At 37.2% G+C, this 114,707-nt stretch overlaps 17 protein-coding genes and 1 non-coding gene across 27 annotated transcripts; 12 read left to right on the top strand and 6 right to left on the bottom strand.

Moving 5' to 3' along the window:
- The first annotated feature begins 3,453 nt into the window (after positions 1 to 3,453).
- LOC140786465 (cysteine-tryptophan domain-containing zinc finger protein 7-like) lies at positions 3,454 to 17,156 on the top strand. The gene is made up of 14 exons (XM_073134924.1): positions 3,454 to 3,987; positions 4,704 to 4,776; positions 4,878 to 5,008; positions 5,127 to 5,477; positions 5,561 to 7,020; positions 7,278 to 7,678; positions 7,845 to 9,793; positions 9,883 to 10,043; positions 12,784 to 12,944; positions 13,764 to 13,924; positions 15,026 to 15,716; positions 15,845 to 15,990; positions 16,081 to 16,177; positions 16,918 to 17,156. The coding sequence occupies exons 1-11, from the start codon at positions 3,829 to 3,831 to the stop codon at positions 15,215 to 15,217; spliced, it is 5,199 nt and encodes a 1,732-aa protein (XP_072991025.1). The 5' UTR covers positions 3,454 to 3,828; the 3' UTR covers positions 15,218 to 15,716; positions 15,845 to 15,990; positions 16,081 to 16,177; positions 16,918 to 17,156.
- Positions 17,157 to 17,469: 313 nt separating this feature from the next.
- Positions 17,470 to 17,540, top strand: TRNAG-CCC (transfer RNA glycine (anticodon CCC)). The gene has a single exon. It is a non-coding gene; the product is annotated as a tRNA-Gly (tRNA).
- A 1,465-nt stretch (positions 17,541 to 19,005) lies between these two features.
- Positions 19,006 to 21,556, top strand: LOC140794455 (uncharacterized). Of its 4 annotated transcripts, none has more exons than XM_073146508.1 (7): positions 19,006 to 19,222; positions 19,337 to 19,375; positions 19,458 to 19,511; positions 19,629 to 19,682; positions 20,843 to 20,896; positions 20,983 to 21,054; positions 21,336 to 21,556. In XM_073146508.1, the coding sequence occupies exons 1-7, from the start codon at positions 19,166 to 19,168 to the stop codon at positions 21,447 to 21,449; spliced, it is 444 nt and encodes a 147-aa protein (XP_073002609.1). In that variant the 5' UTR covers positions 19,006 to 19,165; the 3' UTR covers positions 21,450 to 21,556. The 4 variants fall into 4 exon arrangements, with proteins under 4 accessions (XP_073002609.1, XP_073002617.1, XP_073002602.1 ...); XM_073146516.1 differs by having other exon boundaries at positions 19,024 to 19,222; positions 19,340 to 19,375; XM_073146501.1 differs by lacking the exon at positions 21,336 to 21,556 and having other exon boundaries at positions 19,024 to 19,222; positions 19,340 to 19,375; positions 20,983 to 21,286.
- Positions 21,557 to 21,963: 407 nt separating this feature from the next.
- LOC140783939 (small ribosomal subunit protein eS4z) lies at positions 21,964 to 25,273 on the bottom strand. The gene is made up of 5 exons (XM_073131090.1): positions 25,114 to 25,273; positions 23,583 to 23,660; positions 23,315 to 23,495; positions 23,054 to 23,151; positions 21,964 to 22,589 (listed from the first exon to the last, which is right to left on the bottom strand). The coding sequence occupies exons 1-5, from the start codon at positions 25,114 to 25,116 to the stop codon at positions 22,152 to 22,154; spliced, it is 798 nt and encodes a 265-aa protein (XP_072987191.1). The 5' UTR covers positions 25,117 to 25,273; the 3' UTR covers positions 21,964 to 22,151.
- Positions 25,274 to 28,227: 2,954 nt separating this feature from the next.
- On the bottom strand, positions 28,228 to 31,256 carry LOC140798808 (pentatricopeptide repeat-containing protein At3g05340). Of its 3 annotated transcripts, none has more exons than XM_073152872.1 (2): positions 31,024 to 31,256; positions 28,228 to 30,520 (listed from the first exon to the last, which is right to left on the bottom strand). In XM_073152872.1, exon 2 carries the CDS (start codon positions 30,465 to 30,467, stop codon positions 28,614 to 28,616), a length of 1,854 nt encoding a protein of 617 aa, XP_073008973.1. In that variant the 5' UTR covers positions 30,468 to 30,520; positions 31,024 to 31,256; the 3' UTR covers positions 28,228 to 28,613. The 3 variants fall into 3 exon arrangements, with proteins under 3 accessions (XP_073008973.1, XP_073008981.1, XP_073008990.1); XM_073152880.1 differs by having other exon boundaries at positions 30,985 to 31,149; XM_073152889.1 differs by lacking the exon at positions 31,024 to 31,256 and adding an exon at positions 30,918 to 30,986.
- A 552-nt stretch (positions 31,257 to 31,808) lies between these two features.
- Positions 31,809 to 35,705, bottom strand: LOC140798823 (small ribosomal subunit protein eS21-like). Its single transcript, XM_073152900.1, has 4 exons — positions 35,568 to 35,705; positions 35,014 to 35,107; positions 34,784 to 34,916; positions 31,809 to 32,040 (listed from the first exon to the last, which is right to left on the bottom strand). Exons 2-4 carry the CDS (start codon positions 35,061 to 35,063, stop codon positions 31,975 to 31,977), a joined length of 249 nt encoding a protein of 82 aa, XP_073009001.1. The 5' UTR covers positions 35,064 to 35,107; positions 35,568 to 35,705; the 3' UTR covers positions 31,809 to 31,974.
- A 4,379-nt stretch (positions 35,706 to 40,084) lies between these two features.
- On the top strand, positions 40,085 to 45,895 carry LOC140792707 (uncharacterized). 2 transcript variants are annotated; one of them, XM_073143876.1, is made up of 9 exons: positions 40,085 to 40,244; positions 41,174 to 41,356; positions 42,347 to 42,417; positions 43,462 to 43,515; positions 44,270 to 44,539; positions 44,622 to 44,684; positions 44,824 to 44,892; positions 44,978 to 45,023; positions 45,646 to 45,895. In XM_073143876.1, exons 1-9 carry the CDS (start codon positions 40,211 to 40,213, stop codon positions 45,705 to 45,707), a joined length of 852 nt encoding a protein of 283 aa, XP_072999977.1. In that variant the 5' UTR covers positions 40,085 to 40,210; the 3' UTR covers positions 45,708 to 45,895. The 2 variants fall into 2 exon arrangements, with proteins under 2 accessions (XP_072999977.1, XP_072999969.1); XM_073143868.1 differs by having other exon boundaries at positions 42,344 to 42,417.
- A 608-nt stretch (positions 45,896 to 46,503) lies between these two features.
- LOC140792700 (uncharacterized) lies at positions 46,504 to 52,604 on the bottom strand. The gene is made up of 12 exons (XM_073143857.1): positions 52,022 to 52,604; positions 51,358 to 51,541; positions 51,204 to 51,272; positions 51,011 to 51,109; positions 50,049 to 50,128; positions 49,272 to 49,971; positions 48,491 to 49,179; positions 47,331 to 47,415; positions 47,196 to 47,247; positions 47,031 to 47,080; positions 46,921 to 46,968; positions 46,504 to 46,803 (listed from the first exon to the last, which is right to left on the bottom strand). Exons 1-12 carry the CDS (start codon positions 52,378 to 52,380, stop codon positions 46,627 to 46,629), a joined length of 2,592 nt encoding a protein of 863 aa, XP_072999958.1. The 5' UTR covers positions 52,381 to 52,604; the 3' UTR covers positions 46,504 to 46,626.
- Positions 52,605 to 53,954: 1,350 nt separating this feature from the next.
- On the top strand, positions 53,955 to 57,465 carry LOC140798833 (probable U6 snRNA-associated Sm-like protein LSm4). The gene is made up of 7 exons (XM_073152914.1): positions 53,955 to 54,279; positions 54,445 to 54,486; positions 54,600 to 54,698; positions 54,814 to 54,891; positions 56,576 to 56,618; positions 56,934 to 57,101; positions 57,205 to 57,465. Exons 1-7 carry the CDS (start codon positions 54,277 to 54,279, stop codon positions 57,225 to 57,227), a joined length of 456 nt encoding a protein of 151 aa, XP_073009015.1. The 5' UTR covers positions 53,955 to 54,276; the 3' UTR covers positions 57,228 to 57,465.
- Positions 57,466 to 58,071: 606 nt separating this feature from the next.
- Positions 58,072 to 61,821, top strand: LOC140788517 (uncharacterized). Its single transcript, XM_073137786.1, has 3 exons — positions 58,072 to 58,589; positions 61,304 to 61,425; positions 61,542 to 61,821. Exons 1-3 carry the CDS (start codon positions 58,256 to 58,258, stop codon positions 61,647 to 61,649), a joined length of 564 nt encoding a protein of 187 aa, XP_072993887.1. The 5' UTR covers positions 58,072 to 58,255; the 3' UTR covers positions 61,650 to 61,821.
- Positions 61,822 to 62,255: 434 nt separating this feature from the next.
- Positions 62,256 to 63,294, top strand: LOC140788534 (universal stress protein A-like protein). Its single transcript, XM_073137805.1, has 4 exons — positions 62,256 to 62,501; positions 62,634 to 62,728; positions 62,949 to 63,067; positions 63,207 to 63,294. Exons 1-4 carry the CDS (start codon positions 62,303 to 62,305, stop codon positions 63,292 to 63,294), a joined length of 501 nt encoding a protein of 166 aa, XP_072993906.1. The 5' UTR covers positions 62,256 to 62,302.
- Positions 63,295 to 63,768: 474 nt separating this feature from the next.
- Positions 63,769 to 66,031, top strand: LOC140802601 (universal stress protein A-like protein). The gene is made up of 4 exons (XM_073158146.1): positions 63,769 to 63,949; positions 64,800 to 64,894; positions 65,430 to 65,548; positions 65,914 to 66,031. Exons 1-4 carry the CDS (start codon positions 63,769 to 63,771, stop codon positions 66,029 to 66,031), a joined length of 513 nt encoding a protein of 170 aa, XP_073014247.1.
- A 177-nt stretch (positions 66,032 to 66,208) lies between these two features.
- On the bottom strand, positions 66,209 to 69,487 carry LOC140788524 (translationally-controlled tumor protein homolog). The gene is made up of 5 exons (XM_073137794.1): positions 69,327 to 69,487; positions 67,496 to 67,569; positions 67,255 to 67,383; positions 66,996 to 67,153; positions 66,209 to 66,493 (listed from the first exon to the last, which is right to left on the bottom strand). The coding sequence occupies exons 1-5, from the start codon at positions 69,352 to 69,354 to the stop codon at positions 66,376 to 66,378; spliced, it is 507 nt and encodes a 168-aa protein (XP_072993895.1). The 5' UTR covers positions 69,355 to 69,487; the 3' UTR covers positions 66,209 to 66,375.
- Positions 69,488 to 80,052: 10,565 nt separating this feature from the next.
- On the top strand, positions 80,053 to 92,828 carry LOC140788508 (protein pleiotropic regulatory locus 1). Its single transcript, XM_073137776.1, has 17 exons — positions 80,053 to 80,275; positions 80,388 to 80,412; positions 80,656 to 80,758; positions 80,903 to 80,984; positions 81,077 to 81,139; positions 84,236 to 84,320; positions 84,890 to 84,982; positions 85,945 to 86,008; positions 86,119 to 86,204; positions 86,311 to 86,412; positions 86,546 to 86,629; positions 88,462 to 88,522; positions 88,597 to 88,663; positions 88,739 to 88,816; positions 92,010 to 92,074; positions 92,252 to 92,329; positions 92,411 to 92,828. Exons 1-17 carry the CDS (start codon positions 80,163 to 80,165, stop codon positions 92,581 to 92,583), a joined length of 1,422 nt encoding a protein of 473 aa, XP_072993877.1. The 5' UTR covers positions 80,053 to 80,162; the 3' UTR covers positions 92,584 to 92,828.
- Positions 92,829 to 93,942: 1,114 nt separating this feature from the next.
- On the top strand, positions 93,943 to 95,859 carry LOC140788502 (large ribosomal subunit protein eL22z-like). Its single transcript, XM_073137767.1, has 2 exons — positions 93,943 to 94,229; positions 95,583 to 95,859. Exons 1-2 carry the CDS (start codon positions 94,012 to 94,014, stop codon positions 95,725 to 95,727), a joined length of 363 nt encoding a protein of 120 aa, XP_072993868.1. The 5' UTR covers positions 93,943 to 94,011; the 3' UTR covers positions 95,728 to 95,859.
- Positions 95,860 to 96,233: 374 nt separating this feature from the next.
- LOC140788494 (uncharacterized protein C57A7.06) lies at positions 96,234 to 103,030 on the bottom strand. The gene is made up of 11 exons (XM_073137757.1): positions 102,561 to 103,030; positions 102,359 to 102,485; positions 101,828 to 102,273; positions 100,867 to 101,088; positions 100,348 to 100,734; positions 99,333 to 99,683; positions 99,160 to 99,240; positions 99,016 to 99,078; positions 98,563 to 98,937; positions 97,558 to 97,689; positions 96,234 to 96,933 (listed from the first exon to the last, which is right to left on the bottom strand). Exons 1-11 carry the CDS (start codon positions 102,894 to 102,896, stop codon positions 96,766 to 96,768), a joined length of 2,688 nt encoding a protein of 895 aa, XP_072993858.1. The 5' UTR covers positions 102,897 to 103,030; the 3' UTR covers positions 96,234 to 96,765.
- Positions 103,031 to 103,422: 392 nt separating this feature from the next.
- LOC140792231 (uncharacterized) lies at positions 103,423 to 105,866 on the top strand. Of its 2 annotated transcripts, XM_073143092.1 has the most exons (3): positions 103,423 to 103,488; positions 104,311 to 104,419; positions 105,298 to 105,866. In XM_073143092.1, the coding sequence occupies exon 3, from the start codon at positions 105,317 to 105,319 to the stop codon at positions 105,659 to 105,661; it is 345 nt and encodes a 114-aa protein (XP_072999193.1). In that variant the 5' UTR covers positions 103,423 to 103,488; positions 104,311 to 104,419; positions 105,298 to 105,316; the 3' UTR covers positions 105,662 to 105,866. The 2 variants fall into 2 exon arrangements, with proteins under 2 accessions (XP_072999193.1, XP_072999190.1); XM_073143089.1 differs by lacking the exon at positions 104,311 to 104,419 and having other exon boundaries at positions 103,435 to 103,488.
- A 1,119-nt stretch (positions 105,867 to 106,985) lies between these two features.
- On the top strand, positions 106,986 to 114,475 carry LOC140792224 (uncharacterized). 3 transcript variants are annotated; one of them, XM_073143081.1, is made up of 9 exons: positions 106,986 to 107,123; positions 108,552 to 108,633; positions 108,771 to 108,838; positions 110,236 to 110,333; positions 110,708 to 110,844; positions 111,354 to 111,421; positions 113,663 to 113,726; positions 113,980 to 114,045; positions 114,153 to 114,475. In XM_073143081.1, the coding sequence occupies exons 1-8, from the start codon at positions 107,113 to 107,115 to the stop codon at positions 113,995 to 113,997; spliced, it is 546 nt and encodes a 181-aa protein (XP_072999182.1). In that variant the 5' UTR covers positions 106,986 to 107,112; the 3' UTR covers positions 113,998 to 114,045; positions 114,153 to 114,475. The 3 variants fall into 3 exon arrangements, 2 of the variants coding, with proteins under 2 accessions (XP_072999182.1, XP_072999184.1); XR_012109701.1 differs by having other exon boundaries at positions 106,993 to 107,123; positions 113,980 to 114,065; XM_073143083.1 differs by having other exon boundaries at positions 107,005 to 107,123; positions 113,980 to 114,475.
- The last annotated feature ends 232 nt before the right edge of the window (positions 114,476 to 114,707 follow it).

Here is a 114,707-nt window from a genome sequence, read left to right as displayed (position 1 = left end):
TATATCGGACGCATGGAAGATTGGCGGGGCCCACCATAAAGCTACACCACTCTGTGGGGGTTATAACGGACAAATTTTTTTTTAAATTTACCGTCTGATGCGATAATAAAAAATAAATAAAAGTTTGTGTCTATGTGAGCCGGAGCCCGGAAGGGATAAAATAATATTCCTGGAATATGTTTTTCTCATATATATTCTTTTGATAAAAAAATTAGAGAAATAAAATATTAAATTCTATAAAATTCGCAATTTCCGACTTTTTATATACCGCATATCATCATTAATTATAATAATTACTGAATTTTTTTTAACACTTTTAATTTTTATTAAATATTAATAAATCATAATATTTACCAAAAGTAATCTCACTATTAAATTTTCGCTGCTTTTTTCCCTCACTTATTATCGATAAGTACACTCTTATTGAGTCAGTCAGTCTCATGATCTCATGTCATCTCATGACAAAATAAAATAAAGAAGCATTATTTAATTGCAAACAAATCATTTTTTTTTACAACTGAGAGTGATAGCCTGCATTGATATGTTGACATTGGGGTGGAAGATGAAGCAATAGTGCATTTGTTTAATTTAATTATTTGAATGTGGTCATGGTTTATTTTCCTATCAAACTTCCACTCTGTTCAGATTGCTACTGTAAGAAGTTGGCACTAAACACTGCCTAATTTTGATCTGAAAGTGTACAAGCTAAATTACACTGTAAGTAGCAGCAAGTTTTTGTTTAAAATTAAGAGAAAAATGATTCAAACTTGCTGTCTGATTTATTATAATTACTGCATTCTAATTAGTAGGAGTAAGAATTACTGAAAACTTCTACACCACTTCAGGAGAGTTCTTGGCTAAAAGTTTTATTAGGAAAAAAAAAATTCAATGAAAACTTGATATTGGATTCAGCATCTTAAAGTTTCATCAGGCTCACTCTTGATAGCATAAACTGGTCACAGATCTCCCATGATGACAAGAAACAAGTCTTATTTCTGGAACAACAAACCTTGTATAGTTGAACAACATATGAATGAGCTCTTCAGCTTGATTCTGCCTCACTGTTGTTAACTGCTAGCACTTTTGTTGAGATAAGATAAATAGAGCATGATTCTGCCCTTGGTTCCCTCACTGCCATTCTGAAAACAAAAGAATGCTCATCTCATTTACAAGATTCTCATGATCTAAAATGAAACATGCCAGGCTCTAAAGCAATGAGGCCCATGCATCCAAAGAAAAGGGCATCAAAAAGTTCAAATTTGCAGTAACCACAGGTAGGGACTTCCATTACTATGTGCAGGGGATTACAACTAGGACACATCTGCCATTATTGCCCATTAAAGAGTCCATATGGAGATCTGGTCCCTCTTGTAGCTAATCATAAGTCCTATCAGCCCGGCAGAGATCATATGTTTGAATCCCTATAAATGTTTGGATTAATATTTGGAATGTTATATATTTTCATGTTTTTAACTTATCATGATCAGTTTTTTCCAAGACAATAATTTAATAAAAACTATTAATTTCTCTCTCATAATTGAATGATTAAGATTAAATGATACTAAATCAAAATTAATTATAAGTACCGATCGATCATATGAACTAAAAGTACTAGTCACTTTTTTAAATTGTAAGAGTAAATTAGTAGTACTTTATTTCTCTCTCTCAGCTATCTATTTCTTTTATAAAAGATAAAAACGATATAAATTTATAGAAGTTGACACTCCTATTATTAAGAAAATAATTACAAAGATAAATAATAAAAAATACTTAAAAATTCTAATTATTTGCATTCCGGAGCTTGAATGTAGGGAAGAAAGATGTTCTAGTGCTGACCTGAAAGTCGAGAAATCTTGGAATTTTGATAAATAATTTAGTAATCCATTCCATTCTTTTGATAGTTAGGATGTGATAATAAATTTCCAATGTGGGAAGATTGATAAGTTTTATACTATTCTATTCAATAACTCCTTCCTTTTAAAAAATGTTTTGAGATTACAAACAACCTAAATGAGTAAAAGATAAGGATGAAGGCGAAACAGTACAAAGTTTTGATGGTATTGACGACAAAATTGTCTTTATTATTGTCTTTGAATGGAAAAGCTAGCAATAGAATATTCGAAGAATGGTTAAGTATACAAAATAGAAAATATAGAGATGCATTGTCCCCTTTGACCAAAGCACAAACGGATAAAATGCATTTAGAGTTGGAAAATAGTCACGGTTTCTTACATTTTATTACCAATTGAGTCTACCGTGGAGTCTTTAACCATAAATTCTTCACAAAAAAAATAAAGAGAGAGTAAATAATCAATAATTCACTTATAAAAAATACTCAATATAGAGGGTTATATATATATATATATATATATATATATATATATATAGCATAAGATATGAGGATATTTTATGAGTCGTTGACTAATCCATTCATCAGCTTTCTCTCGTACAAATAAAAAATTTATTTCTACTCATACAATTAAATTATCCATTAAATTTGTCAAACAAATATTTTTTTAATCTATTATTGTGTGACTTATTACTCTATAAATATAGCCCTGATTTCGACTAAGTTTTGCTAAATATTTTAAACCTACGCACTGTTATATCAAGAATAAGTGGCCAATTTATTAAATATTCCAAAAGAGAAGGAATTTTTATTATGATCAGGCTAAAAGGTTGGCAGTGATATGCTAAAAAAAATTAATTTCGCATGGTTTTACCTAAATTTTTTGCTTCTATGTGATTTAAATTAGCATAAAATGGTTAACCTTTTTTATCCAAATAAAAATAAGAATATTAAAAAAAATATTCCTACCATAATAAATATTTAAAAATAAGAATTTGTTTTCTCCTTTTATCAAACTGAAATATTATTTCAACCTCTCGTATTTTCCAAACTGCCCTCATTGGGTGATTAAGAGAGAAGCATGATGTGCACTTAGTACAATTTAATTAATTTTTTACTATTATGTCACCTTGTCTCTAATAAAATTGCAAACAAAATATACAAATATTTAATAATTCAAGTTGGATAATAAAACTGCAAAATTTGTAATAACATAAGAGTACAATAACTGCAAATTTCATAATAAAATTATAAAATAAAAAATATAAGTATTCAAAACTATGAATTCTATAATAAAACTATAAAACTTACAAAGAAATAAATATTTATATTTAATAACTGTGAAATACATAATAAATCTATGAAATGATTTAATTTTTTATTCCCTCATTAATTGCGATCACTTCGACTTTTAAAAATTTATATTTACTTGAACAATAAAATTATTTATATCACAGGAGTATTTTAGTAATTTAAACTCTCTTTGTTAAATTTAGATGAAAAGGTTAACAATTAATTTGAGATTTACTACTCTGTGAGAGTGTGGTAATGCAAATAAAAGAAATAAAATATCCAGTAAATGAAATAATTGGGGAAGAGAGAAAGAAAGCGTTTTAAGTTATTTTGTTTTTCTCCTCTTGTGTCTCTAGGAAGAACGACGCCGCGAGGAAACCCGGAAGAGAGAGAAAGATCAGGGCTGGGGAAAATCTCGGGATTGCTGCTTCGACTTGGCGATCGCGATCGCGCGCTTTAGGGTTTCGTTTTCAGAATCGATAACGTATCGATCGATCGGTGAATCGCGGCCGGCGTCGGCGCCGATCCCGCCGGATTATCGGGGTTCGCCGCGAGTGGTTGATCGATCGGTGGCGGAGTTCTAGGGTTTGGATTCCGGGCCGGGGAGAAGGAAATCGAGAGAAATATTTGGTCTTTGCTTGGATTTGGGAGCTGAGTTTGGGGGTTGGGGGGAAGGGGGGGATTGGATGCTGTGGGTTGGGAGGAGGGAGGATGGGAGGGAGGGGATAGGGCTAGGATTTGGAGGGGGAGGGGGGATGGAGGAGAACGAACTCGAGGAAGGCGAGGCGTTCTCCGATCAGGAGGATGACTCCTGCATCGACCCGGATATCGCCCTCTCTTACATCGTAAGGCCTTCTCGATTGGTCTGGTCGTGGTTCTTAAATTTATATTTTTTTGACCTAATTTTTGGATGAAAATTAGATTTTTCTTTTCCCTTCTTTGTTACGGAGTTACCGCACATAATTTGATGCCTTTCATGTGCTGTGGTCTTGTCTGTTCTTTGTTGGTTACAGTTCTAGAAATTGATCGAATTTGAGAACTTTCCATTCAATAAGGACATGCATAGGGGGGGAAGCTTTTAGTATTTCCAAATCCCCATATGCTATTTTCATATGGATTTTGATGGATTAATTGCCTCTGAGATGCCTTTCTCATCCAATTCTTCTCAGATTACCTTTTCCTTCAGCACTTTGCAAGCTTAGTTCCGACTATTGCTACTAAGATATACCTTTTACTTTCCTCATTCTGATATTACCATTTCCTTCATCACTCTATAAGCTTAGTTTTGATCAGGCTACTAAAGTTAGTTAGGATTGACCTCCTCAAGTCCTGATGGCAACTGTTGTTTTGCTTCTTCATGTTGATGAGCAGTGGCAAGTTAGGTACTTAAGCATTTTGATTGCAGAAATGGGAAAGATAGTATAGGAGTCTGGAAAATAGTGGAGTGGTTTGTGAATGCACATATGTATTCTCAGAGGGAATGTGGTTGATCCTCGTTACTTCATTCTTTGTTTCCCATGGGAGTTTGTTCCTTACAGGAGTAGCTTGCATATTCTTTCAGGATGAAAAACTTCAAGATGTACTGGGACATTTCCAGAAAGACTTTGAAGGTGGAGTGTCTGCAGAGAACTTGGGTAAGAGGAAAAAGTAGATCTGCAGATACTGTATCTCTTTTGTACAATAATAGGGCAATAGATGGCGGGACTTATATTGTGATATACTGGTTCTTCAACAGGGTCAAAATTTGGGGGTTATGGTTCGTTTTTGCCTACTTACCAGCGCTCTCCCCTCACATTATCTCAACCTAGAAGTCCAGTTAAGGTGCCAAACCCCACCTTAAAATCTCCTTACACCCCTCTGGTGGAGGTACATTGTTTTGATTTCCCTTTTTGTGGTCCTTCAATCTTGTGCTTATATGGAAAGATCTTTATTTTGATCCACTGTTAAGTTTTAACATTGATATTGTTATGATATATCCTGACAGGGTGCATGTCACAACCCTTCTATTGTGACTGCTTCATCTATTTCCAGAAACAATACTTCTTCAGATAATTCAGTCAAGAAGGAGACGGGTGTCAGTACACTTAGTGACAGGGAGTCCATTCCCCTGCGTGATTCCTTAAATAGATTTAACAGTAGTGAGCAGAAGATGCTAAAAGTTCGCATCAAAGTGGGGAATGATAACATTTTGGCAAGAGATAATGCTGCTATTTACAGTGGTCTAGGTCTTGATATTTCTCCGTCTTCTTCCCTGGAGGACAGCTCGGATGGGAGTGGAGGGCTTTCACCTGAATCCGGAAACATGCCTGATGAATCTCCGGGCACCATCCTCCAGGTAAGTTTTATTTCACTAGAGAATTGGCAGTGCCTCATTTTTAGTGAGCTAATGTACTTCATATTCTGCATATGATTAAACAGATCATGACATCTTCTTCAGTTCCTGGTGGTTATTTTCTCTCCCCCCTTCAAGGCACTATGCTGCAAGTGACAGAAAAACACATGCCTTTCTTCGAAAAATGTAAAACAAACATACGGTACAAGAATATTCCAGAACCATGCGAAGAATTTAGTGATTTGACTCTCCCTACGGGAGCTGTCAAAGGCTCTACGCCAAACAAACTTAAGCCCAAGGGAAAGAAATGGAAGTCTGCAGATTTAAAGAATCTGAATTGCATAGATGACATTAGCTTAATTTTGAACAGTGATATTGATATCGAAACCACTGCAGGACAAGAGATTGTTTCTGATGCCTTAAATATACCAATCTTGTCTTGTTCGGGAATGTCTGAGGGAAAAGTAGGACAGTTGGTTGAGGAATCATCAAAGGTTGCTAATAGGATGTTGGACTGCTCAAAGGAGATGAAGAATGACCTAACAAAAGGCAAGGTAAGCACCCCTGGATTGGTAATAGATAAATCAAAGGAGTGCATGAGAAGTGATGTGATTGATAATTCAGGAGTCGAAGATGCACATTTGAATGGGAAATTGAACTTAAGAGCATTTAAGGGAGAGAATGCATTCCAAGAACAAAGTACAGATTTTTGCAGAGACTCTCCTCGTTACCTGCAAAGAGAGAAAACAGGAAAAGCTGAGAAAAATTATTGTATAGATAAAACTGATTCTAATGGATTTAAGGTGAGTAAAGTTAAAACTGTTGGCATTCAAGATCATGTGAAAAGCAATTCTTCTCGCAAACATAATTCAGGTGAACAAGAAGTAGTTCAAGAAAAGGACCAGCTCTTTGAGGACAAAGGGAAACAACTCAAACAAGGGAGCCAGATTGATGCTGCACCGCTAGTGGAGTCCTCAATGGTCAACTTGGGTGTTCAATCTTCTGGAGCAGTGAAAGAAAAGAAGAAAAGCTCTCATGCAAGAGTCAAGCAGTCTGAGAAGAAGTCCAAAGATAAATCTGAGAAGAAGTCCAAAGATAAAGCCCATAAGGTCTCAGGAAGCTATAGTTCTAAAGAATCTTTTGGAGATTTTAAGGGGGACAGAGTGGAGGGCATAAGCAGTTTACTAGATTTAAGGAATAAAGATATAATAAAGTCCGTGAAGCCTGAACATGAGAAGGAACCTGCTCCACTTAATGAAACATCAAAAGAAAGGTTTGCTCCACTTAATGAAACATCAAAAGAAAGGCCAGGCAGTAGAAAGATTGATAAGCTTTCAACTACTGAAGCAATGGTTAATGAACCAAGATATATTCCAATGACGTGCAGCGCTGTTACTACAGAAGCAACTGCTACACTACCAGCGCCTGTTGTAATAGAGGAACATTGGGTTTGCTGTGATATATGTCAAAAATGGCGTCTCTTACCCTATGGGACCAATCCTGATCATCTTCCAAAGAAATGGCAGTGCAGTTTACTTAACTGGCTGTAAGTTTCTCTTGCACTTATGAGTTCTGTTAAATCTGGCCTACCCTTTTTTCTCCTCCTCTACGACGCATTCCTTATTTTTCTGCTTCAATCTCATTTACATTTGCTTATCTTCTTTGAGTTCTGGATCTTGTTTATGTTGTTGTTGGGTGGAGGGTGTGATGAGTGATGATTTACACTTCTTGCTGTTTATGAAAGGTGTATGCCCGCAGTTTTTCATTTTTCATTTTTAATTGATTTATGGAACTCCTTTGTAGGCCTGGAATGAATAGTTGCAGCATCAGTGAGGAGGAAACGACAAAAGCTTTAAATGCATTATATATGGCCCCAGCACCTGAGATTGGCATGGTTTCAGATGGTCTTCATGATCGAAGACTTGAACATAATTTCCAGTGCACAACTGTATCTGGGAAGAGGAAAAGTGGGCCCAAAGATCCAACCGTGTTACCCAATCATTTGAATCCAATACAAGTTCCAAATTCTCTGAAGAAGAGTCAGCAGGACTCTATGAAAAGTAGAAATTCAGATGATGTCAACCAGCATGTTTTTGCAACAAACTCACTCAACAAAGCTGCCCTAGGAAATGAAAGAAAATCAATGGATTTCACTGTAGAAAAGCAAAAGTCTAGACACAAGGATAAACACAAGAACCCGGGAGGTGCCCTTCTGCAAAATTCATGTTTTTTTTTTCATCCTATTTCTTCTTAGAAAATAAAATAAAATTGTTGTATATTTTTATATCCTTGCCATTAATAATTGTTCTATCCAATTTATAAGTTATCTGATTCTTATGTTTATTTTATTTTATTTTTACATTTCTATAGAAGATCTGATGGGAAAAAGCAACAAGCATTCAAAATCAAAGAGTAAGAGAGTGGCCGAGCCAGTTGATTGTCTCACATCTAAGAAAATCAAGAAAGAAGATACACTCAATCCTTCCCAAATTTTGCACTCTGACTTTCTTGCAGCCGGAAAGGAAGGTCACTTGGGCAATGTTTTGTCGACCAAGAGTATGCCCAAAACTTCACAGAAGTTCAGGGATGTTTCTTCCAGCAAGGATAGGTGTGTTCCAAAAGGCGATCTATCTGCATCATCTAAGAGGATAAAAGATGAAGGCCAAGTTTTCTTTAGTGGGGAGAACAAGGATCTTTTTAGCTCTTCAGATGTGGAAAGATTTGATAAGCTAGACTTTTCTTCTAAGAAGAGGAGAGTAAAAGAGTGGCAGGAGAGTCAACTTGACCATGATGCTCAGTTTGGCAGTCAACAGGTATTGGACAGGCAAATTTTTGTTAAAGAAACTTTAAGTGAAAGCAAGAGCATAAAGGAAGAGGAGTCAAGGGCATTCAAGTCTGATGGGAAAGTGTCCAAGTTGGATGGGAAGGTGGACAAAGGTCGTGTACTAACTTTGCCTTCTAGTAAAGGTAATGTAATTGATGGGGTGGATGAGCATGACAGTGTCTTTGTTGGAAAAGAGCGTCTGTTGGGGCAGTGCCAAGGGAATCCATCCTCTGCATCGGCATTGGGCGATACTTCAAGTTCTTCAAAAGTTTCAGGCTCCCGCAAAAATAAATCCAACTTTCAGGAGTCAAGGGGCTCTCCAGTAGATTCAGTTTCTTCATTACCGCTGCAGATTTCTAAAAGCGAGAAGGTCTATAATAAAAACAACTCAGTTGGAAAAGATGAAGCTGTAATTGTTGGCTTGTCTGCCTTGGGGAGCACCAATAGAGGTTTAAATGGTGAAGCTAATGAAGGAAGGAACCACAGGGAAAAAAGAAGGAAGGAGACAGCCTGTATTGCACAACAACGAAGTTTAGAAACTTATAGAGAGGGGGAGTCGGGGACTCTAGGTTCTTTGAGAGGGACACGAGATATCCCTGATGAGGAAGAAAATCAAATATCTGGTGGGAAAGCTACAGAAGATACGCATTTGAGAAAAGGTTCTCATGATGATCTATCAGCCACTGAGGCTGAAGAAACGGTAATGATTAATGGAGGTAGGAATCTACTAGATCAACAGTACAGGTATGTTCGTGAAACACCAGATAAAAGTCACACTCAAGATCTTGATAAGAATTATAACCATCCAATTGATGTTTTGAGTCATCGGAAATCTGGTAAGAGCTCTTCTTCACGATCCAAGGAGAAAAATAGAAGCTATAGATCCGATAGTAATCAAGGTAGTGTTAAAGATGATGATTTATTGGCTAAGGGAGACCTCACTCTGAAGTATTCTGGTTTTAGTAGGAGAGAGGACCACCTGAATTATGGGATGCAAAAAAGTGTTGAAGCACATGGTTCTTCCATGCATCCTAATCAGCATAAGGATTTTGATTTAAGAGCTCCAGTTGTAGATGCTGAATATGGGAAGTCCAATATACATGAAAATAAAAAAATGGTACTGGGTCTTCAAGTTGAAAAATCATCACATTTTCTTTCAGACCAAGATAATAGGTCAGACTTGGTACCTGGAACAGAGAAATCACAACATGCAGTAGTCAAAGAAACACAAAATCAGGTCACTCAGATTGTCTTTCCACCGGACAAGAGAGACAGGTTGGATATGCCCAGTAATGCAGTAAATTTTGATGTACCAACAGAGGCCAAACAATTAAAGAAGCCTGATATCCCAAATGGAGTTCAATATAACAGTTTGAAGCAAGCAACTCTTAATGTTCTGGACACTTCAAGTCCAGTTAGGAAGGATGGCCATTCTGCTGCATACACTGTCTTGAAAGAAGCTCGGGATTTAAAGCATACAGCTAATCGTTTAAAGGTAACATTGCCATTCAAGATTTAATTCTTTTTAAGGTACTATCATCTGGTGCTTGCTTTGCTAGCATTTGAGAATATGACATTTTGCAGACTGAAGGAAGGGAACTTGAAAGTACGGGCTTATATTTTGAGGCAGCTTTGAAGTTTCTACATGTTGCCTCTCTATGGGAACCTCTTGGTTTTGATAGTTCGAAGCAAGGGGATGCAACTCAGTCCATGCAAATGTATTCTGAGACAGCTAAACTATGCGAGTAAGCTAAAATAATCTTATATGTCACTATTTATGTTGGTTGGTAAATATATTAGAAGTCAATGTAGCAACTTTAGTAATGCAAGGTGCAAAGAATGATAATATATTCCTTGGTAATGTTACTAAAGGACCTTAATATGCTTCTTTTTTTCTTTCATCCGAAAGATATAGTGTTTGTGAAGATTGCTTTACTGGTACTATTTTTAATGTTCTTTTGGTTGTAAAGTAACTTAAATAGGCAAAATTAATCAAGTACCAGCCGTTTTTCCATAGAGATGCTAGTCCTCTGGATTTTTACCATTTGCTGTCCTTGGAGATGTTAGCTGGTCATGGATAAGTAACATTAAACATGAATTTCTTGTCTCTACTTGTTTCAAATAAATCCCATAAGACATTTGAAACAATAATATATGCTCTTGATTTGCAAATAGTATCACTTATCTAATTTACAATAGGTGCCTGAGAGGACAATCCAAAGTGAATATAGCAAGAAATTCAAAGTTCTTGACTGAAACTGTTATTATCCTACTATTTTATAGAAGCTTTTATGGATATGCTTATACACATTACATCCATAACTTCTGTTCATCAGGCATTGTTTTAAAAATTTCCTGTTGCCATCATAGTCCACTTAAAGGGCCCGGTCATCTCTAGAAAAAGAAGACCTTCCTCGGCTAAAGGAAGGGCTTCGGTAAGGGATATGAAGCATCCTCCTTCTATGGCTTCCCTTTGAAAGAGGCAAACCCTACTTCAATTGTCATATGATGACTCTTCCTCAGCTGTGGACTCAGACCCCTCACAACCAAAAAAAAAATTAAAAGAAAAAGCAAACGAATCCGAAAGTGATTGGTATTGTAGAAGGTCCTTTGCTGGTTTGACCAAAATTTATTGATTACAAAGATATCACGTTTTCTCCTTTCCTGCACCAAGGTGATGGGCAGAGTTACAGACCTGTGAATAATTTGTTCTACTTTATACAAGCTGTCATTATAGGTGGTATGGCAAAAGAGAGAACTTAATTGGACAGAATTCTAGATCTATGTGGACATCAATGAAGGAAACTTAACTTTATTTGTGAGTGACAATTCCATTGATATGGCAGCACCATTCTTGATAGAAAGTTGTATGTCTATATAGCATCTATATAGCATTAACTAGTCTTGCTTAATATATGTAATCACCTGCTAGGAAATAAAAGAAGTGTTCATTTAATAGAATATTGTGAATGTGATTTGGATAAGCCGCTCATCTTCATAATTCCTTTAAGTAGATGAAGCCCAAGTGCCTCCTGGATGCTATCAATATTTTGAAAGGTGGCTGCGGTTTGCAAGCGGCAACTCCACTGCATGGCACCTAGTCTGTGGGCACCAAGGCAAATACCAAGATGGTATAGTATTTTGTAAATACAAAAATTAAAAATAATTATATATGATATAATACCATATAAAATATTAACAATAATTCCTCTAGCAGAGTAGTTACTAATTCATAAACAGTATTCACAATTACAAATAATAATTAGCAAACAATATCACAAATACTAATCACATACTTATAGGGAACAAATAGTAATCTCTCTCAGGCTCTCAGCAGAATAGCAATTTACTGACATACATACATGCACACAAAAAAAAAACCCCTTTTCTGTTGATTACAAAAAAGAAAAAATAGAAATTTACCAAGACCGCAGAGGTGGTAGACCAGGTGCCAAGGCGGTTCACCAAAACCGTCAAGGCGGCTTGCCCGCCTTTGGGGGTCGCATTCTTTGTTTGAGGTGAGACCACCCCGACTGCCTTTCAATACACTGAATGCTATGCAATAACAGTTAATTGTCAGCTATGACAAGTTATTAGAAGCTTCATTGGTTTTGATGGTTACAATACCTATAGCGCAAGTTGTCCAAGCATGTGAATAAACATGAAGTATATCATGGTTGGTTGCGTGTATGGAGAAACAAAGAAGAATAGTAACATGAGCATGACAAACTGGTTGTGCACCAATGAAGCTAGAGGGTAGCTATACTTTAATGAAGAAAAAAGAGGTGCTATTAGAGAAAGAGCTTAATTTGTGTCGAAGCAAGTAAGGATTTATGTGCTGCTCAACATGTGCAGAAGATTCACTGGCATGAAAAACCTTGTAGTTTCATGATGTTAGATAACCAAAGAGGGAGAGACGGAGGGACTGAGAGAGGGAGGGAGAGTTTTGATGTCAACGGTTCAGGGTAAGATAAGATTGTAAGCAGGGAATGAAAGGAGGAAGAAAAAGACTCCCAACAGTTTGGATGTGGGTTCGAGGTGACTTGAACTCACTTGAAACCCATTCAATTTAAGTTAAAAAGGGGTTTCAGATATGGTTTTGGATTCCAAATACTACTATAACCGAACCTGAAACCTTTTTACTTCATTTAAAGTGTTTCCCATTGGATTCAGATTTGACCAAATTTGACTCGATATAAATTGTATATGCTAGTTGTGGTTGTTCCTATGAAATTGAGAAGATGAAGAATGCCTGTTATTGGTTTATACACTAGAAATGTGATATCAGCTGAAGTATAGCATATGGAGAACCAATGTTTTCCAACCATATCTCGATATTCCTGTCAAAGGATATAATATATACTCTTTTTCTTACTATAGAAGGAAATGTTTTCATTATTTTGAAACTTCTACGCACTATATGTTTATGGCTGATGCTTAGATATCATATTTGGGTAGTCATCTGATCTTTGTTGTCTATGACAGATTCTGTGCCCATGAATATGAGCGATGCAAGGAGATGGCTGCTGCTGCTTTGGCATATAAATGTGTTGAAGTAGCCTACTTGAAAGCTGCGTATTACCGATATCCTGGTGCTAGCAAAGATCGACATGAATTGCAGACAGCTCTTCAGATGGTTCCACCAGGTGATTGAATATCATGGACCATAGATGCTATACCTTATAGGCTGTACTCTCAGTTTATGATAGTGGAACATTAACTACTGCAGTTTGTAAGCTTGTTTAGAACACAACTTTGTCTCAATTTAATACCAGTGATCTGACATGTGAAGATGATAGGAGGCTGCCTGTCTACTTGAAGTAGACCATTTGTCTGCAAGATAAATGTGATATGTCTGTCAAGGTGGATTATGCAGGAAACATCTGTGAATATATTTTGTGCTATTTTTGTATGCCAAAATTTTGGGAGACCAGTTTCTGGGAGTTGTTACAACTTAAAAGCTTTATGTGACCTGAAAGTAGTAGCCTAGTGGTTGTGAAATTTGTCAAATAGTTATATGTTATTCATGTTAAAGTACAAGTACAAGCATGCAGGTGATATTATGTAACTGAAGTTTAATTATTGTTGTTGTGGAGTTAAAATATGATTCCTCTGAAGTTTGTAGTTATCTTCAAGCGTGCACATGTCAGAAAAGGGAAAGTCGGGATATACATGTTTTTCCATGAATAATCAATTCTGAGTTTCTAACAGAAGCACCATGAATCCATGACCACCATCAAAACTCAATTCTGAGTTTCTAACAAAAGCACCATGACCACCGCTTAGAAGAAGCTTGTTATAGTTTATTTTGAAGTAATTTTAGTTTAAAAAAGAATGACTCAACATTGCAAATTTGAATTCTTCTTCTGTTTTCCTCTCTACAATGCATGGCACTTCTTTTCCCACAGATTATATCTCTTGAAATTTAAGGTTGGAATGTTGACCTTTGATTATTTCCTTTGTAGGTGAGTCACCGTCATCTTCTGCTTCGGATGTCGATAATCTAAATAACCAGGGTACATTAGGTAAGATTGCTTCAGTCAGGGGTGTGAGTTCTCCGCAGGTTGCTGTCAACCATGTTGTATCTTCGCGCAACCATCCCCATATGATGCGGTTGCTTACTTATGTAAGTTTGTTAAAGTTTTTTATGTTGATCTGAGAAGCATATACCAAACTATAGGTGGTTCTTTTTGTTCCCCCTTTATTTAATGTTCACTGATGTAATGGTACTTGTAATAATCCACTCTGACAATAGAAAATAACTGACTAGAACATAGCCTTCTTTGGTTCCATCCAGCTTTATCTTATGATGTTCCTGGGATTATGAAGTTCAATTTTGGAGCTGTATATTTGGTAGTAGTTGACTGGAAGATGCCATTTGATGTTTCCATGTATCCAGCACCTTTGTTTTGGCCTTTTTGTATTGTTCAATTGCTATGAGAAGTTGCATGACACTGTTCTATTTTTTTTTCCAAAATTTTATCATACTATGCAGTAAAGTTTTGAAGCCTTAAAGGTTTGATAAATTGACAGAGTATAAACATGCCTCTTAGATGCTCTTGCTTGGTGTTTTCTTTAATCTTTTTTTAGACCTGAGAATTTTCCTATCTAGTAGATGGTTGAACACCTAATATCCTATTATTATAATCTGTTTCACAAGTGCAGTTGCATGTCAGAATGGTCTGGAACTGTATCACCTTGTGAACTAGGGTGAGACTGCTTATGTGATTGCATGAAATTGAAATTTTATGCTTAAGTGGGAATTTTTTAACCAGCACTAGAAAGCACCTGTAGAAAAGGCTTAGCGTGAATATATAGCTGGATCTGTTTTTGTTCCACAATCATAAGTTTGGGCATGTGTTGGTTCTTAAGGGTGTCATAAAAAGTGTCCGTAACCGTTAACATTTCAAGACCTGAATCTGACTCTCTTGAGGGCAGGATGACTTAGGAGTCAGATAGAGATAAATAAGATCATCCATTCTCTCAGGTGTTCTACTCTGTATCAGCCTATAGGAATGATGTCAAAACCAAGCACAACTTCACAAATTCATTTTGGTCTGGCCTAAGGGTTGATCATACTTTGCTGCCGCCCCATTATCACTTTTGTTCGTATCTATCATATCATATCTTATCATATATATATAGTATGTATATACTTGCATTATTATTTGTGAATTTCATTTATGAGGCTTCAATTTTAAGTGATTTTTAAATTTATCGATGACAGACAAATGATATCAATTGTGCATTCGAAGCAACTAGAAAATCACAGATTGCTATTGCTGCTGCTGGCGTTAGCCTTGGAAAGGATGGAATTGGTGTCATTGCTTCCGTTAGAGAAGTTCTCGATTTCAACTTTCACAATATCAAAGGATTATTACGCCTTGTACGCCTCTCAGTGGGATCCATCACTCATTAAGTTTTTTAAGATTCAGGAAACATCAGTTCTGTGAATAGAAAGTTAGAAGCAGTATGCATTTCTTTGATTATCCCCTTTGATATGCTGGTCAGCTATTCAGAAAGAGGTGAAATCTGGGTTAAGTTCTTTCACTTCTATAGTGGATCTTTCACCAAAAAGAATGGGCTTCATAGGCGTACTTCCTATGAAATGTGTACAAAGAGATTGGTTGCAGGTGTTCTTTTTAAGCCTTTGATGCTTTCCTGCAAGAGAATATATGCAATGATTTGGAGATCATGCTGAAAACATAATGGAAGGTTTCTTTTTTGGGTCTTGACTATTATCTGCAAACAGGATTGGGATTTCAGGTTTCTCATTGCGTTGTCATAGAGTATGAGAAGCATTCTCAAAAAGTCCTGACATACAGGATTATGTTTGATCAATAATAGGTTCCTATATGTGAAGAATTGCCAAGTCTAAGAACCAACAGAGTTGAGTACAACTGGCATTGCAGGTCATGGTATGTTACTTTCTCTCTTGTGAAACATTTTTCAAATTTATATATATCATTAAGTTAAAGTCTCCTTTGCTTGCAAAGACGATTGCCATTTGTGGTGCTACAGTAACATTTCCATTTGATCTTTGTAGGGTTTCCCATTGACTCCTATTATTACAATCAGAATGTTAATGATGGTGGTCGAGGCAGAGTTTTACATAGTAGATGTAGATATGTATGAGATTGTCATTTTAGGTTATTTGACATGCAGTATTTGGGATTTACACTTTCAAAAGAGGTAAATGCTGCCGTACCAGAAGAAATTAATTGCAATCTGGTTATGATTTTACAGTTTTGTTAATAGCTGTTTGATTAATGTATTGAACAGGGTGATGCTTGCTGAAAGATCAAATAATTATGCCAACAAAAAGGCTAGGAGAGCTCTTGTTTTCCATTTCATCAGTTTCCAGACAAGGTTCCACCAGGTAAAGATTCCTATTTCTTCATTGATAAAAAAAGTCTTCCTGTCTGATGAAGTCCTTTTTTAAATTGATAGGTTAATGAAGTCTTAAAATATGTTTCTTCACATGGGATGCACTCCAAAACATTTGATGAAATATCGCCCAACCCTAGCAACTCAATTTTCATCTCTATCAAATTACCTTGTGAAAGTCATAAACCTAGTTGTGCATGACAATCTCTTGTGTCTCTTGAGTACCATAGCCTACCCTAAATAGATAGTATGCACGTTTTTGTATATACATACATACATTTTGTGCAGTTCCTCTCATGATGAATCTCCTAATGGATTAACCGTAAGTTCGTTCATGTTCTATAGTTGGCCCATATATGATTGTAGTGCAGTTTGCATTTTGACCAATTACTCTGAGATGTTTAGCACCATATATTACTAGATTGTCTAAAACCAACTCAAGTTGAATGAAAATTGGGTAGTAACCAACGCTACACGTCTTCTCTTCTTTTCTTCTACTTGGCCTAGACCTGATCTTGTATATATATATATATTTGGTAGTACGACAAAGCATAACTAATAGTAGTAATACCTCCCTTTAGTGTATACTCAATCTTTTGAAACTTATTTATCTATGGTTGAATAAAAAACATGAGGTAGTACTTTAAGTAATTTTAGTGGACCTTTTTTTTTTTTTTTTTTTTTTTGAATTTGAGTCGATCCCTGATTGCTGATCATTTTTGCTTCCTTCAGGTTTGAGGATAAGAATTTTGAACTGCCATAGATGTGCCCCAGCTGATAACTTGCATTTTGTAGTACACGGATCAAGTAAACTCGGACACGCAACTTGTGACGATAATGTGTTCTGCACTGAACTCTCTGGCCCTAATTGTAACTATATGTGTTGATTCATTCTCCTAATAAATTTTCCATACATGTTGATTCATTTCACGCAATAAATTTCTACATGCTACCTGCATGAATTTTGTCTAGTGTTATCTTAACATCAATATCTATGGTGAAACCCTTTCTAAATTGTATATGAGATATATATATATATAAAAGAAAAAGTGAAACCATTTCTAAATTATTGCAGTCCATCACTCCCAAGTAGTTGCAATCCCAGAGAAGATCGGTTCAAGCGTATCTAGAAATGGATACATGGAGAGCATCCAGCGTTAAACTGACGTATTAGGAACACAGTGCAGGTTCTCCATATAAATTCAACGCATTCTATAATTCCAAGGACGTAGAGATAGTTGTAGAAAATAGTTGAAATTTTAATACAAAATTTAATTACAAATAGCGCATCTGGTGTAGTGGTATCATAGTACCCTCCCACGGTACTGACCGGGGTTCGATTCCCCGGATGCGCACAGGATTTTATGTTCTTTACCTTTTTTTTTTCTATCTCATTTTGTCCTCTTAATTTCTCTTAGAAATTGATATTTACTGAAGAACGACACTATAATTCCAATCTCTAATAGCAAGATATCTCTTTCCTTGCCTTAGAATAATTCAAGAGAATCAAGACTACGTGAACCAACTATGTAGCATCTACATCAATAACTCGAGCATTGTATATGTCATCAGTCTGATCCTTTGTGTGAATTATCGGTAATAACGAACTTGCATTATCGGTAATAACGAACTTGCAAAAGTGGCGATAACATTTCTATACTTCATGAGTTATTGATGAAAAGGGGTTGAGGAAAGTTTGAACCTAATTTTTATATTACTATTTTTTGAAGTTTGATCTCCAACCATAAACTGTATTAGAAGAGCTTGCCCCATCCATGAGTAAATATTTCATATTACCTTCTTTAGACCGCACACCACTCTTGATATATATAGATAAAAGAATATAAATTGAAACATTCTGGAGCTACAAAGATAGTTATTAAGTCGTTAGCACCACATATATTAGATTCCTCCTAGAGCTATAAATATGAATTGCAGAAACTCTGTTATAGCCATTTCTATATTTTTCATATACTCTACAGATAGGAGAATACGTAGAGTTGAACGGCATGCCAATAATCATTCCTAGAGATGAAATATAACTAAGGTCTATCTTTTTTTTTTTTCTTATCGAAGGTTGAATCAATCATCGGAACACGAATTAGGTCAAAATTAGGATACATTCTATAAACGACTTAGGGTATAGGTAAATTAAGAATGCATCGACTGAGGAAACTGAAAACGGCTTCTTCAAGTAGAAGTCCTTTCATGTTTAACACTAGCTAACAATGTTGTAAGATTCAACTAAAACTCGAAGGCATCTATGCTTAGTTATTGCTTCTTTTCCTTGATAACTTCACATATTGACTTCTCTTCTTGTTGATACATTTCAATAAAAGATCACTACAACCATATACACTTTATCCCTCCTAAAATACTTGGGATTGTAATTGATGTGTTATGTATACATTATTTCCCACGCAGTAGGGTCAATTGTAATATACATAAGTCTTGATTAAGAAATATTAAAATTTTCTTTTCCTTCTCAACAAATGATGACTCTCGATCTGTTCCTAATATCATATGTCATCGCAAGTTGTTATTACACAATTTTATTTTCTTTTCTTTGTACGTGTCTAATAGAGTTTATAACCTGGGTAGCCTGATTCAGCTGCTCGTTTTAATAGGCAACATGTTTTTGTGTTTTATTATGAGGAGAATTATTTCTCCTTGTGATTTGTTTGAAAGTTTTGAATCCCCGGATGACTAATTAAATCTTAGCTGACTTAGCAACTCTTTTTTTAATAATAATAATAATAATAATAATAATAATTTTTAATAATTACTGGTTATTATACAAACATGATAACAAACCTCCTTGCTTGTGTTTGAAACCACCTATAAATTCCAAGTCGCGCTCTGGTTGGTCTCCTCCCTCTTCTCCAATCTCCCACCTCCGATGCTTGAAGTGAAATCGCCGTCTATTAATTCGTGGAGGATCCCCCGCTCGGTGCCCTAACCCTAGAAGGACGAGACTCCAATGGCGGACACGAAGCCGTCGCTTTCTCCCGTGGGGGCTTCTCCATCTCTACCTCCGGTGAGCTTTCAAGACTAGTTATTTTGGTAGTTCCGGAATCCAGATCTCGGATCTAGCTCCTTCCATTGCTAATTAGTTGTGATGGTTCTGGTATCGCTTGTGGTTTGGTTTCAGAAGAAGGTGTATTTTGGACCGATGGGACAACGGATTGAGGTGAGAGGGATTAAACTTGAGTGCTTTTTAGATGATTAGAGTTAGATATTGGAAGAGTTGATTTGTGATAATTTTTGGCCAGGGATTGGATAAATCGCAGTCGGAATTGTTGGCGAGGCTTCAAGGCCTGAAATTGGTCGGTGTTCTTTTCTTTCTCTTGGGTTGTCATTATTTGTGTCTTTCACTGTGAGGGTGTGATTAGAGTTAGGTTAGGAGGAGTAATTTTATATCTAATGGGAGAGTTGTGATGCAGGAATTGCAAAACTGGAGGTTGAATTTGGACACACAATTTAAAACCTACAAGGATGTGAGTGCTTTTTGCTTTGTGTTTTTATTATAAGATTTTGTTTTTTTAATTTTTATTTCTACAATAGGAACTGTTTAAGAGAGTTCTTTAATTAGAAATGGTTGCACACGTAGTATTGTAGCTTCTTTTCTCCACAAATATTGCACATCTTGTTTGTATAAGTGCATCATTTTCTCTATAATGGTACTGTTTTTCATCAACAAAAATGTCATAACACATATTTATCGCCATGTCTATCCAAGTTCTCTTTTTCTTCTTCCCCTTCCTGTGCTAGTTCCTATCTGTAACGAGTCACTTCTTCTCATTGGACGACATGGTCTGTATTAAGTGTCTCATAAGTATCTTAAACAATTTCCTTGTTACATATCGTTGATTTGTGCAATTTGGAACTTTGCCAATTGTCACGGGCCATCAAAGTCTTTCTAGTTGCAGTACTCATCTAAGTCGACATTTTTGTCTGCTGTAAGCATTAACACATATCTATCTATTTATTATTTTTGTTTTCCTATGTAAAGCCTGGATATTTGAGGTATGACTCCAATGCCTTATTGAGCTAGGTGCCTTAATAATGATATCTGAAGTAGATTCAAGAATCCAGAGCTTGAATTAGATTCTCTGACTCCATATAGACCTTGAATTTCACATCTCAAATGATTTATATTTAGAGCAAACAGTTCTGTTTCACGAAAACAGAAGAGGATTTGTATCTAATAGTATACTTCTATAAGAATGTTGACAAAACAGAATTTATACTTGCCGTACTAGACTTTCAACAGACAAGTTTAATTTCACACTAATTGTCGAAAGAATTCATTTTGTCATTCATATATAGAGTACAACAATTTGATGCAATATCTATGCATACCCCTTTTCCACCATGTAATTCTTAAACTTTAAGAATTTGTTTTCTATTGTTGAATCTGATAATCAGATATACATTACTAATTTTATACTCATATCTGTGTCTATGCAACATTAATTTGAAAACCATATGTACTATTTTGAGGTGCATTGTTTCTAAACTTAATACCATTTATCGTAATTGGTGGTTAACACTAGCATTTTTTTCTTGTCAACGGAGATCATCATTATCAATGACAACTACATATTTATTATAATGTTAGCTCTTAAATTGAATTTTCACATTGGGAAATATGCAGGAGCTTTTAGAGCTCAAGAAAGCACTCAACAGTGAAGTCAATCAGCTGAGATCTGTAAGTTCATCATGCCTTGAACTTGTACCTTCGGTTCTTCAGTCACTGAGTCAATGTTCCTATTTATCTTCTGATTTTGGCTTTAGGAATTCAAGGAATTGAGAACCACACTTCAAGAGCAACAAGACAATGTGACAATTGATCACAAGAACATGGTGGTTAGTATGCTGTCTCCCTTATTCCTTGTGAGCGGGACTTGGGGAATATTTTACATGATTTTTCTACTCTGCCTTTTGGGGCAAGTTGATAACACATTTTTGAGTTTGGGTCTTAAATATCTTAGATACCTTGCATATGAATACACTGGGTAATGTGCAATGGTGTAAACTGGAGTATAAAAATTTCTTTTTCATCTCTTTCCACTATAATAGAACGGATATCTTTCTCCTCTCTTTTCGAGTATAATTGTATCAATATGAAATCTTCATTGACCTAACAGATTATCGATGAACCAAAATATACTCGAGAATCTGGACATCACAGAGCGAAGACCAGCCAAGATGAAGCAGAAGCAGGAGAAGAAGCTCTCTCATCAGACAATAAGGGAGTATAGCATAAATTATTTTGCTGCTCATAAGATAAATTACACAATTCTATTGTAAAGCCACCTATCACAATTGCTTGCCAATACATATATGCGCAGAGATTTTTATCGTGTAACATTGACCACAATTGACAGTAATTAGCATATACGTGTGAACTGAAATCTTTATAAACGATGTGCTGATCGTTTACAAATTTTAAAAAAATTCCAGCATTTTATCGCAAAATTTATGGAGTTGCCTTAATAACACTGAGAATAACGTTACCAGAAATACACGCTGAGGATGGAACACTTGAATTAGGTTGTACAACTAACAGCAAAATATAATTCAAACCAACCTTAGAAAAACGATCTCACAAAGGAAATAGAAACGTTGCAGAATAAATAACCACCAAAATAACTGAGGGAGGATTACAAGATTGCCCCCACATTAGTCGGGCTGTGCAAATATATGTAATTACTAGAGAACTGCTGCTAGAAGTCTCATTTGAATTCCAAACTTGGAGAGCATAATTCACAGTACTGAATTAAAAGGGTGGGCTTGCATTGAAATATCTTCTACAAATTAAAATGATAGATCTATAATAGTTGCACATTTCAACCATACCAGAAAAACTGCAAAATTTGACAACAAAATAATACCAAAAATTGGTAAGGCAATTCGTCCACCTCCAGCCAAAGTTTCAAATATCAAATTTTAGAAACACATGATTAAGCAGTTGCAGTTGCACCAGCAGCAGCAAGACGCTTCCGAGCCTCTTCAATGATGCTGAGCTTAATACCCTTGCCCTTGGGAAGGGATACCCATGGTTTTGTCCCTTTACCTATGGTGAACACATTGCCGAGGCGAGTGGCGAACTCATGACCAGTGGAGTCTTGGACGTGGATGGTCTCAAAGCTACCCTTGTGCTTCTCCCTGTTCTTAATTACACCAACACGTCCAGTGTTCCTTCCACCAGTCACCATCACAACATTCCCGACGTCAAATTTGATGAAGTCCACAATCTTGTTAGTCTCTAAGTCGATCTTGATGGTGTCATTGGCTTTAATGAGAGGATCAGGATAGCGAATTGTACGCCCATCATAGGTATTGAGATAAGGAATGCCCTTTTGACCAAATTGAACAGATCGGACCTTGCAGAGCTTGAACTGCATACAAACAAATTATTTTTGAAGATATCAAAGGCAACATCACTGGTAAATCTATCTGTCCCACATTCACAGATGTGGACATATCATGGCAACAAGACAAGTGCAAGTTGGTGACTAATAGAAAGATAAAAAATAGGAAAGGGTGAACACAACCAAATTACTATCAATTTATGCAGCAAGTGCGAAGTGATTGCTCATAAGCTCCAAATTCATTTCCTCAAGAAGCAAGCATTGCTAGGTCTAATAACACCAATAGGAAATGAGTTTTAGGTGGCAACAGTGGTTGCTCAAGTGGGGTCAGTAATTTAGGTGGTGACCATGGTGGCTTTCTTTTTGTTCTTTCTTATTCTTTACCTTGAGTGGAGGGGATCATAAGGGAACCAGAAACCACAGAGATGTTGACAACTACAGCAATAAAATTGATTGCCTTACTGGGGAACAATGATTAAACATTTACACACCTTAGCCTCTTCATCCCTGATCGAGTGGAGACGGAAGCGCCCCTTGGTGTCATATAGAAGCCGGAAGTTCTCGTTGGTCTTGGGAATTGAGACAACATCTGCAGATTAGAGAATAGTATCCATAGCATAAATCTCCCAATTCAAGTAGCTAGAACATAATATGTTTGTCGAACATAAGCTCCCAGATATTTCAGATATCACTTCAGAAATGTTTTGTTAGAAGTGCCAGAAAAAGTGCTTGCCAGATAATAATATTCATACCCATGAATCCAGCAGGATAGGTCTTGTCAGTCCTGACTTTTCCATCAACCATTACATGGCGTTGCATCAAGATTGAAATAACTTCACGATAAGTGAGAGCATATTTCAACTTGTTTCTGAGGATAAGGATCAAAGGCAAGCATTCTCTTGCTTTATGGGGACCAGAAGAGGGTTTAGGAGCCTAGAGGATACACGGACCACACAGTAAGAGCAAAAGAATGGAAAAGCAATTGTGTAACTATAGAATTAGACAGAAATAAATCCTTACAAATGCACCACCAAGCTTATCAAGCATCCAGTGCTTCGGGGCATTGAGCCTCTTCAGATGTTTCTTCAAACCCCTAGCCTGAAGTAAAGAAAAGTAGTTTAAAGTTTAGCTCACGGCAAAGAATGATGTTTGAATTTACTACTACTTAGCAATTAAAAATAGAAGAAGATAATGATGATTTATCCATTTGAAATGACAAACTTGGAGAAGAAAAAAATATGGTTGATGTCCTGCCTCCAAACACCTTTTAAAACTAGTCCATTTCTTAGAACAGTAAAAGCAAATGAACTATTGGTTGGACCAATTCAGTGCTATTTATTAAAAGTAGCAGATGTGTTTCCTGCCTGATATATTGAGGAAAAAAGCTAAAGCAAGCAAAGCAGAGGGAAGGAAGTAAGACTGACAATAGAGGGAATAGAAAACATTCCATGCTTTATGAATTATGATGTTCTGAAGAACTAGTTCTGATTGTATAAGCATATTAACAGGTAATAGAAACAAGCTCCGTTATGAAAAATATAAACTCTAGTTAGAATCAGCAAAGAAAACCACAATACTGCCATGAAGAGTAGTAGGCACGCATTAAACTTGTGAACACTTAGAAACTCTCACAATCCACACAAGCTTTCCATACTTCCACTTAATATCACTAAAGCAACAACAGCAACATCATATGTAGTTATGTATAAATCCCTATTCAAGTATTTTCATCTTCTTTCTAAACCAATATTTAAACTATCAAGTTTTCTTATCTAATCAGCAATAAAAACAGTAAAGACCATAGTGCATCTAGGACATCATGCTACAACTACATGGAAATCAACCCCAGAAAGAAATATGATCCCAGAATCAGCTCATCGTGGACCAAAGGTTAAAAGCTCCAAACAGACATATGATCCGGAATACGTTCATCCTAAAACAAACCTTAAACATGTCAAGCAACAAATCAGGAAAAAAAATATCAAACTTGTGCACTACCAGAATCCACAAATACAATATATATTTGCATTGGATCGACATATGGCATGTTTATAACAAAAAAAGAATTATATCTCTTAATTTAGTGAAGCATCCAACACTCTTTATTTGATAAAAGGTGAGTACCTCACATTGTTTCATTTATGAAACAAAGCTTAGCAACCGTATAACTAAATTTATAACAATGCCATGAAAAGACTCATGTCAGACACTCTAGCCAAACTCCAAGAAATCTTCTCTAGATCAGAATGCGTCCCCATGGCTCAACCAACCAAGCTTTAAAAACAACAGAAGTTGACTTCTAAAACCTACGCAAAACAACAGATCTGGTCGAATCCCACCTTCTTCCCTTATCGCAGCTCAACAGTAACGATGTGCAAGCGCCACCAAGAAGTGAACGAAGAGTAGGAACATCGAGTAACAAAATCAAACCCAAAACGAACCAACAGGTACATCGTTTGGCAAAGAGATCAAAACACTAAACAAACTAAAACTTTGCCTAACTATCTCAAAGCTAAATGCTTTCAGAGACAGTAGAGGGATCGAAACGAACCATATTTCCTCTTTAGATCTCGCGCTTCTTCGCCTTTTTGCGAGGAGCTCCGGCTTCAGCGAAGGAACCGGACCAAAACCTCGCACTCGTGATAGCGATGAGAGGCCAAACCTAGAAGAGCTAGGGTTTTTATCTTATGGCGTCGAACGCCGATGGAGTCAAATAAATATCTAGATCTTCTACCGTTGGATGATAGCTGAACGGTCCAGATTACTTTCACTCATTTTGACGAGATTGCCCTACTGACCCAATTGCATTATCTCGCTCTTAAATTGAGAAATAATTCAATAAGAATTATTAATTTTTCTCTCATACAAATAAAATATTAGTAACTTTTCTAAATTATAAGGGTAAATTAATCATATTTTATTTCTCTCTCTTGGCTATCTATTTTTTTTGTTAAATAATAATAATAATAATAAATTTGTAGAAGTTGTTACTCCTATTATTATAAAAATAATTATAAAGTTAAGCAATAAGAAAATAATTAAATTTTAATTTTTTTATCAATTAATTTAGTCATATATATAAAATATATTATATACCCTTTAATTTTTTAACAAATAAAAAATATTTTTATAACTAATTGGTTAATATCAAATCATTGCTCTTTCTTTCTCTCACTTTGACTCCGTTTGTGAAATAATTTTCAAACTTGTTTAGCTATGCATATTTATTAAATTTATATAAGAAAACTAATAACTGCACTTAATATTAAGAAAGTTAATAATTATATTTAATATAATATAAAAAGTATAAAATTTAGGAGATATGTTGACAATGGATAGATGAGAAGATGAGAACGAAGAGATAGACGGATAAGAGCTTAGAAAAGAGAAGTAGGTTATTAGTAAACTAGTATTGAAATATTAATATAAATTTTACTATACTATACTAGAATAAGCTTAGGCTTATTCCACAAACCGAATGCCTATCAGAATAGACAATAGAGTGGTAGTCTGTTTTAAACTTTTAGCAGTCACAAGTAAATATGTATTTAGTTTCATGATCCATATTGAAAATCTTTTCCAAAAGAATGCTTGTGTTGATTAAGAACAGGTTGAATTTAAATAGACCATTTTGAAATATAAATTCACCCTCACTAGCAATAATAAGAATCCTTGACAGCTTAAGGTTGCATTAAGTTTATGGCAGCATCATTCTCAGTTCATATTTGAAAGTGCTATTTTATTTTTTATCTCCTGAATTATCATATTTTTTCACAATGATTTTTAAATTTTTTGGTACATAATAATTTTTTGAACTATGAGAAAATACCTTACTTGATCATTTCTATTAGAGGGTTATTATGTATCAAAAATAAAAATTTAAGGGTTCATTACATAGAAAAAAAATTAAGAGGATCGTTGATAGAAAATGACGATAGTTTAAGAGATGAAATGAGAAATTTTCTTTTTATATATATGCTTGCTTAACCAATCTTATAAACCAATGGTCAACTGCAGAAATCCTCATAAATAGATAGATAATTATGGATTCATTTTATTTGTGCAATGTGAGAGTGGGTCGACGAACTCTCTGACCACCTCTTCATTCTCATTTCCTTCCTTCCACTCCACTTCCCAAGTTCTTTACATTAGTATACTAAAAGTTTTTTAATTTAACTTACTACTGTGATTGACTAACTGTTGTGTAATCAGAATAAGCACAAAGAAAGAGAAGAGCCATATGAGATCACTAAATAATGAAACAATCTACAATAGGAAGTGCAGAGATTCTTGCATCAGTTCTCGGAGGGCTTTCTTAGCAGTAACCAGATCATCATCTAACAAGTTTCCAAGGCACAGGACTGAAGAAGAAGATGAAAAAATTATGACATCTTAGAAACTCTCCCAAACATGTTTAAAAGTTGGAGAAGAGCACATAGTGATCTATGATTAGAAGTTTGAAACTCCAAACTGAGATTGAGAAAAAAATCCATGGTTTTGGGTCATGCAATGCATGATATTTAGAACCAGATGCATCCATGGATGGCCGTGCTGGCATCATATCGGCATGTGGCACGAGGAGTGCTGCACTTTCTAATAGTTCCGCCACTCATCATTGACCTCGTCGTCGAGCTACCTTATCTCTCTCTCTTTTTTCTCCATCGGGCTAGGGCACCCAACATGAGCTCGAGCGATAGTGAAAGCAAAAGTGAGTATCACTTTTTTTTTCTTCTCTTATAGCACAGCCGGCAAGTGCTCCGGCAAGTGTCATACCGTACCGTACTGACTGGTAGTCGTCACGGTCCATACCTGTGACACAGCCATTGTTGGATGCATCTATGGCTACAGTTATCCATAATTTCTTTCCAAATAGGATTTAAAAGTGATTTCTACTGCCGATGGGCTTCAAATTTCTTTTCTGCCAAAGCCTGTCTAAAGCACTGTCAGCATCACCCTGTAAGGACAAAGATAGAAGCAACTGATCTCTTGATAGAAAAACAACAGACTAATATGAACCATTGGCACAAAGAGGAGCCAACAACGCATCAAACTAATCAGAACTAAAGAAGAGAAACTAATCCAATCGGCAAATATAGCAACTTATTAAGAAGGGATCAAGAATATAAAAATCTAGCTTTGAAATAAGTGTTAAAAGTACTAAGGTCGTCTCTCCTTCAGGGATCATTGACTATGCCACCTCTAAGGTTTAACTTGTTGTTTAAGGGAGATGAATCGAGGAGGGCGAGTTGGTGCGGAGGACACCACTTTCAGGTATGTGTACTCACGCAGACGCTGATGAATATCTCATCCAGTGACACTTTGGCTGTACAAAGAGTTGTAAGGAAGAGATTTTCATACGAGGAGATTTTAGTCTTTCGTTAAATTGACATTTTAGTCTTGTCTTTTTTAAAATTTATCTATATAAAGACTTGTTATATTATCATTTGAAATTAATGAACATTTAGAGATTTTTAAGATTATCTATTTTTTTTATTCTTTTGTTGGCGGATTCTAATAGACCGTTGGTGAATTATGTAGATTTATCTTTCTTCTTCTTCAGTGATTATACTATAGTTCTGCATCAACTAAATGGAGGAACTAAAAACAACTTAAAAGGCAGTTCATTAATTCAAAACAACTGAAAAAACTCAGCTATAATACCATCTAAGAAAATTAATTCAAAATTCTCATTGATTAGAGAAAACAAAAAATAATAAATGTCATGTTACCCTCCAAATTTCTACAAAATACAGCTACATGATACACAAAGAAGCACATATCTGATATCTCTTCAGAAACTTATCTACTGTTACAAATAAATGGAGAACTCCTACACTCTTAGAGCCACTATTATTGTATGAATTAGATCGCCAAAGAAGAATCACATGATCCTCGGTATATTCATGCTGTTAAAGCTTAGACTGACTAAAAATTGGAGGGCATATTGCCCAATTTGGTCTCTTTTACAAGTTTGACAATAAATAGAGAAACTTTTGCTTGTGTTCTTTCTACACCTATTATCTTTGCTACTGCCTGGAGTTATGTCAACTCCTAAAGCTCCAAGTCATAGAGTATCAACCTCTTATCCAGTAAATTCTTTTGATCACTGACAACTGCAGCAAGCTGACTGAGAACCTCATTAATCATCTCAGCTTGGGGATGAACCCTGGAGTCCACAACAAAGACATGAATCTCCTTCTCCACCTCAACCCAACTCATCCCTGTGTCCTTCTTCACCCCCATCTCCTTCATCTTCTTTATTATTCCAGCTCTTTCTTCCCATCTCCCTTCAGATGAATAGATGTTAGCTAACAATACATAAGCTGCAGAGCATTCCGGTGCAACGAGAAGCAACTGCTCCGCTGCATATTTCCCTATCTCCACATTACCATGAATGCTACAAGCGCCAAGCAAGGCCTGCCAAAGGAGCGGATCAGTCTTTGTGGGTAATTCTTCTATGATTCTTCTTGCATCATCCAAAAGGCCAGCTCGGCCGAGCAAGTCTACTATACTAGCATAATGCTCTATCCTGGGTTCGATCCCATGGTCTGATGACATTGAATTCAAGATCTCTATGCCCTTTTCAGTTGATCCTACATGGCTGCATGCATGAATCAAGGATAAAAATGTAACATCGCTAGGCTTTATGCCTTCTTCTTTCATTGATTCATAGAGTTGAAAAACTTCCATTGCATGACCATGGCGTGCAAAGGCCGCAATCAGAGAATTCCATGAGACAGAATTCTTAGAGACCATTTGATTGAAAACTTTGATGGAATCCCTCAGCTCACCACACTTGGAATACATGTTGATGAGACCATTGCACACAAAGATATTTGATCCGAAGCACTTCTTCACAGCCAATGAGTGGATTTGTCTGCCAAGAGCAAATGGTGCAGAGACACCAAATGCTCCTAAAACAGCTGAGACCATATTTGCATCTATCCAAATACCTGCTCCCACCATTTCAGCAAAAAGTTCAACTGCTCTCTCCTCTGATCCATTCTGCGCAAAACCCACAAGAATCACAGTAAGTGAAATGCCATCAGGTTCTCTGCAAGATCGAAATATCCGAAGTGCGTCGTCCATCAAGCAACACTTAGAGTACATATCCATGAGGGAACCTTCAACACACAAATCTTGCTCGAAACCAGATTTCACTACAAGCCCATGAATTTGCTGCCCTTCCTCAATGGCTAACAATCCAGAACAAGCCTGCAGGGAGCTTGAGTAGGTCAGCGAGTTAGCTTCCACCATAAATCGCATCTCCTGGAACAAAACCAAGCTCTCTTTCCATAACCGACTCTGAGCCAAGCCTGAAACCATTGCTGTCCAAGTGATCACATTTCTCTCGAAGAACCCATCAAAAACTTTCTTTGCTGAAGTAGGACACCCACATCTAAAGTAAGCAGTTATAAGAGCATTCCCTACAGGAACTCCCCGTTCATACCCATTTGAAACTATTAAAGCATGAATCATTCCGCACCCATAAAGGAGCTCCTTTTCTGCACAAATGGACAAAATTGTCGTCAAAGTCGCATGATCAAATGGGCACACGTCCAAATGGCACATCCGTCTAAAGTAGCCAAACGCCCGCTCAAACTCTCCCTTCATCGAGCAACCCGAAATGATTGAATTCCAAGAGACAGAGTCTCTAACACGCATTTCATCGAACACCTTGGTTGCGTCACATAATTTGTGACATTTGGAGTACATGGAGATGAGGGCATTCCAGACGACCGTGACATCGCGATGATTTGTATGGCTTCCAAAGTTCAGATCTTTGGCATTTTTGACGATTGCAGCATGAAGGGATGATCCGAGTCGATAGTTGTTTTCTCTACCGCAAAGGGATAGAACAGAACTAAGATAGGCACAGTTGGGAGGTAGTGCAACATTTCTCATTTCCTCATTGGACTTAGTTTTGCTTTCATCTCAGCGGTTTATTTTATTGTTGTCTGCATGACAATGAGAAAGAAATAGATTTAGGGTAAATTTCAAAATGAAGTGGCTAAAATCAAACTGCCATCTTGAATTTTATCTTTATCACTTTGCCCACAAAATTTTCATCCAAATCAAGAAAAAAGATATCAAACTTGTGCATAACCAAAATCCACAAATACAATATATTTTTGCATTAAATCGACATATGGCGTGTTTATAACAAAAAAGAAATCTTAATTTAATGAAGCATCCAAAACTCTTTATTTGATAAAAGGTGAGCACTTCACATTGTTCAATTTATAAAACAAAAGGTTGGCAAGAAGTGGGATAAGACGCCATCAAGAAGTGAACGAAGAGTAGTAACATCGAGTAACAAAATCAAACCCAAAGTTCAGCTGGAGAAGAACTAACAGGTACATCGCTTGGCAAAGAGATCAAAACACTACACAAACTAAAACTTTGCCCAACTATCCCAAACCTAAATGCTTTCAGAAAGAGTAGAGGGATCGAATGGAACCACTCGCTCTTCTTCGCCGTTTTGCAAAGAGCTCCGGCTTCAGGGAAGTAATCGGACCAAAACCCTCGCACTCGTGAAAGCGATGAGAGGCCAAACCTAGAAGAGCTAGCGTTTTACTATTATCTTATGTCGTCGAACGCCGATGGAGTCAACTAAATATCTAGATCTTCTGCTGTCGGATGATAGCTGAACTATCTCGCTCTCAAATGGCTTAACTACTTTTTCTTTCACTTGGCTGGGTGGCGTTTGGGTGGGGAATAATATTTAAACTAGTTTAAATATGCATATTTGAATTTAGTTTAAAATCCTTTCCCCAGAAGAAGACCGTAGACCGTAGTCCCTCTCTTCCCGACTCCACTGACTATCGTGGAGGGATTTTAAACTTGCAATCTCTATGACCAACTGATTGAATTCGATCATTAAGTTACAGCCTACACTGGTCGAATATTAATAGCTACTCTTGGAGCCAGGCCTAATCAAGAAAGCAACTAGAGTTTTGACCAAACTAGATCTATTTTTTAATTTATTTACTAAAATAGATATTACCTAAATTTAAATACCAAAATAAATTTATTTTTTCACTGTAACACTTACTACAATGCTCAACGGTTGAATATATTACTTGTCTAAAAATAAAACGCTAAAGATATCAGCTTAAATAGTACTGCAACCTTTGGAATCTTGTTAAGTTTTAAACTTCTTAGCTGAGCATCGATCATTATGTAATCAGATCAAGAAGTTTCCAAGGCACGAGACGCGAAGAAAAATAATGACATGCTTAAAAGTTGGATAAGAGCAAATACTACTCTACGATATGAATTTAAAATTCCAAACTAAGATTGAGAAAAGATCTATGGCTCCAGTTCATGCATTGCCCGATATTTCGAATCAGATGCATCTATGGCTACAGTTATCCATAATTTCTTTTCAAATGAGATTTAAGAGTGATTTCTACTGCTGTCGGGCTTCAACTTTCTTCTTCTGCCAAAGCCTGTCCAAAGCACTGTCAGCATCACCCTGTAAAGACATAAAAATAGAAGCAGCTGATCAATAGAAAAAACGCAAACTAATATTAAGCATTAGCACAAAAAGGAGATAAGTGTTAAGTACTGTCACCCAATCGGCAAATACATCAACTTATCAAGAACAGACTAAGAATATAAGGATCTAGGTTTTGAGATAAGTACTGTCCTGAGATAGAGGTCTCTCCTTCAGGGATCATTGAGTATATTCCACCTCCAGGGTTCAACTCATTGTTTAAAGAGATGAACAAATCAAGGAGGGAAAGAGATTTTCAAGGAGATAAAACCATGTTGTTTAAAGGGTTAGGCGGAGGCCAAACTTTATAGGATCACTCCCCCAAGTTGTGGATAACTAGGGACATCACACATGCAACATCCAAAGGGATACACATAGAAACATCCAGTGCCTGTGAAACATTATGCAATCTGTAGAAGTCCAATATAATAGGAGTCCATTTAACCCTTTTTGCCCAGAACTTCCTCCCTCAAGACTCATAAAGAAAAACTCATCCCCCTGTCATAATCTCTCACTATTCACTATTACTTTTTAGTCTTCAACAAATATAGAAGACTGGCTTAGATGTGATGCTTTGCCGCTGAATCCTGATACAAATGGGAGTGAAGGAAGTCTCAAGGCTCAGTTGACACTATTTTTTTTGCTTATTAGAGACAACATATTGTCTCAACAATCTAGTAATATATGTACAAAAAATGACTCCAAGAAGAAAATGTTTGAATAGCAATAGAGAATGTCTGGCTAAAAAGAGAAACATCATAGATCCAAACAATTAATTATTACCAAGTTAAGAACAAAAAACATTCAACTAATTTCCTGATGTTTTCACTGAAGCTGTTCAAACAGGCCTAGGTCAACTAAATGGTAGGCTTACAACAATTGGGGCTTGTAAGAACCACATCTAACAAACTGTATAAATAGAAGTATAAGCTTCTTAGAGGTTGGGGGCAGTAACTGGAAGTATGGAGTGCATCCAATTGTTGATTTCTCATTACAAAAGAATATTAGACTGAAAATTAGGAAGTTTTTTATAGCCTCCAACTTTTTTCTTGATACTCTCTTATGTATCTACCTCATCTTGCTGTGCAATATAGGTACTGGGGTATGGTGTTGTGTCCAAGTCCATGGATTAGTTAAGAATATCACCAAAATATAACAAAAGGGGCGCCAATACTACAAATAGGGGACAAACAATGTTATGCACAATTGTTGGGAGAACAAAATAAGAAAGTCTTGCCCAGAGCATCCAAAAGATCATATGATTTGCACAAAGGATGAGCACATAAGGATGATTAGGCAGAAAACTTGTCTGATTATCTTTTGCATGAGAAAAATTAACTAGAAGCCAACGTTCTAAAAGACTGTAGATGATAGACGAAGGGACAGGACATAGGGTTGTCAATCTGGCTCATTGTTACAAACTAACTAGTGGTTGGCTCAAAATTTTGTTCAAGATCAACTCGCTCATTTAATAAATGAGCTGAATACAAGCCAAAATTTGAGCTCGAGCAAAATTTAGCTTACTCACATTCGGCTGAATATAGCTCGAATATATTCACTCAAATCTAACAATTGAAAAAAAATTTACTAGTCAATGGGTATTCTAATTGTTAGATTGACATTTAATAGTTAGATCTTTAGTTTCATACATATATTAATTTAGTCCTAGCCAGTTGAACTGAGCTTGACTTAGCTCACCAAGCCAAATGAGTTGAACACAAGCTAGGATTTTAGCTTGGCCCGTGTTCAAGTTCGATAAATTGAATCTGAGCCGAACATAAGCAACACCAAGGTTACTGGTGTCCCACTCGTTGACAAGGAGGATACCTAGCACCTAGGGGCTAGGCGAACGTCTAAAACTAAGGTGGTCATAGGATGCAATGAAACATTAAGATATTCATATATTCCACAGGAAATTTTGTTGTTGCCCCATACATAGAGGCAATGTTCATTGTTGCTGCTGCAAGAGCAGTAGGAACAACCTTCTAGCTCTTGCATGTAGCAGTTGTCATTACTAATCCTTACAAGTATAGAAGAGACAGGGAGAAAGGATGAGAAAAATAAAAACTATGGCAAAATCACCAATTTAATAGGAACCAGGAACCCCTTACAACTTGAATGACTAGTAGTTTTGGGGATCAAGTTAGGAATAGTACTTTATGCTCAATACCTGTACTAGAATAGTTAACAAGTTCAAAAACCGCATAATCACCTAGCATCTAACGCTCGACTTACCACTTAGGTGCCCATTTAACCACCTACGCGAGAGCCTAGACTCAACCTACCTCACGGACCAGCCTAAAACAGATGGTGTGACATAGTGGCCATCCCGCCTAAGGGAGAGCTGCCTACACGACCACCTTGATTGTTTTTAAAACACTGACTAGAAGCCCAAATCTCCTGAAGCATCATAAGAGCTATAAGGAAAACGACAAGGAAGTATTCTGAAAGTATGGAAAAAAGAAGAATATATTTATAAATGAAAATATTTGCAAGACCTTATAGCACGGAGAAATTCCAATGTTGAGAAAAAACTATCAGATAATATGAGCTAGTGTCCTCCACCATAAGAAAATTTACTTAATAAGAATCAAAGGCAAAAAGGTTCCTCTGCAACTTAGAATATTTATCCAGGTGAAGCATTGCTCAAGGATAGCAAGATAAGGTAGATACTGCTACTAAGCTACACAAAACTATAACACCAAAATAGTATTACACAGACCTGAGCACGAATGAAGCCACAAAGAGCAAAGGTACTGAACTGGCCCACATAAACACCATTCTCGTCTACATGCCCAACATTGATCTGAACTGAGGCATGGTCCTTTGCTGTAATGAGCCTGTTCGTAGCAGAACTGCAGGGAGTGATATCAAAAAAGATGAGACCATCATAAACTTCAAACAATAAATAAGTGGTGCAATTCCGAACCACAACAGAAGTACTTTACGTACCATTTCCTGGGGATATAGAGATCCATCATCTGACCCTCTTCGTTCTGCATTTTGGCGGCTGATTGTAAATCGGAGACAATAATAACAAAATAACCTGGAGGACAGGTAACATTGCATAAAAAGTCAATATCAAGCCAAACTGTTTTATTAAAAAGCATAATATTCTAAACATTACTCCGAAGAAGAAGCGAGCATTATTAACATTTAATAGCTACGCAAACCTTACGATATCCTTGTATAGATCAACATGTTTTCCTACAACATTTGAACTTTATACAGGGGCTTTAAACTAACAAAGAAAATGATCGATCTCTTAAGCTCGATGGCACACTAACCGTCGTATCAAAACTTCGAACTTTTAACAAAACTATTCCAGAAACAATTGGTCAGCGGTGTACAGAACACAGATCCGAAAGAAAGAGGTTAATATCGATACGACATACACTAGAATTACGGCAAAACTAGCACGCAATTAAGAAATTAGATAGATCTACCACACGAAGGGAAAAAGGGTGGAAGAAATCGACGCTAGAGTTTGAGAGAGGATAGAGTACCTTCCGGCTCGCAGTCTCCGATGAGCTAATGAGAGAAGACAGAGGGGGGGATGGCTTTGGAGTTTGGAGCTCTTATTTATAGCGAGCTACTTCTCAAAACCCTAGTTGCAAGCCCAACTCTGACCTGGTGATCCCGGCCCGGCCCATTTAGTCGTGTCTCGGACTCTCGGGATTGCGTTATTGGATTCGGATATGGTTCCCTACTGTTTGCTAAGACCCGTAACTCGTTGAAACCAAAAGAGCTAATGACCATATATATATATATATATATATATTTTTTTTTTTTTGATTAATAAGAGCCGAGGACTCAGCTAAGGTTTACATCGCGAGCTATTCCTTTGCCCAATCTATCAGAATATAATATATTTTTAAATTCTGGAGGAATTACATCCGAACTATTCCATACTCTCCTCAAGGCTGTCTGTCTCCTTAGTTTGGCTAACCAATCGGCTGCTCTATTCCCTTCCCTGTACGTGTGCAGGAACCTATTCCTCTTGAAGAACATCAACATCTTGTAGCAATTCTGCAAGGCGCCCCTAAGACGCCACGGACAGCTATCCTCGTCTCTAAACATCCGAATGACGGACATAGCATCCGTTTCAACAATCACCTGCTCCCATCTCCTATATGCTTCTCTTAATCCTACCTGCAGCGCCCAAACCTCACTGTAGCTGGCAGAGTCGGCAATGGTTGGCTCCGTTGCTTGCCCGCAAAGGTTACCAAACTCATCCCTAATTATAAAGCCAGCCCCCCCTGATACTCACCAGCCTTCTAAGAGCCATCAACATTAATTTTAATCCACCCCTCTGGAGGACGTTCCCACTGAATTTTAACTGTGTTCTTCTTGCATCCCGCCCAAGCCTCTCTTTCCTTGAAGTATTCTTGAGCTAGCATAGTAGCCTTACTAGCCACTGCCCTTGCCGTTGCACTCTTCCCTTGAAACATTCTCAGATTGCGTTCTTTCCAAATCCCTCAAGTCATAGCCGCCATAATCGCATTAATTCTTATATCAGATTTCGGATCTGTTTCCCATTTTTGCTCTAACCAGTCTGGACCGATCACGAAGCTTGGCCTTCTACTTGGCTCAACCAGTTCAGCACAGTAGGCCCACACTTCCTTGGCAAACCTGCAAGTGTAAAATAGGTGTGTAGCCACCTCTGGGAAAACCCCACACATGGTGCATGGGTCGTTAGGCCCACAATTGAGCCCATGAAGATAAGCTTTCGTCGGGACCCGGTTCCAACACAGCTTCCAAACAAACGCACGGACTCGAGGTGCTATGGGCAGCTTCCAAAGCTCATCCCACCCCTCCCAATGTTGTCCCTCGCTCCTTTTCAAATATTTATAAATAGACTTAGCTGTTGCTTCCCCATTGGTCGTTGGCGCCCATACCCATAGGTCCTCCATTTGCACACCGCACCCCCTACCTCCAAAGTGGCCACGTCGAACGCTAAATCCCTGCTGAATGCCGCATGCACCTTCTCCTCATCCCACGTCCCATTTGCCATTAGCGAAGCTACCCGGGATCTGCTCGTGAAACTGCTCACATTCATTAGACAAGGCTGTCGGCCAAGCGGGATCGACGACTTCCAAGCCTCATCTAACACTGCGGTGCCGCGCCCATTACCGATGCTCTTCCGGAACCCTTCCTTAAGCTCGGCTGCAGTTTGGCTCAGCGCTCTCCATAACCACGATTGCTTAGGGGTAGATCTAGTCTCCCATGGGTTGAGCAATCCGTACTTCTTCCGGAGGATGTTAACCCATGGCATCGCCCGTCCGTGGAGGACACTTAGTACATGTTTACCTAGTAGCGCTCTCTTCGCAGTACGAAGACACCGCAGCTCCATCCCTCCTTCAACCTTGGGTTTGATCAGAGTATCCCAGCTCAGCAAGTGTAGCAAGTGTAGTCCTCGTCTATTCTCCCCTTTTGCCCATATAAAAGACCTCACTATCCGCATGATGTTTTCAAGAATAGAGTCTTGGATCCATGTGGACCCCATCCAATAGTAAGGGATGCTCGTAAGAGTTGCTTGAACCAGAGTGATGCGGCCAGCCAACGACAAAATATTCCGCTTCCATCCTGCAAGCCTGCTCTTCACCCTGTCCACCACTTCCTGCTACCCAGCCACCGTGATCCGCTGCCTCGAGATCTTTACGCCCAGATACGTGAACGACATCTTACCCTATTTGAGCTGCAGAATACCACCAATGTCCTTCCTAACCTCCTCATTAATCCAGGGAGGAAGGTACAGTTCAGATTTCTCTGTATTCACCTTCTGATTCGTCAACTCAGAATATTGATCCAATGCTTCCACCAGCGCCTTTGCATTCTCTTTCGTCGCTCGCGCCACTAGTAGCAAGTCATCAGCATAAAGGAGGTGTGACACGTCCCCTTGGTCCGTCCTGTAGCCTTCCAATAAACCTGTCTCCGCCTTTGCATTCAGGATTGATGATAGGACTTGTGAACAGATTATGAACAGGTATGGTGATAAAGGATTGCCTTGCCGCAGCCCTCGGTGAGGTATGAGCCACTCCGTCGGAGAGCCGTTAATTAAGATGCCAAATCTCGGCGACTTAATGCTGGCACATATCTAGTTAATCCACTTTGCAGGGAAGTTCATAGCCTTGAGCGTCCGCGCCACCGCCTCCCACGATAGACGATCATAGGCCTTCTCCATATCCATCTTCGCCATCATCAATGGAGCCTCCGTTCGGTCGTTCACCAAGGAATGCGCTAGTTCTTGAGCGGCTAGCGTGTTGTCCTGAATGGATCTCCCCCGCCACGAATGCCGACTGCTCCGGACCGATCAGTTTGCTCAGAAGCGGTTTCAACCTCGCAACAAGGATTTTGGTGATGACTTTATAAGCAGTGTTGCACAACGATATTGGTCGGTAATCCTTGACAGAGGGTGGAGCATCCTTCTTTGGGATAAGGGTGATAAAGGTTTCCCCCCACTTATTTGGCAATCTACCTTTCTCGAAAAAAGCCAATATTGCTTTACAAAGATGGACGCCGATGAACTCCCAGTATGTAGTGTACACCTCTGCTTGCAATCCATCTGGCCCTGGAGCTTTGCCACGCGGTAAGCTCCACACTGCTTGATGTATCTCCTCGACTGATATTGGCGCAGTTAGCTGAAGTCCATCTCTATCCGATATAGCTGGTAGTACTGGTAAATGGGTCCACAGTTCTTGCTCCGCGCTACCTGGCTCCTGCTGGCCCCATAGCTCCTTGTAATGGCTTTGGAAACACTTCCTAACCTCCTCCTGTTCTGTAACCCAAACTCTGTTCATCCTCATCACCCCAGCAATGCGATTCCGGCGGTTCCTAATAGTAGCCGACAGGTGGAAGAACTTGGTATTTAAATCCCCCTCATTAACCCATTGAACCCGGGATCTCTGCATCCATTTAATGTTAACTTGCCTGCTCAAGGCGCATTTTTTGTTGTACAAACTGCGGAGGAGAGGCACATCTTCACTGTTCAAGCCTTCACTAACATCCTTCTTCTCCATCTCTTCAATAGCCTCTTGAGCCTCCTTCAACTTTTGCTCCACCGACCCAACACAGACTCTACTCCACGATCGAAGCGCTTCATGCAACAGCTTGATCTTGTGGTTGAATGCATGCAGTGGGTCCCCGTTGCTTTCTGAACTCCAAGTTTGCATCATTATGTCTTTACATTCCTCATATTCCATCCACAACTTTTCGAACCGGAAAGGCCGCCTTCCAAGTCTCTTCTCGCCTCCACCTGCTCCAACCAACAGTAACGGTGCATGGTCAGAACCAGAACGGTCTAGGTGTATCACCTTGCTATGGTAGTTTGCATTGAGCCATCTATCATTAGCAAGCACTCTGTCCAGCCTTATCCAAATTCTGTCCTCCCCAGGCCTGTTGTTGCACCAAGTATAGGGAACACCCTCATAGCCTAGATCACACAACCCGACATGGTCCACAAATGTACGAAATACTCTGGCCTTCGCCCCAAGAGTCACCAACCCTCTACACTTCTTTTCATGAATGGAGAGGTATGCGTTGAAGTCCCCTGCTACCACCCATGGAAGTTCCGCCGGAGCAATGGCAGCTAATTCCCTCCATAGTTCACCCTGATTCTCTAGTTCACTACTAGCATAAACGATGATCATCATCCATGTTATTTCATCTGGTGGGGTGATGACCATATGAGCAGCATATCTGGATGCCGCAATAACATCCACCCACCCCAAGTTGGGTCGCCACAGGATCACAATCCCGCCGAATGCGCCAATTGCCGGAATACAAAAATGGCACCACTGTCGCCCCAGTTCTCTGGCCACCTTAAGACCCCGATCCCATATCACATGAGTTTCCACTAAACATAGTATGACCATATATATAAGGCGGACATTTGGAAGACGTTCCCCGCGAAGCCATGAGAGAAGATCCTGGCAATTCTCAGGTGCACAAAATTTGTACAATCGTGCACTTGGCATCATGTTATTGGCAGACGTATATCTAAATCCATAAGAAATTTGCCAATAATCCTTTTTTGGTCCACACTCTCCTACTTGGATATATAAACCCCATCTCATCACCTTCTTCCACCTCTTTGTTTCCTCGATCTCTTCCCCCCTATTTAATTCCCCTCTCCAGATCCGTTGCTCCCATGGAATGCGCTACGCTTCTCCGTTCGATTCGAGGTATTTTTCTCCGTTACGCACGATCTGTTGACTAGTTCTTGTTTGCGCACGGATTTGTTACATTTGCCAAGTCTAAGATCCTGGTTTGGATTTTGTTCCGAGATCATAAGAGATTGAACTATTGGATGCTCATCGGTGTCTTTGTAGATTGTTTGTTCATTTTGGCTGTGGATCGGCAAGGTTTGTAATGTAAGAAGTCAACAGTGTTTAGTAGTTATATGCATCTCCGTGATAAATTTAGAGAGGTCTGGAATGAGAAAGATATATTGACTTTGCCAGAGAAACATTGGTTCGTGAAGATTGTTTCGAATTTAGTGGTGTTGCTATCATAAATCAAATATCTCAGATTTCTCAACGTATTAGGTTTTTCCATCTCTTTACCACTTTATAAAAAACGTGCCACATAAAAAATTAGGGTGTCCTGATGTATAAGGTGAGGGGGCAAAGTCTTAGAAGTTAGAATAGAACATGATTAGTATCTGATAAGATCAGTCGGGCATTGATTAGTTGGCGACAGCATACATGGTTATAGGTTTCATTTACTTTTCAAGCTGATAGAGTTCATTTACAGTAGCTAACATTCTTATAATCTCATTCACTGAGCATTTGACCACCGAGAGGTTGTTTGACTGGAAAATAGTGACCTCATAATCAGCTATGATTAAAAGTTGTTATGACTTAATGGCTTAGAGTTTTGAAGACTTAAGACTATAATGTGCTTCTTGGTAAGTTGGTTTTGTTCCAACAAATAGTGGAATAGAGACGTTATGTTGCCACCTGCACATAATAAGTGCAATATAGCAAACTGGTTTCTTTCGAAAGAGATGCATCCAGTGCTATCATTATGATCATGCAAGATGCATCCAGTGCTATTTTGCTTAGTTCGCAGAAAAATGATCTTGAATTAATTTGCAATATGACTTCCTTAGGTTCTTTGGCGATGACTGAATCTTTAGAGCCTTGTCTGGAGAAGACTGTTCCAGCTTACGTTTGCAACGTCGCAAGTAAAGCACATATGTTTCGTGGAGCTTCGGTTGTAAGGTTGGGCCGAAAAGAATCATTTCTACCATACCTAAGGGCCTCACAGAATTCGTCAGCTTTGACATCTAATGGTTTGTTAATTATTTTGTTTAATTAATTTTTATTTCCTTTCATCTTTTTCTTGGTATTGGTACATACTTACTATGCAATTTGTCAGGTGAGTTAGAATAGATTTTGATTTCATCTTCTACTTCTCTCTTAAATCATTAAATATTTATTTGGCGATAATTACTTGTAGAGCATTTTTGAGTTTTTGAGTGGTATTATTGACCTCATTGAATTACCCACTCATCCAAGAGTTCTTTTTTCTTCTAAATGATTGAATATTGAGGAAAACTGCAGCCAAACTAATATTTATGGAGTAAGCTGAAACTGTGGAGTAAAATTAATGACACGGAGAAAGTGATATGAAAAAACATGCTCTGAAGGAAGATTTGCTGCGTTTCTGAAATCATTCAGATTGGAGCAAACTAAGATTTGGACGAAGGAATGTAGGACAGTAGGTGATGAGGCTATCCCCCAAACTTTTTGGCCTATATGTTACATCATCGTCACTGCTCTTTCTTTTTTTGAACAGAAAGTGTACATCATATTGAAGGATAAAATAATGATTGTTTAATGGTATCGCTGAATAGTAACTGATGACAAGCATTATGTTTATTCTGCACGATCTTATCAAGTAGCATTTCTTTCGACTTATATAACTTATGTCAATCAATAGCCTTTTAATTTTCTAGTATTTAGTTTACACAATCTAGTCTGTTGTTCAAATTGCATTTGTTGACAAGAATGAGGCCGAATTCTATAGCTCCTCAAAAAATAGATGCACGAAGCCATGAATCTCGCCATATACAGTAGGTTCTTTTTCAATAGCTTGTAATCTCGTATTTTAGGCTGCTTGCAATTTTCTTAAATTCTCTTGTATAGCTTATTAATTACTCAAGATGCAAGATAGTTATAATTGGTGTCTCAAATTCTCAATGCATTGCCAGAATTTTTATTGCTTCTTTTGTGCACCTATCAAATTTAGCATACTGAGGCGTGTCTTCTGGATGCAGCAGTTAACAAGAAATCAGAAGGGCTACTAGAGAAACAAAGTATGCAGAAATCAACATTTCCCAGTGGCTTTGAGGTTAAATAATTAAATTTGTTACTTGTAATTTGCTTTCCTTCACACACTTTTCTCTGCATACTTGTGTCTTGAACTCTTGATCCCATCTGTTTCTCCAATTAAGATGTGAACTGGGATTTAAGTTATATTTGAGGTTTATATTCATTTAGACTCGCGAGAATGAAAGATGACCTGAAAGGTAGCAATGTACTTATTGGGATATATAAAGAATGAAATCAAACATTTGGTAACATACCATTTGATTTGTTTCATATAGTCCATTATAATATATTTGCTGTGTAGACGGAATCTTAATCATTAATCATAGGTCTTTGGATCCATTGGGAGTAGTATTTGTGAGACATCTCCATTACAAGCGTCGTATCAATACTTCATTCAGCTAGATTATGTTTCCCTATGAAGAGTATTATTTTTAAGTGATAAGAAGAAACGATTAGGGTCTTACGGGCCTATCTTTATCATGAAAATGAATCACCAACTATTTTTATATATCTTATTTGTATTCAGGCAGCTGTAATTATTAATTTATTATTAGTCAATAGTTAGGTGCTACAGAGAGGGTTGGGTCTTGGGAGGATTGTCCCCCCCCTCCTCAACTTGAATAAATTTTTTTTCTGAAATACAATCCATTATTTTAGAATAACAGATAAACATCAAACTTCTCATTTTAAAATATAAATACTATTCATCAAAATTATATCTTATACCGTACATTAATTACTAATTTTCCTTTAATATATATCCCATCAACTTACTTTATATTAAATTAAAGAGTATTCATAAGAATTTTAAAATATATTTTTTTATCTTTTTCTTTACTTTATATCACATCAAAGGTAATTATTATACTTTTATTTTAAAACACAAATAAACATAAAAATAATTATTTCTGAAATAAAGATCTCATTTTAAGAATAACAATAATGAATACTTATTCTAAAATTGACCTTATTCCTAAAATAAATGATGCCTTAAGCTTTTCTATTCCGTTCATGTAATACTCTGTTATAAGACATGACAAGTAATTTGTTGTTGTAACTACAGGCATTACTCTCAGAAGTTTGTGATGAAACCAGTGTCGCAGAGGTTAAATTAAAGGTAATTACTGCTTCCATATGAGAAAATAGGTCTTCTTTTATTAGAAAATGTATAGTACTATTAGTACCATTATGTGCATGTCAATATGGTCTGTGCTAGCAGTTTACTTTTGATAGTAATTTAAGCATGAACTCTTAAGGAGAAATGAAGAATAATACAATACATTATTGATAGATGTTCTAGAGATATTTCCATGAACATTTCATTGAATCCATTCAAGTTATGGACCTGCTCTTAGTATTGGTTAACTTGTTGCACAAGTGGGCAAGAGACTAGTATTTTTTGTTTTTTTCTTCTTTCTCCTATCCATTCTATTGTTGTAGGGTTTTAGCTGATTATCATCCTATTCTGCCTTCTGGTCATTGGAATCCAAGTGATTGCAACACGTCAATTTCTTAGGTGAACCTTAGAAGAAGTTTTGGTTCAGAGGCTTGCTAAAATGTTCTAAATGTTCTTAGCTTACTACTTCACAAGCTGATTGCTGAAACCTGTTTGGTGATTCATAGTTTCATACTGCACACATAACTATTAATTCTGGATGTCTTAGTTCTCTCCTATTTCTTTTCATCTTAATCAATTTTGACCTTGCGCGTAAAGTGCCTTGCAGTAAATAAAGTTATCCTCCATAACATTAATTATACTTTTTGCTGCCCTAGGCAATTAAATAACAGATTTCTGTCTCATAATCTGTTTTTGAGAATGTATCAAGTTTTCCTTGCAAAAAATGTTGGTCATACTTTTCACAATTGTTCAGGTTGGCAACTTTGAATTGCATCTAAAAAGGGATACAGGAATTCCTAAGGCGTCACTTCCTACTACTCCTATTGTCTCACCCACTACAGCACCACCAATTCCAAGTGAACCAATGAATGAGGCAACTCCTGCTGCCCAAACAACTGTGCCATCAAAGTCCCCTGCTGCAGCAACCAATTATTTCATAAATGTTTCTTCTGCAAAAGCATCAAAGCTTGCAGAGCTAGAGGCTTCTGGATCAAATGCATATGTTATAGTATCGTCTCCTACGGTATGAACCTATGAATGACTGTGTATGTGGTTGCCTTGATTTTAGATCAATAAATTATAGAATTATTTGCTCTTACTATCAGGTTGGTACATTCCGGAGGGGAAGAACATTGAAAGGAAAGAAGCTACCTCCAAGTTGTAAAGAGGTGACACAATGACACAATCTCTCGCTACTTTTTGCAATAATTGATGTACCTGTGAAATTTTTATCGGGGAAGGTACTCTAACCAGTAACCACTACACTTGAACCTGAATAATAATGGAATTTTTTTTTATAAAAAACAGGGTGACCTTATTAAGGAAGGGCAGACCATTGGTTTCCTCGATCAGTTTGGCACTGAGCTTCCTGTTAAAGTAAGTGTATCTTTCTATTCAGATATATATATATATATATATATATTGACGTGCTCTCAAGTAATATTGGCTTTATCTTGAGCAGTCAGACAAGGCTGGAGAAGTTCTCAAAGTCCTGTGCAAAGATGGAGGTAATACCACTTGCAAGTGAATTGTCTTCTCTGTATCACATCACTATCACGATAATATGCATATATAGATACATCCTGCTGAAGATGTTCTTTGCCAGATGGAATAGATGTTCCATTTGCAACATAATAATAATTTAACTTCCAATCATTTTAACCTCCTTGACTTGGATGCTAAAATTTAAACGGAATACTTTATAATCTATCCTCCATATACCAGTTATCCTTCCTTAATGGAAATGATGAATCAGAATACTTACATATATGTATACATAAATATGCATTAGATGAATCTTTTAAGGCAATACACAGGTTTATGTTGAACCAAGAGATGTAATAATACACTTAACTGAAATATAAGATTTGGCATAACATGGCTTTGTATAATTTTCTGATGCTTTTACTGTTTCTTTATGATTATCTGGTTGTGGGCATCACATAATTATCTTGAGGTGGTATCATAATGTGGTTTATTTGATTTTTTTTTCAACTTTTCTTTTCTGTCTTTTTCTTCAGTCTGTGATGGAAACATTTGATTGCCTAATTTTCCCAGTATCGAAGTCCGAGTTCTGCCACTTTTCACCAGATCACCCACTTATTTATCATTATTTTTTGCAATTTGCAGAAGCAGTCGGCTATGGAGATCCACTAGTTGCAGTTTTGCCATCATTCCATGGGATAGAGTGAGTTGTTTATTCAAGCTAATTGCTTCTTTCTCAGAGCTTTTCATTGTTTGGCTCGAGTCAAGACCCTCGCAATATTAGCTATACTGACCGATGTAATCAGTATACGATTTTGCAAAAGAAAATTGTTAATTGACTGCTTGCTGGAAGATGAAATGCTATAATTTGATGTGGTCTCAATTATTACGCTGAGCCGCTTGTGGTTTATTAGTCCAAGGCAGATCATATTTCTATTAGGTTGCCCTTGAATTATAGGTGAATTCTTCTGTTTGTTTATTGCAACAATTAGATAAGAACGTTCTCTCTCTCTCTCTCTTCACTTAAATACTAGTCATCATATTAAAAATTAGAATAGTAATACTTATTTTAACCTTATTCTACGAGTGTACATGGCGGAAACGTATACGAGCAACTAAACACGAGAGGCGATGCATGATAAACGGAAACTTATACAAGGATGGATCTCATAGCCTCATTCTTGTTGTTATCTATTGCTATTATTATTTTTCCAGGTCAAACTAATTTACGTTTAGTAAAAATACAATATAACTGATTAATCAGCTATAACACCTATTTTAAAGTATCAAAGAAGTTTATGATATACGAATGATTTCGAATTATGAGTACTTTTGAATTCGAATTCCATCGATGTCTATTTAACTAGAACACTTACTAAATTCTCATCTCTCTCTCTCTCAATTTTTTTTTTAAACAAAAAAGGCTATAGCAGAACCATCACTGCCCTAATTAATGTAAAGTACCGCAAATCAAGAAGAAAACTTTCAAGATAACCAGTTCGATTTGGCAATATAAATGGATTGAAAGGAATGACTTTGCTGTTCCAGATATACATGTCAATTTATCAATAAATGTATGCTTTAGAATTGACAACATTGAGAGAATTTTCTTCCAGCAGCTTAAGCTCACACTAGCTGCACCACAGCAGTAACTCGCAAGGCTCCACCCTGTAGGAGATCTGCAAGCTCATCAAATAACAGCGCAGTGCGCCAACCCCACCCCTTCGGAGCTTTAGGTAGAAGCGTGCCGGCCTGCTTAAAGCTTCCAAACACCATAACTTCCCTCTTTGATGGACAAATTAACTGTGAACAGCAATTATCGCGATGGGTTCATGTACTTGTAACTTGTAAATATGGCACCAACAACTAACAGCAGGACCAAAAGAAATGAAATAAAAAGGGCCATGAGAAGTAATTTACCTGGTAGCGGGCTGTCACCTTCTCTCTCGAGTCTATGTACATTTGCACCTGAGAAAAGAAAAGTTAGTGGATAGAACATCAAGGATGATTACCATAGCATATGAACTGACCTTCCTTAAGGAATCAGTCATCTCAGCCTTGCGTCTGTGGAGAAACAATCCTGCATACCAATTGTTTCAAAGAAGTGGATTAGTTTCTTCCTTCCAGTTATTCTACTTATAATGATGTAATTACTTAAAATGCTCCAGTACGATTATATTCAGAGGACATATTACCAAGTGTGCGACGTCCTTGAGGGTCTTCATCATTAAATGCCTGAACACTCACCTATAACAGACTCAAGCTTTTTAGTATTAACATCAGAAAGAAAAAAGATATTCCTGCAGAAACAGACGAGCAAACTTACAAACCTTCCACAGTGAACCTGCATAGAAGACTTCCAGAGAATGTTTAACTTGGCCATCAGTAAGCCTGTGCACATCTTCAAATTCCACCCTAATTTCAGGAGAGATTATCAACTTAGTTACTACTATAATCATTTTACCAAGGAAGTGCCTTGCAAGTGGATGTTAAATTAATACTTAACCATCTAACGGTAGCTGAAGTGATTGCCTACAAGTTGACAAACTAACAGTTTTATTGCTACTAAATGCTAAAAAGAGATGCATTCTACAACTAGAATTTCTCAGGCAGCAAAACAAAAAGGGGGAAAAAAGAATCATCCAGTGTAAAAAAAGTGTTATTATAAGAGGATGAATCCTGTAAATAGCACATTTTGGATTCAAGTGCATAATCTGGAGTCTGGACTTCCTTTCATCCTAAACCCCTCTAAACTAGGGAATCAGAAGGATATTATGTCCTATAACTATTTAATTCCAATAATTCATACCTTGAAGTGCCATATAAAAGGCAAAGGCTTTAATAGTCAACAGTGACGTCCCTCGACGGTTACTCAAAAGTCAAAACATCTTTTTTAAGGGCCTGTTTGGTTTGAGTTCAAGGAGGATCCCTGAACTGGTTCAGAGATCTCTAACTTCTTAGTTCAATAACCAAACATCTTTTTTATTTATTTTTATACCTAATTAAGTTCACTTTAAAAAAATCAAGACTAAGAAATAAGACCAACTAATTAAATTCGGAGCTTAGCCTCAAACCAAACAAGCTCGAAAGAAATAACAGAAAAGTGAACACTATATCCTTTCAGAAGTTATCAAAGGATGGTCAGATTAATATCAACCAACAACTGAAAAGATGGGTGTACTCATGATATATGCCCCTATGCCTTGTGCCAGAGTTATCATTCTCTCAGCATGGCATGCGCCGATTGTTACAGACAATCTCTACAGTTAATACTTGGATAAAGTTCATCTTGAACACCAACCATGCTAATTTAAAAAAGCCAAGTTATCAGGCTGTGGCAGAAAATTTTATCCAACATGATGATTATGGAAGAAAAGGTATCAACCTAGCCTAGACCACCCAATTAAATATTAGGGACTTCCTTGCATGATTTATGCAGGATAGTATCATCAAGAAACTTAATAGGTCAAAAAGAAGAGTGAAATTTTACCCAAAGCGAAATGGAGGGAAGTGACGTAGTGGTGTTTTCATATCCAAGGATATGGACGAACCCTCAGAACTTTCCCAATCAAGTCCAAGAGCATGTTCCTGTGGTTCTAGCATCTGTACTGAAATCCCAGCAGAAGCACTCGAAACAGAGGCAGCCCCACCATATCTATTTTGCAGATCTGGTTCATAGACTCTTGCTGTTTGCTCATTGTTAACATGAACGGAATTGTTACCGTGGCTAAGACCAACCAATGCAGTTAGGCCATCTCCTGAAATTTCACCATTAAGATCAACTCTAGGTTCTGATTCATCATTAGCAACTGACTGCTGGCAATTTCTGTTTCCTGTCCCAAATGGAACACGGGAGAAAACATAGCGTGTTGGTAGCCAAGCTGTACCAGACACGTATGTGGTCCCTCGCCCTATGCCTGCGAGTCCATCAATTGCCCCTCTCACGTGAACACGCACAGGTCCAAATAAACCACTCCCATCACCTTGTGCCTCTGCAAGGTAAATGTTACCAATATTGCCAGAAGTAACATTTCTATCATGCTCCTGCCTGTAATAGCCCCTTGGACTGCCTCCATGTGAATATCCATACGCCTGTCTACAAGCACATATGTTACTTGTAAGACAGCAATTTCTGCAAGTATCAGCACCTACTGCTTGCACTCTGTGACATAGAAGCATCTGCATGAATAGATAAAATGCTTTAGACATTATATCCTCCTAACCTCAAATTCTAGCCACAAAATTTAAGTGTTTTGCATGGAAATCCTTACCTGTAGCCAAAGACCATCGTTGACAGCTTTGCATGGAAATCCTAATTCTTCTAGTTGCTTCCTAACATTTAGAAGTGCCTCAAAGGACATATTAGAGTAGAGGAGAGAACCACCTTCAAATATATTCACAAATGCATCATATTCATCACCATTTACACAAGGGTTTCCCGTGGAACTTTTAATTTGTCTCCTACCTACTATCCTGCCACCCCATGTTGGCATGCTGCATCTTCCCCAATCATTAGGCATGGCTTCATTTATAAACCTGCTCGTTGAGGAGCAGTCCCTAGACTGATCCCCAGGGATCCAGGTATTACTGTTTAAATGGTAGCATGTGCTTTCTCCTGCTGGTCCTTCAGTAGCAGTATCATTATCCCTTGCTCTGATTGTCTCAACACCAATCTGTGGTTCAGCATAAGAACAGGATGCTCTTACTGAATTTGTGTCAGCTAAAGAAGTCAATGTGATGGGTTTCTCCATTTTGAGCACATATTGTGAATCTTGCACTGGTTTAGAGCAAGTTGTTTCTTGAACTTGTACTGGTTTGGAATGAGCAACGGATGCCTCAAAGTCTACCACATAATCTGGAAGCTCATCTCGAGTATTTTGAGCACTTTTATGTCCTAAGTTCTCTTCCCCAGCATGTGCTGCCTCCGAAATGGCACATTTTGCTAGTAGTGTGCATAATGCTAGTTCAAACCTTCCAATAATTGAAGATTGATGAATTATGGTCACGAGTTATGGGAACAGATTGCAGGTTAATGGTATGTTACATACCGTTTCTCCTCATTAGGTACCCATAGTTCATCTGATGTAAGGAGCACATGCAAAGTTTGAGAAGAAAGTTTTGGGAGAACCTACATTCAAAATCATATTTGGAGTAACACACAAGTTAATACAAAGGGAAGCAGAACGAGGCAAACAGGAGAATACAGAACAAGTAAACAGCCAGTTTCTCTTGTAGTATAAAAGGAAAAGAAATCAAATCTACAATATTAGACTACTTCCTGCAGAGTGTGTAAAAGATCTCAATGACTTCCTAACTGAGGTGGGAAAAAATGCTTTTATATGCTATTTATTTAACATAAGAAATTAGCCTAAATAAGTAATTTCACATATCATATAATATATATATATACATATATATTAGTTTGGCTACACAATTTATGTCAAGGATTGGAATCATTGCATGATGTAGATCAACATCAAACATAGTGAAACATTATTTGGCTGGTCTAGTAAAGATCTTAGCCATTAATTTCAACACAATCTGCACGTAAAATAATTTTCTTCAGAAAGATTTTATTGCCTTTAGTATGAATTCAAGAGAACCTCAGGTCAACCACCTAGTATCGACAATTGTGCCCCCTTAAAATGCACTTATGCACTCTGCCACCTAATATTGAGTTACTATGAAATAACTTACTATGAATGTTGGTCCCCTACTGAGCAGTGAGCTCATTAGACACTTCCAACATTTCAATGCAAAAGTTTCTACTCAACTATCTCCATACTTCCTCATAAGGCTTTCAAACGAGCATGTGTGCATTGAACACAAAAGGCAGATGTTATTCCCTCAAGAGGATCAGATCCTAAGTACTGTGGAGGATGTTAAGAGAAAATTAAAGGACTAGTTGTAATTGAGTTGTGTTTGTAGTACTATTTAACATAGAATCCTAGCAAGAATATCATGTACATGAGACACAGAAATTGACATGATCCTCATGCATTCTACATGCCTCTCTTAATTCCATGGTGGCACTTTGACAAAGGTAACCCCAGCAAGCATTTCGAACGCGTTCTCCATGAATACCGTAATCTTGGCTTTCTGCAAACACCTAACAATGAAAGCAAATGTAATCAGACTAAAAGTACCCTGAGATTTCATTTCACCAAAGCAGGCAAGAAATTTTCCAAGTAATTGGAATTTACCTGGTATTGCAAAAAGTTTGATATCCACAGCTCAGAAATGATAAAGTCTGTGCAAATTGCACATAAATGCTACAAGAAAATCCTATTAGGAATCTAAAATAATAGAATGACAAATATATAATCGAGAGCCCACTAAATAAAAAATTTCAGAAACCTGAAGGTCAAGAAAAGAAGCAGCAGCAAGAACTCGGAATGCATTGCTATCATTTAGCTTGGGTTGGTGTCCGTATAGATAAGCCAAAGCTATAGAAATCGCCTCTGAGTTGACATTAGCATCATCTATATGCAAGACTACAGTCGGCGCTCCAGCCTCCTTCCAAGGACCATGGAGCATATTCCTGCCAATTGATCCCAAAATTCCGGATCAGAGAATTGTTTGCCACTGTTCATGACATCAAAGATATACTCTCTTTAACAGAATAAAAACACTAGATATGCCAAACTACGGGATAATCATTAGCACTGCCTATGACAAAGCATTTAGGACTTCCAGATACTGGTTTTTCCTTAGTGTACTTCATATTTTTTTACAAAGAAGAGTAAAAAGGGAGTGTTGAGGCAATGATAAAAGGAGAATTGAGGAAAAGCAGGTGGTCGGGAAGTGTATTAACCTAATTTTCCATGTCCACTATCCCAAATAAAAACAGATTGCATGCTACTATCCTAAAGTTCCATTTTTCCCAACCAGAAGCTTCCTAACACAAGGTCGCTACTTGATTGACCCCCCCCCCCCCCCAAAAAAAAGAGTCACATTTTCCAATTAAACCCATCCAAACTTCCAAAAATGAAAAATCAACAACTCCCTCAACCCAACTCGCCTGAAGTAGGAACTACGCGAAAGGATGAGGCGATGGAGGCGGTACGTGGAGCCCATCGCCTGCACCGCAACATCCGAGAAAGCGCCCGAGTTGAACCCCTCCGCCTGTATGTGCTCGCAGAGCGAGGCGAGGTTGCAATCGATAGCTCTGAGATCGCCTCCCCCTTCGCGATCGTCATCGGACGGCTGGGAAGGCTGCGGCGGGGGCGGCGGTGGGTCCGGCAGTGGTGGGACGGTGGGCATTCCTGCGGATCGCCGGCGGCCGGCAGGTAGGTGCCGTGGCCGTGGGGGGTGCGGAGGCGACGGTTCCAGCTCTATCTGCGGCGATACGTGTTGGGCTTCGGGGGAGATGGGAGGCATTAGGCGCTATACAAACCTTCTCCCTCTATAATCCATATATCTTTCTCTTCCTCCCTCTAGTGTTAGAGAGAGCGGTAGTGAAAGGCAGTTAGGGTTTTGATATAATTTAGAGATGGGAGGTCGGAGGTTGGAGATGAATTAATCGGAGTGGGGTCGAAAATGGGAGGGGAAAGAGTCGGAATGGAAGGATGAGGACAAGAGAGGGGGAGGTTTTTCCCTTCTATTGTATTAATTTATTAAACAAAATCGAATCTAAAATACTTATATTAATTAATAGTCACCAGAATGTCACAGACATTAAAAGAAAGATTTTTCTAATTTCCTCGTAATCTTCAAAATCGAAATTCCTCGTAATTATTTTAAAACTTATCCTCATAATTACATTTTTTATTTTTATTTTTATTTTTTATTTTTTATTTTTAATCTCCCGAACAAAGTGTTGAAGATAATAAGAAATTTCCTCAAATTTGCTATTTTGTTATTTAATATTTATTAGATGTTGATGAGATAACGTAAGAATAGAGAAAAGTTACATGTATTATTTTATTTTTCCTTTTCTACTGCTTTCTTCTTATTTTTTCTAATTGTTATTTAACTAATAAAATAAAAGGTTAATAAGAAATAGTTGTGAGATAACTAGTCTCGTTATAATCAATAAGAGACTAATTATCGAACCACTATCTTCAATTAATTTCTTATTTTATTAATTAAAAAGTGATTAAAAAGATACATCATAAGAAGAATAAAAATAAATATTAATAAGTTTGGCAAATATATTAACAAATTTTATTGTGTTTGTCTACGGACAGTAGAATTTACATACTTTGTAATTATAATTTATATATAAATAAATAAAAATTGTGTGTAGTCATGCTTTTAATTATTTAACTAATTCTGATTATCTCACTATTATTTCTAAGCAATTATAAAACTTGTATAAAATAAATGAAAAATAGTAAGAGATAGAAGAATAAGCAACAGAAAAAAGAAAAAATAATAGAAGAAGAATACGAAAAATATATTAACAACTTTCATAAATATAATATAATTTTATAAATATATTAATAATTTCTATTATTTTTAGTAGAATTTATATAGAAATAAATAAAAATCATGCAAAATCATATTTTTAGTTATTTAACCAATTTTAATCATCCCACAATATTTTTAATTAATCTCTTATTTTATCATTTTAAAAGTTATTAAAGAAACTTGTAAAAAAAATAGAAGAAGAATAATAATTAAGAACAAGAAGCAACAATAGTAAAAAAAATATTAACAATTTTTGTTATTTTTTTATACACCGTAGAATTTACATATTTCATAATTATAATTTATATAAAAATAAATAATAATCATACATAGTCATATTTTTTTATTATTTAACTAATACTAATTCTTTCAGCACTATCTCCAAATTAATCTCCAACATTATTAAGTAAAAAATAATTAGAGATATTTGTATAGAAAATAAAAAAATTGTTTAAGAGATATAAATTATTATTATTGTTATTAAGAATAGTAATGACATATATGATATTTTGAATTGTCGTTTCCACGCACTCATATGTCGTAACGATAAATACGACCAAGTAATTAGTGTTAAATACTCTAAGCCGCGACGGAGAGGTTCTGCCTACTTGGCTTTGCCGTCCTCTTCTTACGTTAGGGCTCAGGAATCTTCTCTCCCAGAAAGACTAGGGTTCTTCCTTCCACAAATATTATAACGGGCTTTTGGTCCAGCATCTTCGTCCAGTCCTCAAAGATCTTAGTTCCATCTCTATTACGACGTGCGGATTTGGGAGTTTTCGATCTCGTTATATCTCTTGCAATCCGTCTTCTTCGTTGCTGGGCTAGTATTGACTTTAGCTCATTTGATCTCCGGAACTTGGAAAGATGGTACCTTTTCCCGTTTCTTCTAATTCGATTCGATTCGATTCTGTAGCATTAGGATTGTTTGCTGGGTTAGGGTTTCTTTTTAAAAAATATATGAAAAGTTCTAATTTTTCGGGAAATTAATCATGTTTTTGTATTCTAAAATTGAAAGTTTTGTAATGTTTCCAGCTTCCTCTGTCGCTCTTGAAGACAGCTCAAGGGCATCCTATGGTAAGGCAGATCAATTATGTTGTGCTTATTTATTTGATATAGGATAGTTTTTTTTTTTTTTCTTTCCTTCCCTTTCTTGCCGTTTAGATTGATGCGTCGAATTGATGGTTTAGCTTGTGGAGTTGAAGAACGGGGAGACATACAATGGGCACTTGGTGAATTGTGATACCTGGATGAACATTCACCTTCGAGAAGTTATTTGTACTTCAAAGGTGTTCTTTTATAATTTTTGTGCTTTCTTAATGCTTTAAGTTATCTTATACGTGTCTGCTGGGGATAATCTGGCTTAGTTTTTTTGTTTCTTATAGGATGTCGTTGTGATTGTAGGATGGTGATAGGTTTTGGAGAATGCCGGAATGTTACATCCGTGGGAACACTATAAAGTATCTTCGAGTTCCTGATGAGGTGTGCATTCCAAATTTTTAAATGCATTTCACATGTAGTTTTATTATGAGTAGTGCAAAGGAAATATTTGAGCTGGTATTTGTTAATTATGTCTCATGTTACTTCACTGTTTAACTTAGATTCCTTCAGGATACATGGTGGAAGATGTTATTGCTGATCTAAAGGAACTTTTATGGGTTCTAGAGAAACAATATGAATTTTTGCACATTCATCTTCACATGGATAAATGTGCTCATCCCTTATGTATCTTAAATTTTGTGTCCCTTTTCTTATGTCCTAGATGTTTGGACATATCTGATTTCTTGTTACACTTCCTCTTCTGCACTCCATTCTTGTTAGCAGTACAAATTTGGTCTAAGTGAAAGTTGCTATAACTAGCATTCTTCCTTTTTGCACAAGAGCTATAAGAATGTTGATACTTTCAGAAATATGAGTCCTAGTTAGTAGTTACCAATATGACAACAATGAAAAGCCTTGTTGACCGTAATAGTAATTCCTTTTTTTCTCCCTCTCAGTCTTTTTTACATTGGCACACCACATGGCTAATTGGAGACTTCCAGAACATTGCTTATTGTCAGTGACATGGATTTTTGTTGATTTTTTTTTCTTTTATTTTTCTATTTCGTTTTGGGTGGGATTGAGTCAGTTGACGACTAGTTGGCTCTAAATTTCAGCTGCTCAAGTTAAAAAATTAATCTGCCGTCCCAATTTAAGGAAGTCTTTCTGAACGAACCTTACATCTTCTGTTCACATTGTCTGGACATTTGACTAGCAAGTTCTTAGGCCTTAGACTCAAGTCATTCAACCATTTGATCATGGGTTGAACCATTGAAGCATAATAGATTATTCTTTGGATACTGGTGGTTTATTATTTCATCATCCCAGCTATCTTACTAGCACGCTGGAAGTATTATACATTCATCCTCTTGTTTCTCCTGTTTCTCTTAAGCTACTGGTGTATCGTATGAGAAGGAATTCTACGTCTACAACTTCATGTGTCGAATGAGCTCGCTGGTTCACAAGCTACTTGGACTTAACTCAAGATGCAAGCTCAATTTATAACTGTTGGTTCATTTGTTGGAGGATCCAAGCTTAGCTTACTCTTGCTTGGTTATTTTCAACTCATATAATTGCTTGACAATAAATTATTTGGCATAAATTCTGGCTGTTTTATCTTGCTTGCCTATTATTGCATGATTGGTTGATTTGTATTTTGTAAATAAGCAAATTTAGGAGCAGTACCGGTAATTTGTTAGCTAACATGTAGCCAATTGAACTCTGCATAAGCTTAGGGAAGAATTCATGAAATGATAAACGTATGGAAACATATGGGGTATTATGATGTTATTAGCATCAAACATGTTCTATGTTTGCTTTAGAACTCCATGTTGGGTTTTAGTGTTTGGCCCACAATATTGAATAAAATGTCCATCTTGAATCTACCCTCTTGTCTTGTCTGCCCCTCAAAATTTTGGTTGAGCTGGTGAAATAATTTCTACTACTTCCATGTTATAAATACCCTCATCAATTCAAACCCCCCCATCCAGAATTCATGTGACGGTATACTGTCTATTATATGATTTCCATTTGCTTCTATTCAATCCTACATTTGTCTGATGACTCTGATCACACTGTATCATCCTTTCCTCTGCTTGCTTACCAAAGTTGCTCGTTACGTGCTCAGGTGATCGACAAGGTTCAAGAAGAAACCTCAAAGAGCCGCGCAGGTAATTTTCTTAAGCCTCTCTTGTACTTCAATATTTCAAGAGAATTTTATCTGCTAGGAGAGGCTTGACTCCTTTAATTAACAAGGTCATAGATCGAATTTTATTGCTTAGAAGTGCCAGTTACAGCATTTAAAACAAAATTGGACAGATGCAGTTGATCACAATTAAATTATTGATTGTGCCCATCTATAAAAGGGTTAAATTGTCACACCAACCAGAGATGCTAGTTCTGTCATCTATGCAGCATTTGGACATACTCTGGTGTTTCCTTTTATCTCTTTATTGTCCTGATACCTGAATCATCTCTCTGCACAGATAGGAAGCCACCAGGTGTAGGCCGTGGAAGGGGCCGAGGAAGAGAAGATGGTGGTGGTGGGAGCGGGAGGCCTGCAAAAGGTATTGGCCGTGGTCAAGAGGATGGAGGCAGCAAAGGTGGTGGCCGCGGAAGGGGTGGAGTTGGTGGCAGAGGTGTTGGTGGCCGAGGTACGTAGCACCAATTCATTCATTGATTTTTTTTAAAAAAAGGGTGCTAATTTTACCTTTAAATAAGTAATGGTAATTTCTTTGTTTGGGGAAAAATTAACAGGTGGAGGACGTGGCCGTGGCTGATGAGGATCAAGTGAAGTAAAATGCCATCTTTTAGAGGCGTCTCATTAAGTTGCATAGTTAGCTTGTTGTGTGAATGCTGAATCGTAGGATGCACGGTTGCTCTGCTTTGTGTGATTGAAGAAAACCCTAGAGAACCTTTTGTCAATGATAGGAAGAGATGAGGGAACTATGTTATTAGCCTTCTTTCTGTAGACATTAAATCAGTTGGATACCTGAGAAGTTCTAATCTTTATTTTTATTTTGTTTTGTCACAACGCTTACTTTTCTCCTTGGCATTTTACCAAATGCAAAATAGGTGGGCACAACCACTGGCTATCTCATCTTAACTGTGACAAGCTCATTATCTTGGTGAAATTATATTTTAACCTTATTATGGTCTATATATTTAATTTGAAGATCGATATAGAGAATTAAATGAACTTTTAAACATATTTAAAATAATATTGATTAGATTTTAGACAGAATGTATTTGTTATATATTTATTATTTGAAGTCTAGTATGTTAAAAAAATTTATAATTTTATCGTTAATAAGTACCTGATGAAAAAAAAATATTAGTTTTCAGTTTGGATAAAATATAATTATAACTTTCACAAATAAAATTATGAAAAAAATTTAAGGAGTAAAATATCACAAACAAAACTAGGAAGGGTCTTTCACTCGCGTGTTGATTGACAAATGTTATACATAGTCATTATAGATAAACAAATCAAATGTGAGTTATTCCAATGGGATCCCACAGAACAATAGAGTTATCACGTTTGCTATCCGTTTTATCTTTATTCGTGTCGGAATAACAACAATAGACGGCTGATAAGATTATGTACCTATCCGGTTCGGCCCACCAATGGAGAGTGGAGACAAGCTCGGGAGCCCAAGGCCTAGAAGTTTTAGAAGCATGCCACGCACCTCCCCCCACCTCTCGCGTCCAAGTCGCCACCCTCGAACAGTATACCCCGCTTCAAAACCCTAGCCTCTCCGAAAAACCTAACCTAACCCACGAAGAGCTCGAGAAGAGAGGGAGTTCGATGGGGAGATCCCGGCGCAAGTACAAGAACTCGCGGCCCAAGGTCCGCGTGGGCCTCCCTAGGAAGAATCCTGGCGTCTTCAAGCCTGCAGTCACCATCCCGCCGTCGCTCGCGGCCGCCGTCGCCGAAGAGGACGCGAAGGGGTGGGATGCGAAGGGAAGTGTCATACGCAACTACCGTGCCTTCGGCGTCGTCTCCAACCCCAACTTCCTCGGAGTCCGCGCCCGGACGCCGCAAATCGTGCAGAGCTCCTCCCTCCAAGTGCCCGAAAGGGAGGTCGCGCCCGTCTCCGAGTTCGACCCCATCGACAGCGGCAGTGACCTCGAGAACGACGGTTAGTTGACCAATTAGTGTTCGCCCCCCTAAATCTTGACTTGACTTTTTGATGGTCCTATAGCTTAAAGTTTGATCTTTCTTTTTAGTTGTTAGTGCAAGTTATGATTTCTCTAATTTATTCTCACGATGTAGTAGAATTTGGTAGTATTGAGTAATTGAGGATGATACGCTGAAACCTTTAGTTATGTTGTTATACAACTGTTAGGTTAAAGCTCGGGATCCATGTTGCATTGTGATTTAGTTTCTTTATTTGTCATGTGGAAATTCCATATTTATCCACTAGGGGTGTTAAAGAACTGAGCCTGGCTCTAGCTCAGGCTTAGATTCAAATTAATTTTGAGCCTAGTTTGATATTTAGGCTTGACTCAGCTCAACTTGAGCCTAGCACGAGCTTAGGCCCGAGCCGAGCCCGAGCCTGATTGGAGGAAGAGGAGGAGGCGGATGGAGAAGTAGGCCGAAGGAGGAGAAGATGGCTTGCCGAAAGAGGAGGATGGAGGAGTACGTGGCGGCAGCGCCTTGCCGAAGGAGGAGGAGAACAAGAACACCCTTTCTCTTCTCATCTTCTTGTCCTTTTTTTATTAGAATCCTGGTGAGATTATATGTATAGAGGCTTCTAGAAAATGGATATGAATAAAGAAAACGAGTTGAATATCATTCACCTTTTAATCTAAACATTCCAGAAAAATTTAGTACATAATTGGGCTTAAAATAGTACAGAAATAGTATCATAATTATGATAATGGCAGTTGAAAGTAATTTTTAGCTACATAAAGCTAATAATAAAAAGATTTTCATTTCGTTCCCAAATAATTTTGTTACAAGGAGAGGGTAGATTGGAAAAAATTAACCCACTTCACTACTTGCCTTGTCCATTAAGTGCAAGTATGCAATTTCTCAATTTGCAAGGTGTCTTGTCTTCTTGACTAATGCAATAAGTTAAGAGTTTTGTAGCTAGGTTATAGGTTGCGTGTATAACAATTAAAGCAATGTGGGTGTAAATGAGCCTATAATGCCGAGCTTGAGCGAATTGGCTTAGGCTCGGCTCGAAATTTAAATCGAGTTGAAAAAATAAGCTCAGGCTCGACTCTGTTTGAGCAAAGTCGAGCCCGAGCCTGAGCTTCAACCGAGTTGAGCATGAGCCAAGCCCGAGCCACTCATTTATTTTGACACTCCTACCATCCACCCATTGTAAATGATCTCCTAATTGAACAAATTTTCTGTCTTCCGTATCTATATTAGACTGACTGCATTTTAGTTCAGTATACTTTGTTATCATGTGATCTTGGAAATGGGCTTACTAGTGATGGAGAATAATTTGATATAACTTGTTTTTAAAATATAAACTTCTCTAGCTCCATAATCTAGTATCTCTTGAATAGGGAGCAACAAAAGTAGTATCTCGATAGTAAATAGCAAAAGCAGTTAAATTCTCATTATACACTGAAGCAGTAGGATTCTAAGGTTATTTGTACGAAAAAAGAGGATTTCAGCTGGTGATCAAAATTGACCTAGTAGAAAATTTTAATCGCTCTTTTGGGTTTTAGACATCCACAATCGCCATCTAAGTCTAGTCAGCATTTGGATTGTTTAGACTTTAGAATGTCGTATAGGATTCTCGTAATTGTCTTCCACTGCATGCTTTCTCATCGATGATTCAAATCAATTGACACAACCTTGAATTCAGATGTGATCCTGTAAGTCTATGCTATACATGGTGAAGTTGGGATTATTTCCAGGGTTCTTAGCTCGTCAGAGAACATCTCCTTGGTTTATCTATTTTTGATCTCTTATCTTATGTGATTAGTCAATGAGAAGCTGATTTCAAGTTTTCAACTAATATCTCTATATGCTCGTGGTCTGTGAAACGTCAAAAAGTAAGAGAACCCAAACTCCCAGGAGTAGTCCTGATTACTAGACCTTTCTGGCATTTTTAGCTGCCTAGTTGGCAGATATATTCCTTTGTTCATATGGGTGCTATATATATATATATATAATTTCTTTCTATTCTTAAACTGAGCTACTATGGGTCTGTGTTTCTCCACTATTTCCTTGTCCTCCAAGTGTTGTGCTCCTCTATTTAGAAACGTTGATGAGATTTATTAAGTCACTCTGAGAAACTACCTGTTTAGAGTCCCATACCAGATGCAGTTCTATAAGCTTGTTAAGCTGGCTTCAATGAATGTAATCCTACTGTTTTGAACACGGAGTCAAATAAAGCCAATTTCATGTGTACTTGAGAGCCTCCTGCATATCATTTTCCATTACCCTCTTGGTAGTTTCCCTGTTGTGTCTGGCTAACTTGCTTCAATACTTCATGAGGTGATACTATGAGTTTTTCATCTCGTCCTCTCTAGCTTCTGCCTTGTTACGTAGCCAGATTCATGGCATGCTAGTTTATGTTGGCACGGCCTAGTTATGCATCGGATGCTACTTCTGAGACTTGCACCAACTTGATAATCTGTCTAGGTCTCACTCTTGAGTGAAATCACTGATTTATAGTGGAATCCTGTGGAAATAACGTATTCACCAATGGCGGCATGGATGTGGACATGCACATTAAGACTCTTTTCTAGTCGATGTTATATAGTTGGGGAGTAAGGGTTCGGTTATTGGTTGTAATTAGCAGATTCAGTGACAAAACCTTGTCTTGCTAATTGTTAACCATGGAAATAAACCTATTTTACAATTTATTTCTTCTTCCACAATATGTAGATCTGAAATATGTTCTTGGAAAGAAGAGGAGGGATGGTAAATCTGCGCCGCTGCCACCGCTGACAACCATGCAGCGTGCTCACATTGGCAGACTAATAGAGAAGCATGGAGAGGACTATGAGGTGAGCTTACCCTATTGTTATGCTATAAATGATCATCCCTTCCTTGTAAAACTGCCTTTGGATATCTATCAACTTTCTTAGGCATGGTGAAGTAAATGATGGTGCTTTTTTTGCAGGCAATGTTCAGGGATACAAAGCTGAACTCTATGCAGCACTCCGTGGCTATTCTGAAGAAGCTATGCCAAAGGTATCATGTGAAGGGAAAGCACTTCATCGCTTCATAGTCCCACTTCTATAACCATCCTGTGGTTGTCTTGGTTGTGCCTCCTTGAGTGCTCAAGGGAAATTTTGTGCTGATGTTTCATGAACTCTTTCTATTGAGAAAGTACAATTAAGCTTGTAATACTTGTTCGAACCAAGGTTTAGTAGTAGAAATCTACTGTTCTTTTATTAGAAGTAGGAAATTGTATACATCAACAATATAGTGAGTTTTTAATCAATCACAATCCTCTAGAAATCTTAATACTAAAAAATGGTCTTTTCTGACCTGATGAAAAGACGTTGCTTATCGGTCTATAGGTAAATTAGAGAAATATATTAGATTCCTCTCCTCATTCTCTTTACTAATAGGATAGGCAGTTAAAAGAGTTCAAAAGAGACTTGTTTTGAAAAAAAATAATAATAAGTTTAGAAGATAGATCTGAGAAAGCTTGGTTTAGTCAAATACTCTAATATATAATACTGCGGATATACACGTGGAAAGGATAATAACTATTATTATTAAATATAACATTGTAAAGAAATCAAATGTAGGAGCCACGTGGCAACAAAATCCACGCGTCAATTACCATTCTCTTTTGTTTGTCCACGTATCGTGTCGATCACTCTTAAGAACCGTCGCAATGCTCCGCCATAATACTCTGCGAGGTCGGGAAAAATGACGGCGCCGGCGTCGATGGAAGCGGAGGTGCTGAAGACAGTGGTGGTGGTAGGAGTCGACGAGAGCGAGCATAGCGAGTACGCCCTCGAGTGGACACTTCACCGTTTCTTCTGCGACGCGAGCCAGGGATCGTTCAAGCTCGTCGTCGTCCACGCCAAGCCCTCGCCCGCTTCCTTCGTCGGCTTCGATGGTCCCGGTAAACTAATGCCATCCTATACTTCTCCTATGGCTCATTGTTCGTTTCCCATTGGGATTTTCTCTGGATCGGCTATTCTGACTTGATGAGTGATAAAAATCGCTCCTTTTTGGGGTGGGTGGGTGGGCTCAGGATCTGCGGACATGCTGCCGTTTGTCGACGCGGATCTCTGGAAGGTGGCCGAGATGGTGGTGGAGAAGGCGAGGAAGCTCTGCCTCGCCAATTCGGTATGCATTCTGATGACCCCTCAGAGAAAATAGGTGTAATTTAATTATCCCTATAAATAATTGAACACAAACAGGAAACACAACGATTCCAGACTCTAAATTGGTTTGAAGCATTAGTTGTAATACTCCGCTAGAGTTCATTTTGCTTTCTCGTGTACCCTTCCCTTTTCCTTTCCATATCAAGCAAAAGAATCACTTGTTGATGAACATTGGCACACAGGTTAGTGCTCTTGTTGAAGTGGTGGAAGGAGACGCAAGGAATGTTCTCTGCAACGCAGCTGAGAAGCACCAGGCAGATATGTTGGTCGTTGGAAGCCATGGCTATGGAGCAATTAAAAGGCAAATCTTTTTCCTTTCCTTTTCTTTTCTTTTCTTTTCTTTTTAACTTCTATAATATGAGATTAGTTTGTTAATTAACGTCATCTTAATTCCACCTGATGCGTTCGTTGCCTTTGTACGTATGCATGGCTGCATGCAGAGCGTTCCTGGGAAGCGTGAGTGATTACTGTGCTCATCAAGCACCGTGCTCCGTTGTTATTGTGAAGGGACCCAAGCAGAAGCAGTGAAGAGGACCAGACCTCTTTGTATTTAGTGTATAGCTTAGCTTATGGGGTTGTACAGTTTTATCGAAGTAATGGTTCCTAAATCCTATATCTCATCTTCGGTTATCAGTGCTTCGTTTGATTCTCCCATGTCTGAATACTTATTTTGAGTTGATAAAATACACCAAAAATTACAATTTATTAATAATAATAATGGAGTTAGTCTCTTCCTTTTCTCCACTGGGTTAAATCACGATAGTAAAAAGAGAATATCCCGTATTAAATCTTTTAGTTTAGCGGTTTATGCGTATGTTCAGAGAACGTACAAAACGGTAATAATTTGAGGGGGGCCATGTAATGGCTCTCGTGGGTCTCCAGCTAGATGGCCAAAGATCCACGTGGCAGTATCTACTCATCTGTTGTAGTCCACGTAACGTCCAGCTCAAACAAAATCTAAGCGGTCTGGACATCGACAAAACCACTTGGGTTGGAAAAGAAATGGCGGCGGCTATGGCGGTGGTGGTGGTGGGGGTCGACGAAGGGGAGCACAGCGAATACGCCCTGGAGTGGACTCTTCGCCGCTTCTTCTCCGGGTCGAGCTCAGGGTTGTTTAAGCTCGTCGTCGTCCACGCCAAGCCCTCACCAGCCTCCATCGTCAACCTCGATGCGCCCGGTGACGGTACCACCATTGTCGTTCTAAGTTTTTCTCATTTTGCACCCTGTCTTCTCTATTTATTACGGTTTAGGTCCTGTTTTGTCCTCTCTAATATTTTATTATTAATATTTTTTTTTTTTAAATTGTCACTGAAAACTTTAAGATGTTATAATTGCGACTATATTTTCTAAAATATTATAATTGCTACGGAAATCAGTCGATTCTTTCGAAATTGCTATAATGATTAAATTTTTGAGAATTAATTTTTTAACAAAATATTTATAGAGTTTTCTTAACGTATTTTGTTAAAGTTAACAAACATCAAAATACTTTTCTTAGTGTGTATAATATTCATCAATAATTTTTATTTTGCATGAACAAGATTGTTTTTCATGTATTATAATATTGGGTTAAAAATGAATAGTTTTTAAACATTTTATAGAAGGACAAAATAATCTTTTTTAAATATTCTAGTTGTGACTGATTAGATATAACTAAACTAGCAAAATGATATTTTAAAAAACCACAATGATTTTATTGATAATTATATTACTATATTAAATAATATAGTGGTAACTATGATATTTTTAAATTAAATTACCAAAGCCCGTTACATTTGTCTTTAAATTGTAGGTAATTAAATTTGTGAATATTTTTCAAGATTTTTATTGTTAGTGTGTCATACACTATTGTTTTATTATAATAGTGCTACCGATCCAACATCGGTGTATCAAAAGTAGTTTTGCTTATTTAATTCACTATTTGTTGTTCTTCTTATTTTTCTCATTTTAAAGTAATAGAGTTTGATTTGTAACATATATCCCTTTTTGATCTTGTATTGGATTTTTATCGCACCATTCTGGGGTGGGTGCAGGATTTTCCGAGATTCTGCCATCTTTGGATGTGGAATTGAGGAAGATAGGAGAGATGGTTGTGGAGAAGGCAAGCAAGCTTTGTCTTACCAATTCGGTAATTATTCTGGTATTCTAGAGGTTTTTTTCCTCTGTGTTCAAGATTTTAGAAGCAGGGGAAGGGTTTTAATTCAATTGAGTTTGAGTTTGAGTTTGGCTGTAATCTTTATTCTTCTAGGATTAGTGCTAGTGTGCTACATGGATGAAACTAAATAGCTTTTTTTTTTTCTCAGTTTTGATTAGTTCATAGTTTATTTAAATGGTTAATTGCACATAGACCCAAACAACTATTATTCATTTTAACATAATTTTTTTTATTTTTCTTGTAAAATAAAAGGAAACATAAAACTTTTTAATTTTATTTTTCTTGTAAAACTAATATAAAATTATCGTCCATTTTTACAGAAAACTTTGACATACTCAACTATCTATATCTTTCATCCTTTAAACCGTGTTAACGGAAAATAGGCATTTTGAAGATTTTAGATAGTTAATGAATCAAAGTGCTAAAAAAAATAAATGAGTAAATTTATGAGAAAATAGCTAATAGTCTAAATGTAATTATCCCTTACTAAAACTGCCACAGCCCACAGGTTAGTGCTGTTCTGGAAGTGAAGGAAGGCGACGCAAGAAATGTTCTCTGCAAGTCAGTTAAGAACCACCAGGCTGATATGTTAGTGGTGGGCAGCCATGGCTATGGAGCAGTTAAAAGGTCTATTGTCTTCTCTCTTTCTTTTTTTCCCTTTTCTTTATTATATTCTTGTGCAAGAATTCTTGACGATTCGTGGTACCAGTGCGATAGATTAAGATTAGGCAACTGGGAATTTTGTGGTATAACAACAGTTTGATTATCTAAAATTTCGCTATTTGCTCTCACATTGTTCAACCTTTCGAAGATAAGCCTGCTGATTCTTGTAAGCAGGAGAACGTTAGACGTGAACTTTATACATGAACTTTAGCGGAGATAGCTTTTCCAGCTCTTACTTTGTGATCTTGTGTTAGTTTCGTATTAAAGACCTTCAGATGGCTAAAAATACAATCATACGGTGCAAGAATATTTGATGCTTCTCTTTGCAGAGCATTGCTGGGAAGCGTAAGTGACTACTGTGCTCACCATGCTCACTGCACCGTGGCCATTGTGAAGAAACCCAAGCAAAATGAGAGAGAAGCAGTCTCCACGACTACACATAAATAGTAACGTATAAATAAATGAGTGCAAATGTGTGAGATGCCAACTTATTTATATTAATGATATATGTAGTTTGCCTTTGAGAATTGAATCATAGTGTGATGCGTTTTCCACAAGCAACGGAAACGAGAAGTCAAAGTTATCATGTGTGCCGAATGCCCGAATCCATGCCAAGAGACGAAGTTTACTAAATAGAATAGCAATTTATTCCACCATAAAATAAATAAATTCCAAAATACACGCACTAGCAAAATCCAATCACGAGCATAGAGAGAACGGAAGGCGAGCAATACTCGGTCTGCAGTAGTCAACCTAAAAATGGAAGACCAACGAGGTAGACATGGATCCCTTTAGCATTTGACCTCCTTCAAGGAATAAGCGAAGTAGAGGAATGTTGGATCAGTGGCGCCTTCTTTGTAGTATGCGAAGACCATGCTGCCATCATCATGCATGCTCTCACCCACAAAGCTGTTAAAATAGATGGAATAACTTCAGTGAATGAAGATGAACAGTTTCTTGGCTACCATTAAATAGTTATCAGGTTGAAATTGTCTACATCTAACCATTTGCCAGAAAAGTTGAACAAACTGGGCAGTTAACTACTTGTGAGGACAGCAAAAAAAGAAAACCCCATGCATGAATTTCAGATCATAATACACTACTTTTCAGGATTATGGATATTAGTAATTATAATCTATGACCAAGGAGATGGTAATTTCCATAGGCGCCAGTGGCAAGACATACTGAACTGAGAAGCTATGTACCTTTACAAGCAGAGCATATAATCATACCAACAGAAACACATTTCTGCAGTATTATTCATAACTACTTCCACAACATCACTAACACCATTAAGAAAATCATAATCTTAACTGACTAATGCTATACAACAATCAGCACACAACTACACCAATCAAATATCAGAATCAATTCTTCAAAAAATTAAAAGAGAATCCAATAGGTCACTTACAACTGTAGGTCGCTAAGCTTTGGAAGCAAATACTTGGTAGCTCCTTCAATGTGCTTCTTGAATAACTCCTGTTTCTCGGAATCCAATTTAGGAGTCAAAAGTTTGATGTACCGCTTCATGAAGGTCACAAACTGTTTCTTATCAAAAGATGGTTGCTCCTGTGTGAACAAGAGGAGTTGGCATCACAAATTATAATTTTATTTTTTTCCGCACATTTATTAAAGATCATATTCACAAGAAAAGAAAAACATGTAGCAACCTGAAGTCGAAAGGTGTCAACAATATCAACCACCTTCACAGCTTGGTCATCAACTCCTTCATCTTCACCGGCACCTTCAGCAGAAGGGTTTGCACCGATGTCTACATCAACAGCTCCTTGAACAACCCACTGCAATTTAACAGAAAAGTATAAGATCCAGAACACTCAAAATTAGAAAGGGATTTCAAATTCAGAAAGTATTGCAATATCAGCATCATATGAATAATAAAGCTAGGTTCACCTTTCCCTCAACTTCCCATAGCATGCCATTTTCAATTTCCTTGTAAGGAAAGGAATCTGACAAAAGCTCGTCACCTGAAATATACAAATACCCATAATCTTTAAATGATTTCCAAATTACAAACACATCTACCTATTAATCATTTCTAAGCAGCAGATAATAGCAGGAGATTGAGTGGACAATATACACACCACACTTTTCATGTACACCGTCAAATAAAACAATTCTCAACATAGAATTAAACCACACAGGCATTCAGAAGAATATGCTAGCACACAATCAATATTTAATAATTCTCAGATTCTATATGCAAGTATTACAGTATTCTTGTAAGGAATTGTAGACGTGAATCCTTGAGATATAAATTCTAATGATTGCTCAGATAGACGAAGGCTTCTGATAGTATCTGGATGAGCAAAATAAAATAAGTACCAATAATGACAAAATGAAAAGAAAAAACTTAACAGTAGAATTTATTGTTTTCAGAAGAACAGCAGAGTCCCACATAAGCAACTGAAGCTCTGCCTCGGTTGCATCTTGTTACAAATATCTAAGATAAAAACTATCGGATATGCTGACCTACTATTTCCATACCCAGACAGCATTCACCTGAAAAACTAAAACCCACATAACTGAATAGCTTTAACTGGTGATGAGTTCAAAGGTACTTGACTACTTCCTATAGGCATAGAAGAAAAGCCAAAGGGGCAGACATGAAGTCCTAGGTAAAATATAATTAACCCACATTTCCTGCATTTGCTTTATTATTTGATAGCATCCATGATGATCCATCTGTTGAAATGAGGTTAAATAATAATGTTTGTTTAGCTATGCCTTCTTGCACACTTGAGAAGATTTAACCCATAGCAGCACATTACTTTCATTATTGACTAAGAAAAACACAATGATGCTCCTAGATTACTTTCTCTTCTCTTTAAAGAGCCACCCACAGGTACATAGTAACACTAATTTTTCTTCACACAGTTTAATTAACGAACTAAAACAATTCTACTGGACAACCAAATGCAGCCACTTATGAGTTAAAACATATTCTAAAGAATATCATAATAAAATATCTCAGAGAAGCCTCCAAGGTTTCTCTGCCATCTTCTATATGGAGAAGCCATTTCAACAATCTAGGAGTTGTTTGTAAGAACATGCATAGCACTTGTCCTATGCAGTACAACAAGATCACTATTTCTGAAAGATAACACTTTTCCATTGAATTACCCAAGTCAAACAATAAGCCAACCCCTCTTGTGCTCTTTAAGATACAAAATTGAGCATCACAAACTTATTGAATTATGTGCTAACATATTTAAGAGCATCATTACACTATACATCAACTCTTCTCCTGCCTACTATTCTATCCTTCTCTCCTAAATGTCTTCAGACCCTAGTGAGCCTTTGAGACCATCGTACACTTCAGCCAAAGAATAACATCTCTTATGTCTATTCTTACTTTCAGGGTAAAACAGCAGGAATATACGAATTCCACTGATGATCCTCTTTACAACTACCTTAATATCGATCTAACTTAAAAATACCAAGCTATTTCCCTAGCATCCATCTCAAGAACTACACTGAAAAGAGAGTCTAGAAGAGAGTAAATTATCATAAACTTCCCTGAAATCTATCAAATATAAGTACGCATGATCTAACTAAATGCAGACTTCCGGAAACAACATCAGGCATCACGTACTCACAAAAACCACTAATAGATGACATTGCTCCTTCAGATCCAACGCTTAAAAGCAAAACAAGCAAAGAAAAAGAAGAAGAATAATAATCGCGTTTAAGGAAGAAAACACGCAGATTCACGAATCCATACCTGTGAGGAGATCCTGATAGACAAGCATGATGTCTCACTCTCCGGAGCAAACCCTAACCCTAGCTCGAGAACAGGAGGCGGAAGAGGAGAGAGAAAAGGAGGGTGGAAGCGAGGGCGACGCCGTGGTTTATATAGGCGATGGAGGAGGTGGAGTCCTCCTCGGTTTAGGGTTTCCGAATCTATTATTAACGCTTTTAAGAAACGCCTAATCAGTACGGGCTCTTCTCTGGACCGTCCGATCTTTATAATTACGAATTTCCTTGATATCCGGAGTATCAAGTCAACGTAGAATTCAATAATGAAGTGATAGTCTAACACTGTCCTGTTCTAAATAATGCTGTATTTTCCAATAATGCCCCTGCTTTTGTTTCCATGGTTTTTTTTGTTTAAGAAACTCGCCTATTTTAATAAATTAATTTCAGAAAATAAAACCTATCATGGAAATGAAAACCTGGGAATTAAATCATTGGACTAAAGGTTGCATAGTAGGGCCATTAGTGGACCTTTTCTTGGGCTGAATCATTTTCTGGGTTCGGGATAGGGGTGTAAATGAGCCGATCTGAGTGAGCCGGCTCCAGTAAGCCTTAATATTAGCTCAAGCCTAAATTAAATCTATTATTAAATCTTATTCAAGCCGAGTGGATCGAGCTCCAAGCCTCCAACCAAGCCAAAAATTATTTAACCTGAATTAGCCAACCCCTTGCGGCTCGTCGGCGAGCGTAATTCCAAGGCATTGATGCCATTTTTTATACAAAATATGTACTTGGCATCTTGTGATAATGGTAGCTAGTATTAAAGAGGGTGAAACCAATTTTATTTTATACAAAATCCAAACCTTTATTCACGTGACAACTAAAGCGATTTCGGAGAGCTCGCGAATTAGAGAGACACACGTGTAAGGAAATGCAGTGTTCACATAGGCTTGGTACGGCGATGAACTTGTTCTGCGTTTTGAGATGACTGTGTCGATATTATGATGACAATTAGGATGACAATTAGGATGGAAGAAATTTGTCGTTACATGGCGTGCTCCTCCCCTCCTTTCATCTTTCTCAAGGATGTGGTCCACCGTCGTGTCCGCCACTCCGATAAATACCTCCTCGGCTCCGAGCTCGACCACGGTAAGTTCAATGTTACCCGCCTCTGCACCGACAAGCAGACCTCCGAGGCTCTGAAAACCTAGCATGCAAATCCATCCCCAAGCAGAAGCTCCGAACAGTCGTTGATGTCAACAGCGTCCACTGCGAGGTCGCCATCATGTCGTCGGGGCGGTAGGAGTAGATAGAGAGAAGGCTGTAGAATGTTGCTGCAGTGTGCTAGGCGGGGACCGAGGACAGTGGGAGGCGAAGGGCGGCGGCAAGCGCATCGAGGAGGATCAAGGTCGCCATGAGAGCTTCGCGAGAGGAGATCGAGAGGTTAAGTAAGGCCACCACCGGAGAGGAGGTAGTCCTTGAGGAATGGCATGACCCCAGCATCACCCCAACCTCGTCCGCCTCACAACCACGTACGAGGACATCGACGCGGTGCACCTCGTCATGGACGAGGCGGCGCCTCAAAAGAGGAGGAGGAGGCAGATTGAAAGGGATTGGAATTTGGGAATGCGGGAATTAGGGTTTAATATATATACTAAGCCTATCAAACCAATTGGATAAGATCTCTAGCCTCCAGATCTATAAGTTTGGTATTCACGACTTCTTTAGATTCGAAATTTAACTGCGGCGAAACGAGATCTTAATCTGAGAAGATAAGGAATACTGCTTTAATTAGTTTGTTAGGATTTTAACTTAGTTGTTCCGGTCTCTAAGGTAAGCCTTTATAAATATATGAAAGAAACCTTAATTAGAATTTTAATCTAATAATTAAAGTTGGCATTTATCTTCTTCTCTTCTTGCTCTAGCTATTGGCACCCTCTCATATCTTCTTCCTTTGACCGCTCAAGTCTTTGGTCGACTTCCTCTAACTCTTAATCCCTCCCTTCTACAACGACTTCTGCCTCTTCACACCAAGGAATTAACCTAACCCTATCTAGCCATTGAACGGCTATCAAGTTAAGATTTCTTTGCCCTTCGATCACTATTTGATTGATATCTCAAGATCTAACTATCACTATTTGATTGATATCTCTCTCTCCCTCTAAATATCTTTCTCTCTCTCTTTTTTTTTTCTCTCTCTCTCTCTCTTGGCGTCGGCCTGCGACCGCCGCCGCCACCTCCACTAACACGGTGAGCCTCCTCTCTCTCTCTCACTCTCTCTCTCCCTTTCTCTCTTTCACTATATCTCTCTCTCTCACTCACTTTCTCTTTTTCTTACTTTAGGCTCGGGCCCGTCGGAGCTGAGCCGCCAGCGAGAGGCTGGCAGCTGGCTGGCCACCATCTGCCGATGCCCTCCCCGCCGGCCCGGGTCTGCACCTCCCTACTCTTTCTTCCCTTCTTCTCTTCTTCTCTTCTCTTCTTCTTCTTCCTTCTTCTTCCTTCTTTTCTTCTTCTTCTTCCTCATGTGGTTCTTCTCTTCTTAATTTTCTACAACAGTGCTGGGCTCCTCAGGTGCTTCTTCTCTTCTTAATTTTCTACAACAGTGCTGGGCTCGGCCCAGCACTGTAGTAGGACACTGCTGGGCCAAGCCCAGCACTAGTACTAGTGATACATTATCCTTTTTAATTTTATTATTTATTTATTTAGGTATTTCTGTCTTAATTAATACAAATAGATTTAGACATTATTTATTTTAATAATAATACGTATTGATCATTATGATTATTGTTAATTAAAGTTTATTGATGATTAATTAGGTTATAAACTATTACACATAAATATAGGTAATACTTATATTTATTTATTTATTTACTTATATGTATATTAGATTAATAGATAGATTTGTAAATCATAATTATTAGATTTATATTCTAATATTCTTATGATATACATTTTAAGTAATTCTATTAATTTATTATATATTGTTATTTTTGTAATAAATAAAATACTAGGCTTATGTATTTATTTATTACTTTATAAAGTAATCTTTAATTAATCAAGATATAATTATAGTTAGGTTTTCATCTATATTTTTATTTTTATTTTTATCTGTAATTAAAATTCTAGCTAGTAATAAAGATAAGTAGAAATTCTAAAACATTCTAAATCATCATATATTACATGAACGGATTTTAATCAGATAAACGGCTAACATCATAGTACTTAAATAATTTCAGATTTCGACCCCCTGTTCAGGATCCCGTGGACTTAGCTATTGAGGCTTGATAATTGTCGTAGCAACGTGAATGAGTGGTTGTTTGGTATTTGCAGTGGTGGTAAGTAGTCTTATCCACGAGACGCCTTTCTCAAATTAGGTTATATTATATATTATGTACATGCATGTTTTGGCCTCCAACATTATTATATGACTTTATCTAGAGATGATTACAGTCGAGCATATTTTTATCATACATAAAATTAGGTTAATATTGGATATGAGTATAATGATGATAAATAGAGATGATTAGAGATGATTATACTACTATAACTTTGTGTCGGAGTGATTTCTAGTGTGAGTGTGCATGTGATAAACAAACAGGAGTATGTATGTGTTAGATATATTATTAGAGTCTACATTGCATCATTTTTCTTTTGATTCCTGTTCCACCTAAATTTTCGTTATGCATTGACTCGTTATCGTACTAGATATATGCATGTGATTTGGCATTTAGAAAGAAATCATGAAATGTGATTAATATGATAGTTAATAGAAAGCGTGAGGATACCCGAGTAGGCGTGAGGGTTAGGGGTGCCTGGAGTGATGATTATGGTCACTGATATGCGATATCTCGTGGCTAATATCTGATGTCAATTGAGTCTGTGCGCATAGACAATCGAACATATGCCGTTCGCAATGGCATATGTAGCGAGTTATCCTCACAAGGTTTCTATCAACTATGTGGGGGTGCCCGGTCTAGATGGATGTTGATACCCTTAGCGGATGGCAGGATATTGTTACATTTGAGATACTCCTTATAGATGGCAGAGTATGCTCGGAGCCTTCGGGTATGATATTGAGACCGGGTACCGAGTGTTGACTATGCATAGTCGTCTAGTATGATGATATTATACCGAGATGTCGGTGATGATTGTGATGTTGAGAAATGCATATGATTTTATTATTATTTGATTACCTAATTATTGAATAGTTAATATACATCATATATGGTTGCATTCGATATCATAGTATGATCATGGTCGGCATGCATTATGTATCATATTTAAGAGAGAGTTATGATGATGGTATGACATGGAGATTTATTTATACATTGTTAAGGATTATATATTTTAGTAGTTATGACATGACATGTTATCTATTTTTCATTTATGTATTATTGATGAATATTCATATACTCATTCATGACATGATGTTTTTTCAGATTTATATTATCCAGTACATGATTTACTCTCTGTTTGACATCACTGATTCGGGGTAAGGTCTATTCACTGAGCCTTTTGCTCATGACTCTCATTATTTTTTTTCTAACCCACTCAGATATGTGGTACGTGATAGCGACTTGAGATATCTTGAAAATATATTTTAGAACGATGATGAGATGAGCTATAGATGCGAGACGGTATAAATGATAGTTTATATAGGAATTGAGTTGTACCAGTATTTGATAATTTTACTCTTTTGTATTAGACGATGAATTATATAATACAAGTCGAATCATAGTGTACTCTTATATTAGTCGTTTTAGTTGTATATTGGTGATTTGTTGTGGCATGTGTGGGTCCTGCCATATTTTATAGTGGTTTAATGTATATTATTCTGGACTGGGATATTCATATGTTAACATGTTTATTTGGTTAATAATATGATTTATCTGGTGATGGATTATGTGATCATGGATAGGTTAGCAAGTTTTATTTGATGATGTCAGGATTATATGTGCACATGAGAGTATCCGTGCGTGACGGGCCCCACCCGACTTGTCGCGTGCACCGCACGTGCCGTGTGGGCGCGTGGGCGTGTGGGTGTGCGGGCGTGCACGTGTCGGGCGGGGGCGTTACAAATTTCAAGCCAAACCTAAATAAAATGACTCAACTGCTCTAAGCTTAGCTCATTTACAACCCTACTAACATCAGAGTTTATAAAGGTTTTGGTGTGGTGTATAATAAGTTCGTTCAGGTGATTCCTTAGATATGCATCAACTTATTAACTATATGCATTTAATGATTACAAGTATATATATTACATATGATACAAAATAATCAACATGGTACGTGACATGCAACTTTTATCGTAACTGGATATCAGCTGCAGAGTTGGTAACGTTATTATTTCCATGTTCCAACTAATAACATGACTAGTGGAAAATTATAGTAATTTATAGGAAATTCATACACCATATTTTGCAGAGAATCATTGCCACGTGACGTCATGTACGTTTAAATCTTAGTGAAGCAACAAAGTTATATAGGTTTTCGTGTAAAAAAAGGAAATAAAAAAGAATAAAAGTTACATAGGTCTCATATCTCAACTAATCTTATAAATCTATGTTAATTTATGATAATATTATTGCTGTTGTTGGCACGTCAGAATCATTAGTCGTATTGGACGGATCAACTCACTTGTTCTGACTCAAAGTTATCAAGCAGATTGATCGAATACCCTGCAGCCACCACTCTGTCAACCAATCAGGGGATGCCAACTAGACGTCTGCCGTAGAATTACTACAATCGGAGCTGCAAAAGATCCGCTCTTTTCCTGACTGATTACGTCCCTCGCTATCACCGCATGCAGGACGACGTACTCTTTATAAATATATATTGAGATATCAACCTCTTCTTCTATATATTATAGAAGAAATCGAGACAAAGAGTAGAAGAGAAGAGGAGGAGATGTTGGAGGAAAGGCGAGGGCCGCCGCCGCCGCCGCCGCACGGCGTGATTTTCGCCCTGGCGGCCACGGTGCTCGTCTTTGGGCCGGTCTTTCTCGGCGACGGCGAGGCGATCACGGAGGTCATAGCGGAGACGCTCAGCCCCGTCGTCATGCTCCTGATCCCCATTACACTCATCGTCATAATCCAGTTCTTGTCGTCGCCCGGCTCGTGGCTTTCCGAACTCTTTGGCTGCTCCCGCGATTCCATCTATCTCCTCGTGGGGTCGCCGGCCGGCGTAGCGCTCCTGCTGTTTCTTGTTGTCTTCCTTGTCTATAATCGTTCCTTGCTCATAGGTGGCGATGACTCCGATGAGTAGCCGGCCGGCGATGTTGTAATTGATCAATGTTCGACGTGTGGTTTGATTTAGAAGTCTTGCACATGATCACGATGAAACTAATTAATTCGAATGGCTGCGTATTTTGTTATGAGAATATTATGGGGTTTTTACATAATTGCCAACTAAATTTCTCTTTGGAAATTGCTATTGTAATTAGTTCGTAACAAAATATTCATATAATATTTGTAATGAATAGTCATGATAAAGTTAATGAATGCATGTACGTAAATGACTAAATATTCTTTTTTTTTTTGAAATTTAGAGTGTAAAATGTACATAATTGATTTTTAACTCTTGTGTGAAAAAATATTTTCTTTTTTTTTTCTTTTACTGTGATTCGGTTAACATTCTATAACTTGGGAACTATTTTAAGCATTTAATAGAAGAAAAAAAATAGTCTTTTCTTAATTTAAGTTCAGTTTTAATTGTAATTAGTTAGATTAAATAATAATGGAATATTTTTAAAGTATCTCAATAATTTTGTTAGCTATTAAGATATTTTAAAATTTTAAAAAAATACAAAATAAAATTACACTTTCATTATTGGTTGTGCCAATAGGACACCTAGACCAAGCCAACTAGGGCTATCAAAATAATCGAGCTAGCTCGAGCACGAGTTGTTGGGCTTGATAAGGCTTGATCGCTCAGTGTGTGTATATATATATATAACATAAGCATCATTAGATCTTTTGATCTAACGGCTCAGCTTCCCTCTCTTTATAATTAAATTAGGCTTTATTTTAAGTTTAATTAAAATCTAAATTAATATAAGCATGCTATAATTCAATTGCTTGAATTGATAAGACTTGAAATTGCTAATTGAGCAGCTCGTTTGAGCTCGAGCTTAGTTTGAGTTTAAAATTAGCTCTAATTAAAATAATTTTAATTTAAGCTTGACATGAATATATACTTGAAATTAATTTAAATTTAAGCTTGATAAAAGCAAGGCTAGATCAACCTCGGCTCGTTCACATCCCCTAACGCCAAGCATACAATCGCCGGCCCAAATGCATGGTTCCTCTAAACATTTAGTGCATTGTTTGTTTTATCCTGAGCTTTTCCATCCCATAATATGCGATTAGCAAAACTATTTTAAAAAATAGGTGTCATCCATGCAGAGTCCTACTTAAAGCAACAGGAGTGTCAACTATTCATTTGAAATCTCAGTCAAGCAATATAATACGTCTCGAGTCAACAACTCTTTCATAATTAGGATAAAATACGGAAGTTGTTTCATCTAACTACGTTTTAGTACACATATTATTGATAGCGATTGTTGGCAAGGCAGAATCATTAATCGTATTAGATCAACTCAATTACATCCGGTGGTACGTTTTTTAAAATCTTATTTTTTACAATATCCAGTTGTACGTTTTTTTTTTTTTTTCATATAGAAAGGAGCTTGTATTAGCTACGGTTTGATCTAACATCTGCTAAGCTGACACCAGAATAAGAAGAACAAAATGTTACATAACTCACGGGGGGAAAGGCCCTTGTGGCCCAATTCAACAAAGGCCCGACCCTTGTTTGCCCCGGCATGCAGCCCAGTCTGTAGCCATATACAATCCCTTGTAATATGCTGAATTTTAAAATTACATAGGGTATTACATTCCTCTACCAGATTCCTCACTCTCCACGGGGTGTTCTCCTTTTTGATGATCTTGACCGTCTCCATTGAGTCAATTTCTAGCATAACTTTAGACCCTCTCTGTGCCAACCGGAGACCCAATTTGATCGCCCAACACTTCGTAAAGAGAGCCAACTCATTAGGACATGGCTCCCAGGCTATTGTGCCAACTCTCCTCCCGTCGTCACGGATTACAACACTAGCCCCTCCTTGGCACTCTCCTATTGTGCAAGCACCATCCGTGTTGATCTTCAGCCAATCTCTATCTGAAGGTTCCTATTTCCTATTGCTAATGGACTTGATCTGGACCTCCTAATTCGATTTAGCATACTCTATGGCAAGCTGAACTGCCCTAGCAGCTATCACCCTCGGTCTCACACACTACCACCACCTTCTTATGTAGGCCGCAAAGAGTGCACTTGTCATTCGACGCCAAACGCAGAGCATGGAGGTAAGCCAATGTTGGCAATCTATTTCTACACGCCTTCCAATAGAATGTTTTGATGCGAGGTGCCACCGGTTGTCCCCACAGCCATCTCCAACCTATCCATCACTCACTCAGAGTACTGTTGAGGAAGTTATAGATGATTATGACCTTAGGCTCCCCAGATGGGTGTCTACACCAGATCCATTTATCATCTAGGCCTGTCCTTTCATCTTGTATGGCAGCTATTTGGAAGGCCAAGTCCTCACCTCCTTCCTTGATAACTCTCTGTGTCGTCCACAGTTCCTTTTCCATTAAGTTTGCAACCATAAGATTGGAGCCCAGCAGAGCAAGCTCGATAATTCTCGGTTGTCTACACCAAGGCACAATATTGAGCCAAGGGGTGGTTGCCGCTCTAGTGCCCTTGCTATTGCCGATCAGAATTCTGCAGCCACCTTTGATCTTGTCCATAGCATGATTTAAGGCTTGCCAAACCCACAATGAAGCTGGAGCCACCTTAGTTGCCCATGGATCCAATTCCTCATACTTAGCCCTCAATATTTGCCCGAGGAATATTTTCCTTCTGAAGTATCTTAAAAGCCTATTTGCCTAACAATGCTGCTCTAACCAAGTTTAGTTTTCGCACAACTAGCCCACCATCGTCTTTATTTTGGGTCACCGCGTCCCATCCAACAAGATGCATTCCTTGTCAATGGTCGTTGCCCCACATAAATACTTTAGCCACACTTTCATGAGTGAGCGATGCCAATGATGAGGTGTGGATAGGAAAGAAAGAGAAGGATATCACACTAGAAAAGACAGGGGAGGAAAGGGAGAGTTTGAGGAGGAAGGAGAGGATAAGAGAGGAGAGGGAAAATGCCCCCAACCCAAGAAAATGATTCAGCCCAAGAAAAGGCCCACTAAGCCTACTAAGGTTTAATGGCCCTACTATGCAACCTTTAGCCCAATGGTTTAATTCCCAAGTTTTCTTTTCCATGATAGGTTTTATTTTCTACGTTGACTTGATACTTCAGATATTAAGGAAATTCGTAATTATAAAGATCGGACGGTCTAGAGAAGAGCTCATACTAATTAGGCGTTTCTTAAAAGCGTTAATAATAGATTTGGAAACCCTAAACTGAGGAGGACTCCACCTCCTCTCTCGCCTATATAAACCACGGCATTGCCCTCGCTTCCATCCTCCTTTTCTCTCTCCTCTTCCGCCTTCTGTTCTCGAGCTAGGGTTAGGGTTTACTCCAGAGAGCGAGACATCATGCTTGTTTACCAGGATCTCCTCATAGGTATGGATTCGTGAATCTGTGTGTTTTCTTCCTTAAACACGATCATTGTTCTTCTTATTTTTCTTTGTTTGTTTTGCATTTAAGCGTTGGATCTAAAGGAGCAATGCCATCTATTAGTGGTTTTTGTGAGTACGTGATGCTTGATGTTGTTTCCGGAAGTTTGCATTTAGTTAGATCATGAATGCTTAAATTTGATAGATTTTGGGGAAGTTTATGATAGTTTATTCTCTTCTATACTCTTTTTTCAGTGTAGTTCTTAAGGTGGATACTAGGGAAATAGTTTGGTATTTTTAAATTAGATCGGTAATAAGGTAGCTGTAAAGAGGATCGTTAGTTAGGGGTAAAAACGGGTCGATTTAAGTTCGACCCAACTCGCTAACCGATCCGTATCGGATTAGATACGAATAGAAAAATCTTATTCGATCCGGATCCAAATATTGATACGGATAGGAGTATAGTAAAATGTCCGAATCCGAATCTGAATATGAATAATATGTTAAGTAAATATTCAAATCCGAATTCGGATATGAATAATCTGTTAAGAAAATATTCAGATCCGGATACAGATATGTGTATAACTGATATTATCAGATACATATTCGGATAACGGATATCCGTTTACCCACTATTTAAATTCCCAACTTATCTATTACACATTTACACCCTAGCCCTACCCCTCTCCATCTCCCCCAAAATTGAGCCTCTAGCCACCTCCACCCCAAACTCTAAAGTCTCTCATCGGCGTCCTCGCCATCACCGATCACCGGGTGCCATTACCTCCCTGGTCGCGGCGTCACCAACCTCACCTCATCCGGTCCCTCCTCGAGCGCGGCAGCTTGTCGATCTAAGCTCTCCACCACCATCGCATCTCAGCCGTGACCAAGCTTCGTTGTCATTACCATTTCGTTGCTTCACCAAGCTTATCATCCCTCCTCTAGCTCGCCGTGATCAAGATCCACCGCCATCACAACCAAGCTCTGCCATTATTATTATTATTATTATTGTTGTTGTTGTTAGTTGTTTTTGTTATTATTATTATTGTTATTATTATTATTATTAAGTCGCTGGGCCCACGACGTTTCAAGGAAGCCCAAAATAGCCCTCGAGAACCGGCCCAACGTCGTCTCTGTTCACCATAGAGAGAGAGCGTGTGTGAGAGCGAGAGCGAGAGAGAGAGAGAGAGAGAGAGAGAGAGAGAGAGAGAGAGAGAGAGAGAGAGCGGCGGCAATGGAGGCGGTGGAGCCGCAGTCGCTGAAGAAGCTGAGCCTCAAGTCCCTGAAGCGTGCCCTCGATCTCTTCTCCCCAACCCACGGCCACTACGCTCCCCCGGACCCCGAGAGGTAAAACCCTAATCTTCTCTTAAAACCTTCGTCACTTATTCTTTTATCTTTCTTATGCTCGTCAAACCTTCCTTACTGTCTTCTCTTCTCTTGCTCTCTCCGTTCTCGGCAGCAAGCGGATTCGGATTAGCTACAAGGTCAGATGCTCTCCCTCTCTCAGTTGTTCGACGCTGTTCTTTATTTTTACAGGGAAACTCCTTTGGAGGTTAATATGGGGGAACTTAAAGAGAAAAGAGAGATCTTTGTGTCCGCAAAGGAAACTTAAAGTTCTTGTTGATTCAAGAACGAAGAACCTGTTTCTTTCAAGCTGTAGTCGACACAGCAATGGGTGTGAAATATTAATACCCTCGCATGGTTTCTCTGTTTGTTTTGGTTTGAAGGTGCATGCTGAATTTGGAGTAGTGAAGAACTTGTCAGGTGATCAGGCACATGAGCAGGGTAAAGCGGATCAGGCTGCAGCCTCTATGGCGTTGGCTCTCCCAGGTGTGTTATTCTCATTAGTTTTCAGAGACCTAGATTGTGGATGCTTGGGTGGCACAATGACATCTACTTGGTGGCTTCCTGAAATCTGTCTGAATAGCTTTAGAAATATGAATTTCCAAGGGTATCGTTCTATTATGCTTTCAGGTATCGAGGATAGAAAAGATTCCCAAAAAGAAGGCAAGCAAGGTGCAATTATTCCTGCACCTACTATGCTACCAAAAGGACCGTATGTGCACAAACTTATTATTTTTCTTCATATATGATAATGAAGGCTTGCTTCCCTTATTCATATAAGTTAACATAAGGTTTCTTCAACAGAGAGACTACTATTCCAAGCAGACATGCAGGGGCTGTAGTTTCTATTCCTGGGTCCTCCGATAGGTACTTTATTATTATTATTATTATTATTTTGGTTTAAGTTTGTGATGTCTGATGTAGAAGGATTGTGCAATAAAACTGTTATTCATGATGATGGCTGTGGAAAATAATTCTTAGGATTATTAATATGCCATATTCGTGCTCCAAAGTGATTGGCAGTATTATTCTTGAAAATTTCTATCATTTCGGGACAATATGATCCACATCAAGACTCACCTCTTCTTGCACTAGTTAGAAGTCATAATTCAATATTTGATCATACATGAAGTTATTTACCTCACGTTGTTGAAGGATTTAGTTTAGTTCTCACCTTAATATTTGATTGCAACCCCAAAACGTGTCATTTAGGAGAAAGAAATAAGCTGTCAATATGCCATAGAATATGCTTGCTGTTTGTCTAGTCTAATTTGCAATGCACTACCTAGTTGAACACTAAAAGATCTTGTTTAGTAGAAGACAATGTCTTCTATTTGCCAATTATGCCACATTGCATTGGCATTTTCTCTAATTTCTGCAGGCATTACCTGTATTATGTGAATATTATGCATGACTAAGATTGTATAGTCATCACAATGAGTGCATATTATCTTGCGAGAATGTTTGTCTTCTTTGACTTAGAAGTAACTTGAATTTTACATTGGGGGAAGAAGTCCAGAACTTATTAGGAGAATGCACTTGATGAGCTGCTTCCTTTTGATTTAGGACAGTTAAGGAAACACAAATAAAATTAAGCAGCAAAAGGGAAGAATGGTGTTACTTTACAGGGAACAAGGTTCTAGATCAAGTCTCGATATTCCTACCAAAAACATGAAAGACCAGCGGATTTCTTAGTCATGCACCTGTTAATTGGGATATCTGTTAAACATGATGTTGTTCTTGCATTTTGCATAAGAACGGTTGTTTTGATCCTTATTGTCAAAAAGTATGTTGTGGGTCCCCTGACCGTGTTTGACTTCTGATTGGTCTTCATTTTTCACCTCTGCCACTTTCAACCATGGATTGGAGTTTTGGTCGATTCGGCTCAACCAATCCCAATAAGGGTTGTCCAAAATGGATTAGTCTATACATATTATTTTTTGGGTGGCCGATCCTGATTATGAAATCGATACTTAGAACCTTACTTGTGGAAGTTGGCCTTAGTTCACAATGGACGCTTTTAGGTTTCTTGTGAGGGGCGGCTTTGCTTAAGTATCGCTGCCTTGACCTATTTTACCACATGATTAATTTTATGTTAATCTCTTTGGCATCATTATTTTTTCAATTAGTTCTGCTGACACAAGCCATCATGGGTAGCAAATGGCTCTCCCTCTATAGGTCCTTTGTTCACAGAGTTTTATAGCCATGGCCCTGATAAGCAATGTTTTGAAAAGCGGCTACGGGTGGCGGGCGGTCACCCCACCACCAAGCGCTTAGGTGGAAGGTGAGCTACAAGACGGATGATAAGACAATTTAACATTTTTAATATAAAAAAATAATAAATAATAAACATATATAATACAGATTAACAGATAATTATTGATTTGCTTTAATTAATTTCTTCAACAGAGAATTACTTTAATTAATTACTTCAACAGATGTTGACTAACTTCAATTAGGAAATAAGAAGTTAAGAACTAACATATTAAGAGAGAATTGATAAATAAAAAATTAAAATTAAAAAAATCGTTTGGTGTGAGAGACTGATAATGTGAGACTGTGTGAGAGGGAGCAAGAGTGAAACAGAGTGAGACTTGAAAAAGAGTGAAAGAGAGAGAGAGAAGAGCAGTGGAGTACTGTCTATTGTGGGAGAGAGACTGAGAGAGAGTGGGAAAGATTGTTGCCCGCTGCTGTCAGCTGCTTGCACTCGCTGTGGGAGAGATTGACTGCTGTAGGCCGTGGAAGGAATATTTTTAGGGTTCGCCGGTGTGCTAGAGAGAGAGAGAGAGAGAGAGAGAGAGAGAGAGAGAGAGTAGCGAGCGAGAGAGAAGAGTGATTGTGTTGGTTTTTTTTATATAGGTTAGTTATTAAACCTGACCTGCTAAAAAACTCGACCCGCTAAATTATTGACTTAAATTATTGGCAGGCTGAAGAGCCGGCCCGCCTAGGTGTTATAGGGACCCCGCCAAGGTGTCCCCTCCGCCATTCACCGACGCATAGTGCTGATAAGTGATAACCGACTCTATAAGCCAAATGCCTTGCTGCATCTCCCTGATACAGTCTGGTAGAATTCAATTGAACTCTATAAATATCACTCAAACCCTGCTTGCTAGTACCAACCTGACTACAAAATAGGGGCACATGTACTCAATTGTAGCACATATATATTGACAAATTATTTATGTTTTATTTGTTAAGTGAACTTCAAGAATGGAAAATAAAGACCTTTGTTAATTAATGTGTTCTTCTAGGTCCTTAATTTCAAAGTTCACATTTGGAAATAATTATTTCCAGTTATCATGTCCAGTGTTTTGAAAAGTGGTTATGGCAGCCGCCCGCTGAAGTAGATCGGTGCCTAGCAACCCACTATTTTGGTAGACGAACATGGGTTAGGTCAGTAGATACGGCTCAAGGTCTTGCTAACTTAAAAAAAAAATTATAATTGATCTCCTCTCTTAATCTCCTCTCTCACTCAATCCTTCTATTCGACCCTAAATCCATCACTTTTGGGTCCATGTGACGGCGTGGAGTGGGCATCCCCCTATCATTGCCTTCCTTCTCCTTCTGCTATAATGGCAGTGATAGAGTTGGATCGATGGAGTTGGTAATAAACACGTGTTGGACCATCACTTATCTCTAAAAGTGTTAGACCGTCTTGGCGCTAGGCGCTAGACGGTAGGGGTAACAGTCCGCAATCCGTGGCCGCCTTTTGATACACTTATCATGTCTTGATGGCACATATCAGATCCATTAGAAGGAGTTGGCAAGTACCATTTGATTTCTGTCCTGTAGATTTTGTTATTAAAAATTTTATGCTTATGCAAGTTCCAAAATATAACTTCAAAGGGTCTTTGATAGTCATTAGTCAAAATACATTTTGTGGAGTCCTTTATGACTTTATGCTATCATCTACAATGTCATCTTTTGTTTATGAATTGTGAACACGACGATGCTGTCTTCTAGGTATCAATCAACATCTGCATTGATGGAAAGGATTCCAAGTAGATGGCCTCGGCCTGTGTGGCGTCCTCCATGGAAAAACTATCGAGTATGCTGTTTCCTTTCTCTGTGTAACAGATGCTCTTTGTAGTTCGCTGTTACAATTTTATTGTCATAAGAAGTGAATTTCAATTTCCAGGCATTGAAAGATAAATACTTCTGCATTTTGAATATTGATCTAAGGACATAATTTATTCTTCCAGTCATGTCAATAATGATCCTTTTATTATGCATATCCTAAGAATGACCTTGCATTATATGAAAATAGTCAAAATAGTACTTATAGTGGGAAGCTGTATCAGAGAACTACTAAGTTTCTTACTTGCTTAGTTCATTCTTTCATATTTGAATTAGAAGAAAAGTTTAATATATTTTTCAATTGTGATGTTTGATGAGGGTGGTCATGATAAATTAAAATATAGGAGAATAACTTGTTCCTGCTGATTAGGAGATCTCAAGATGCTCCATATACTTAAAAGAAGGAACTGGATCCTTATTAGAAGTTAATGGCAGTGGATGCACTGATGTTATCCTTATGCCGTAGTACATCCTTGTTTCTTGTATTCTTATGATGTTTGCATTTTAGTGTGTAATGCAATTTCGTTATGATGTATGCAGGTCATCAGCGGTCATTTGGGATGGGTGAGGTCTGTTGCATTTGATCCAAGCAATACATGGTTTTGTACTGGTTCTGCTGATCGAACGATAAAGGTTAGTCCCAAATTTGGCTGCCATAGAGTGGTGCTTGGGAGAGTTCTATGCTTCATAATTGTAATAGTGAATTTGATGATTTGTTCTTCCATGTGTTGTCCTTTCTACATCCTCACCATTTAGGAAACTTCTTCAATACCTTTCTTGAATCTTGACCTGTTCAATTTCTCAGTCTAATATTAGTAGGCTATTATCCTCTACTAGTTTATCGTCGCAACAGTTATATTACTTCTGATGTTTCCTATCGTAAAATTTTCTCTCTCCTGGTAGCTCAATTTTTTTTCTGTATCGTTGCATTTGACTAGAAATTAGTTCCTACTAAACAGCATAGGTGCATCCCTAAATCTTTCCTTGAGGGTGCTACTCCCTGTTGTTTCACTTGCTCCTGCTTTATTCTGTTAATTTTTTGTCAGTACTTTGTATATTGTGTTTCAAAGTTGATATATGCTGATACAATGAGTGTTTACGTGAATAAAGCTTTTCTACTATGAGTTTTTCTTATTTTGTGTTCCTCTATTACCATTTTGTATTCTCATAAACTCATCCTGTCAACATCTTCCAATGTAAGTATAATAAACATCATTTGAATACATCTCATTTTGTAAAAATATTGTTAGCACTTCATCACAATGGTAGATTATATAATAGCTATTGCCGTTTTCCTAATTTTTGAGATGATTATTATTTTACAATCACCACTACAGTGTCAATTGTTCTTATTTAATATTTGCTTACAATATTTTCTTTTGATTAGTTGTTTAAGTGACACATTGGTCATTAGTTTGGCAAATTTCTTGGAACTTTCTTAATGTAAATACTGAGAATCCATGTATGTGAACTCTTCAAAATGATTTCCTGTATTTTCTTTTTTATCTTATCAACTTTTAATCTGTCCCTGGCTACTAGTAGGAACTTATAATTTATATTACATCCCTTAACTCCCAATACTTTTTCTCCTCAAGATATGGGATGTCGCATCTGGGAGGTTGAAGCTTACACTGACAGGACATATTGAACAAATACGCGGTTAGTTGCTTTATTTAGAAGTTGATAACATTACTGTTATTTTTTTTGGTATAATGTGTAAAGTCAGGGGTAGATTGATACTGATATGCATCTGTGCATGAACGTTGTAGGACTTGCTGTCAGTCAACGTCATACTTATTTGTTTTCTGCTGGTGATGACAAGCAAGTTAAATGTTGGGACCTTGAACAGAATAAGGTTAGTTTCGGTTGAGTTTTTTTAGTTTTGACTTTGCTGCTATAAAGCACATTTGCTAATCTCTCGGTATACATTCTTTACATGGTCTCTTTTTAATGATCCAAAGGTGGTTAGGTCTTATCATGGACATCTCAGTGGTGTGTATTGCTTAGCCCTTCATCCAACTATTGATATTTTACTAACAGGTGGTCGAGATTCAGTTTGTCGGGTAAGATGATGTTCTACTTTTCATATTGAAGTTAAAATTCTGATTGCAGAATGTCTTGAAATTGAATAACTATTTGAAATACAGTCTACAAACTAATGAATTATTTGTCATTCTTTCTCATTCTTTCCCTCAGGTGTGGGACATTAGGACGAAAGCAATGGTTTGTGCTTTAACTGGACATGACAATACCGTTTGCTCAGTTTTTGCTCGACCAACGGTAAGAAAAAAAAAATCTGAAATTATGAAATAAGTGCTTAAGTATATAAGCATACAATTTATTTGATTCTTCAGTTTATCAAGTGCACTGGTATATCCTAGTTATTAGAAAGCACCATCTCAGTTTCTAGTCTCACGGTTGGTTATAGCAGTTAAGTTTTGCTCCGAGCAGAGGTTGATAGTAGATAAAGTGACATAATTCAGTTTGTCTATATACACATTTATGATTTAACAACTCCTGTAAGTGCAACCTTTATTAATCTTCGTCGGTCCTCTTTATTTTCTGCTCTCTTTCACCCAATCAAAACCGCCATCCCTCTCAATCCCACCCAACCAAAATCATCATTTGGCCCTTTCTGTATATCCGCCTCAATTCTCTTCCACGCCACTCATAGTCTCATCCTTTCCCCACTCCAAAACTAACGTACTCCCCTTTCCTATTCTACCATCACCACCACCCTCCTTCGCCGTCGTATTAGTTGTCGCACTTGCCTTGGCTGATGCCGCCATTCCTCATTCGTTGTCTCACACTGCCACTCTCCCTATGGTGAGGATGGTTGTCATGAGACACCTAGGTGTCATTCTGGAGGGGGGAGGAGGGGAGGGGAGGAATAGAGAAGAGAAAGGGAGGGGGAGAGAATGAGAGATAAATAGGGGGAAGATGATGACATGGCAGGGATGGATGCTGTGGCAAATGGTAAGGATAGGGAAAACTTAAATCTCTAAATAGTCTAGAAGTGCTATTTTAAAAAAATTTATACTAACATAATATTAAATTAAAAAACAGTGGAAATTTATGATAATTAATGATGACATGTAATATATAAAAAAAATAGGAAGTGCCACTCTTTCCCTTTAAAAGAGGAAGTGCAATGAATCAATACTAGGAAAGTTTGATGATTTTAGGAAAGTGGAGAATACTAAAAAGGGAGGGACTACTAAAACATTGTTGCTTTCTTTTCTTACTTCTGATCAACTCAACACACTCTTATTAAAATTGAGAGAATCTGAGATGCGCATTTTGTTGGATAGAGTGGGTGATGTACTTTTTCCCCTAAAACTATTTTTCTGAGACAATTTTGTCATTTATTCTGTTCTAAGATTGATTGAATACTTTTCTTCCTGAACATGATGATAATGCCAGTCTTTTTACCCTAAAACTAGTGTATGATGTTTGATTGCATGCTTATGCAATACATTCACCTCAACTAGGAATCTTTCCTTAACTTAAGGATAGGTAAACAACAATTGATGTTTGATTGCATGCTTATGCAATACATTCACCTCAACTAGGAATCTTTCCTTAACTTAAGGATAGGTAAACAACAATTGGTATTTGATTGATCCATACTGGAGCCTTGTCAACTTAGAGTTGTGTGCCACAGCCTTATGAAGATTGAGGGGGAAAGTTTGGGGTACCGATGCTAATTTTAACCATAACAAGATTTCCTTTATACAAAACATTAATCGCATATTCTCCATTACTATTTTAAGGCACGGGATGATGTAAGCTTGAGATATTTGTGGGCCAATAGTACATACTTTGAAGGGAATACTGAAGGACTAGAATTTGGGATGTAAGCTCGAGGTTTGTGACACCATTTCAGGGGAATCGGCGCAATGAGTATCTGATAACACACAACCAGCTCTTAGACATCAATTGACCTCTTGTTAAGTTTTATTCGTTATCTTAGTAGCGGTTCTAGTTAACTATCATCTTTTGTCAACTCCCATGTTGTCCTACAGAATACTATTGATAGTGCAACTTGCGATGGGAAATATTAATTTTTTTTTTCTTCTCTTGTGGTTGTTAATCATTTTTATGCTTTCCAGGATCCGCAAGTTGTGACAGGTTCTCATGACACGACAATCAAGTTTTGGGATCTTGTTGCGGGTAATTAACTTTTTACAGTGTCCATTGACAATTTTTGCCAGACTTATTCATATAATGGAGATCCTTTTCTGCAGGAAAAACAATGACAACTCTCACACACCACAAAAAATCTGTTCGGGCTATGGCATTGCATCCTAAAGAGTATGCTTCCCCAACTTATAATGAGAGCCACCATCTCCCCAGCTAATTTTGTTTTATTCCTTTTCTTTTGTGCAGGCAAGCTTTTGCATCAGCATCAGCGGACAATATAAAGAAATTTAGCCTTCCTAAAGGCGAATTTTTGCACAATATGCTGTGAGTGTCCACTGAGATGTACATCATATATTTATTTTGATCATAAAATTGCCTAATGATATAGTAGCAAATACATATGAAACATGAGTAGAAAATATGGAACTATAGCCCTTAGTTTTACATTTGATATAAGATTAGAAGATGATCTATTTTCTGAAACTTCAGCAGAGGAGTTATCTTGTTTTGATATCCTTTTCAATGTTCTGTAAATCTAATAATTTTTAACATTGTGTTTAGGTCAATGTTCTCTTAAGAATTGAAGAAAGTACAAAAGCAAGAAAATGATGAAGAAATTAAATGCAAGATGAAAAAGGAAAAAGATAATAAACTGATTCATTCAGACTTGCTAGAGAACTTTTATTTGGTTCAACTTTACGTCGATGAATGCCTGTAAGAATATGGGAATAAGAAGTTATACCTCTAATTATTTAGGCTGTGTTTGATTTGAGACTAAGCCTCAAACTTGATTAACTGGCTCTATTTTTTAGTTTTAATTTAAGTACCTTAAATTAGGCTGAGAAAATTTAGTGTTTGGTTATGAACTAGGCTAAAGTGTAATTATTACTTTTGATGTGATGTGAAAATTATATTAGTTTTGGAGAAAAATAAATAATATATAAAATTAATGGACTAAAATACCTTTTGACTTTGATGATAAAATTATAAAAATATTATTGTTTTATTTATAAAAAGTTTTTAACTTACATATTTGTAGCTTACAAGCATGTATATAAGCCAAGCCCGCAAACGAGCTTATATGCATGCGTGTATCTAAACATATTATTATTATTATTTTATTTATTTTAAAATATAAGGTTAATGTTTTATTTAATAATAACATAATGTTACTAGTTTTTAATTTTATTTTTGGTTTTAAGCTCACGTATAAGGCTATATTATTTTTTTATTATTCTCATTTTAATTTAAGAAGTACGTATTGCAAACTTTATTAAAAAAAGTGAGTTATTGCGGACCTAGAAAAGCTCACAAGCCCATAACTACTGTATAATTTATTGTGGATTTAGTAAGTTTTAAAAAGAACTTAGAGGAAAAGGTATTTGTTTTGGAGGAAAATTAGAGATACATGAGAGAAGATTTAAAATAGGATTAATTACGTTGACACCCTCTGAACTATACTCGATTTTTACGGAAACCTTCTAAACTTTTTTAGGTTACAATGTCACTCCTAAATTTTGGACAAAGTGAAACGAGTAACCAACTATACCCCTAATTAATATATCACAATATTATTAATTATAAAAAAATTTAATATAGTAAATATCTTACCATCTTCTCTCTCTTGTCTCCTAACTTTCTCTCTTCTCTTTCCTTACTCTTTTCTCTCTCCCGTCTCCATTCATTCTACCTTCGACATCAGGTGGCGTGTGAGCGGGAGGGTGATGGTAGCAAGCTCGTCGCAGCCTCCCCTTTCATGAGGCGCGGCAGTGAGCTCGCCGCGGCCTCCCTTCCCACGTTACGCGGCAGCGAGCTCTCCACGTCCTCCCCTCCTATGCAATGCAGTTGCGAACTTGCCGTGGCCTCCCTTCCCTTGCGACTCGACAATGGAGCTCGTCGTGGCCTCCCCTCTCACACTGCATGGCCTGGTAGCGAAGCTTGCCGCAATCTCCCCTGCCACGCGGTGCGCTAGTGAGCTCGCCGTGGCCTTCTCGTTCCACGCGGTATAGTAGCTCGGAGAAGGAGAGAATATAAGCGAGGAAACGAGGGAGGGAGAGAATAGGGTGGTGACGGTGAGGAGTGGAGGAAGATTGAATATAATAATAAGACAAATTAATTTTTTATTAGAATATTTTTTATCCTAATTTAATTAATGGGTTGTGTAAAAATTACAAGGGTATTTAGGTCATTTAGAATTAATTATGTATGATATAATTGTCTCGTAAGCTAACTCGCCCAATTTTTCTAACGGTACACTAATGGAAAGGTGATATTGTAACCTAAAAATGTTTAGGGGGTCTCTGTATAAATCAGGTATAGTTCAGGGGTAGTTAACGTAATTAACCCTTTGAAATATGGGTGTACTTTGTTGTGACATGAAAAAGTGAAAAATAATTGGTTTTTTAGCAAAATTGAGTATGTGTCATGCATATAGTACTAAAATATTATTATTAAATTTATAAAATATATGCAAGTTAGTCATTTTAAACCCATATTTAACCTATCAGTAAATTATATTAAATAGTAATTTTTTAATTTTCCCACCGGTGTGTATGAATATTTTTTTTTTCAAAATCATTTTTGCTTGTGAGCCATGTGAAAAATGAGCTCTTTTATAATAAAAAATATGCAATTTTTGAAGAAGAGAGGGAAAAGGGAGAGAGGAGAGAGAACATTGATAGGACATGAAATTGATATATTTAAATTATATTAAGGATAAAATTGAAATCAATATGAAATAATAATGAAAAAGTATTTTTATTTTTTTTAGTTATTCCGGAATGAACTTGGTTAGGAAAAAATAATACAAAAAGGTGTTTGGTTATTGAACTTGGCTTGGAGTCCTTGACAATTTCAGGGATCCTGCCGAACTCGAAGCAAACAAAGGCTTATATCTTGCAATAAATCATATAGAGTGGTAGATGCCTTCATCAATCTCTGAAAGTGGATGGGATTGGGAACCCTTAAATATACTCAAGTTCCTACTTGAACAGGTCAAAAGAGACCTAATCTACATAGGAATCATGAAAACCTAACCAACCAATAATTGGGTGATCTAAAGCACCTTAAATCATACTTAATAAGACTCAAATACTGAAAGTATGGGCCTTCAGAGGAAAAAATACAAAAGAGAAAAAGAAAAAAAAAGAAAAGAGTATCTAAACTCATTGGTTAGAAAATTGTACTGGCAAATTTGTTGTCAGATGGTGAAAGAGAGGATGGTTTCTCACATAAATTTCATTTGGTTAGCAAATGCTTTGCTTTTGGTATCCATGACTTTGCAAAGTTTTCATACAAGCATCAAAAGTCTGCATTTGGATGTTAAGGCCTTAAGGCTTTTCTGTAGCTTCAGCTGTCTAACCATACCTTTCGAGTGTTGGGTAGGATCGACGACTTACAACTCTTCATGTTTATGAGTACATTAATCTCTGTGGTGTTATTGGTAGTATTGCTCTCTAGTTTGTTTGATGTTGCCACTATGCATCCTTGCAAAATAAATGTCATTTTCTTTTGTCAGGTCCCAGCAGAAAACAATAATAAATTCAATGGCTGTCAATGAGGATGGTGTCTTAGCAACTGCAGGTATATTTGATAATAATTTAATAGCTCGGGGAAATGCTTTTCTTTGTATAGCCGTTGATTTTACTTAATTGCAACTGATTTTATATGCGGTGGCTATGGTTCATCTTAATCTGTTAAGAAAAAATGGAACATGATAATATCATCATAGGATTATCCATTTTTAACTTACTCTTGAAGGTGACAATGGGAGCCTTTGGTTTTGGGACTGGAAGAGTGGCCATAATTTCCAGCAAGCCCAGACCATAGTCCAGCCAGGTAAATATTATTCATTTACATCAGATCTTTCTTTGTGGTAACTGTGAGATTTCTCTCTTATCACTTTCTTTATTGTATCAGGCTCATTGGACAGCGAGGCATGCATTTATGCTCTTTCGTACGATATTAGTGGTTCTAGGCTTGTTACCTGTGAAGCAGATAAAACTATTAAAATGTGGAAAGAAGATCTAGACGCGACTCCAGAAACCCATCCACTCAACTTCAAGCCTCCTAAAGACTTCCGGAGATACTGACAATGCCGCGGTCTTCAAAATGGAACTATTATTTTGGTTCCTTCAATGTGAGAAGAGAGATTGAGCCTACTTGTCCAGGAGGTTTGGAATTCTGGACTTCACAAAGCTGTATGTTTAACACCACTGAACTCGGCCATATATTATCTGTTATTGTTGTCACTATGCTTGGGAAAATGTTTGTTGGCCATTCATTAATGTAAGTGATGATAATATTAATTTAGCTTCAGCTGCAGTTGTGCTACTAACTGTACTAGGTATAAAGAGACTTATATTAGAATAAATATTTTCTTATTCTGCAGATGTATAAATATAATCCTCTACTAAAGTGAAAAATTAAAATTCCAAATCAATTGAATTCCAGAGATTTGGAGTTGGTCCAGATCAGCTTGAGTAAAGCATACTTATGATATCTTATGTGAGCTACGGCTAAGCTCATGCTCCTCGTGGATTAAGAATAAATTTATTTTGGAGTAAGCTTTCCTATTCTGGTGTAAACATCTTAGCTTATTCTATTATAGTAATTTATTATTATTATAAATTTTATTTCATACTACTTTTAAAAATATATTTTAATAATAGATTATTTTTAGATAGGCATCTCTTGATTATATATTACTTAAGTTAAAGTTAAAGATTCCTTTTTATCTCTTCTTTTTTAGAAACAGTGTTTAGCTTACATTGCTTAGATATAAATGAGCTATGACCTAATAGATGCCAACATATGTTTAGCTTTGTTCTTCAAAAAAAAAAACATATGTTTAGCTTTAGCTAGCTCAATTTTCTTTCCTGCTATGGTGTTTCTCTTGTCCTTGGTTACTCTTGTGGTCATAAGTTATAACCTTGCAAACCCACTTCTTTTGAACAGATCCCCTAATGCTAGGTCTTGGGATCACTTTTTTTTTTTTTTTTTGTCATAGGAATATTTAATGATTAAAAAGACAGAGATGCCCTTGCTCAATATGTATATATTGAAGAAGAAGATTTTAGAGAGGTAAGCACGAACAGTAATTTATAAGGTTATAAATGTGATAAAAAAAGGTCTCTACATAAATATAAAGGTGTTAATTACATCTTAACCTTCTTAATTTTCAATTTGTATCATTTTCACTCCCTTAATAAAAATTAGATAAATACACTTCATTAGAAATTTTAATAGAAATAATAAAATTTTATTTTAAAATATACTTTGAACGTGAGAGGAAAGAGAAAGCATCTGTATTTTTAGTTAGCTAATTCTTTTGCTATTTTTTTTGGTAACGAGTAGTAAGTAATATAATTAGATAATTTAGGGTTTCATTTTTTTTAAGGGTCAAAAATATAATTAGCATAAATAAAGTTGGGCCTTTTATTATAGGCTATTCCTATCGCTCGTTCGCTCTCTCCAAAACCCTAGTCCTAAGCGGAACATTGAGTCGCGGAGGGAGCACGATGGCGGCGAAGGGAGGGAAGAAGAAGGGGTCGACATTCGTGATCGACTGCGCGAAGCCGGTGGAGGACAAGATCATGGACATCGCTTCCCTGGAGAAGTTCCTCCAGGAGCGCATAAAGGTCGGAGGCGGCAAAGCCGGCGCCTTCGGCGATGCCGTCACCGTCACCCGCGAAAAGAACCGGATCACTGTCTCCTCCGACGGGCCCTTCTCCAAGAGGTGAATTCTTAGCTCTTTTGACCATGTTCGGTTCGGTGGTGTTTAGATTGTGATATGAAGTGTTGAACTTGTGGCTCAATTTTTGATCTTGTTACGATATCTTCTTTTTTATCTATTGGAGTTGGCCAAGTTGACTTCTTTGTCTTTGTAAACTATACTAGACATCACTTTGACAGCATCTTCTAGATAAATTCTTTTGGTGGGACCAAATACTGGGAACTTGAGTGCTATGATTGTATTAGCCTGACGTAGTCTCTAGTGTACTGCTTTTATAGCATCTCAGTTTAAAGTTATTATCTTACGATTATGTTCTAGGAAGAGAGATTTTTATGATCAGTCATGTTTAGATAAATTAATGGTAAGGAAGCTCAATTCTTCTCTGGGATTTAGGAATTACTTGGTTATTCATTCTGCAGAAGAACCAAAAATTACTTATCAAATGGCTGATGTAAGTCGCTAGAAAATTGATGTATTTATCATTATTTGATGCTATTATCTCTAGGATAGAAATCTTTGATATGTTAGTGGTCTTGCAATTAAATCTTGGTTATAATAGTGGAGATGGGAAGTTTGCGATATATTGTTAGCATGTGATGCAGATATTAGAAAGCAATATTTTTGGAATTCTAATGATGGGACTGAGAGGAACTTATTGATCTTTCTATTTTTAATTTTTTATTTGAGACTCATTCATTGTGTATTGCTATAAACATTACAAGGACTGTGGAGAATATAAATAGAGGATTTGGAACTAAAGTTGCATTGGCAATTTCATCATGAATAGCTTAAGCCGCGTGGCGATAAATTTAATAGTGGTGAATAACCAAGATGGCCTGCTGTGTAGTGGTGGCAATACTGAAAATAGATGCAGTTAATGTACAAATATATAATTTAACTAACTAGAGAACTCTAATTGCATTATTTGTTGGGGACTATCAACTATGTCTATGTATCTGTATATTTTTGACCTAAGGTTTCTGTCTATATCCAGAATTCATATTGTGAAAGTGGGCCAATATTTTCTTAATTTAAATTTCTCTTACAGGGATGAATAGAATATTTAAAGGACTCTTTGATTCTCTTGATTTATATGGCAGTTTGGCTTTCTTTTAGTACATCCAGCAGACATGCAGTTTTGCCTTATAAATTCAGCTAGCTAACATTCTAAATAACTTTCAACAAACCAAAATGCATGGGTTATTTAGTGACTAGTACTTGTTTTAGTGGCTAGAGATAAGATATATATGAGCATGAGACAGCAAAGAAGTTTATTTGTCTTAATTTTTCTCTTGATTTTGCACTGATTATATATTTCTTATATTTTTACCTTCTTTTTGCTTTTATCTTTCCCAGGTACTTGAAGTATCTCACAAAGAAGTATTTGAAGAAACACAATGTACGGGATTGGCTTCGTGTAATCTCTTCCAACAAAGACCGCAATATTTATGAGCTGCGGTACTTCAATATTGCAGAAAACGAGGGGGAAGAGGAAGACTAATCATTTAATTGATTCACATACATTTCCAGCTTGAGCTTATTTCCATGTCATGGCAGCTGTTTTTTGTAGTATTTGAGCGAGAGATTTGGCACTGATCATCCAGTAATGGTCGTAAATTTTATTGGTTTTCTAGTTTGGTTGTTTTAATTGTCTTGGGAACTTGGATCTTTCCTCCTTGGTTCTTTCATCTCATCTTCTATCTGCCATTGGTTGCTGAAAGTCTCTTGGTGGGTATTGGAGTCTACTCGGCATCTTGGCTTCCTTCAGTACTTTAGTTGTGTCTCAGCATGCTGTTGCACTTGTTTGGGTTGCCGTTTAGCTTCTATTCTCTGACACTCGGGTGGTAGAAATATCTCTTTGATTGCACAAGCCACATATAACTATAGAAACTCACGACAGAGGCAAGCACAGGTATTTATTCACCTGGATGGTAATAAATGTATTTGATTGTATCAGGTGGAGTGGAAATTGCCACAAAGGTGGTCATATCATTGTCATTCAACTACTATATCTAACTTTGAGAACAATGGAGATTATAAAGCACTGTTACAACAGATTAACATGTTCTCATACCACATGAACTCAATTATGTGGTTCCACATACATTAGTTATATACAACCATTGCCAGAAAAGTATTAGAATCATAGAGAAACAGCAGCAACATAAAAGTGACATTTGTTGCATAATACTAATCACACAAAATAGAACAATTCCTCTGTTTGCTACTGACTTTCTCATCATCTCTATCACTCATATCGATCGAGTATGGAACTATTCTGCAAGCTAGCTTGAAATAATGGACATTAGCCTTGCCAAAATCTAAGCTTTGACAAAAACTCCCTACCCTTGACCAACTGGAAAGGGCAGGATGAAGGAAATATTGATTACAACTTCTAACAGATTTTGAAGCTGTCTTCTAACAAAATTTTCTCTACCCTTACACCAATTGGAAGGGCAGGTGATACATCTTTCGACAGATTTTGATGTCTGAGTCTTTCGGAAGGGATATTTCCAATTTCAATGAGAAAATGATGCTTTTATTTGCCCGTCTTTCGATTGGTCTTCCCACTTGATGATTTTGTTCTCTTCGTCTTTGCCTTTGGCTTTGCATTCTGCACCACTCTTTTTGGTTCCTCTGATTTCTCATGAGGATCCACCTCCTCAAACTGAATGGGTTTAATAATAACACCAGCCTTCTTCACAACCTGAGTGACAGAAAACAAGTCAGCCTATGTTAATAAATCTGAACCATAATTCTCTTTCCCCCTCCTCCCCCCAAAAAAGTGCAAAACAAGTTGCTGAATGCTGCTATTTTACCAGAAAATTTATTTTAGCCCTGAAGTAGCAAAGATGATAAATAAATTTAATAATTTACTTATTAGACAATGTTCATGCCTAATCATGCAACTTGAATTTAACCAAACATGCGCCAGATAACAATACCATAATTTTCTCAACTTGTTTGAACAACTGGGAGGCTGCTGCTTCCAATCAAAGAGCATAAGCAATTGCCACAAAATTAGAAATCACCATATAGGTCATATGGTATAGCAACCGTAAGAGCCAAACTAAATAGGAAGAAAGTTATATGAGACGAAGGTCATAAAGAATGCCCCCTAAAAAGAAAAGTCAATACCGACCTAAATAGTAATTTTCATCTATTTCAATATTTCATGATATTTCTCCTAAGGATACTTTATAATACTTTACACTATCTGAAGCTACTCAGATAATCTGCCTTCGGGAGTAGAAATATTGTTAAGCTGTATGATCCCTTGATGGAAGTTAATTTGTATAGAAATGCTAAAATAGGAAATCGTCACACTCACCGCTGGTCGATTAAGTGCTCCAACTGATATGGCTGGATTGTACTCAGGTCCAATAGGCATACGAATGCTCTGCTCATAGACTTCCCTAGTTGTATAAGGAAAAGGCAAACTCTTCGCAAGAAGTTTTTCAGCCTACAAGCCAACACATCACAAGCAAATAAAAATTTAATAATAAAACCACACAAAGTTAAGGAGACCAATTACACGTAAAACATAATCAATACTGCCTGCCTGACATTTACAACAACAAAAGAAAAAGAATTGCATTTCTTCCTGCAGACAGTACCCAGAACTACTGAAACTACACTCCAATCACGTTTAATTTCATTATATTGACATAGCAATGTGCTGAAGATTCTAAAATGTCCTGGAGACTCCAATAAGTTCTCTCTCCACCTTCTCCTCCCTCCCTCCCTCCCTCCATCTTCTTCTCCACTAACTCCCACCCTCTTTCACCGTCTCTCAATCCCTGCTAGTACCTTCCTCTTCCTTCCACATGACACCTCTTTTAAATTCTTTGCATATTTTTCATGTAGTGGGAATATGAAGTAATATTGCATGGCTATTTCCTCATTGTGCAACATCACAATTCATATCCATGTCAGCTTTTATACATCTACTCTCAACATATTGAGAACAAGCAATATACTTCAAACTCACATGCACCAACATAGATAAAGCAAAGCCGCTAATATATTTAACTGATTCAAGTCCATTCAGTACATGCAGGTTTAATAATCATATCATTAAAGTGGACTGCTAATTAGTCCAGAACAGACAACAGAAATATAATGTAAAGGATACAAAAGCAAACTAAGTTCTAAATTCTAATTATGGTATCAGAGAGAATTATACAACACCAACAGACTACCTGGTATATCTGATAAAGGACTATACTAGTAATAACTTCAGGAAACTTGATCTTAAAGCAAAATAAAACTAGATATGCAAAGATAATTGGAAGAAACCATGCAGAAGTTATCAGATTGTCTAAACAATATGTACCTTTTTATCAATTCTCTCTGAAATAATTACATTCTTTAGCTTTGCATCCTTCCTCTTCTTAAGGGCTTCTTCCCTCTTCCTTTTAGCTTTTTCATGTTCTTCTAACATCCAAGAAGGCATGCCTTTTTTCTGTTGGACATTAGTCCATTGGCCCCAGCCAGGAAGCATAACTGGCTTCTCAGGTTCAGGATTCTCCTCATTAAGTGCCTCCATTTTGTTTTTCTCGAACTCTGCTTCAACATCATCACCAGCAAAAGCTTGATGAATGAGGTCAGCTTGTGATGGAAGTTCATAGTCAGCCTTTGTACCGGATGTAGACAAAAACCCATCCACCATCTCTTCATCAGAATCTGAAAAGGCATTTTGTCCCATTTCCTTGCAAGGAAGCCATTAATCAGTTAGGCAGCAACTGAAAATTTAGCAGCAAAACTCAACAATCTAGGGGTGGCATACCTTAAGGTCATGACTATGTACAGGAGGATTCTTAACAACTTCAGATTTCACATCACGTTTCATCTGGTCAAAACATTAGCAGAATAATTAATTCAAGGAAAAGAACAATTCAAGGAAATATTATTATTACTATAATATTAGCACCTTTTTCCAGGGATCTGTAGCGAAGATTGAAACTTCGTATGTCGCCTTCGGCCCAGGCTCTTTGGTCATTTCATCAAAACTCTGTGTTACACCATATAGAATCTTGGTGAGATATAATCACAACCAATCTCGAAATAAAAATTGCAAGTTTGCAGTTCAAAAGGAATTGCTACCTTAAATACAGCATTTTGAGCCACTTCTGGGTCATCCTGAAGAAGCGCCGTTCCAAGTTGGACCTCCTCTGATTTGTTATTTACTTCAGCATTGCCATCATCACGCTCAGTGGTCTCAAAGTCATCTTCACTATCAGTACTTTGGCAACCATTATTGCCTTCCATCCTCTTGCTTGATTTCTGGGTTAGCTTTTGAGCAGGTCCAAAGACTTTTCTACCACTTAATTTTGGCGAATTTGAGCATTCTTCCACATTGTCATCATCAAACTTCCCCAATGATGCATCATATTCTTGAAGAGCAAGGCGAGCTTCTTCCAAAACAGCTTCATGTCGCCTTTTCAAACCACGTTCCTGCAAGGAATTAAAGGTAATATCTTTTAGCACAAGGAAAGAGAGTGGGTCAGTGGGGGCAGGGAGACATTCAAGAACAGGGAATAAAACTAAAGAAGCGATACTATTTCTGCCAATTTGAGCAACTCCAGAAGCTTTCACAAAAAAAGAAAAAAATTCTCTATAATGACGGAAAGATTCCTCTTTGTGGATTAGTGAAGTCCTTGTCCAAAGACCATAATAATTACAGAATTTTGACTTTAGAGGCAAAACAGCGAAGTCAATTTCATTTCCTTTAAAAGCAGAAAGTTCTTTATGATGTGAATATACCATTAATTCTTATTTTCGTAAAAGGTTCATAAAACAATACATTCCGAAGACTTCATACAGATCCACTAAATAAAATATTCAGGAAAGAAAAAGGATTGGATTTGCAGCTGTTTATGCAAACTGGGGCATGATTAAAGAGAAGTGGTCAAAATTACATTATTTACAACACATCTAAGGACTGAAACAGCAAATGAACTTAACAAGCTAAACTTAACGAAATTTTTTCATGCTTGCTTGTTGGTCCTGAAATAGCCTTCATGGAATGAATATTAAGGAAAAATTGTAATCTCAACCTTACCATGAGAAAAAAGGATGAAAATAGGCAATGCAACTTGTGATGAAGAAGAAAGCTTACCATGAAAGGCAATGAAAGGACTCCTGATTTTGGTATCTCCTCCTCCCCCTCAATGACCTTCATTGTTTTGTCTTTCGCTCTATTCAGAAGCTTGAGAGCCTGTTCGTTCTCTTTTGCAGGTGAAAATTCTCCACCACCACCATCACCACCACCACCACCATCATCATCATCATCATCATCATCATCATCATCGTCGTCGTCGTCAGTACTTTCATCACTGCTACTTGAATTGTCTTTCATGGAACTCATTTTTCTAGTCAGAAGTGCATGTTGATGAAGTTGTTCTGCAATGGCAGCACGAGTTCCCTCATCTTGTACATCTATGCCACGCTTTATAATTCGTTTCGCCCATTTTGAACTGTTTTTGTGCTTCAACGTCATACGTTCCTGTACAAAATGATGGCAATACATGTTAGCAACTAATGAAAGTTCTATAGAACACTGAGTGCCGATCATGCACAGAGAAATGAACTTCAAGGGAGCTACTAACATAAAAGTAAGACTTAGACATTTTGGTACCTCTGCACGTTTGTACTCCTGCTTCATAGCATACTCTGCTGCTGCTTCAGGATCCAACTGCATTTCAGCTGATCCAGCCTTCAGTTTTTCTTTCTTCAATATGCGATGATATGTCTTTGATTTAATTTTCTTAATATGCTTTGCCTTCATCTCATGACGAAAAAGAAGGCTCCTCATTTTGGCCAGACGATTCTGGCGTTCTCTGACATCCTCAATAGAAACCTGTGCACAGAAGAAAAGGATTTGCTAACGTAAATCATCTAAACAAATTCAACAGCCAAGTTACAAAAGATGAGACCATGCATCATATAATATAAACCAAAATAACTGAACATAGTAAATTAGGCTTAGCATCTTAGAGCAAAATATACTTACCCAAAGTCTAATTATCTGCAGATTAGCCAAGAACATCATCCTAATACATTACAAAGATGATCACTGTTCTCCTTAACAAGCTTCAGGAACACGGGGAAACAAGTGCCATGATATATCCAAGGAAGTTATACACTTTTCTGGACAGAACTCACCTATAGATATTATTGATTAAACAACAATATAGACCATGAAGTGGCCATAGACAATTCTTGCAGTATATGTTTTTGCTAAAAACTTTGGGCATTAGACTATTAGAGTGACTTAGAAATGCTTCTCCATTTATGTCTTTCATCTTGTGCAAAAAAAGAAATTATGACATCTATGTATCAAACGAGTGATTGTGGATTCACAATCTCATACATATAGAGCCCAACTTCATTCTATTATCATCCTCCAATTACAATTGGCCAATTGATCGCACTAGATGGTCACAACTGAGATAGTGGCATTCAGAAGAATTGTACCCCAAGTAGGAAACCTTAACAAACAATATTGAAAATTTAGTCTTTAGATTCATTCAGCCCACATTCCTATAAAGACTAGTGATCAATGACAACACTATGTGAAGACTAAAATGCAAACGAACCTTATTGAGCTCCAGGAGTCTCGCACCATCCTTGTTATAGGCTTTCACAACTTCTGGATCACGAACCAGCATTGCCATCTTCTTCTCAAACTCAGTCCTTGGCTCAAATTCAGAAGCTATAGCTCCCACGGTTGAGAACCCCAAGTCCACATCTTCTTCAAAGTAAAGAGTCGGTGCCTCTCTGTTCCTCTTAACCAATGGCTCCCACTTTGTGATATCCTTCTTTGAATGCTCATATGCCACCTTCCTCTCCACCTTCTCCCTTGCTACCTTAGGAAGTGGTGCCTGAACAACCATTGGCTTCTTCTCCAGCTGTTGGACTCTCTTCCTTAGCTTGCTATATCCGCTCTTCCCATGAAGACTGTCCAAAAGATCATGAACACTAATCTTCTGCTCTCCAACGTCCCCTTGGAAATCCGATAAATCCACCTTCTTCCTTTCTTTACCTATCAGAGAAAAAAAAATTGATCCAAATGCACCTTTTCTTTTTTACTTCCATGCTCTGAAATTAGAATGGAACCATAATTTTACCATCGAATGCCTCTCCCGGCATGCCGGTAATCGCCTCAAGCATCTTAAAATGTCTATCCCCTTCCTCCCCATCATCCAATTGGTCGTCCTCGTCATCCTCCCCTTCATCGGACGGCACGTCCTCGTCCTAGTACGATAAAGTGCATCAAACTCCATAAAAACCGAGTCAAAATTTGAACTTTACTCTAGAACACTAACACACCTCGAACTCCTCCGGAAGCTCATACTCATAACTATCCACCGGATCGAAGCGACGGTTCTTCCTCGACTCCTCCTCCGGGATCGACTCCTCATACTCATAGACGTCGTCCCGGTCTCTCCCATCGTCGTCCTCGGCATCGGAGGAAGAATTACGATTAGGGTTTAAGTGATCGAGCTCCTTCCGAAGGGCCGCAGGTAGGCGAGGCCCGTACCTCCTGTTCCCTCCGCGTTCCTTCTCCTCCCTCTTCCTCTTCCCGCCCTTCTTCTTGGCATCTAAGGTTAGGGTTACGGATTTGGAGCTCTTGGCTTTTGCCCTCTTAGCTTTCCTCTCCACCATCGCGAGAGAAAGAGAAGGGCTTGGATCGACGGCGCGAAGTCGGAAGAGAGGTTTAAGCGACGGCTGTTCGGCTGCGAATATACGAGTTAGGATAGGTTGAGGAGAAGGCGGAATAAAATCTTACCCGTCGGATTAAAATCCAAGAGCTCAGATAGCTTAATAAGATGAATCAAATCAAATTGGGCTTAGCCTATCGATTGATTTGGGTCGGATCTTATATGAATCCGTATCCGCTTGATGCTACAGGGCATAGAGTACTACCACTTGGATCTAAATCCAAATCCAATCCAATAGGAAATAGTAATTAGTACAATTCTAAAGGTTTTGGGTTTAAAGTGGATGATTTACAACGTAATTAACACAAGTGGTATCACATTAGCATAAGTTTTAGAAGATGTTTTGGGTATTTGACTTGATATTGGGTCGGATTCAAACTTGCAGATTGGGTCTTTGAATGGAACTGGGTCCAATGTGGAATAACGGGTCGGATCTCATTTGATACCTATAATAATTAATAAAGAATTAACGATGAGATTGGGGTTCGGCCGAGAAAAGCGAAGGCGCTGAGAGAGATTTCCTGGAGCTGGCAAAGGTGATTCTTTTTTTTCATCTCAGTATTATTACTACGATTTGTTTCTTTCTTAGATTTTTCTTTCTCTTTGTCTGAGTGAAGGAAAGAGGTATTTGTCTGAGAATTAGATGTAGTAGAGGAAATGTCCCCCGTTTCTACGAGTTCTATGCTTCAAAAGATTGACATTTTCTTATTTCTATTGAAATAAAATTCTGAAGTTTAGCACTGTGAGAGGAACTGAGCAAGATGTAGTTTGTTAGTTATTATACTAATATCTAATCAGAAATGATAAAAGTTAAGTTATACAAAAGTTGGGGTTCCTTAGTAATCAATATAATTGCAATCCAAGCCATTTATCCAATCATCTTGGTCGTCTAGTGCACAACTTGTGGTCAACACGATAATCATCTCTAGAATGGTAGCAGAACCACGAAGCTTTTTCTATGTATGCAAGATTTTGCTTATCTACGAGGTGCAGAAAAGCTTGGAAGTCAGAACCAAATGAAACAAAACTTGCTGCTGTTTACAGTACTTATGTTTCTTATTTTCATATGCAAGTTCAGAAATGTTTGTATCTAACGCAATCAAGTTACAGAGTAAGAGCAATTGAGTTACTTTAGCATCGTGATCAATAGTAGTAGGCAATTAACTGAGTATGATCGTGTCTTTCAATTCAAGAGATTGGATAATCACCATCATTTTATCTAGGCAGTGCTTCTAGCCTTTTACTGGAATTTGGAGGTTATCTACAAGAAAATTTTCTCCTGAGATTAAGCTTCATTCTTAGCAAGTTAGCATAAAGTGTGTTGTAGACATTCTGAATGTTTGTGCCTTTGCTGCCAGATTTTGGACATTTTGAGAGGACAGGTCCAAATTTGGAGAAAAAGTTTTGGTGATTAAACTAGGGCACCAGATCGTCAACAGCTGCAGCTGCAAAAATTTCTTGTAGCAGGCACTGTCAATCCATTCTCATGAACTACTGCCACATAATCACTTCGACTAGTTTGTAGATTTCCTGAGTTCTTTTCAGTCAATCTTGGGTTTCTATTTCTTGGCAACTTGCATCATGGTTTCCTTCTTGTACAAGCTTATCTTGTAATATCTAATTAATGTATCTGCTGCTCTTCTATAGAGTTGTTCTTCTGTCTGCAAATTGGACTTGTAGGTTCTATACTAAACTCTGCCTATCTCCGCTTGCCTCAGGCTTGAAGTCAACACGATATTTAGTCAAAATGATACATAGAGATTATAGCTGTGTCTAAACTGCATGGTAGGCTTTTATCAAATTTTTTACTTGATCACTCCTCACCATTAAAGCCCACTCACCGTATATATGCCATATACTTGTTTAATGAGGTTATTAAGTGAATCCTTCTCACCCGTTTTTATCTGAACAGATAATTTTGGTAATCATGTTTCAAATCAATCACAAGATAGTGTCTGTCTTAAACTGGTGAATCTATCTTCGCTAGGTGAATCTATCTTCGCTACTTGAAATCACGTACTTATCATTTTGAACTGCAGTACCAGATGACTTGTTTGTTATTGTAAAAAAAAAATATAAAAAAAAGATGTACTTCTACTCTACTGTGAGCCTGTTACGGTAGTAAAGATAACTCCAAGGAATAAAAAATTTCTCCTGAATGCGTATAAGCAGGTGAGTCCCCTCCTCCAAGTTCCTTTGATAGCTAACACCTCAAAGGCACTCCCAGAGTTCCTCTATCGGAATGGTCGGAGTGAAATTGCATGATCTTGTTCTTTGAAATCCTTCTGTTGCCTAATACTGTATTCCATGAGTAACGCTGCTTTCTCATGGTATTCTTGTCACAGAGTATACGCTGCATTTGCTATGGTAATCCCTCCTACAGTGAGATCACCAAGAATTACCAAGTACCTCAAAAATTACATTCTGAAAATCCATCTTACAGACAAATATGTGAGTGCCCAGGTAATTAATACAACAACGGCCACAATTGCCTCCTCTGCAAGCTCACAAGAGAAACTGCTTAGACCAAGTATGGAGTCCACTGGAGATGTTGCTGCAGCTGCAAAGATTGGAAAGATCCTGGGTGAGCGAATGTTATTCAACGGCATCCCTGCTGTTTCAGTGTCTTTGAAGAGGGATCAGAAGTACCATGGGAAGGTTAAGGCTGTCATAGATTCCATGAGAGATGTCGGAGTGAAGCTGCTTTGATGTTTGATTGTAGATTCTTTTAGACATTTTTTCTAGTGTCTTGTTCTTAGATCTTGAATGCTTCAAATTGTGATATATTTATACAGCACTAATGGAAGTGTTTCTGGTCCATCGTACCAAGCGCCTTAAGTACGAAATAATCATGATGTTTCATTTTGATGTTTGATTGTAGGAATTGGAAGAGGTAATATGAACTTTTTTTCCTTGTTTTTTGCTCTACCAGTTTTCAGATGTTCATTGTTTCATTATTTTTGTGATGCATTAGTATTGCATGATTTCTGCATGAAAACATCACTACTTAATCTTTGGTTTGACATCCTACCCAGAGGTACTTGCTATATTTAGATCTTATGCACATAAATCTTAGTAAGTTGCTGATTCTTCATAAAACTAACACCTACTTAGTTTCATCCGTACAAAGAATACCTCAAGAACACCAAAATATAAAAAAAAGAGAACCATACCAACCATATAAGTTCAAATCATTTGATGTGCTCAACCCAGCTAACATTGCTGTTCTTTGCGGGCATCTATCTCTTTTTCTTTGCATAAGAAATCATGGAATCAAGTTTTAGGTCTAATTTAATTAGACAACAAGAGATTATGGATGACATCTTCAATTTGTAAGTCTAAGCCTACTTACAGAATAATTGCAAAAATAAAATATTTTTCTTAACAAAATCTAGACAGTGATATGCAAGAAAACCTATTAATAAATTAAAGGATAGGTTAGAGTAGTTATAATTGATCAAATGTGGTTTGGCCCAATTTTAACTTACGGCGATATTTTTTGAGCTTAATAAATTTCTTATGACGGAAAAATTGACACCAATGAAGGCCATTGATGATCACTAGAGGTAATTTTTTCTTAAAAGTTTGAAGTATAGAGGTGTAAGTTAAAATTGTGTCAAACCATAAGAAGCTAAATTGCAATTTGCCTTAAATTCAATTGGCATGCATGAGCTACAAAGTTGGAAGCATAGCAAAATAATTAAAAATAAAAATGAAAATTAAATATATTTTATCTTCTTTATTTTGTACCCAAATCACTCGCTCTCGATTATAATCACTTCCTTGCACTTTTGATTAAACTTCAAATATAAGTATTATAAACAGAGAAGACAAAATAACTTAATTAATCCTATTTATAAGAGATAGCTTAGCAGTACAAAATAAAAATTTCGAGAGGTACATTATTCTTTTTTAATTAGTAATATTTCTTAAATTAAAATTTTATGAATTATATTAATTTTAGATGAAAATTCTAACGTTTAACTTAGTCAAAACTATTTAACCCAATATCTTGGGTGTAAAAGATATTTAATCCAAGAAGAAATCATAAGAAACGGGTACGGGCGTTTCGGGCCTTGTTACTACGCTATCTCCTGCAAGGCTACAACTCGCCGCAGCTTTCGTCTCCCCCTCGGCTCTCCCTCGACCGCTCTTCCAATATGTTCAAGAAGTGAGATTTTTCTCCCCTTCTCGGTTCCGATCCGATCTCTTCTTTCACTTTTACGTCTAAAATTATTGACATGACTCTTTCTTTCTCCTTGTGTTGTTTTAAATTGATCGATCTTGTGCAGTTTCCTATTTAATTCTTCGGGGGTATATGTTTAGGTAGGGTTTATTAGTAATCTCGCTAAGTTTGACCTCTTTCAGGTTCAGATTATTTTATGGTGACCAATTTAGTGTGTCTGATCATATACTTCTTTTTTAATCTCTTTCTTCGAGGGTTTGTCTTCTTAAAGGTTTCAATATCTACATTAGATTTGTAACTTAGTTGTATCTTTAGTTATATAATAAAAGATGCATGATTTAGTTACTAGTGTGTGACGTTTATCTTACAATGTATGCCTTAGACTGGTGGTGTGAAGCTTGAGAGTAAACAATTCTGACGTCTGGATGTTAATCAAACGCAGAATGAGTTGCTGAATTTTAAGGCCTTCTTTTTTCAGTGGCAAATGTATTACTACTTTTTTTCTATAGTTAACACAGCATTTTGCTAGAAATACTTGTATTTATCTTCATAAGTACATCAAGTTGGTTGTGTTCCCCCCCGGTATGGGCTTTGTTTATTTACAGAAATTCTCTTTGCTATCTTGCATTCAGGATGTCTGCTTTCTGCTTGTTTCTCCTCCTTTCAGTTTTTTTTTCATTTCTTTTATGGAACACTGCCTCATTTTGGCTTGTAACTTGCATCAGCTGTCGATATTACCTTAGGGATCTGTGTGTTCCATCATATTCTTCACCTTTTGCCCTCCTCAGAGTCAAACATAGCCCCTTACATGTAATCAGTAATTTTCATCTTTTTGGCATTTGTTTGGAGTCCTTGGACTCTTTCCAAGTTTATAATCATTCATGGGTTTGCTGCTGTTGAAGAGATCATGTTGCATATTATTAGGTAGATCTTCTTACCTGTATACTACCTTAATTAGTGAATGTGGCAGACAACAGGCTTTTGGTACCTTCATAAAGTCTAGTCTAATATCATAAAAATTTGATTAAGAATTGTTTGCCTGTCTGACATAGAACCCTACCTAGAGTCATTTATGATGATGATTGCAATTACTTTTACTGATAAAATTTTTGGATTGACTTCCTAGTTTGTTCAGCATATTTTGTACAATTATTGACCCTTATATTAGTTGGAGTAAGTTGTTCCTGAAGATTTGATTAAATAATTTACTATACCACATTCTAATAAGTAGTAGGCGCAGCTGTTTTTCTTAGTATGATATTGGTTATGCATGGCACTGTTGCCCTATGTTATTTCTATAACAAATTGTTAGTAACCTCAATGGCTTAATATAATTTCTTGTTTTGTGAAAGTTTGTTTCTCATTTATTTATAAATTATATTCCAATAATATACTTTTATCTTCTATTTGAAGGTTCTCGTTTGAAGATATATCTGCACAAAATCAAGTGAAGGCATCTGTGCAACGTAAGATTCGACAAAGCATTGCTGATGAGGTTTGTTATGTAGATCACTCTTTATTTTCTTATGCACTTGAATATTTCATTTTATTTGTATTTTGAACACTTACTTTTTTCTGATGGAATAATTATTATTTTGTGGGTTTTCATTGATGGAATCACCTGTATTGAAGTATCCTGGCCTTGAACCTCTACTAGATGATATACTTCCAAAAAAATCACCTCTGATTGTTGCTAAATGGTTAGTCAATTCGTTCCTTTTCTTTTGTTGAATATTGAAGTGTAGAGATATGTTTAACATTTGCTGTAAAAGAATAGGGTTATATTCCTCCTATAATAGTTCTATCATTTCTGTCATGTTAAACTAAGTAGATGCACTCTACCTGTGCACTTCTTTTTTTAGTTATTATTTTTCACTAATTAGTTGTCATCAAGTTTCTCTTTAGATATATGAGCTACAATAAATCCTAGATAAATATAATTAGCCTGAAAATCTTAGAAATTTGTGACTGGTTAATATTTATGTGATCTAAGAGGTTCAAGACAAATGAGATTTCCCATTTTCACTAGAGATTAACATTGCTTTGATTGTGGACGAGTAATTAAACAAAATAGAACTAGTGTTTGACTTAAATCCTGTTTATTTCCTGCTGATGCGGTGGTTTTAAATTTTTAATTGATGATGCTAGAATATTGTGGATATTTTGTTGGAATCATGATAAGAAAACTTCAGATCTTAACGTTTCCGAACGAGTAGTTATCAGTTTCCAGTAATGAAGCATGAAGCGCACTTCAGTGAATTTTGGTGTCAAAACAAAGGTCTATGTCAGAATTATGGAATGCTAACTTATCTAGGTTTTAACTGCTCCTATGCCTGCACAAACAGGAAAGCCTTTCGAGCAATAAGCCCCTAGCCTGCTCCACTTGTTGTTCAATTGCTTTCGCACTTGTCAAATGGACAAAGGATAGACAAAAGAGACTTTAATTTATTGCCAAGCGTTACCGGAAGTTAAAATTTTCTCTACCTTAATTGTTTGTTTTGTCAGAAGGTGGGATTGAGAATGTTATTACGCAGATAGATTAAAGAAGAATAAAAAGAGTGAAGAGATTACGTACCCCTTCATTTAAATGAAAAATATCTCGACCTTCCTATAAGACCTGTCATGCTTTTTGTCCAAATAAGTATGTGCTTGATACTTGCTTGGTCAGAAATGAACCAGGCCTGATAAGATGGTAAGCAAAATGTTCAGATTATTATAGAGTACCTTAGATGATGTTGAAACTTGAATTAGTGTAGTCTTACCCCTTGATTCTTTTCTGGACTGAATTTTCTTGTGTCCTTTTCTTATACCCCTTAATTCTTTTGTCTATTTGGTTCTAACAATTTAATATACATCATGTTAGATTTTACTGGACATTAAATGCAGTATGTGATATAACCATCAGAACATCTGTTGTTATCAAGGAACCTTTTGCCATGTCCTAGATCATGAAAACGAATTTCTTAATTAAAATATGAATTTAGCCTCATGTATTTGTGAATGCTGCTTGTTTTCTAGTTGTTGATGTCTCGATAAAATAGAATTGCTAAATTCATTATGACCTATTACAAAATTCTGATAATTTCTTATTTTACAGCCAAAATCATTTAAATCTTGTAGTGGTGAACAATGTGCCACTGTTTTTCAGTGTTCGTGATAGTCCTTACATGCCAACTCTTCGGCTTCTTCATCAATGTAAAGTATCTTCTTGACCTTTCTTCCTGATATCTGATTCTTTCCTGTCTACTTGGTAAGACTCCATGTTTTCCATTATGAAGATTCTTTTATATTGTTGATTCGTAGTAGTTCTAACTCATTGTATGAGCTAAAAAGAAAAATATTTTTGCGAGGGAGTTTTAACTTTTGTTATCTTCACACATCTAATTCAAATAAGCATATTGGGGTCATCTTGATGATAAAGTTAACCCAAAGTAAGAATGCCATTACCTCTGTAAGGAACTATTGAATAATGATGTAAAGTGTAAACATTGACTCTATGATGCCTCCGTCTTGATTGTACAGTACAGCATTATTATATCTAGGTTTATTATCTGTTTTTGTTCATCCAGATCCAGATGTGATGAAAAAGTTTCAAGTGGACAGGGGTGCTATCAAGTTCGTTCTTGCTGGTGCAAACATAATGTGCCCTGGTCTCACATCTCCTGGTGGCACTTTGGATGATGAAGTAGTGGAGGAAGCGCCAGTGGTACACATTGCCTCCTACATTTTCTTGTCCATTTCATGTCCTTTGCAGAAATTAGACTCATGAAAAATGCATAAATAGGAGTGGGAAGGAGTGAGGAATGAGAGGGAGTGATGGATAGAGGAGCTTGGGAAGGTAATAAATATTAGCTTTGTTGTTGTTAGGAGGTTGGAAGGGTGATTTTGGATGGTAAAAGGAGGGAAATACATGTTTATTCTGAGGGAGGGAAATACGTGCTTTTTCTGAGTTATATTTTGGTTCTGTGTATCTTTAGTTTGTCATCCAAACTAGTCCATCTCCGATAATGAGAAAATGTGACAGCCAGAAATCTATTACTCAATTGAATATCCGAGATGAATTTAGTAGCTCTACAACAAGTCTAGGATGGGCAATACAGCTACTTGGAAAAGCAAAAGCCTGCACGCATATAATTAAATAAGTTTAGTTGTTCACGAACTTGGAAGTTGTAGGCTTTTGGCTACAATGATGGTTACTTATTTTGTGTTTTTCAGGCCATAATGGCTGAAGGAAAACAACACGCATTGGCAATTGGATTTACAAAAATATCAGCAAAGGACATGTAAGTGCTTTATATATTTGTCACATAATGAGACAAGATTATTTGTACATATATACATATATATAGGCTTTTCCAATTGAAGACTTTATTACTTTTAGATTCTCAATGAACTGTGATACTTCATCACTTTCCAAATCTAAGATCTTAAACCAGTATACTGTACAGGACCATGTAGTTTTAAGCCACGATGTTCCCTTATGCCTATTTTTAATACTTAAAGCAGAAAACACTTCTAGATCGTGAAGGAACTGTACTTCCTATGCTGGAATGAGGAATCAACCTGTGTGAAAAATGAGTGTAAGTGTGTAACTGAAATGAGAATGTTGAGACTTGAGAGGGATGATTGGCCTCACTTGGAGAGGTAACAGAGATGTGCACCACTAAAGATTTAGGAGTAGCACTAATTGTAGATAAGCAGCATTATCTTAAGACTGCTTGGACATGTCCAATGTGCACCACTAAAAGATCGATGCAATTTAGATGGAAGTTGCCCATAAGAGGGAGAGAATAACTTAAAAAGTTTCTTGGGTTCTAATTTGCTTTCTCCTCTACCTATCGCAAGTTCCTGCATATGACAATTTAGATGGAAGTGCCACAGGCAAGCCCATGCTAGTTACTCATCGGCACAGTAATGCATGATATGTACTGGCTGTGCCACAAGAACGATGGAGATATTTACCCTCCTCCTCTATTGCTTCTCATCTTCTCCACCTCCGCCTCTTTTCATACTCTGCCCACCTCCGCCTACACCTCCACCTTGCTTCCCTTTCCACTCCTCTCAAAACCCAACGCCGGTTGAAACCTTAGAAGGAGAAGAAATTTATCAGCTCAAAGCAGATCAGAATTTTTTTCTCTCGAAGATCATAACTTCTTTTTTGATGATCTATTTTGAGAGTAAGTATCCACTTTCAAGAAAGCGGATCCTAACTTAAACTTATTCTCATGCAGATTGTAAGGATAGAAGAGGATCTTATTCGATCGTCTTCCTCCTCTCCTAAGAACCCTAAAAGCTTAATTTTTTGGCACTCTCCATGCCACATGCTTGTGCTTCGTCAGCACGACCCATGCTAGTTGGCATGACAATCCTTGTATCTCTCCATTTTTTGTACCCGTCTTGTAATAAATGCTTCGAAAAGCTTGATGTTTACATTTTGCCAATTACGTTTTGTTTAAAAACAAAACAAGAGGGTTTTATGCTTAGTAGGCATCCTTTTGCCAATTACATTTTTGAATATTTTAACCATTGTTCCATAGGTTGCATCTTATGGAGTTGGTGTACTGGTATTACATCTTAAAATATGCTCTGACTTTGCTAGTGACTTGCATCGGCAATTTTTGTCCAACTTGAGGAAACGGAATCACAACAAACAAGTAGTTGGATCACTGTTTAAGCATTGTCTACTTCAGCAGGCTGTTTTCTAGTACCTTCAATACTTCTTCCAAAACAAGTATATCCTTCTATGAGAAGAGTCTTTTTATTTTTTTATTTTATATAGATAGAAATCTATGAGAGGAGATGTTGGAAGGAAATATTGATAGATAAGCTGCTAGAAGTCAGAGCCAATTATTCTAGAGTACTTTATATTCTTTTCATGGCCTTGTTCACATACTATCTGATTTAGAACCTTTGATATTTGTATAATTATTTGTATACTAGAAATTGTGTTGTCTCATATAGAAGAAAATGTGTTGTGTCTCATATAGGGGAAAATGCGTCTAAGGATATTCATACATAATATAAAGATGCTTCCCGGGGATGTGCAGGTGTTACCCCAAGTAGGGCTCAGAGTTTGTGGATTTATGGTGGTCACAAACTTGTCTGTACTTTTTATATTTATCTGCCTAAGCTGATTTTTACCGTGGACCTTGTTGCATGCAATCATGTATGAATTTTAGCTTGTGGAAGTCTGCTAACCTCATCAATAGGTGGTAATATCAGATCAGTTAGAGAAGGAACCATAGGTCATGTCTCACCTTTTCTTCTTATTATAATTGTATCCTAAGGCTAAATTTGATCTTTCGAGTCTATTGGTATTCTTTCCTTGTAAGACAAATTACATACTGTCATGATATATTATATTTGAATAGAAAAGGAAAAAATAATATTGACATTTTGCAGTAGGACTACTACCAAGAGGATTGGAGTTGATAACATGCACTTAGTTCGTTTGCTTTCTTTCTTTATCATTTCTATTTGCAATACATTCTTCTTCTTAGGATGTACCTTTTCAATTGATGCAGAAGGACTATAAATAAGGGAATTGGAGTTGATAACATGCACTATCTAAATGATGGCCTTTGGAAGGTAGCTTTCTTCTATTCTTTACTTTCGATGAAATCTCTTATTTGGTTCCATCATTTTGCGTTTAAGTTGATACTGATTCTGCTTGGGAAGATGCCACCCTGGTTTCTCATTTCATGTTCTATTTTGAATTTTCGATAACGTCTTCAAGTTTTAGATATCTGTGCAGATATCAGTGTCATTTTTTAAATTGTTTAGTATTCTTCTTCCTTGTTTTGTCTCTTTCTTATGGCATATAATTATATTCCCTCTGCAGATGGAACGACTCGAATAAGTAGCATTTCTGAGGACGGATGGACTCTCTTTGCGAGAGATTTTGTAGGCAAGTCTCATATTAATTTGGTAACTGTCTACGAACCTAGAAAATCTTTGCCGACATTTGACGTGTAATAACATTGGTCTCGTGGACTATCTTCTGTGTCATTAAAGGACGTGGGGGCATTGACTCGTGAAGTTGAAGGCTGCTTTGAGCTGCAACTATTGGGATAAAATAGATTGATGGCATCAACGCTTTCCAACTTTTGTTGTAATGTTGGAAGGCATAATACAATGCCATTTACACTGTGTCTGCCATTTGAACGTTAACAAGTTTATCATGTCACAAAGTCCCAAATGTAAAACTAAAGGTTACAATGATGGCTCGCCATCTGCACTTTGCCACATTCTGATAAGTGGCCTTTTTGCAACTACAGGAGAAAAGATCTGAATGTCACTACCTATATGGCTATATTTGAGCAGTACATTGCGGAAAATATCATTTGTTTGATATATTTTTACAATATAATTTTCATGGGTATATCTGCACAAAAAAGAAATTAGTATATTCTATCCTTTTGAATAAAATGTTTCTATCCCTCTTTTATCGGCTTTTTAGATTAAAAAAAAATATTGAATAGTTTAAGAGAAAATCCTATTGGGATGGATGAGGCGTCCCTTTAGCAAATATATCATGATGTTTTCGGAATTAAGGTTTCGATAAGACAA

The sequence above is a fragment of the Typha latifolia genome, chromosome 1 (genome assembly GCF_019914945.1).
Source record: "Typha latifolia isolate L0001 chromosome 1, TyphaL0001v2, whole genome shotgun sequence".
Taxonomy (NCBI): domain Eukaryota; kingdom Viridiplantae; phylum Streptophyta; class Magnoliopsida; order Poales; family Typhaceae; genus Typha; species Typha latifolia.
The sequence above is the reverse complement of the archived record's forward strand: the minus strand, read 5'-3'. Positions and strand labels throughout refer to the sequence as shown.

What these genes read in the sequence shown, in the direction of transcription:
- LOC140792231 (XM_073143092.1), top strand. Translation starts at nt 105,317, where the DNA reads ATGGTAATCCCTCCTACAGTGAGATCACCAAGAATTACCAAGTACCTC.
- LOC140786465 (XM_073134924.1), top strand. Translation starts at nt 3,829, where the DNA reads ATGCTGTGGGTTGGGAGGAGGGAGGATGGGAGGGAGGGGATAGGGCTA. An exon ending in ATACAGCTAATCGTTTAAAG is followed by an intron (nt 9,794 to 9,882) that starts GTAACATTGCCA and finishes GACATTTTGCAG; the next exon opens with ACTGAAGGAAGGGAACTTGA. An exon ending in TGATGCGGTTGCTTACTTAT is followed by an intron (nt 13,925 to 15,025) that starts GTAAGTTTGTTA and finishes TATCGATGACAG; the next exon opens with ACAAATGATATCAATTGTGC.
- LOC140788494 (XM_073137757.1), bottom strand. Translation starts at nt 102,896, where the DNA reads ATGGTGGAGAGGAAAGCTAAGAGGGCAAAAGCCAAGAGCTCCAAATCC. An exon ending in AGCTTCCGGAGGAGTTCGAG is followed by an intron (nt 102,486 to 102,560) that starts GTGTGTTAGTGT and finishes TTATCGTACTAG; the next exon opens with GACGAGGACGTGCCGTCCGA. An exon ending in CTACAGATCCCTGGAAAAAG is followed by an intron (nt 99,079 to 99,159) that starts GTGCTAATATTA and finishes TGTTTTGACCAG; the next exon opens with ATGAAACGTGATGTGAAATC.
- LOC140788508 (XM_073137776.1), top strand. Translation starts at nt 80,163, where the DNA reads ATGGAGGCGGTGGAGCCGCAGTCGCTGAAGAAGCTGAGCCTCAAGTCC. An exon ending in GGATTCGGATTAGCTACAAG is followed by an intron (nt 80,413 to 80,655) that starts GTCAGATGCTCT and finishes TTTGGTTTGAAG; the next exon opens with GTGCATGCTGAATTTGGAGT. An exon ending in CTCCATGGAAAAACTATCGA is followed by an intron (nt 84,321 to 84,889) that starts GTATGCTGTTTC and finishes TGATGTATGCAG; the next exon opens with GTCATCAGCGGTCATTTGGG.
- LOC140788502 (XM_073137767.1), top strand. Translation starts at nt 94,012, where the DNA reads ATGGCGGCGAAGGGAGGGAAGAAGAAGGGGTCGACATTCGTGATCGAC. An exon ending in GACGGGCCCTTCTCCAAGAG is followed by an intron (nt 94,230 to 95,582) that starts GTGAATTCTTAG and finishes TATCTTTCCCAG; the next exon opens with GTACTTGAAGTATCTCACAA.
- LOC140792224 (XM_073143081.1), top strand. An exon ending in GACAAAGCATTGCTGATGAG is followed by an intron (nt 108,634 to 108,770) that starts GTTTGTTATGTA and finishes CCTGTATTGAAG; the next exon opens with TATCCTGGCCTTGAACCTCT. An exon ending in CCTCTGATTGTTGCTAAATG is followed by an intron (nt 108,839 to 110,235) that starts GTTAGTCAATTC and finishes CTTATTTTACAG; the next exon opens with CCAAAATCATTTAAATCTTG.
- LOC140788524 (XM_073137794.1), bottom strand. Translation starts at nt 69,354, where the DNA reads ATGCTTGTCTATCAGGATCTCCTCACAG. An exon ending in TATGGGAAGTTGAGGGAAAG is followed by an intron (nt 67,384 to 67,495) that starts GTGAACCTAGCT and finishes GTTAAATTGCAG; the next exon opens with TGGGTTGTTCAAGGAGCTGT. An exon ending in TTGACACCTTTCGACTTCAG is followed by an intron (nt 67,154 to 67,254) that starts GTTGCTACATGT and finishes TTGTTCACACAG; the next exon opens with GAGCAACCATCTTTTGATAA.
- LOC140792700 (XM_073143857.1), bottom strand. Translation starts at nt 52,380, where the DNA reads ATGCCTCCCATCTCCCCCGAAGCCCAACACGTATCGCCGCAGATAGAG. An exon ending in TCAAGGACGTCGCACACTTG is followed by an intron (nt 47,081 to 47,195) that starts GTAATATGTCCT and finishes ATTGGTATGCAG; the next exon opens with GATTGTTTCTCCACAGACGC. An exon ending in AGGTGACAGCCCGCTACCAG is followed by an intron (nt 46,804 to 46,920) that starts GTAAATTACTTC and finishes TGCTGTTCACAG; the next exon opens with TTAATTTGTCCATCAAAGAG.
- LOC140798833 (XM_073152914.1), top strand. An exon ending in AAGTTATTTGTACTTCAAAG is followed by an intron (nt 54,699 to 54,813) that starts GTGTTCTTTTAT and finishes TTGTGATTGTAG; the next exon opens with GATGGTGATAGGTTTTGGAG. An exon ending in ATCTTCGAGTTCCTGATGAG is followed by an intron (nt 54,892 to 56,575) that starts GTGTGCATTCCA and finishes TTACGTGCTCAG; the next exon opens with GTGATCGACAAGGTTCAAGA.
- LOC140794455 (XM_073146493.1), top strand. Translation starts at nt 19,166, where the DNA reads ATGGCGGACACGAAGCCGTCGCTTTCTCCCGTGGGGGCTTCTCCATCT. An exon ending in CGATGGGACAACGGATTGAG is followed by an intron (nt 19,376 to 19,457) that starts GTGAGAGGGATT and finishes ATTTTTGGCCAG; the next exon opens with GGATTGGATAAATCGCAGTC. An exon ending in AAGTCAATCAGCTGAGATCT is followed by an intron (nt 20,897 to 20,982) that starts GTAAGTTCATCA and finishes TTTTGGCTTTAG; the next exon opens with GAATTCAAGGAATTGAGAAC.
- LOC140802601 (XM_073158146.1), top strand. Translation starts at nt 63,769, where the DNA reads ATGGCGGCGGCTATGGCGGTGGTGGTGGTGGGGGTCGACGAAGGGGAG. An exon ending in CCTCGATGCGCCCGGTGACG is followed by an intron (nt 63,950 to 64,799) that starts GTACCACCATTG and finishes GGGTGGGTGCAG; the next exon opens with GATTTTCCGAGATTCTGCCA. An exon ending in GGCTATGGAGCAGTTAAAAG is followed by an intron (nt 65,549 to 65,913) that starts GTCTATTGTCTT and finishes TTCTCTTTGCAG; the next exon opens with AGCATTGCTGGGAAGCGTAA.
- LOC140788534 (XM_073137805.1), top strand. Translation starts at nt 62,303, where the DNA reads ATGACGGCGCCGGCGTCGATGGAAGCGGAGGTGCTGAAGACAGTGGTG. An exon ending in CGTCGGCTTCGATGGTCCCG is followed by an intron (nt 62,502 to 62,633) that starts GTAAACTAATGC and finishes GGGTGGGCTCAG; the next exon opens with GATCTGCGGACATGCTGCCG. An exon ending in AGCTCTGCCTCGCCAATTCG is followed by an intron (nt 62,729 to 62,948) that starts GTATGCATTCTG and finishes ATTGGCACACAG; the next exon opens with GTTAGTGCTCTTGTTGAAGT.
- LOC140792707 (XM_073143868.1), top strand. Translation starts at nt 40,211, where the DNA reads ATGGAATGCGCTACGCTTCTCCGTTCGATTCGAG. An exon ending in GCTTCTCCGTTCGATTCGAG is followed by an intron (nt 40,245 to 41,173) that starts GTATTTTTCTCC and finishes TGACTTCCTTAG; the next exon opens with GTTCTTTGGCGATGACTGAA. An exon ending in TACCTCCAAGTTGTAAAGAG is followed by an intron (nt 44,685 to 44,823) that starts GTGACACAATGA and finishes TATAAAAAACAG; the next exon opens with GGTGACCTTATTAAGGAAGG.
- LOC140783939 (XM_073131090.1), bottom strand. An exon ending in ATAAGCTTGGTGGTGCATTT is followed by an intron (nt 23,496 to 23,582) that starts GTAAGGATTTAT and finishes TGTATCCTCTAG; the next exon opens with GCTCCTAAACCCTCTTCTGG. An exon ending in CTATCCTGCTGGATTCATGG is followed by an intron (nt 23,152 to 23,314) that starts GTATGAATATTA and finishes TCTAATCTGCAG; the next exon opens with ATGTTGTCTCAATTCCCAAG.
- LOC140798823 (XM_073152900.1), bottom strand. Translation starts at nt 35,063, where the DNA reads ATGCAGAACGAAGAGGGTCAGATGATGGATCTCTATATCCCCAGGAAA. An exon ending in CTCTATATCCCCAGGAAATG is followed by an intron (nt 34,917 to 35,013) that starts GTACGTAAAGTA and finishes CACTCCCTGCAG; the next exon opens with TTCTGCTACGAACAGGCTCA. An exon ending in GTGGCTTCATTCGTGCTCAG is followed by an intron (nt 32,041 to 34,783) that starts GTCTGTGTAATA and finishes ATGTCTTTACAG; the next exon opens with GGTGATGCTGACAGTGCTTT.
- LOC140788517 (XM_073137786.1), top strand. Translation starts at nt 58,256, where the DNA reads ATGGGGAGATCCCGGCGCAAGTACAAGAACTCGCGGCCCAAGGTCCGC. An exon ending in CAGTGACCTCGAGAACGACG is followed by an intron (nt 58,590 to 61,303) that starts GTTAGTTGACCA and finishes CACAATATGTAG; the next exon opens with ATCTGAAATATGTTCTTGGA. An exon ending in AGCATGGAGAGGACTATGAG is followed by an intron (nt 61,426 to 61,541) that starts GTGAGCTTACCC and finishes CTTTTTTTGCAG; the next exon opens with GCAATGTTCAGGGATACAAA.
- LOC140798808 (XM_073152872.1), bottom strand. Translation starts at nt 30,467, where the DNA reads ATGAGAAATGTTGCACTACCTCCCAACTGTGCCTATCTTAGTTCTGTT.